Here is a 121,896-nt window from a genome sequence, read left to right as displayed (position 1 = left end):
CCCACCCTCACCCCCACTTTCTGATTGACTGTTTGATCTGTGACGTCACACGGACACTCCTTTAGGAACGCCGCCATTTTCAGGTGTACCTAATAACAGGCCACTTCATTAGGGAAAAATCTTTCTTCTTCCAAATGGAATATCGATCAGCAAACTCCACATTCATGTGAAGTCAGCGATGATGTTATGTTTCGTACGTCTGGGTACCTGCACCACTACTTTTGTCAGCATATTGCGTGCCCACTGACAGAAATAAGTTATTGGTGTGCTATTCCAAATAGCACGCTGTTATCTCCAGTTTATTTGAATGAAAAGGGCTGTTCTATTGAGGGTTTTTTCCACTTGGATGATATTAGGAAAAATAACAAAATAATAAATGCAGCGTCAGCATTCCTTCTCATTGTTATGATTGATTTGTTTCATAAAAGGTGTATTGCAAAACAATTCTAACAATTAGTCGTGAGAGAGAGAATAAAAATAAAGGCCTTACTATACCTTTTGACAAATCACATGGAGATGGTTGTTATGGTGAACTTTTTTATTTGCTTTTTAAAATGTGACAATACTGCAGAATGCAGGAGAAACACGTGCACGTTCTCTCCCATGTGCACGCACGCACGCGCACACGCACGTCGTGTTCACTTCCTGCTACTAGCGAGCATGCAGGCGCTGACACTTTACAACATCGACTCGTTTCTTTTCAGAGGTGGGCATTCCGTCAGACTGACGGATGTGCATTTTGATGACAAATGATGAGAAACTTTCAAAAATGACAGAGTAAGCACTGACGGAAGTAGATTTTTGGCCATCTGTCATCAAGCACCAACAAACCTCTCATCTCAGTCCGTCACTGGCGGACGCCCGTTTCATTGACGACTTGAAGTGGCGGCCAATTTACACTTGTTTTGCCGGTCGGTCACCTGACTTAAGTTTTGTTCGGTTTGGAAAAACGCTGGCAGTGACCAACATGTGTCCAGGCCACTAACAAAACGGCAAAATAGGGTAAATTGCTCACCTGTATTTATTCGTATTTGGTTTTATCATTTTACGTTTTCTGTGTCGTCACTTCCCCTGAGAAACGTGACCTTTTAGCATCCCTGGTCTTGTTTACATCTTAGCTAAGGAACAGCTGCTAACAACACCAAAGCTAAAAAAAAAAAAAAACTACTTTCTGTACATGGATGCTCCGCGTGGTGACGTCATCAGCCTGCAAACAAAGGGCAAGGAAAAGTTCATTGCGCCCATCCGGAAGCCGAGCTTCCATGGCGGAAAGGGTCGTGATGACGTCAGCAGCGTGCATTCAAAGGTTTTCACTGAGCGCGCGGGAAGATTTCACTTTCAAAGCAGTTAAAGCAAACAAAAAGAAAACCAGCGCAGCGGAGTTAAGAACATCCCAAGAATGGTCAGCATATCCAAAGTCGCTAATCAATAGACAAGAAATTGCTTGGATGTAAACGGGCCCAAAAATCACGTGACTAGAAAGCCGCTCCAAACGGGAGCTTGCGTGTCAACTTCAAATGCATGCAATCGAAAAGCCAAAGAAGAGCGCACCACGCACGCACACGCAGACACGCACACTCGTGCACACCCACAGACAAGAAAAAAGGAGGCGAAGAATTTTTTCGTCAAAGCACTTGAAGTGGACTAACGAGCTAAAAATCTAACAAAGTTGTTAAGTGATTGTTTTTTGAATTATTACTATGTCATACGTTTGTCTGACTCCGCCCGCACATGTGTACTGTTTTGGAGGAAGCAGACCCTCGAAGTGCAGGTGTTTATGGAAGCTCGCGAGGTGGCAAACGAGAGAAGGAAGCGTCTGGATGGAACAAAGGCGAGCGAGCAATCAATCACCAAAACAACATTTGGATTCATCCTGTTGGTTAGCTGACAAAAGACACACATGCACCAGCCAGCCACTTTCTGCCTTTCGGTTGACAATCAATAAATACACGTTTCACTTTGCTAAGACAAGCCCTCCTCCGGCGGCCACTGTGTGGGGAGCGAGGGAGGGAGGGAGGGAGGGAGGGAGAGAGGGAGAGAGAGAGAGAGGGAGGGAGGCCTCGTTCGTCAGTAACACGAAAAGCACCCATCAAGGGCTGTGTCCGAAGGTCCACCCTTATCCCCTCACACAGTGGCCCACCATAGTGAGACTCAGCAGCTTTGACAAGCCCACAGCCAACTATTTTGAGGACTCTGTGGCTTGGGGGCTCATTAAATTGAATGCTTTATAGAGATTCAACTTTTGACTAACTATGGTCATGACTATTCCAAGTGCATCGTGGGTTCTTTTACAGGCTCCTCGGACATTAACACAATTCATATGGGGAATAGCGTGCAGATTCGGACACAGGCAATGAGGGGCGTGGAGGGAGGTGGGGTTGGGGGAGGCAGTGTGATTGGTTGACTGATTGATTGATTGATTGATCAAACGGATGAACAATGAAGGTTTGGCCCCATCCGTCCTCAGCTCCTTCTCCTCCTGTTTGTCGACGGGACCGGCCTGCTGTCAATCAATTGGTCGTCACGGCGACGGTGACCTTGTCACAGGAAGTTAGCTAGGTGAACACAAATACTATATGTAGAATGAAAGCTAAAGCCGTAGCATGCTAGCCGCCGGCCGGCCCAGGCGCGTGCGCCGTACTTGCTGAGCGTGGAGGGCGAGCCCGAGCGGTGGAAGTGGACGATCTGCCACTTGCCGTCGCGGCGGTGCCACACCCTGGTCTCCTCCGATTGGACGGTGCGCGGTGTCCCGTTGCTGTCGATGTACTGAGTGACGCGGATGTAGGCGATGCAGGCCGCTTCCTCGCCCACCAGGTGGATGTGAGGGTTCAAGATGGTGGTGTGCACCGGCTTGCTGTTCTTGGACCACACTGCGCACAGACACGCATTTGGACACACGAATGCAAAGAAGGCAGGAAGAGGATAGGCACTCACGATTTTCAAAGTAAAAGCGATGGAAGTCCAGGCCTTCCACCAGGTTCCCCAGCGCCTCGGGTTCAAAGGCCGTCACGGCCGGGTCGCACATCTTGCTGAGGGGGAAGCGCAGGATGCGGCTCAGGCGCTTGGCTTGGCTTGGCTTGGCTTGCCTTGGCTTGCCTTGCCTTGCCGACCGCTTTGGCCATCTAGGCGCCCACTTACGTGTAGCTCTCAAAGTCGCCGTTACTGATGGCCTCGATCAGCATCTCCGTCACTTTGATGATGTCCTGCTTCCTCACTGGCGTGCACACGCACGGTAGGACAGGCACACTGACTACACATCTGACGCGTGCGTCACGACTTTCCCGGCCGGCACCCGCCTACCTCGAGTGTCCTCATCCTCGATGGTGGTGTTTGTGCTCTCTGACGACTCCTGCGCCGACAGCAAATGCGCATTAAGGCGGCCGGCCGCGAGTTGTTCACGAGCGGTCGATCGCCTGCGGCGTCTACTCACCTTGACCCCGTCCGTCTTCTTGTTTCCGCTCTTCCCTCCTGTGGGCGGGACGGCGACAAACACGCACAGCAGCAACAAAAGTGTCACCGACACCGCAAACAGCGCCGCTGCCTGGACCAACGGCCACATGAGCACCGCTCGAGCTATACGCTACGACTAGTCTTCAATGTACGGACGACCCCCGTAAATCTACTGCCCTACCGAAAGCAGCTCTGCACCCTGGGTCCTACGTGAACTAGATCTATAGAGTCATCCTACTACTATCGTAAGTCTACTACTCACCGCAACAAGCCCTAGACTGCTACTATATAGGTGTATGTCTCGGACTATGGCCCTATGCGGTCCAGGTGATCAGAAATCTCAGTCCGGAAAAGATCTCAATCCAAGTTTCAGAATCCGACATCCCAGCAGCGAGCGTGCAGTCCACCCACCAAGACAAGCGCCAATGTGTGGACGTGGGCTTGGAGTGCAGCAGGAGTCATGTACGAGGCCACTTTTAGCAAACACTTGACACCAAACATTCCTCAAACGTGACAGAAGAAACACAACAGACACAACATACACGCAGCTTGGTCACTTCTGCACCATAACAACAACAAAGTGGGACTAGATTTAGGGCTGAAACCGGTGCAGAACTAGGTTGCAGTCTAGTCCTAGAATCAGATCTCAAGTCTCCCGCCAGGGTCAAATACGAGAAGGGCTCTAGGACCAGCGCTTAGATCAAGTCTTCCCCTAGGACCAGTGTCAGGAGTCCAGGACAAGGGCTAGGACTTGGATTTGGGTGATAAGGACTAGGATTAGGACTAGATTTGGACTCAGACTTGGTTTAGGTAAAACGCGGGATCAAATTTAGGGTTAGGACCGGGACAAGGACCCAAAATTGGATTGAGTCGAAATCTAGGTCTGGGGCAAGGACCAGCTCATGGTTCAGATGTAGCATCATGACCAGGACCTGGAATTTGTGATCTTGTTAAAGTGAAAGGTAGCTACGACAACAGAAGCTATTAATAGACTACAAGGTGATTGACATATGACCACAGCTGCCGACACACACACACACGCACGCACGCACGCAGTATACTAGTTGTGAGCATTGTGTGCTAATCTGCTGCTAACATGTATGTCAAAGGTGAGAAGGCAAGCTCAGCCCCTCCGCTTAAATGGTTGACATCAAATTTGACCCCATTTATCTGTTGCCCCACCTGAGAAGTTGCGGGTGGCCAACATCGTCGTCAAGATGGCGCCCTGGAAGGGAGCGAGAAGAGAGAAAGTAGGAAGTCAAGACAATAGCACTCGCCAGCACGGAAACAAGCCACATGGCACAATTTGCAAGCCATGGGATGAGCCCTCGGCCGAAGACCCGCCTTTCCTACCTTGAGCTTGCGGCGGGCGTTAAACTTCTTCAGACATTCCACCGTCTCCTGTCTGTGCATGCAGGACGCCACCGTGGAGCGATGCTGCATTAACACAAACGCACGCACGCACATCACATCACGCGTGGCCCTCGACCAATCACCAGAGAGGTCGACGCTCGCTCACAGAGATCCAGGGATGTTTGAGCGCCTCGGCGGCTGAGATGCGTTTGGACGGATTGATGGTCAACATCTTGTTGATCAGATCTTTGGCCTCGGGAGTCACCGTGTCCCACTCGGGGGACGGGAACTGCGAAGGACAAGGCCGCTAAGCGTCACGACAACCGGCGTGCTTCGGGCGGCCGCCGTGTCATGTGACCTCCTACATCATACGCTCCCGCTTTGATTTGCTGATACAGACGGTGCTGGTCTTCATCCCAAAAGGGAGGATAGCCCACCAGAAGGATGTACAGGATCACACCTGAGGGCCCAAAACACACAGGTGAGGATGCAAAAGACACAACCCAGGACACGTCTCAGAGTCCACACCTCAGGACACAAAAGAACAAAACCAAAGACCGAAAGCCATACGCTCGAGGACACCAAAGACGCAACCGAGGACACGCCTAAGAATGGAGAACACGTATCACGGTGCAAATGAAGACGTGAAACATACAAACAAGGACGCTCGCTCTGAGGATGGGAAAAGAGACAACAAACTGAGGAGATGTCTGACACAAAAAAAAAAAAACATCAAGTGAGGACACATACAAGACGCACGGAAAGAGACACCTGAGGGTGAGACGTATGCTCCCTCCCTGAGAAGACAATACACACCTGAGGACACAAAATACACACCCCAGGAGACAGGACACACCTGAGGAGAAGAAACAAAGAGACAAGTGGAGGGAAGATGAACAGAGAGAACAACATACACAAGACACAGGAGAGGAGAGGAGAGGAGAGGAGAGGAGAGGAGAGGAGAGGAGAGGAGAGGAGAGGAGAGGAGAGGAGAGGAGAGGAGAGGAGAGGAGAGGAGAGGAGAGGAGAGGAGAGGAGAGGAGAGGAGAGGAGAGGAGGAAAAGAGGACAAGTGTAAAGGAGAGGAAGAGAAGAGTCAGAAACAAGGATAGGGGCGGTGGCGTGAAGGAGACAAGGTGGCGACGGTTGGAATCTGACCGCAGGCCCAGAGGTCAACGGCCTTTCCGTAGGGATCCTTCCGCAGAACTTCGGGAGAAAGATATCCGGGGGTCCCAGCAAAGCCTGAGGACACGCGCACGTGTAAGCAGTCGCCTTAGCAACACGGTTGCTAGGTGATGGGCACGGCGACACGGACGCCGCCGCCGGTGCGTTCCCTACGCTATGGGGGATGGCGACCGTGCGTGATGATAATGACGACGATGACCATGTGACCGTGACGTCATCTCACCAAACCAGGCCTGCTGTTCGCCCTCCACCTCGATGGCCAGCCCGAAGTCAGCCAGCTTGACCGCCGCCCCCTTGGACTTGGAGGCCAGCAGCAGGTTCTCCGGCTGTGCCGCCACAACAACATGCGTGCTAAGCATGCGCTAGCCGGCGCGCCAAAGAGGGAGGAGTCGCGGCAAACCTTCAGGTCGCGATGGACCACGCCCATCTGGTGACAGTGAAGCACCGCCTCGAGAATTTGCTGGATGCAGTGGCTGCGGACAAAAAAGTCAAAGGTTAAACGTGGAAAACCGGCACAGGTAGAACACGCTGGCGTCGTCACCTGGCGTCAGCTTCGCTGTAATACTCTCGGGCGACGATATCTTCAAACAACTCGCCGCCTGTCACCCTGACGCACACACACGTAAGTAAGATGGAGTCGGTCGGCCTTTCCGAGACCACAATTAGGACGTCGGCCGAGACCACTCACAAGTCAAAGATGAGGTAATGGTGAGCCTCCTCCGAGATGCTGTCATGAAGCCGCACTGCCAGGGAGCGAGCGAGGAGACAAGCAAGGAGGCAAGATGAGAAAGAAAATCCCACACCGCAACTTTGCCAATTAAATTAGGGGGACGAGGAATTTGCGCGGTGGCAGCGGCGGCCGAGTGTCCGACGGCAGCTCCGTGTGGGCGGGCGCTGCTCCGCACATACCGAGGAGGCTTACATAACTGAGCTCGCTCTGTGTGTGTGTGTTGCCAGGCAACAGTGTCTTTAGGTGAAAGCGTCAAAAGTCTACCGACAACACACAATCGGTGCAGCGCGTAGGAGTGAAGAGAAAAAAAAAAAAAAAAAAAGTCACATGATTTCTTTCTGAGAGCTTTTTCAACACGCGCGTGTGTGCGCGTGTGCGTGGGCGCACGCGTGGGCCGCCGCATCGGCAGAGACAGCGGCGGGCCTTTTCCGCATGCCGTTACAAAATGAAGGCAGCGTGCTTCAAAATGCATTTTGTGGCAAATTGATGCTAATATACCGAAGGAGGTTGGGTTGTTCAGTTTTAGTTAAGAAAAAAGAAAAAAAAAAAGATGGAACTCAACCATTTCGCCGCTCTGTCGTGTTTTTGATTTCTGTAGCCGAATGTTGCTCACGTGATGATGACATCACATGAATTATGGACAGGCAAGCGCCACGTCCATAATTCATCATGGTCTTCCTCAGGCCTTTTTCTCTCTGGCGGTCGGCCGGCCGCCAGCGACTCACCAATGTTAGAATGCTTGAGCAGGCGGCAAATTCGGGCTTCGCGGTCCAACTTTTGATGATCTGCCGACAGAGAGAGGAGAAGAACGTTTGAATTTGGGCCAAGACGTCATCGGGCCGCCGCGACAGACGGCAGCCGGCTTCACGCGCCCGCTTCCGCCCGGAAGGCGTTGACCTTTGCCACGCCGGGCGCCCACGGCCGAGCGGTCGCGTCTCACCTCGCGCCGACAGCTTCTTGGTGTTGATGATCTTGGCGGCGAACTCCTGACCCGACAGCACCTTCACGCAGCGGCGCACCACCGAGAAGGCGCCCCTGCACGACGGCAAGAAGATAGCGAGGAAACAAATGAGCGAGGAAACCAGAGAGAGTAGAGGACTAAGGGCTGAGGAACAAGAAGGAAAGAAGGGAAAAAGAAAGCAAGGGAGCAGCAGCGAGGTGAGCAAAGAAGGGAGGGACGAGGACTCGAGGGAGACAGGAAACGTGAGATACAAGGGAGAACGCAAAGAAAGAGGAAACCAGGGGAGCCAGGTAACGAGGGAGAGTGCTTTGCAAACAAGAGAGGAAGGAAAGCAGGCTCAACGGGCACGGCAACGAGGAAAGACACAAAATAAGGCAACGAATGAGGACGCAAGGAAAGACGATTGTGATCAGGTGACGGATGACAGGTCATCAATACGCAGCTTTGCCAGATTGAACACGTCTGCCACTTTTCGTCTTATGTAACAGACCTGCCTGCGTGTGGGGGATGAGGTCAGAGAGGTTTGCCACTCATGCCTCTCATTTCTTCTTCTCGCCATCCCACCATCTCGTCATCGTTAAACACCGGAGCGCATTTCAAGGCTCCGTAGCGTCGATGGAAAGCGCACTAATATTCAACTTACTTTCCCAGCTCCTCGTACAGTTGATACTCCTCGGTGAAGCGAGTGCAAATGACCGTTGCCATGGTGACCCGGCCGGCGCTGGAGCGAGGGTCAGGCGATGGTGACGACGCTGATGACGATGAAGGTTCGCGGTTGGACGGAGAACACCAAAGAGGAGAAGAACGAGAACCGCTTCGCTTCGACGCAAGATGAAGATGGAGGGGATGGCGAAGAGCGGCTCCTCTCCAGGTTCTGCTCGCCGCCTACTCAGCCCCCCCCCTCCACACCGTTAGCCAATCGTTGGCCGGGACGCCCGCATGCAGGGTCGCCATGGCAACTGCATCCTCATTTTGCCGATGCCTAGGCGGCAGCTCCGGCGAATAACAAGTGCAAACATTTCACAAAGCATTTGGTATGCCTTGAAACGCTTCATCAATATTTTACCCTGGCCATGTGTTCCTGGCGCCCACGCCGCCAGTCACGTGATTCTTTCCAACAAAGGTCACGTGCAGTTTTTTTTTTCCTCCCACCTAAATCAACCTTTGCTGCCCCCTGCTGGTTACGCTTATTACACGTGGTCCCTCCGTGGTTTGAGAGCATCAAAGTGGTCCAAGACAATCAGGACAACATCATAGACATGTATTATTATCATCAAGTCAAGCGTCCAGATGGATGCATTATTTTCAAGGCAATCGTCCAGATATTGAAAGAACGTTTAGCTTCCTTGGCAACGACGCGCTCCAATCGCTCAGCTGCTGGATGGTTGCTATGGCAACAGCATTCTCCCTCATTCTCTTCCGGTTACCTTGACCGTCCGCTTTGAAAAGTTCAAAGGTCACGACTAACAGGAGTCGCTGGGGTCTGACGTGCCTCGGGATGTATTTAGCGCCTCCGCTAACGCTTAGGGTCGCGGCTTTCGGCGATCAGTCGCTTCACGCCGACCATCCATTGGCTGACTTCGGTCACGTAATCCACCATTAGCGAGCGATGGATCTCGTCGGCCTGGTCCCAGTGTCCCGCCTGCAGTTCTGGAGACGCAAGCGTGCGGCGCAGTCACAAACAAAGAGGAACCACAACGGTCGGACGGACGGACGGACGCAAAACCTTGAGACAAGGCGCTCATGCGTTTCCTCACGGGAAGACTCAGTCGACCCGATGTCCAGCTGTCCTTGAAGAGGCGGAGTCTCTTTTCCATGTCGTTACACACCTGGGGCTGCGCAGACAATGCTCGCGTTCAAACTCACGGGATCGTTGACGACATCATCAACGGGTCACGCAACTCACCGCCACGTCCAGCCTGCACCTGGCCAGCACCCGCTCCAGAACCTCGACCACGTCCTCCAAGTTGGGCTCGGCCTCAGATTGGCCAGGGTCCTCGATGCCCCCAATGCGTCCTGCGGCGCCCTCAGGAGGCGTGGCCTTCCAGGCGGGCGCGCAACCTGCAGACATTTTGCACCATGTGACAACAACTTCAGCCATGCGCCTACAACATAATGGTGGCGTCTGACCTGCAGGAGGAGGGGCCAAGCCACAAGGCGGCGGACCCGAGGGGCCCAAAGGAAGAGTCGTAGGAAGGGCCGCGGCATCTGTCGATCAATCGTGGAGAAGATGATGGCACACTACTGTGTACAACATGAGCGAGACTAACTTGAGGCAACTAACCCTAACCCAATGTTTCCAAACTATACATGTTGATAACATGCACGTGTGCATCACTTCAGAGGCACCACACACTTGAAGTCACATGACAATGGGGACCGTCAGGAGACATGTCGACCACAACATAGTGGGGTGGGTGCCCCTCCACACACACACAAGTGCAGCCTGACAAACGCTCTACATGTACACAACAAGAAGCGCTGTGAGACCTGGCAGCGTGGGCCTCTTGTTCAGAAGGTTCTTCTGTGGGGTGCGGGCCGTCTGGAGACCGTAGGAGAACTGAGGGGGGTCGTTCCATCCTCGCTCCTGGTTACCTGGACAATCACACGACCATGATCACTCATTCAATGCATTACCTTGTCAGGGCGGCATGCAAAGTTGTTACATATGTCGTATCATTAATCTGTCACTAGTAACTATCAAAGGGAACCAAACTTGGCAACATGTCGAGTGTGACGTGTCGGGCTAGGAACCAGCTAGCAGCTATCTAGCCACTCGCTCGACGGCAATTTTAAGTGACCTATTTGCTAACGTCATACTGAATCGTCTTACCTGGCTTGACATACATTTCATCCATCATGTGTCGAAGTTGAGGAGACTCTTTTCTGTAACTACGCCATTAAAATAACCGAAGCGCCACCTACAAAACAGCTACATACACGCACCGCAGTTTTATTTCCGGGTTAGGGGGGGGCGGTGTCAAGATGACGTAGGTGCTATTCCTCTTCTTTCCGGGGGTTGGGAACCAAATGGCGCATTACCGCCACCTACTGTTCAGAGTATGGGTCAGCCAGTGGTAATCGGTGTTAGCGTTCGATTAAGTCATTCTTCGACGATGAGATTTGATGAGGTCGTGGCGCGACGTCATCGGAAGGTGGGGCGAGAGCCCGGCGCCTTTGACGTCACCGGAAGAAGGCGCCAGTCATTGTTGACGTAATCATGAGGGAGGGGAGGAGAGTGGGAGGGAGGGAGTGGTAGTGTCTCCTCCCTCCATCAGTGAGACAAGAAGACCATCACACAAGGACACCAGACTGATGCTGTTGCCGTGGAAACAAGGACACGCAGAGAAATTGAAAAACCTTGATTCGGGCCTAGGAGTTTGTGTACGCGTCTGAAGGTTTATGTGTGAAGTGTGTGTGTGTGTGTTGGGGGGCGCTTATGAGTGTGTGTGCGGCGTGTGTGCACTCTGGAGGGCAAGCGGCTGATTGGAACCATGATGGGCAAAGACTACATGTTGGCCATCGTCATTGTTAACTGTGACGGTAAGAGCTTTTCGGAATATCAACTTTGTCACACGCAAATCTGACTGCAATGTGCACACACCATTTTCTGTATTTTCAAAGTAAGACTGAAGTTAAAGAAGAATTAAGAAGCAGAGGTTGTCTACCGCACTTCCTGTCTGTGCCGCTTTATTAATTATTCAACCTCTTCCTGTTCAGCGGTGTGATTGACTTGCAATCGATTGACACGCAGCACATTTTAACGCTAAACGCAAGTCAGCCCAAAAGAAAAAAAAAAAAAAAAAAAAAAAAACAACCCACACGCACACACATACGCAACTGTACTTGGACGGTAAGGTGGACCGATGCTGGCCGGATGTTGTGACGCTCACTGGCGCCATCTAGTGGCGGAGCGGCCGAAGCCGAGTTTGATGTCACATTTGCTATGGCTTCATTAGACAACATCTGGACGGACCAGAACCTTCTGCTTGACCCAGATCTTCCCTCTGGCTGGAGGACCATCAACGACTCGACGGGAACCTACTACTGGCACGTGCCCACTGGCGCCACCCAGTGGCAGCACCCAGTGGAAGGGAAGCCAGCACTGCTTGATGCACAGGTAGCAAGTCTTTTTTCGTTTGATTTGGATTCCCTTTTCTGTCTGTGGGCCAATTGGATTTTTTTTTTTTAATACTTCCCGTTAGTGGCAAAGGTGGACTCTTATTTGTCTTCTAATTCTTTTTGATGATGTTTGCTCCTAGAAGGACGAACAAGGACCACCAGGCTTCAGTGCAGTCCCACCTGACACCAGGTAACACACACACAGACATACACACACACACACACACACACACACACACACAGTATGCACACAATGTGTATTTGTTGCAGTTGTAGGTCTCAAAGGTCTGACACCTCCGGTTGCTATGGCAACGACTCACAGGTATGACACGACACACACAATGCATCACATTAAATCTCTGCTTAGTCTCATTTATTCCTTTCTCTCCACTTCACGTCTTCATATCTGCTCATCTTGTGGCCATCTGGCTTCTCCTTCATTGTCATCTGTCCATCTTCAAATCCTATCCGTCTGTGTTGACGTCCGTCCGTCCGTCCACCCGCCCGCCCGCCCGTCCGTCCAACCGGTCTGTCTACAAACCGCGCGCGGCAGTGTTTCTCGGTGCGCTCGCTGGGCTGGCTGCAGGTGGAGGAGGACGACTTGTCGCCGGGCCGCAGCAGCCTGGCGGTGGGCAACGTCATCCAGCAACTGTCCGACGGCGGCGAGCAGACGGATGGGGTCTTGGGGGAGGTGAGACACGGCTCCGCCTGTCTGCCAGTTAGTTTTGACGGACATCTGTCTGTCTGTCTGTCTGTCTGTCTGTCTGTCTGTCCGTCCGCAGGGCCGTGAGATGAAGCTGCTTCTGAAGTGGGACGCGCTAACTCTGGTGGACCCGTTAGACCGCACCCCCTTGTACCGCCAGCCAATCGTCGACATCCGCGTATGGGGAGTGGGCAGCAACAAGGGCAGGTGAGCCAGCCGGCGGCACCTTCACGGGCTCTCTGGCCCGTCCTCCTCTTCTCACCGCAAGACACGGCACCTGCTTGGCTTTTGGTGCTAGGCTAAAACCAAGCTCACTTTGCTAGGCTAACATGTCACTGATCCCAGTCTGTCTCTTTGAATGCCGCCACGCCCGCACCGGCAGGGACAGGTAACAAGCGCGCACGCACGCACACGCCACACACCCACGCGGCTCGTGTCGTCGTGAAGGTGGCGGCGCAGGTGAACAATGACGGCCACCGGCCGGCGCGTGTGCTCGCCTTCAGGGACTTTGCCTTTGTGGCGGCCGACAAGGATAGCTGCGTTCTCAAGTGTCACGTGTTCCGCTGTGACGCGCCCGCCAAGGCCGTCGCCGCCGCGCTGCATCGCGTGTGCTCGCAGGTCAGTCGCGCATGAGCCACCACGCGCCGTGTCGGTCGTGTCACACAGACACGCCAGACGATGATGCACGTCATGTGATGTGATGGTGATGGTGATGTCACGTACCATCACGCAACAATGTCATTGAGCACGCGTGACGATGCTATGGCACGTGCGCGAGGGTCACGCGCGCCACGCTCGATGACATCACGCACGGCACCTGCGCAGTCTTCCGAAACAACTTTTCCGTCTGTTGTGGCATTTAAGTTAAGCAATGCGTAAATGAATCGGAGCGCGAGAACGCGATGACCATGTTGTCCCGTCGTTGCCGTCCGTCCTCAGACGATGACCCGGCAGACGTCCCGCTCTCTCTCCATGTACAGCGTCTCGCCCGAGGACCCGCCCCGACAAGGTGAGGAGCCGCGTCACCCGCTTCGCTCCGATTGGCCCGCTGACTCCTCCTCCTGTCTTTCAGTGAACTTCCTGGAGGCGGGGCTTCAGCGCGTCCACAAGTTTGACGTCCACTACGTTGGCAACCTGCCCGTGTCCCGCGGCATGGGTACCCGTCATGAATGCCACATGATATCCGGGCCCGCACCACAGCCCTTGGCTCCGAAGCATACCCGTTTCTATTCCGCAGGCATGGAGGTGTTAAACTTGGCCATCGAGAGCATCATGAACTCCACCCGCCGCCACGAGTGGGAGGCCACCGTCATCCACGTGACCGACAACGTCCTGTCTGTCTTCAAGGTACGCTTGCTTTACTGACTTGCACGTGAGTTGCATTGTTTTATTTTGCGACTCTGACCTGCAGCAGCAGCAGCAGGAAGGGGAGGAGCCGGTGTGGGCTTGCCAGGTGCGTTTCCTCAGCTTCCTGGGCGTCGGTCACGACAGTCGCACCTTCGCCATCATCGTGGACGGCGGCCGGCAGCGTTTCGAATGTCACGTCTTCTGGTGCGAGCCGGACGCCGGCCCCTTGTCCGAGGCAGTCCAGGCGGCGTGCGTGGTGAGTTCGCTTAGCGTAGCTTAGCATTCCATCAGAGTTGAACTCTCCAAGTATTTGTGCTTCGTCACTTCCCACCACTGATGTAGGACACGTGGTCCTTTCAGGTTCAGTATCAGAAATGTTTGGTGGCTCAGACGCCGCCGCCCAGGAGGCGGCTTTGGCATGCCACCGGACCCAAGGTCAAACGCGCCAACTCGGTGGATGGCGCCACGTTCCAAAGCGGCGGCGGCGGCAGCAGTGGCGGGGTGTTGCCGATGAAGGGAAATGGTGGCTATAGCGGCAGCGGTGTTCGCAGGGGCATGATGGCCTTCTTGGACACCTTCCGCAGCAAGCATGCCGCCACCTCCTAACAACGGAGGACGGTCGGTCTCTCAGGAGAGCTTGGCTTGGACTTCCTGCTGACCGCCAACGCGATCACAGATGTCTCCCGAAAAAATAAATTCGTGTTGATCTGATTTGATGCAGCCATTTTTTTTGGGGGGGGGGGAAGTCACGAAAGCTTACAGTAATCCTCCTAACCCCAGTAAGACATCTTCATCTACATATTTCTTGCTTGGAGGGAGGAGGGAAGGAAGAAGGGCGTAAAGGAAGCCGTGACCTCCCCCAAGGCCACGTGAGCCGTCAGAGAGAGCGTTGACGTTGGACGTGCGGCTGAGTGGAAAGGTAACTTGCCCTTCTTCTTCTTCTTCTTCTTCTTGCACTAACTTGCTCGATCCAAATATGTTGACATGAACATTTTTGGATCAAATATTTGATGAAAGCTTTTATGTGTGAATGAATCAAATAAGTGCTTAAAAGTTGTGTTGCGCAACAGTCAACTTCACAAACTTTTCCTTCAATTATTTTGATATATTACAGCATTCTAAAGTTTGTATTTTTATACATGTATGCGTCTTTTGCGAGCGTCGTCCGTCCAACAATCAGACTGTTGTCGTGGCAACGCATTTCAATTGGATTAGCGCTGCTATGTGTGTCTGACAGTGCAGCATTGTTCACTCAGTCATCCCATAAAAAGTGCGCGTGTTGCTCTGACATCATCACCGATATCAACTTTGTCCTTCCAGATGAGCGCTGACCACCCACCCCCGTATGCCCCGCCTCCACCGGCGCAAGGTGTGTGCCAATTGGTCCAAAGTTTTTCTGGTTAGGTTGCTAGCTAGCTACTAAGTGAAATAGATAGATAGATAGGTAAATATCTATCAAATGAGTGTAATAATAACAGAGTGGAACCTTGGTTTTGCTTATTTTTGTGTAGTTCGGGTTTCAAAGAACTTTCCACAAATGAATTTCATTTTGAGGGCAGCCTGTTTCATGACAAATGGCAGCGAACACGCCGATGCATTGGCAGGCACCCGAACCAAAGCATTGCTGGGATGTTTCTTTGTGAATGGCCGTTATGGAATTGGGTGCTGACGACAAAAATGACAACTCTGTAAATTGCGTGTGTGTGTGTGTGTGTGTGTATCTGTCCGTGCGAGTAGGCTTTGGAAGCTTGGCGGGCGCCGCGCCCTACCAGGTAAGGACATGCTTGCTCAGTGGCGTTAGTGTGGCGACGTCTTATGACATCAGTGTCCGTCGCAGGCGGCGCCCTCTTCCTACTACCAGGGCCCGCAGGAGTACCTGACCCCGCCCGGCTACCCCAACCCCTTCTACGTCGGCCCCCAAGCCTGGGATGCTCCCAAGACCTACGGGGGGCCGCCCAAACACACGGGTAGGTTGTTTTGGGGACTACGGAATCTACTCGGAAGTCATTGGCTGACGAAACTATACGTGTGTGCGTATATGCAATATATCACAGTGTCTGCGTATCCGCATTTCAGTGTATGTGGTGGACCAGAACGAGGGTGCGGCCCACGTGGGTCGTGGCGGCGGAGCTTTGAGGTCGCTGTTGTCGGCGTGCTCCACCCTTCTGTGTTGTTGTTGTCTGTGTGACTTACTGACGCGTCACATGTAACCTGACCAATACATCTGGCTTGTTGCTATGGCCACCGTGCCATACCATCACTTTTCTGGCGGAGGCTGACCCAGCAAACTAATAAACATACTTTGGCGTCCTCACTTGTTCCGTTGTTTGTGATGTCATGACTCCTCCTTCATGCATGAGAGCACAGGTGTCGAACGGCGGCCCTTAAACGGTGACTTCCTGCCTGTTCTTTATTTTTTGGGTGCACGTTTCCCTCCTCCAACACAATTGATTCAATGATCAGGGTGGCTAGCGGGCTGCTGGAGCGCTCGAATTGGGGAACCACCTGTGCTGCTCGAAAGCTCCAACTTGATTGCTGCAGTACTGGGAAAAGGACCACAAGGGGCGCCAGAGCGCTACGACTTAAATACATAATCAAAAATAATGACATATCCCCGATGAAGCTGTGACCCAAGTGGCAGATGGATAATCAAATAAACCAATAAAAGCGCAATCACCAATTATAAGCGAGTAAGTAGTACTTTGTTGACAATGACATTTGCGTATTTACACGCTTGTTCTCTCTCCCGCTCTCGTGGGAATCAATAAATCTCATGTGTATATGTGCACACAGGCTTGTACAGTTATTGGTTGGGTACAGCTGCCGCTCTCGTGTCACCTCCATTCCCCACTGGGACACACACACACACACACACACACACACACACACACACACACACTGATTGATGTTGACAACATGTTTTCGCGCAGCAAAGATCAGCCACTGCAGGTCAGGGGTCAGCTAATGCACAGCTGCACTGCTACAGGCGGTGACACAGATGATGAGGAGGAGGAGGAGGAGGAGGAAAACGACGAGGAAGGGGATGATGAAGACCGCGAAGACGAGAAACCTTCTCAAACAAGACATGAGAGCGTCATAACAAGAGTGGCCCCAGGGAGGGAAAAAGGAATCGGGGATAATGAGGAGCAGGAGGAGGATGAAGTTGATGATGATGTTCAACATAAGGAACCTCCGTAAACAGGAAGTGCGAGCATCATAACACGAGTGGCCCCAGGGAGGGAAAGTGGAAGAGGGAAGCCAGAACGATGATGAAGAGGCGGGAGATGAAGACCGTGGCGATAATGATGAGGATAATGATGAAGAGGAGGATGAAGACGATGTCCACCAGCGTAAACGTGCTTTTGTACATTTAATCAACCGGTCATCTTGGGCCAACGGACCGGACCTTTTGACATGAGCTCAGCGGACATGACCCATTTCCCGACTTTCAGCCAACCAACGTTTCTCCTCTTTGTGAATATGACAAAGTGCGAATGGTTGCCTCTGATCATGCTTCTCTTCAGAGCGGGTTCACTTTCGCGTCGGGTGCCACTCCGGTCGACATCTCAACTAGGTCCGAGATGAAGCGTGAAAAGAAAAAATAAAGTGGTGCCAGAACGCTTCCCTAGGTTACGCCGGCCCTGCAAGTACTGGAATCATCCAGCCGCCCGAGCGGAGTCAAGTCAGAGAGGAGGATTGTTGTCTGACCACAATGAAGGGAGAGGAGCTCGCATTATGACGAGATGATGATGATGATGCCGAGTACCATTGGATGACGTGCACGTGTTCAGCAGGCTTTTGTCAGCCGCTTCCTGTCGCCCGCGGCCGCATAAACGCTCAGCTAAAGAGCTAATAAGCAAAGGTTGACGGACACGTTCCGTTCTGGGGAGGCGGTGCGAACGAGAAGAGCGCAACGGCTGCTCGTGTAGCTAGGTGGGGAAAAGACGTCGCCCACGCAGGAACCGAACAATTTGTTTGTGCTGAACGCGCACGCTGAAGTCAGCATAAACATCACGCCTCGGCACAAAGCTGCTCCAGTTGAACAACAAAGCGCACGTTGCCTGACCTGACGATGTCATCTTGATATTTGAAAGGTGCTGAGGAGGCAAAAGATGAAAGGAAAACACCGAGATGCCATATGGAGACAAATGGAGCTCATTCGCATAGGACCTATTCTGCCAACCGGGGTGGATAAACGTGAAGATTCTGCAACGCAAAGAAGTGACCACGGCCATCTCGGCGGTTCCGTTGACTTGCCGGGAATGTTCCAGAACGTCTCGCCCGGGGGCCCTGCGCTGGCGTCCCCCAGCTGTGTTGCCCCCCTTCCCCCCTGCGAGGCCCCCAGCTGGCACAAGAACACGCCTCATGCCGTCCTTTTCGTCTTCATCTTCCTCCTCCCGCTCGCATCCTCATTTTCTTCCTCGTACTCTTGATCTTCGCCTTCCTCGGGGCTCACGAGAACATTAAACGACCCACCAAGGCGTCGTTAACGAGCGCTTGAATTGTGGGGAATGGCTGATGCTAACACACGCATTGTGGACAGGTCATGTGACACACCAACGTCCCTAAACGGCCACAAATGCTCGGGCTAATGGACACGGCCAATGTGTCTGAGCGTGTCTTTACGTAATCCGCAGTCTGTTTAAGTGTGTGTCCAGAAGTCTCAAAATAAACTTTGCATGTCTATTTTAAGCCACTCTTGACGGACACATTTGATGATGTCGTCATCATCAGGTGTGAAACGCTCCTGAAAGATGCATGCGACCCACAAATAATTGATGTTATTGTGGGACAAATCATGCATGTCAAGTATTTTAATGGCCGCTTGCTCCATTAGTCAAGGTGTTTGCGTTGTCATGGTAACGAAGCTTCGAATCGCACCGAGCCAACTCACTGATGATCAGGTCATGAGACTCTTTCCTGTCAATCATTTCACCCAACTTGGTGATGATGATTTTGTCAGGAAGTGTAACGTAGAAAGCGGTCAGAAATAAAAAAGCTCACTTAGGCGCAGCCAGCAACTATTTTGCACTGGCCCGCCACCAGCGGGAGACGGACTCGCTGAGCGAGCCGAACGCCGTTAATGGTCTCCCGCATGAATAAAACAGCGAGGTGGCCGGCTTCCAGCCGCGTGCCATCGCCATTTCCTGTCGAGTCAACATAATTGGTCGCAAACTTCGGGTCAACTTCCTCGTCCCGGCTGCACGCGTTATGCCCATGAATAAGTAACGATGTATTGTGCCGCCTGCTTGACAGGCGCGCACGCTCGTTCACGCCGCGCTGAGCCGTGCGGCGTGTGGAAGCGCAGACAGGAAGTGGACCGGTTAATTAGATGGCGCCATCCTGAGATGTACTTTCCGCTTGTGCGGGCCGCTAGCTCCGCCCCCCTCGTGGTAGACAAGACTGACTCTCAGGCGCCGAGCGGCTGCGTCCGCGACGCGTCAACCCTTTACGAAGCAGACGGATCTCAAACAAATAAAGCAGACTTTGACTTAAGTCCTAACGACAAATTGTGTGAATTTTGGAGACAGGACACACAGTGAGACGACATATCATGTGGAAAAGACTTTGGCGAGCTAAGACATTGGCTGATTTGATTGGAAGAACTGTTGAATGCTAACAATCAAGAGCGGAGAATATGAATCAAGATTCTGTTCATAAGATTCATGGCAACAATTGAGATGAGGTAAAAAGTTGGGTGTGTGTGAGCTCATTTGGAGGAGGACCCAAGGGGTGGAGCTAAGTTGTGGGGAAAGCCCACCCTGCATTCTCTCTCTCTCTCACACACGCTCTCACACACACACACACACAAAGTGAGTGTGTGTATGTGTGGGACAGCTGCAGCGCTCGCTCCGGAGGCTGTGCACAAGGCAGGAGAAAGCAGAGGTGAGACGAGACGAGAACCATGAGGACTCCACTTGCTTTGGCGCTCGGCTTGGCGCTCGCTACCGCCGCCGCTTTTCCTGCCAGCGTCAGCATAGGTGAGCTCACCTCACCCCACACACACACACACACACACACGTCGCAGTTTACGCCATCGCACGGACTCACCCATCACATGAATGACTGCGTAGCTCATCAACTTCCTACACGGCTCACACTTAATCGTGTCCCTCACATCTACAAGATTTAGAGCACGCATATGTGTTTGCGTGCAACGTTCTAAAGTGTATTGAAGTTTGCGCACATGAAGTCATCACACATTTATTTGAACTTAAGTTTCATTTTTGCGTGCATACGTCTGTTTAATGTGTGGACTTGAGTGTGTGTGCGTGCACAAATATGAGGACTTGTGTGCATTTTAGCGGTGCGCATGAGAACGTTGTTGTCGAGCGTGAGAGCGTTGAGCGAGTGGCGCACGTTCTCAATGAACGATGTCCTTGACGCCAGAGAGTGATTGACAGCTGTTAAGAGACGTCCAATCAGATGACAAGATGCTAGCCAGGCCCCGCCCCCGGTTTGTTCAAGTTTTGCGGTGCCCCCCCGCAGGAGGACTTTTCCCGGCCGGGTCGCACGAGCAGGAGGTGTTTCGTTTTGCCATGGCGCAGCGCGGCGCCGACGTTCCCAAGCTGCTGCCTCAGATCGACGCCGTCGACATCGGCAGCAGCTTTGCCATGACCTACGCTTGTGAGCGCCACGCCCGACCGCCGTCAGTCCTCATCATGGCCAGCCTCATCTCAAGGATTGTCGTAATCATCGTCACCAGCTTCATGTCCATGATTGCTCTCATCTTCATCACTTTCATCGCCCCGTGGCGTCCATCAAAGGTTGTGGCGATGCATACAAAAGGCCCGCCCGCCCGCCCGAGGGTGTGTTGTTGTCCTCTCAGCCAACAATGCGCTGACCTCTTTTGGCTGAGATTTGGACAAAAGACAGCGGCACAACATCCCGCACGCTCTCCCGACATTTGCCGTTCTCCACTTCCTTCTACTTCTTCCTTGACTTCTGGCGGCACTCGCCCATTTGGTCCCACTTGCCGTCCGGTCTCCGCTTCCTGTTGTCTTTTTCCACGTCCTGCCTGCCCTTTGCTAACAGCTAGCACAGTAGCCCAGGTGTCGTCTTTGTGTTTGCATGAGCGCGCGCGCGCACGGCGGGCTCAAGCTTACTGCCGGCTAGCCACGCCCGTAAAATCGTTGCTTTGCCGCCGACACAAACTGCGTGCGTGGCGTCAGTCTGTTCGCAGTTGGCCAAAGGCGTGCACGCGCTGATGGGCGTGTACGACCAGAGGACGGTCAACACGGTGTCCTCCTTCTGCGCCTCGCTCCACGTCAGCTTCGTCACGCCGTCATCGCCGACGTTGGCCGACAGCCCCTTCGTGCTGCGGCTGCGGCCGAGCCTGCGAGAGGCGCTCATGTCGCTGCTGGACCACTTTGGCTGGCGACGCTTCGTCTACATGTACGGTGCCCACGAAGGTGAGCGATACGTACGTCACGTGACGGGCGCTTGCGGCCAGACGCTCATCTGATGGTGCGTTCAGGCGTGTTGGTCCTGAAGAAGGTGCTGGAGCGGGCGGCCGAGCGAGGCTGGCAGGTGACGTCGGTCAACTTGGACTCGCTAAACGAGTCGGGCTTCATCCAGCTGCTGGCCGACCTGGACTTCAAGAAGGAGTACCAAGTGGTTCTGGACTGCGAGTCGGAGCGCCTCGACGCCATCCTGGGCCTGGTGGGTCCCATCCTCCTCTCCTCTCCTCGCCTCGCCGCTTCCTCTTCCCGTCCCGTCCGCTTCCTCGTCCTGACGGAGCGTTTGTTTTCGTTGCGACAGATTTCGGCACAGAGAAGAAACCTGAAGAACTATCAGTACATCCTCCTCAACCCGGTTTGTCTAGATTCCACAATTCTTGATTCGGTTCATCTGGATTCCAAAACATTCCGTGTTATTAGATTCAGAGTTTGTGTTTGGAGATCAGACAAAGTACACTGTCCATTTGTATGTTGTGTGCGCGCCAGGGCTTTGTGGAGCTGAACCTGACCGAGTTCCACGCGCTCTCCCCCAACGTAACGGGCTTCCAGCTGGTCAACTGGTCCCACGGGTCGGCGCTGAAGGTCCAGCGGGACTGGATTAACTTTGACCCCAAGGAGGGCAAAACCACGCGGCGCGCTCTGCGGGTACGAAGCCGCTTCCCGTGGCGCTCGCCGCGCACCTGACGGCGACCCCTTTGCTCTGATTGGTCAGTACGCAGGCGCGCTAACCTACGACGGCGTCGGCGTATTGGCGGCGGCCTTTCAGAGCCTCCGACGCCAGCGCATCGACGTCGCTCGCCGCGGGAATGCCGGAGAGTGTTTGGGGAACCCCCCCGCGCCTTGGGGGCAAGGCATCGACATACAGAGGGCGCTGCAGCAGGTCATTCACGCGTGACACGTACACGCTCGCATGCATGTACACGAGCGCTAACACAGACACCATCACAAATGTGAACACACCCAAGGTGACAAAAGTGTGCGTGCGTGTGTGTAGGTGCGTCTAGATGGTTTGACAGGTCGCATTCAATTTGACGAGAGAGGACGTCGGACCAACTTTACACTCACAGTCATGGAACTGAGCCGAACTGGACCCAGGAAGGTGTGTGTGAGTGTGTGTGTGTGTGTGTGTGTGCGTGTGCGTGCGTGCAAAGTTGCATCTGCACGCTCACCGCGATATTCAGGTAGGTATGTGGAGCGAGCAGAGAGGCTACATAAACACGGCCCGGTACAAGCCTACCCCGGAGGAGTTCTACGGGCTGCAGAACCGCACCTACGTGGTCACCACCATCCTGGTGAGCCCAAGCAGTACAGCCTCAGCGTCTACTGCACTTTTTTAGGGTGGCAGTGTATCCCAGCTTTAGGCGGCTTCATCCTCAGATCAGGTGACAAAGGGGGCGGGGTCTTATGCTTCCAGGAAGCGCCTTACATGATGCTAAAGAAGAACCACGAGCAGCTGGTGGGAAACGACAAGTACGAAGGTTACTGCGCCGAGCTGGCGGCCGAGATCGCCAAGCACGTGGGCTTCGCCTACCGGCTGGAGCTCGTGGGCGACGGCAAGTACGGCGCCCGAGATTCCGTCAGCAAAATGTGGAACGGCATGGTGGGGGAGCTGGTCTACGGGGTGAGGGCAGGGCGCCACTCAAATCGGAGCTGTTGGTCGTATGGGAAACGTCATTCCTGCGTTGACTTGCAGAAGGCGGACGTGGCGGTGGCGCCGCTGACCATCACGCTGGTGCGCGAGCAGGTGATCGACTTCACCAAACCTTTCATGTCGCTCGGCATCTCCATCATGATCAAGAAGCCCACCAAGTCCAAGCCCGGCGTCTTCTCCTTCTTGGACCCGCTGGCCTACGAGATCTGGATGTGCATCGTCTTCGCCTACATCGGCGTCAGCGTGGTGCTCTTCCTGGTGAGGCCCCGCCCACGTACGCCAAAAAGGCTTTGATGCCAGTGGTTGTCAACGTGGCAGGTGAGCCGCTTCAGTCCGTACGAGTGGAAGGAAGAGGAGGAGGAGGAGGAAGTTGAGGAGGAAACTCCGCCCACCTCTTCCAGACACGCCCCAGGTACGACATCCTTACTGGCATCGCCGTCGTGATTTTCACAATTTTTTGTCATCACAACCGGCCAACGCAATCTTGGTCATCATCGTCATCCTTGCCATCATCATCATCGTCGTCATCATGATTTTCACCATTCTTTGTCCTCGTAAACGGCCAGCACAATCTTGGTCATCATCTTCATCCTTGCCATCATCTTCGCATTCATCGCAGCTGTCGCCGTCATCGTCATTCCGGCCAGCGTGCGTGCGGTGGGCGCGTTTAGTTTTGCGTGTTCCCGCCAGGACCAAACAGGCGGCAGTCCCCGAAAGACCAAGAGAAAGAGAGTCCGGAACACACCAACCACTTTGGCATCTTCAACTCGCTCTGGTTCTCCTTGGGAGCCTTTATGCAGCAAGGATGCGACATCTCGCCCAGGTCTGTTCCCGCGCTACTCCGCCACCACTGCGAGGTCGGTCCGTCACGCCGTGACCCCGCCGCAGGTCGTTGTCGGGTCGCATCGTGGGCGGCGTGTGGTGGTTCTTCACGCTGATCATCATCTCCTCGTACACGGCCAACCTGGCCGCCTTCCTGACGGTCGAGCGCATGGTGTCGCCCATCGAGAGCGCCGAAGACCTCGCCAAGCAGAGCGAGATCGCCTACGGCACTCTGGACGGCGGATCCACCAAGGAATTCTTCAGGGTCAGAGGATTCTTATCATTCATCGTCATTTGTTTTCATCCTTTTTTTTTTTTTAGCTTCTTGAAAGAGCGGTCACATTTGAAGCGCTTCCATCTTCTGTTTGTTGGTTGGTCGGTCGGTCGCTCCTCACCCATAGAGGTCCAAGATCGGCGTGTTTGAGAAGATGTGGTCGTACATGCGCGGCGCCGACCCGTCCGTCTTCGTCAAGAACACGGACGAGGGCGTGAGCCGCGTGCGCAAGTCCAAGGGCAAGTACGCCTACTTGCTGGAGTCGTCCATGAACGAGTACATCGAGCAGCGCGCGCCTTGCGACACCATCAAAGTGGGCGGCAACCTGGATTCTAAAGGCTACGGCGTGGCCACGCCCAAAGGATCAGCCCTCAGGTACTTCCTTAGCATGGCTAGTCCGTCCGGGTAACCTCGTTAGCATCTTTTCCCTCCCTGGCATCGTTAGTTTGGTTCGCTTTCTTAGCTCGGCAAACATTTATTTGCTTCGTTAGACTTGATGAGCGACTTTGGCCTCGTTAGCTCTTTTGCTTCATTACGCTTGCTAGCCTCATTAGCAACGTTAGCCTTGCTTGTGAACTTCAGAAGCCTAGTTAGCAGGCCTTTTTGGTGTTCTGCTAAGCTATTACGATGACGTGCAATTGCCAAACATGTTATTACGTTTTGTCTCCGTCTCCGCTTATCACGTGCCTCTTTTTCCGAACGACATGCTACTACTTTGCGATAGTAGGAGCTGTTGCGGTATGTGCTATTGCATTGACATGTACGTTGCGGAACGACTGCGCATGTTTTTACGTAGATCACACGTTTGTGTGCATGTAGTTGTCTTTGTCTTATCTGTGCCTCTCTCTTCTGTCTGTGCGTCCGTTTGTCCGTGAGCCCCGCCCGACCCCAAAGTTTGTCCCTCTGCTCATCTGTGCGTCGGCCAACCGCGGCTGCCGACGGCTGACGCCTTTTAACGCTTTGGTCAGTGACGCAACTTAGCTTAGCGACATGCTAGGAGCACACGTTTGCGTGGCATGACATCAACCCTATGTTGCCTAGCAACCAACCGTCACTCACAGCCTCCCAAAATAAGACTTGACAAATAGCTTTTTGTGTTTGAGTTCTTCTTCGGCCTCCTTCTTCTTGTTCAGCCAGCATGTAATTGTTCACCTCGCTCATTTATGCTTTTGTCCACATGACGCACGACTCAGCACTTTTACTACAATAACGGGGAGGACAATTTGGGATCTAGTTGCTTAGCAACATCTCTCTGTGGGCGTGCGCACACGCACGCACGCACGCACAACCATTTAGTGTGTTGTGTGGGTGTATTTTGGTGTGCTATGATTGACTCTATGATTTTTGTGTCTATCTGTTAGGTGCGCATGCTTTGAGGATTTGTTTTGTGTGCGTACGTCTTTTTTTTTTTTATTTGTGCGCGTGAATGAATATAGTGTGTGTGTCTGTGTGTGCGTTTGCGACATTCGAAAAGGCACGCATATCCAAACCCGGCCCACTTGATAGGACTCCCTGTGTGATGGCGTGTTCTTGTTTGTGTTCAAACGACGTCACGTCTGTCGTATGCCTGATTTGTGCGCGTATAGTCTCGATTCGAAAGCGGCAACGTGAAAGAAGCGGCCGCACGTTTGCCGATGTTGCGGGCGCGACGTAGCCAGGTGGGCGTTTTGTGGCGTGTGTTAGCGCTAACATAAGATAACATGGCGGCGGCTGTTGATGTTATGTTATGTTACATGTTAGAATTCCGGTGAACCTGGCCGTGCTCAAGCTCAATGAGCAGGCCGTGTTAGACAAGTTGAAGAACAAGTGGTGGTACGACAAAGGTCAATGTGGACACAAGGACGCCGGCCGGAAGGTCAGTTAGAGGTCGCTTGGACATCCCCACCCACCCCCACCCACCCCCGCTAGCTCCCACAACAAAAACACCCACCCCAAGTCCTTCCCTTCTTGCTTGTTTGATTTTCTTCCAGATATTTTTCTGGCTGTTTATTGAGGGTCGTTTATTTTCATTTTTTACAGTTGCTCTAGTTGTCCTTTGACATGAACTTTTGCGTTATTTTCATTATTGTCACCATTTTTTTTCCCCCAAGAGGAGCATGAACAAATCAGCATGAGTCCGGCAACCCACGGAGCCCCCCCCCCCCCCCCCACCACGCAATGCAACGTAACCTTTGACATCTCCTTGTGGCCCCGCCCACTCCTTTCCGTTTTGATGTCAAAGGTCACGTTTTTGCGACCCAAACAACAATGCTTCTGTCTCCAATCTGCCACCAACGTCCTCTTTGTTTGCCTTTGACTCCCTGCTAACGTGGTCTTGACTTTATTTAACCTGACGCAAACTTCCTGTCAGCTTCATATTAAGTTACGTTTATTTTCACTTCCTTGAGGTTCTCTTTCCCGCCAAACGCTTGTGAACGTTCACAAAGTTTTGTTTTGGTCCAACGCATATCTACGGCGCGAGGCAAACTGAAATTTCCCGGGGGGACACTTTGGAGAGAAAAGCATCCTCAAGTCACGTAACCCCCCCCCACTCAGCTGCATGCAAAGACGGTCATGTGACATCACACACGCCGCTAACCCCTTTGCGACATTTGCGTTTTTTAAGAAACTCCAAGGAGACTTTTTGAGATTTAGTCTTTACACATTTTCAAGAAAAATATCTTCAAACAAATGTTTGGTATATTTGTTGAAGTTGAGCTTTTTTTTTCCTTTAAATTAAATTAGAATTGAAAGGAAGTTTTTTCAGAGGATTTGGCTATTTATTACTATTTTTTTTATATAAAGCTTTGAAAATACTTTCTTATAAAGTTTCTTAAGAAATGTCAAATTTTTAAAGAAACTTTTAATAATTTGGGGTTTCATTTTAGTATGATTTTTTTAATGACATCATTTCCACCTGGAGATGTACTTTTTTTGGAAGAAACCCCCCCCCCCCCCCAACTATTTGAAAGACAGTGTTTCCATTTTGACTGACATGTCGAACCGACGCACGCCTTCTTCCGTCGGACACGCCCCCTCCCCGTTACGACACTACACTTCCCATCAGCCGCTGCTGGTTGGAATGGAGTGGGAATTGCGGGGTCCAGTGTCATGATGGGAATTGTAGTTCTCCATCGTGCGCCTTTTGAAAGCGTGACCAAAAACCGAAGGCGGCGAACATGCGGGAGTGGATGCCGTTTTTTGACCCCGCCCGTCCGCTCTGACAGGACAAGACGAGCGCGCTGAGCCTGAGCAACGTGGCGGGCATCTTCTACATCCTGATCGGTGGCCTGGGCGTGGCCATGATGGTAGCCCTGCTAGACTTCTGCTACAAATCGCGGCTAGAGTCGCGCAGGATGAAGGTGAGAAAGCGAGAAATTGGCATTTGTTTGCACCAATTTGCTTGATGGCTGCCAGGGGAGCCAGCCAGAGGGAACAACGGCAATAACGCAGGCACATTACTAGCACGCACGCACGCACGCACGCATACACAAGCGAGAGGCCTCACATAATCCAAGAATAACTCTCATGCACACGTATGAAAGGCTAATGACACCACTAAAATTGCGCACGACTATGATGCACACGCTGGCTCACACAGCCCTCGCATTCTCACCATGCTACGCGAGCAAATGGTGATGTCCCCCTCCCTCACAGGAGCTGATCGACGCCGCCATGCTGAGCAGCAGCTTGGGCGGGGCCCTGAGCCTGGCAGGGGGCGGAGCCCTGGGCCTAGCAGGGGGCGGGGCCCTGAGCCTGGCAGGAGAGAACGGCGGCGCGGTGGCGCGGGAGTTGGCCCGGGCCAGCGCGCCCGGCTTGGTGTGCGCGAGCAAAGCCGCCGGACTGGGGCTGCCCTCCAACCTCACGTGAGCGCAGCGCCCTCTCGGACCGGCGAGCCTTTTAACGGTTGGCCAGCCGCCGAGATGAAGCGAGCGAGCGAGCGAGCGCACGCCAACGTATCGGCTGGCTTAAGGCCGGCAACACCAACGAAACGTCTTCCACTACTTCTTTTCGAGCCTGCCCTGTTGTTTGGAAGCTCATTTGCATTTTGACTTCTCTCACGTCTTTTGCTTGCTTGTTGAACACAAATAAAAAGTTCAAGTACAAAATGGAGTCGGGGTGCAATGAACAACAAGTTGTATGCTCTGAGCACCAAATTGCGAAATGCAATATGACATTACTGTTTAAATATGGCAACAAGCATAACAATATTAAAGGTGGGCCCACAATCACACACTACTGGTACTCCTACCTTGTCCAGCGCACGTCGGGCCGACCCGCTGCTTTTGGTGCACAACCGTGGCGTACTCACAGTTTCTGCAGATGGCGTGCAGCACTCCAAAAGAGAGAGAAGAAGTCAAGTCAAGTCAAGTCAAGTCAAGTTGATTGATATAGCCCTAAATCCCAAGCAGTCTCAAAGGGCTTCAAATATACAAAACAACTTGACAAGTAAGTAAGTTTGGAGATATGTCTGTTTCTTGTATCTTTTCAAATTAGAGAAAGACATGAAATACAACACGCGTATGCATTTATTGTCCCTAGCGACTTTATTCGCGACATCACTTACTTACAGGATAGTGTGCGGCTGCCATCTTTCGGTGGTTTGAGAGCTCCCGCTATTGGTTAAATAAAGTCACATGACACGCAAGGCGACTCGAATGCTTTTTCCTATTGGCCAAATGGAGTCAACGTGAAAAAAATCCACTTTGGTGGAAAAAAATATCTCGTGTTCTCAGTACGTATACAAAAACGCTGTATTTTTCATGGTTTAAACATTTTATAATAAAACAAACAATAAACATCCACACAATGATGATATCCTTATATAATGTATTTCCCACCAGCACTGGCACAGACCTCGTGGCGCAACGGTAGCGCGTCTGACTCCAGATCAGAAGGTTGCGTGTTCAAATCACGTCGGGGTCAGCTTGTTTTAATGACAGTCACGATTTGTTTTGATGTAATCTGCAAAAACCCCGACAAGAACAAGATAAACCTTCACCTTCAAGCATTTTACAAAACCCTCGCAATAAAAATGCACACCACATACACAAGTAAAGATGTAGCAAAATATCCTTTATTGTACATACACACATCAAAAGAGCTTAAAATATAAAATGGCATTTTAGAACGCTGCTTGGCTCCCAAAACGTCCAAGACAAGTTCATAGTTGTCTGTTAAAACACAGTTGCAGTTCAAAAAATAAAATAAAATGTCTATTGAAGGAGAGTATCTGTTCCTCTTGGGCTGGGCTCCTCAGTCTCCTTTTTTCCTCCAAAACGTCTGAAGAAGGAAATGAAGCTAAAGGAGCCGGCGGCGGGATTCCCGACACAGGCCGCCCCGGAGCCGGACGAATACGAACGATGGGCGGCGGCCCTCTGGAACAAAGTCCCCATCCGGAAGGCGGCAGCGGCAGTGGGCAGGGTCGGTGGGTGGCGCGTGGAGTCCACGGACACCGAGCGTCCTCGTGGACCTGTTGCCGCGCTTCCCCAGAAGGCGTCGTCTGGCTCTTCGGCATCTGCCGTGACCCGCCGCCGAGGGCGTCGCTGCCGGGAGCAGGTCAGCGGGCTCAGGATGGTCCACGGTGAGCCCACGTCGCCATTATTGGCGAAGAAAACATCTCTGGTTCTGGGACGAGGGGTGCGTGGCGTAGACGGATTTTCCTCGCCGTCCCCCTCGACTTTGGCCTGTTTCTTCTCGGGACTCTCCAGTGCCGTTTGTTGGTCCCCGGTGGGAGGCTCCGGCGGCGTGGGCGAACGAGAGTTCCTCTGGCACCTGCCGGCGGAGAGCAAGCTGTGCAAGGCCGACTCCAGGCTGGATTCCAGGGCCAGCGGGGGTGCGGGCGCGCGTTTGGCGCTCACGCGGAAGCTCTGTCGGCTCTTGCGACGCTGCTCGGCCGCCTCGCGCTCACGATTCTCCTTTGGTTGGAAAGGAAACATTTTCAGCTTTGAAAAACCCATCAGCGGCTCTTGCAGTAGAAAATAAACATTGCCACTAGAAAGAATTCCTTTCTGCAGACTCCTCTCGTCAAGTTATTTAAAAAAACGGTAGAGGCGGGATTTGATGGGTTTTTTCCGCCTCTAGGTGGCAAAATTTCACCGTGTTCGTTGGAGGACCGAAAAAAGCCGTTTTGAACTTTTTGGCCCACTGAGCCAAAGACAGCCCAAACGACACTCTCGACGCAGCGAACCTGCACAGCGGTGACAAAGCGTCGGCAGAAGTTGTGGAAGATGGCGCAGCATTCCTCCAGCTTGAAATTTTGTGGGTCCTCGCAGAAGAACTCAGCCACGGCGAAACTCAGCACGTCCAGCTCATGCAGCGACGAGTTGACGTGACGAAGCTCGTTGTCGCATTGCTGTAAAAACAAAAACAAGAAAATACTTTTTTTTTTCCATGCATTCTGACAAAATACTTTTTCCCCCCTCACTTGTTCAGTTAAAGTAAATGTCTCTTTTCCAAGATTACAATGTCATTCATAAATGTTACTACACTGACATAAGATGACTTTTCTTTCAAACATACAATTTATCAAAGAAATAATTGATTTTAAAACTAAAGTACAATTTACCGTGAAGAAGGGCGCCATCTGCTGGTGGAGTTGAATATGTCTGCTGGCATACAGTTTGACCTCCTTGAGCTTCTGCACTTCTCTCTCCAAGTCCGCCAGCACGTCCTCTTTGCACACTCTTCTCACAAGTACACAAACAATCCATAGCAATGATAATAAGACATGTACAAGAAAATAACATGGAGATGAAACGCACCTGGCTGCCATTTCGAGGTGCGTCAGCTGGCTGGAAAAGGTCAGCAGGTTGGAGTCAATGTCCTCTGCTTGCTATTGGCAAAAAAAAAAAAAAAAAAAAGGGGGAAATAACACTAACACCGTCTTCTCCACAAATACTCCACAGGAGCCGTTTGACCTTGGCGACGTAGTGCAGGAGGTTCACGCCTGGCTTGTTGGCCTTGGTGTCGGCCAGCTTGAGGAGCGATGTCATCCTGAAGCCGATGGCCTCTGCGCCGAAGCCACCCTGCGCGCCAAATCATTTTGCACACGTAAGTTGGACGTCCGAAAGGACAGAAGCAGCAAATACTCACAGCGTTCATGTAATTGCCGGCTTTCAGCACAAGGCGGATGACGGCGTGAAGCTCGTCGCAGTCCAGCAGTTCTGTGCGGGAAAACACACTCGCCAACAGGGAGTAACTAGGCTAGCCAAGCCTAGCCTAAAGCTAGCATGCATACCGTCCGCTGCTTGGATCATGACGGCCAGCGACTTGTTCACCTCCTCCATGAGAGGTGAGAACTCCCGGCGCAGGACCATGGTCTTCAGTAGCTCCTCGTAGCTGCGACAGTTAGCGCAAGTACGCTAGCAATGTTAGCATAAATTCACTGTGTTGTGCTGCCCCCCTCTCAAGTCAGAGTGGCAATGTCAATGTGTTCCCTTCTGCGGTGTGAATGGTAAAAATTCTCACATCTTCTTTATTCTGCTAAGATTACATCTAATACCGGTACAGCATTTGTTTTTTCCCCTTCTACAAAAAACTTGTACTGCTGACTCAGATTTCTTTACCTTGAGTATCGGTGGCTGATATTGTTAGTGTTTGCATTTTTCGACTCACTGGGGCACTTTGACCAGCTCCACCATGAAGCGGTCGGCCTCGGATAAGAGCGCCGGGTTCCCGCTGTAGGACAGCAGCTGCTTCACCTGCGACCAGTTTCACGAGCACGCGTGAGTGACGGCCGACGGAGTCGTCACGACGAGCGAGGACGCGCTACCTCGCCTTCCTCGGGCAGCAGCCTGCACAGCTCCTTCAATTTGCCGCAGTCGCGCCACTCGCCTCGGACGATGTCCTCCAGTAAATCCGCCACTGGCCTGTAGGGGGAGCCACCACACACTCGCTTTGTATTGTTTAACGGATTTGTTGTGCGTGTATGATCATCACCAAGGGGGAAGTACACAGAAAAGTCATGTTTTGCATGAGCGTGCGAATTTGGGAAGTGTGTGGACTTGGGCTTCCTGAATTGAAGGCTCAACCATCCCCCAGCCCTCCCGCCGAATTATTTTCATTACTGAATATTTTTACCAAGTAAAATTGAACAGCTTCTATTTGGTTTATTAATAAAGAAAGACAGGAAAAATCTTACCTCTTAAAATATCGGAGGAAGATGCCGATATTCATGCTCCTTTTGGCATCCAGAATGCTCACCTGAAAACACAAACCATTTCATCATGTTAGAGGAACTTTGCTGCGGAACTTAACACTTCCCTTGCTGGAAAACTTCCCACCTGAGCCTGGGGCATGCAAACGTCACGGTTGTCATGACCACGCGGTCCCCGGAGGCAGGCCCTGGCCTGGGCCCGCCGGTCCACGTGGCCGAAGAGCTCGTCCATGCTGTGGGTGTCCAGCACCAGGTCTCTGGGGGGCAGCGCCGACGTCCACACGTTGACTTTGCCCAAAACGCGCTGCCTGGGAATGGTGTCCCAGTTGAGCTTCTTCATGGAGCGCCGCTGCGACGAGGATGGCGGAAGGGGGAGAGGAGGAGGAGGAGGCGGCGGCGGCGGACGAGGAGCAGGTTGCACAGATATCTGCGCTGGCTCCATCACACCCAAGAATGAGGAGGTCCCACTTTCTGCAAGCAAAAGCGCAGCACTGCCTGATCCACAGAATGCATTTGAGTTGATTCCAGCACGAGACGCTTTGGACAATTCAATATTTCACTTGCATCGATCGATTATAATATTTGGACGCAACCGTTTCGATTATGGATTCATCGTTCACAAACCTTTGTTGATCTCAAATTGTCCAAATCTTCGGAATTTCAACCTTGTCAAAAATAAATATTCTCCATTTTTTGCTTATCCTCCATGGCAGCAGGCTGATTATCTTTTAGGGAGGGAACTTACAATTATTGGAGTCATTGGAGACTGGTACTTCGGTTAATGCTTAATCTGATGAAAATGATGAATCGTTGCTCCTCTATTGCGTCCGGCGGCGTTGATGCCGCCTACTCCATTTCAATCAAAAGTGATTCGACCAAGTGCGCTTGGTATCATTTTAAAAGGTATTTTTCGTAGCGCCACGACAACTGCAACACTACTCACATTAATATTTGACGAACGTAACGGTCCAATCGGTACCGTAGCCTTCTTTGAGGGAAGTCAGCATGGTAAAAAAAGGTCAGTCAAAGTTTGCCGCGAGGAAATACGGACGTCGGAATCGTCCCAAGCAATCGGATCGCGGATTGATGGCGGCCAAATGCGTCTGCACCAATCAGATTCCCTTGACGTTACCACTTGAAATAGCCACAAGGTGCGGAGGGACGCAAGGTGCAGAAGCATCTCCACCAATCACATCCGGAGTTGCACTCCGGGCCCGCCTACCGCCCAAAGACTGCTAGGCTAGGCTAGGCTAGGCTAGGCTAGGCTAGGCTAGGCTAGGCTAGGCTAGGCTGCGGCGCCCTCCCGTGGGGATAAATGGTTCTGCACGATCTGGAGCTGATCGTTTGACCCAAAACCCCTAAAGAAATTAATTACGAGAGTGAATCACATTTTTAAGTTGAAATCAAAAGAGTGGCATTTTGGAAACACGCCACAAAGACGATGCAGGTGGGTGTGGGTGTGGCTGCCTGTCGGGCGTCCCACCTGCAGAGGCTCGTCACATTGTGTACCTTTCTTGGCCCCAAATCCTCACATGATTACAGGGCACCCTAGCGTACTCACCGTTCCTTTTTCGAACCTGTCATTTGCTGAAAAACACTCGTATTCACTATTACTGTGGTGCTCTTTTGATGTCGAGAAACTCTGGTCAAGTGACTTAAGGAGTTTGATTTGGACAAACCTAGTGATTTACTGCCGTCTTGAGGGATTGTTTTTCTATTGGGCAAAGTTATTTACAAGAGCTTGGCACCAAAATGCCAACAAATAGCGCTACAGCAATATTCTTATGTGGACTAGAATAGAATAGAATAGAATAGAATAGAATAGAATAGAATAGAATAGAATAGAATAGAATAGAATTACTGTCGTTGTAGAGCAGGCCACTAGCTATGTCGTACCGACATACTGCCAGCAAGAGGCAGCAGTGAGGGAGAGAATGCTGCCTTCGCTTACAGTTGGAAATAGCTCAATTTAAGTAACCTTGTTTACGAATACAACACGTAATTCAAAAAATATATATCTTCAAAGCCCAAATAAAACGTGTTATTTCGACGTGAATGTTTGAGTTTGAAAAACGTGTCGATGTAAATCCTGAAAACGTTCAACAGCCTTCCAACGGTGGTCTTTAAAAAGAAGCTGTATTCTTCCGAGTTTAGGAAGGCAGCGATGACGGAACGAAAGCACCCAGGCAACGCTGTCACAATAAAAGAAAGGTCTAACAACGCAACGAGCATTTTCTTTGACCCCTCTTCCGGCGTCTGGCATTTTTGCTCAATCATGTATTTCAATCTCATATTAAGAGAGCAAAGGTTGCGTTAGGTGCCATGATTGGAATTTTAACGCGTTCGTCATGCTGTTCTTTAACGAGCCCAGCTAGCCTAGCGTTAGCCTAGCCTTGCCGTTCTTCGTCGAGGCTCCACCGTGACGTTAGCATCAAGCTCAAGCTAAAGCGGGGCCGATAAACCATGGCGATTGTGTCGGGCTCCTGCGCGCGGGTTAACGGCTCCCGGAGCGGGCCCTCGGCGGCGGCGGCTGCTACGGCGGGCCCAGTCCCGGTCCCGTCGCCGTCGTCCGGCCACTCGCAGCCCATGATAGCCGTGTGGGAATGGCAGGACGACCTGGGCCACTGGCGGCCGTACAGCGGCCAGGTGAGCGCTTACATCGAGCGCTGCCTGTCGCCGCGGGGCCACCGGGGTGGCGCACCCGGCGCCAGCACCATCTGCTTGGGCCAGTCGGACCCCGGCTTGTCGCCATATCTCATCGACGTGGCCAGTCTGAAGCAGTTTAGACAGGACACAGGTGAGTGAGTGAGTGAGTTACTTGAACATTGTTTAGGCGTTTAGTTTCAAAGGCCCTGCTAAGTAGCTTAGCACGTTAGCCTTGGGGCGTTTGTTGTCATCTGCATGACAGAGCTGCTCCGCCGGATTCACCGGACAAACCAGGCACAAAGTGTTATTACTCGTCCAGTTGAGGAAGTAATATGACATTTTTCGGTCCCAACTGAAGGCTGATGAGGTAACTACGGTGGCCGAACGGCTGTCAGAGAAAACGCAAGCAAATGGAAAAACAAATGCCGGGATTGTTGAAATGACACTTGACTCGTTTAAGCCTCGAGGCACCTCAGTCTCCCACGTTTTTGTCACATTCTCCCATGAACGGTCAGATTTTTGGCCACGTAGCATTTAAACAAAGAGCTCTTGAAAATGACATCTTCCCATATTGACTTGAATCTCGCTCCAGGTAAAACCCGCTCAGTACGGCGCTCCCTGTTCGCCCAGTCGTCAGGCTTGGGCAGCGGCGTGTACTGGGAGTGGGCCAACGACGAGGGTGGCTGGACGCCCTACGAGACACGCACTTCCATCCTCCTGGAGCACAGCTACCAGGCCCGACAGGGCACGGCTGACTTGGGCCCGCATGGTTACAACTACATCGTGGACCTCACCTCCCTGGCCCAGGTCAACAAATCGTCAGGCTTCAGGCGGCAGGTGCGGCGGCAGTGCAACCTTCCCTACCCGCTGGCCTCCTTCGGACCCCCGGCCATCCCCTCCGGGCCCTCGGCGCTTCCTGCCGGTGTCCCCCCTTCCTCCTCCTCCTCCTCTTCGTCTTCCTCCTCCTCCTCCGGGGGGGGCCCGGCCTGCTCCTGCCAGCAGTGTCTTAGCCACGGGGCCACAGGTCCCATGCCCAGCCGGTCGCGCCACTCCTTTTCATCGGGCAGCCTGAACCGGCCCAACCTGCAGGGGCCGGGCAGGGTGGCGGCGGCGGCGGCAGCGGCGGCCCACCCGACCTCCGTCTACTCCCCGTACCCCCGCAGGCCCCTCTCTGTCGGGGGGATGTCCTGGGGCACTCCCTGGCCTCCGCCGCCTTCTGCCAGCCAGCTGGCCGCACCCCTTCTGAGCGGCTCTTCGAGCGCCAACGGCCTAAGGTTGGCATCTTGAGTATGTGGAGCTCATGCTGGCTAGCAGGGACATCAACTAACCGCTCAAATTGTTTGCCTTAACCCTCTCGCAGCGTTCCTTCCATCCCCGTTCAGCTCAACGGCTCCACAAGCGTCAGCTCGGCCCTGGCAGGTAAAAAACGCTTCTTGGACCATCTCCGCTCCGCGCCTTTCTGCGCTTTGCTTGTCTTTGATTTTTCATCTTTGGGAGATTTCGATTCCGGCGGCGAGGCTGGTTTCATGTGCCTCTACTTTCTCTCTGACCCTCGACCGGCCGGCCGGCTCACTGTACAAAAAGCCCATCGGGAGCAGTTACCGGCGTTTTGCTTTTCGAAATTGAAGTCTGCATAGAAAGATGGAAACCGCGTTTTGGTTCTAATGATGAAATCAATCGTTTTTGGCCAGATGTGTTTTTCATGACAACTGTGGCAGCTCCATCTCATCCGTTTTTATTTTTCAATTTGTTCCTTTCCGCTCCTGCACCTCACCTGCTTTGCCCCGCCTTGGTCCTGCCCTCCCTTCCCCCCAAAACACCCACCCCGCTCCAGGCATGGCCTCCATTTTGATGTCAGCGGTGGGACTGGGCGTGCACTTCACCACCACCACCACAACCGCTCCCCTCCCGCAGCCTCCTCCTCTTCCTCCTCCGCCGCATCAGCAATTCTTGCTCCCGCCGCCGCTGCCGCCTCCCGTCCGCTACCCCCCCGCCGGCCGACCCAGCAGCAGCAGCAGCAGCGGCGGTTCAGTTAAGAGGGCCAAGAGGCAGCACAGGAGAGGTAGCTACCACGCCGCTCGCTCGCTCGCTCGCCCGCCCACTCGGAGGAGCCTGTCGTCACCTCCATCGGTCCTCGTCTCCTGTCCTGCCATTTTCAGTCTTGTGCTTCTTGTCACCTGTCATCCAGCCATCCATTCATTTTCCATTGTGGTACCTCAAAATATAGGGGGGGGGGGGGCATACTCATACCGGTCTGAAAAGAAACATGGATCATCTCTTCTTTTGTGTACCACACCAGCATCCATCTGCCTCGTGAGATGCTATCAGAGGCCAGACGGGTCGGCACGCCGCAGTGCGGCACGGCACGGCCGCCACTCGCTTCTCCTGCCCTTTTGCGTTCAAAGCGATCGGCGCCGCCGGCCCACAACAGCGCGAATACCCGCACCAGAGCATTGTCTTAAAGCAAGTTTGGGGTCACTGCGCCCACGTCACTCACCGCCATTTAAAGCCATATTTACAACGGCGTCCAAATCCGACACTCCTTCCTCCCTCCCTCCCGCTGCGTTGTTTTGAAAGCAATTGACAACGTCCCACATCAACAACTTTTTTTCCCATCTTTGGCTGTCTTGTCCGTGCCGCCCGCTAACTGGCTTTTGCATGCCGCGCAAAACGGCGCCGAGAAAGAAGCTGCAAATTTCCCCATGAGATTCTAAAGGCTGCGTTCCGTTTTCAGCTTCTGTTCAGAGAGCCGAGGAGGTGATCCGACGTTACATGGAGGCGGTGCCCGGCGTCCCGGACGAGGTCGTGCTCTACTGACTGCATGTTTTGCAACTTTTTTTCTTTTTTTTCCTGACACCTTCCGTCGCGCTTCCCAGGACTGCATCATCTGCATGGATCAACTGTCCAATCCCTCCGGCTACGAGGCGCAGCCGCCGGCTACGACGGAGGAGGCCGGCCAGGGCATCTTGCCGGACGCCGTGGGGAAGTTTGTCAAGTGCGGGCACACCCTGCACATGCTCTGCATGCTGGCCATGTACAACAACGGCACCAAGGTACGGATGGAGAAAAGGATTTTTCAAATTGAAAAAGATGCTTTCAAAAACATTCCAAGATGAAATGGGCAACTACGCGCGCACTTTCTCGAACACGCACACACACCAAAGTGGTTTACATCAAAAGTACATCAGATCGACAAGTCGCTCTATCTCCGCAGGACGGCAGCCTCCAGTGCCCCTCGTGTAAGACCATCTACGGCGAAAAGACGGGCACGCAGCCAAAAGGCAAGATGGAGATTTACAGCATCCCCCAAGCGCTGCCCGGTCACCCGGACTGCGGCACCATCCAAATCATCTACAGCATCCCGCCAGGAATACAGGTGGGCCGCGCCCTGGGCCGGACATGACAAGCGCCCTCGCTCGCTCGCTCGCTCACGGTGGCTGCTGCGTCTTTTGCGCTGCCGTAGGGTCCCGAGCATCCCAACCCGGGACAGCCCTTCACCTGCCGGGGATTTCCTCGCTTCTGCTTCTTGCCCGACAGCGACAAAGGCAGGAAGGTAATATGTTTTGGGAGCCACCCGCGGTATGTGAAAATCCCACCCACCAGTTAGCTAAATGCTAACTTGCAATGAGACTGGCTCGTGTAAGTCAGCATGACGGGGTCGTCGTAAGTGTCCAAACCACACACAAGGTGCACTAACGTGTTTGAAATATCTGAAACATTTCAAATGCAACTATTCGACAACTTTCCAAGGGATTTAGGGGAACTTGAGGTTTAATCTGATGTTTTACGCACGGCGGCATGAACTACTTTTTCAACTGCAGCACCAAAGTACCTGTTGTAGTCTTTCGTTTGTCATTAACAAGGCCAACATTATCCACATTCAACAGCAAACAATGGCGGCTTACGCACTCCCACAAACATCAAAAAGGTTTGTTTGACTTACTTTTTCGATGACTTGAGTTTCCTTGCCAGTTTCCTTCCATGGCAGCTTTAAGTCTATACTCCTGCAGTGTGTTGTGCATGCATGCACAAGTTCATCAAATCCAAAACGTTAGTCATGATTAAAAATCAAAGTGCTCTCAGAAAGCCCACAGTTACTCAGAGCATGCCATCCCAAAGATTTCCTCCTAACAAGCGCACCTGGTCCAATCAACTGGGCTTGTTCACAAGGCTGCTAGCAAATGATTGCCCACTAGGTGGCTGGCACAGTTTCTCATTATAGAACTTTGAAAAGGTCTCAGAGGTGCAACAGAGTCAAATGTCACCTTGGGGTTGGTCACAATAAATTCACCCCTAACCCGTTTTTTTTCATCTTACCTCATCCTGTGTCCTTTTTTGTATGACCAAAGGTTCTGGAGCTGCTGAAGGTTGCGTGGATGCGCCGCCTCATCTTCACGGTGGGCACGTCCAGCACCACCGGCGAGCCCGACACCGTGGTGTGGAACGGCATCCACCACAAGACGGAGATGATGTCCAACCTGTCGGGACACGGCTTCCCGGATCCCAACTATCTGGACAACGTTCTGTTGGAGCTGGCCTCTCAGGGCGTGACCGAGGACTGCCTCAAAGCCCCCGGCCCCTCCAGCTAAGTGAACCGCAGCCCGCCCCCAACTTTTCACATCCTGCTATTGGAAGGGAACCCATTCTAGACCGGGCGGCGGTATAAACACCACCACACAGGCAGTGGAATGGGGAAGAACCCGATCATTTTTCCACCTTCGGAAGCCTAATAGGCGCTGGAAATGCAGCATGCTGTGTCAAAGTGAACACAGTTGCTGTAATAGCCCCTTTTCTGCTACGCTTCTGATGCAGCTACATTCCTGCAAACCTTATTCTGGGGAAAAGGAAAGGGTTGTGGTATATTCTTCATTTCTAGCTTCATCAACCACCTTTTCCGCTCGGTTGTCGTGACGGCGTCGATCATTCCAAACTCAAGAAGCACTTTAGTTGTGACGGCGCATAAATCTGCAATTGAAAAAAATCTAACAAAAATAGGGGGCAGAATTATGCAATTGAAAGCGTAGCAAAGTGATGCTGCGTTAGGGGAGTCCAAATTTGAACAAGTGGTGAGCCACAAGTCAGAAAAGACATGTTCTTTAACACGTGCACCGTTTTACCAACTCAATTGATTTGGACTCGTCTTTTTTGCTAAATGGGCGTACTTTCCCTTTTGGTTAGCGTTGTAGCCAAATCCTGCACGGCTTGACGCTCTACCCCGACTGGCAATCTGAAGACAAAAGCCAAGAAAGTGCTCCAATGGTGACAATCACGGACGGCCTCACTTCCTGTACTCACATGAATGATCCCGCCTCTCGCGGCGCAAGTCACTGCAATAAATGATTGAAGACAACAAAGAGACTCTATGGTATCAATTGAGAAATACGCAGCGGTACGAAAAAGAAAACTACGCAAGGCAACACAATTTATTTGGAAAGGAAGGCCTAATTGGCGTTAAGGTACAGCATGTTCACATGGGGATTAGTCATAGCATTCTTTACTGTTAGGTCAGGGACGGCGGGCCCTGCTTGATACATTCAGACTGACCTCTTTGTTTTAGCCACATAATATAATGGTACATATAGGTAAAAGCGCCTCGGAGCATTTATTCCATATCCATGATATCTAGCAGAAGGTCCATGGACTAGTAGGCATGTCTGTATGCTACTTAATACAGAGCTTTATGTTAACTCGTCAAATTGTATAACGTCAAAGTTGTCCTAATGCGCAGAAATGTCATACGGTAGCGGATAAAAAAATCCTGAAACTTGATATTGAATAAATGCTCAAATGGCTTTTCGTAAATGTGCTAACGTACAAAAGGCTGTGTTAATCTCAAACTCCTTGAGAGGGCAGGGCAGGGCAGGGCAGGGCAGGGCGGGGTGTCCATACGCTGGATATAATGGAAAGAAAAACAAAGAACTAGTTAGTCTCTTTTGCTCAGTAGCCACCAGCATTTTAGCTGGGTAAGGGTCACACGGTCCTTAACTAGGTTGAAGCTCTCGACCGCTGCGCTGGCTTTGCGTTCTAATCAGCCACTACTCGGTTGGTCACAGTGAAGGTAATACCGTTAGCTGACGACCAGTTAGCTGGAATGAAGAGGTAAACGGCTGCATTAGCTTTGTGCTAGTTTGTCAGAATGAAGATGTAGCTAGGTCAGCACATCAGCAGGTGGCCGGCCACCTTGAGTCAAGCTGTAGACGGCTATCTGAAGCTTCTCGTGCCAGCCGTTCTAACTGGAATTGAGACAGACTGTTCCTTAGGCTTTTTAATTCCAAAGTATCAATTCAGAGTATGAGACAGGCCCGCCCGCCCGCCCCCATTAAGTGTTAGTGTTTTAGTTAGCATCCCTGCACACGGCGGTGTTACAGTTTAATAAATAGAATAAATAAAAAAAAAGGTACGAACATTAGCATATGATATGACTTAATAGTGTCAGTAATGACGCCGTGGATGCTAACGCACGCACGCACGCACGCACGCACGCACGCACGCACGCACGCACGCACGCACGCACGCACGCACGCACGCACGCACGCACGCACAATGTGACTTCTTTTTAGTGCCAATGTTAGCAAACCAAACAACAACAATGGCAGATTGTTGACCACGCCATTTCTGGGCTTTGACTGGGTTCAGTAGTTAACTTTTCCTGGTACTTGCATGTTGACTCCGCTGTAGTCCACCATGTACATTGGCCACTGCTGAGTACACAAAATGGCAGGCAGCAGAGAGTCAATCAGTCATGAAGCAAATGGATATAGCCAGAGCCAATATAGGCTCCACTTTGTTCATCTGACCTCTCAGATATGTAACACGTACCATGACTGGAATCTGATTGGATGATGGGGCAAGCTCTGCGGAGGAGGGGGCGGGGCCTCGGTGGGTCTCCTGGACGCGCTTGCGCTTCCGCCGACTGGTGGAGGCTTCGGGCGCTAATGCTTAGGCAAGAAAAACAAGTTCAAGATCAACAAAAGGCTTGTTCATATGGGATGATGAGGATGAGGATGACGATGACGACGACGACTTGATACCTGTGTTGCAAGGCTGACTGCACAGTTCTGAGAAAGGCCTGTGTGAGACACAAAAGTTTGCACACGGCATTCGTATTAGCCGTCGATCCATTCTGGCTGGCTGGCTGGCCGGCCGGGCGGCCACCGCTTGCTTACTGTAGTTGGCTCTTGACGCTGAAGCTGATTTTGTCTTTGGCATGGAGGATCCTCTCCAGGCAGGCGGCGTCGTAGGTTCCCGGGTTCCGGAAGGGCACGTCTTCGGGGAGGCCTTGCACCTCCACACTCTCGGGGCTGCCGCGGATCAGCTTGTACGGCACGGCCACGGCGCGGTCAAGCCCCAGAGCCTCGCCTAGAGACAAAGCAGCGTGACGCTACAAACGTTTCCCAGATGGCGGCGGCGGCGTACGCTGTCTTTTCTTCATTACCGTATTTCTTGTTAAACAGCTCCTTGACCTGCTCGCGGAGGACCACCTTCTCCCCAACTCGGTTGACATCGTCGTCATCTAACAGGAGACAAATGGCATTTCTCCACAAGCTAAGCTACTAAAAAGTGAGCCACAACCTACCAACCATTTATGGTAGCGTAGGCCTTCTTGAGTAACGTGACCCGGCGAGGCGCTGAGGAACATTATGAGGGCTTTTAATCAAGGGAGCAATTTGAGCGCATGTTGCGCTGTACTCACCAGGTTTTGGAATGAGTCCTTGGAAAGGTCTGGAAATGGACAGGCAGCGGTTCGCTTAGCTTCATTTGACAGCCGCAACATGGAGACAAGAATGAGCATTCACCTGGTGATGGTGAAGTTAATTTTGTCAGCAACAGCCAGGATGCGCTCCAGGTTCTGCGAGCCGAAGGTGCAAGGCTTGCGGAAGGGGATTCCGGGCGGGAGTCCCTCGATGATGACCGAGTCCGGGTTGTTCTTGATGCGCTTGTAAGGCACTTGCACCGGGTACTTGATGCCCAGCGCCTCGCCGTACTTTCTGTTGAACAGGTCCTGGACCTGCTCCCGCAGCGTGTTGGCCAGGTCGATCCTGGACAGCTTGGACTCCAGGCACTCTGGTGACGGAAAAGGCTCTCAATCGACATTTGGGCGAGCTACACAGTTAGTTTGTTCTCTTCAGTCATCCAATGAGGTGGTACCTGAGAAAGCGGGTCTTTTGGACAACGCAGTTGCGTCCTCTGGGAGCGCTGTCACTTCCTTAGCGTCCAGCTCTTTATGAAGAACCAACCATTCAGAAGGTCAAACCATTTCAGCAGGATGCACCCAAAATGGGAAAATCTGCATTCAAACTTTGGACTTTGCCTCCCTCACCCGAGTCGCAGACGGAAGGCATCTCTTGCTTGACCTGCTCGCTCAGCAGCTCGGGCCTACGGACACGATGAGTGAGGCCTGCCGTCAATGACGCTGGCTGGCTGGCCGGCCGGCTGGCTCGCTCAGCCTTTGTTTGGCACGAGGCCAACCGAGTGTGGGTGTTTCCGCTCACGTTTTGATGACAAACTTGATGCGGTTGGCGGCGGCCAGGATCTTGCGCAACTTGGCCGCCCCGAAGCAGTTGGGCCGCCGCAGGGCGATGCCCTCGGGCAGCCCGGTCACAAACAGGTCGTCGGGGTACGTTTGGAACTTGGAGTAGGGCACCTTGGCCGGCTCGGGGAGGCCCAAAGCTTCAGCTGAGCAACAAAACCATGTTGAAAAATAAAAAGGTGCTTCCAAAAATGAGCTACAACTTCTTTGGGCACTTACCGTACTTGATGCTGAATAAGTTCTCCACCTGTCTGCGCAGCTGAAGAATCATTTCACCAATGTCCTCCACCAGGCTGCCTGCTGAATGACAAAGACAAGTTTTCATGTGAAAAAAGAAAATCACTTTGGAAAAAGCCTTACCTTCAGATGGTCTTCGGAGGTTGAGTGGTGCCGTATTGGGCGACAACACTTCGGCGGCTGCAAGGTGCAAGAACAGCATAAGACCATTTTGAAACGCTTCCGGCGAGATTCGTGAACGACTTTACTTGTTGGTTTTAGCTTATTTGTGTATGGGCGGGCGTTCGGGCGGGCGAGGGCCATGTATTTTGCAGTTTGATGTTCATTTGGAGCGCTTGGATTTGTTGTGTGCGCTTACCTCTGCTTTGTCTCCTGCAGTGGTCATTTGCGAAAGAAAAGAAACTTAAGCAAAGCACAGTCAAAACGAGAAAAAAAGAAAATAAAAAGCGTGTGCGCTAAACCCCAAGGTCGCATTTGTGTGGACTCTCCTTATGTGGAAGCAAAACAACTTGCTGAACGTTTAATGTTCTTAATAATAATAATATTACATTTTATTTATAAGGCGCCTTTCAAGGTACTCAAGGTGGCCGTACAGACATGAAAAATGCCCGGAGATTGTGATTGCATCATTTTTTTTTGCTACTTAAAGAGAGGGACTGCACAAATGTCGCCTTGGGTCCCCACACAGCTGTGTGTTAGACTGGGGGGAGGCTCATCGATCATCCTAGTGCAAGTTGCTAGTGGAAGAAGTGCTACAGTAGGGGAGGATGGCTGGCTGGCTGACTAGCTGGGAGGGAGGGAGGGAGGGAGGGAGGGAGGGAGGGAGGGAGGGAGGGAGGGAGGGAGGAAGGGAGCGAGGGAGGGAGGGAGCGAGGGAGGGAGCGAGGGAGGGAGCGAGGGAGGGAGCGAGGGAGGGAGCGAGGGTTTGCATGTGGCAACTTCACTAAGGTAAAGTTTATCTGCGAGGCCCGAAACAACAAGCAGGCTACAGGGGGATCTGCGAAGCTGGTGAGGGATCAGTCGGTGGTCAGGGAAGGTGGCTGTGGCGCTTACCTGCGAGGGGGCCCGAGGGAGAGGACGCGGCCCGACACCAGGGGGCGGGCTCAGACGTGGCCCGACACGAGGGGGCGGGCTCGGGCTCGCCGGCCTCCTCGGCGTTGGAGCCGGCTTGGAAAAACAAGAGCATGGTTTGTGATATGGCATGCTTCCCCCGTTGCATTCGTCTGACTTACCCGGCACCGTAACTTGAATGATGTCCCCGTCCGGAGGCTCCGTTTTAATCCTCTTAACGGGGAGGCAATCTGCCGAAGGACCTGCAGGGGGGCATCGTCATCATCATCTTTCTCCTGCCCAGATGGCCGGCCACCAGGCGGGCGGGTTCGAGTTCTCACCTGCTTCGCACTCAGCCAGGGGACTGGCGCACACGCTGGTCGACCTGTGCAATTCAACACACGGGACGGGACGGGGTGGGGCGGGACGGGACGGGACAGCTCATTAGGAGGCGTTTGTTGGCCCTGGCAAAAAAATGCAACGCGTTCTGACCAGTCGCTGTGAGGATTGACGGGCAGCTCTGCGGCGCTGGGCGCGAGACTCAGGTTCTCGGCCAAAGCGTCTTCTGGGGCGGAGGACCCCGCGTCCTGCTTGCTTTCTTCCTTCGACATCTTGCCGGCGGCGGCGGCAGCTTGGAGGAGAGCCCAGACCATAAAACACGGTCAGGTTTCTGAGAATTCTTAACAAATGTTACAGTGGCAAAGCTTGGGACCTGAACATAGACAGTTGCAGGCATCTTGACACACTTTCTCATTTACGTCAATGATAATTCCATATGATAAATGTGTGCACCAGCTGAATTGAGCTTACCTGTGAAAATCTTTTCATCAAACATCCTGTAAGGCAAAGCAAACAGCGATAAAGCGCCAATGTACTCGGAGTGAGCATTTCGCCAACGTTCCTCGAAAGGAAGGAAAGGAAAGGCAAGGCAAGGCAAGGCAAGGCAAGGCAAGGCAAGCACGGACGTACCGCCTGACCGCAAATCGGATGGCGTGGCGCTGGTCCAGGATGCGTTTGAGTTTGGGGACCCCGTAGGTGCACGGGCGCTTGAAGGGGATCTGGTCCGGGATGCCCAGAATCTCCACCGCGCCCGGGTCGCACGCTATCTTGCGGTACGGAACCGGCACCATGTGGTCCAGACCCAGGGCCTCGGCTAGAAAGACAAGGAAAAAAACGCCATTGTTTTGTTTTTATGCATCCAAACTGGGAAAAGTGGGCCAGCCCATCTTTGCTTTAATGGCAGACGCCGCTTGACTCCTCCTCACCGTATCTGCTGTTGAACAGAATCTGGACACATTCCCTCAACGTGTTAATATCCTCCGTCTCCCGAATGAACGAGTCCCATTTTTCTGCGGAGGGAGGATGACCATTGAATGAAGATTTAGATTTCATTTGTGTTTTCAGCTAGCGGTGGAAGGCATACCCGATTTCTCGTGTACGATGGAGAAGAGTAGCCTCTTGGAAATGTGGACACTCGCAGGTGTCTGACCCTGTTCACCGGCTAGTTTTGTGGTTTCATCTACGGATCACCAAAAAGACACAGGCGGAAAAGTCAGCGCATCCGGTTCCGAACGCAACTCCCGACCGGCCGGCCGGGGGTGCTACCGTTGCTAGCGGCAGCCTTCCCGCACGTGCCCTTGTCCGTCCAGTCGGCCAGTCGGTCCTTGGCCAGGCTGAGGAGCGACGTGGCTTTGAAGTCCGGCATGCCATCTGGGTGGGGTTTGGAGGACATGGGCATGCCGTACAGGAAGTTTGAGAGAACAGAGTTGGCGGAAGTGGCGGGACTTGGCGGTGTGACTACCTGGGCAGTAGTCTTGACTGGGCCAGCGCCGCTCTGAGCCGCGGGGCTGCCGGAAGAGCTTTGATGGCCCAGCTCTGCGCTCGCCGACTTGGACAAGTCTTCCGTCGGCCTGCGCGACAGACCGGAGGAGGAGCCGCGTCAAACGCGCGCTCTCCAAATTGGTCTCGGAGCCCAAACTAATACGCCGCAAATGGTCACGCTTACAAAATGAGCGGCGGAACTAGTCGTCGAGCCCTAACTAGCCGTGAAGCCAGAAACTTGTCACTGAGCCGGACGGAAATGGTCAGCCGGCCCGTGTTAGGTGCTGACCTTGTGACGGTGAACTGTATCCTGTGGCTTTGCTCTAGAATTTTTATGAGCGTCTTGGAGTCATACTCTGACGGCTTTCTCAAGGAGACCCCCTCCGGGAGACCGTGGGCCACAAGGCAAGCGGGCTCCTTCTGGAGCCGCTCATAAGGCACGGGGACTAGGGTGCTCTTTCCAGCCGCTTCACCTGCGCACACCGACGGGGAATCCGTTGACGTGAATAGGTGTGCCACCACCCTCAAACACTTTTACACTTGCCATCTGACTGGAAAAAAAGGGCTTACTGTAGAGAACGGTAAAGACCTCGTCCACCATCTTCCTCAGGACAAAAATGTTGGACTGCGCATCCGTTTGCGGTGGTGGCGGCGGAGGCGGCAGCGTAGGCGCTCTGGCCGTTTTCGCACGCTCGCCTTCCTTTCCCGCCTTGCCCAGATCCACGTCCTGGTCTTTGGCAGAGGTCACGTCGGGCAGGTACGAGGGCGCCCCTACAGGCAAAGGATGAGAGTGGCATCGAAAACCTAGCGCAAATGGCCTTTAGCCCCAAATCCCTCTCGGGAACACGTGGGAGGAACTTACGGCAAAACTTGTAGAATTCAGTCTGGATTTCTCTCCTGGAGTTGAGGAAAACGCGTCCCTTTTCTGTACCAACTGCAATAACGCTGTCCTCGTGGACGGTGACACAGGCCACCTCGGCGTTCAACTTGGACATGGCCATGCACTGGACAAAAAGCTGGCTTACTACACACATCTGGTGAGTAGCGCGGCGGCGGCGGCAGCGGATTTACCACTGAATCCAGGGCCGACACCAAGCTGGTGAGGATCTCCTGCCTGGCAGAGGGCGCCGGAAGCGCAGGATCGCAGCGGGAGGTGGGCCGCACGCCATCACATGTCAGCTTCCTCATTTGAGACATGGCCGCTACAAAGACAACAAGAACACACCGTTAGCAATATCTTGGCATCCGATAGCAACATACTAGCATCTGTTTGTCATCAATAACATAGCATCTGCGAGTCCTCCGTTAACATCTTAATACAGCGCCCCCCCCCCCTCCCCTTTAGCGCCTCCGTTTGACCACGTCTCGATCTGTTATCTTAGCATCGGTCAGCCGCCTCAGTCACATGTCGTTGGCCGAACGGACGAAGACGGGACTGGCCGGCGCTGCCGCGTTGCCACGGCAACCGCAACCCGTCTCCTTGGAAACTAATCTCGGGGCATGCGAACAATGTAGCGCTGGCCCTTTAATCTCTGCAGACACTGCCGAGCATTATGCCGGTCGGGGCTCGGGCTCAATCGACGGAGGAGGAGGAGGAGGATGATGGATGGATGAAGAGGAAGAGGCAGGCGTGGCCGTCCGTCTAAATGCCTTTCCCCCGAGGCCGCAGCAAGCATTCACCGATTAGGGCCTGAAAATAGACTGAGCCTGAACACATAGCCCAGATCAGGAAGTGATGGAGGAGGAGCGCAGATAGAGCAGCAGGAGAAATAAGACACGCTCAATGGCAATGACATACAAACCTGCTCAAGTGAGCGTTTGGGGGAAAACTGTGCACCAGACACAATTTCACACTTTAAAGTTGGTGCCAACAGTGGGGAAAATGTGGGACGTATCCCAAAACAATATGGAATATTTAGGGTTAGTTATATTTGGCACACAAGCGAGTTTGCCACGGTAAATGTAAACACCCAAATGTTCAACCAGTCCATTTCATTTCATTTCCTCAAACGCTACACTGGGGACCAAGAACTCTTGGCACTCCAACCAACAGTGTGCAATTTCAACTTGGACTGAGTTGAAAGTATAGCGTAACCCCGACATTAACGACGAGCCTTGTTGCTTTTATTAACAAATAAACACACACTACCCCAACATGAAAGGAGGAGCGAGCACAAATCAACAACTGTCGTGCTGTAAAATAAGCCCCAAAAAGTTCATTTGAACTCTACTTGAGATTGTGTTAAAAAAAAACTAAATGACGACTTTTAAACGCTCCGTTTGGTTGCACAGCAGCTGGCTTTGTTGTGTGGTCCTAAATAACCTTTAAGCAGACACTTTAACGAAGGACAACCAAAAAGACAATCGACGCCGCGCACGCACTTTTGGTCTTAAAAAACAAGACGGGAGAGTCTTTTTCATTTTGCCGCTGTCTTAATTGACTGACATTCTTGAGTTCAGCAAGCAACCAAGCGCGAGCTAATTAGCTAACGGGCTAGCTAAGTAGCTGGCTAGTTAGCTCGCGAGCTAATATTAGCACTCCCCCTCCCTCTCGTTGATGTCGTCGCGAAATAATCTATAGATTCTTCACGTACAATCCACTCATTTCTCAACTAATAAACAATGTATGATACAGATAACGTTTGGGAAGGTTGAAAGATGTCAACAAGAAAAAAAAAAACAGTACCCATAACTCACCTTAATTCGCGATTAAATCCGCCTGGTCGGTTGCTGTCAATCCCAGAATAGTTTTTTTTAATCCATCGTTAAAATCGCACAAATGTCGCTCAACGCACTTTTTTTTGGTGGATGGGGGGACAGACGTAATCCCAACCTGAATATTTGTATCCCCCCTCTTGCTCTTGTTTTCTCCCCTCCAGAGCACTAGTAAGAGTAGTAGTGTCCTTTTCGCAGCCCTCTTCTCGTTCTTTGTTCTGTAATCCAGTAAAATTGAAAGTCATTCGCCCTCCTGCTAATCCCAACCCCAACTCAACGGCAGCGTCCATTGGCTGCGGCCGGCCGGCGGGGCCGAGCAGGATTAACCGGAGAAACTCCGGAAAGGGACACGATTGGGGAGGGGGCGAAAGAGAAAGAAAGAAAGAAAGAAAGAAAGAAAGAAAGAAAGAAAGAAAGAAAGAAAGAAAGAAAGAAAGAAAGAAAGAAAGAAAGAAAGAAAGAAAGAAAGAAAGAAAGAAAGAAAGAAAGAAAGAAAGAAAGAAAGGAAATTCCGAGCGTGTTGGATCTTTTTATTGCATCCGTTCGTCCAAACAAGTTGACGTGCGCGGAAGCCTGCGGGAAATGAATACATTTAGCCAATTAGAAATGCTGCGAGGGCCACAGGTAGCGTCCGTCAAGGAAGAAAAATAAAAGCAGTGATTGTGCTTTGCTTAAAAAAAAAAAAAAAATCCAATCAAATAAAACAACAAGCACACGTTTGAATGAGAATAACAATTTAAACACAGCTTTAAAAAAAGTGTGTGCTGTTCATCCTGTATGATCCTAGTGAACAACAACCAAATTGCCCTGATTGGCAATGTTTCACTGGAAGAAATCCAATATCTTGCTCCGGTGCATTCCAATAGTTCTGTGAATGGGAAGAAACAGCAGCCAGTGACAAAACGGTTTGGGTTGTAAATATTTAATGAGTCAGCCTGGGAAAGCATTGCAGCGTTCATCCCGATAATGAGCGTTCCCCATACAGTACAAGACTGGAGCTCTTCTTTTGCCATCCACAGAATCTTTGAGAATAGCGGCCAGACCTTTTGAGCACCAGTAACGTTGCATTCTTAAACGTGTGTACATTATTTGTCACTGACGGATTCTTTCGAAAGCATCGGCCACCCATCCCTTCAAGCGCACAGAAATACTTTTGTCATCTCTGCGAGTCACTTGGTAGATCATTTGAAAGCAATAAATAAAAGAACAAACAAAAGTGACCTAGTGGTAAATTCTCGGACATGAAGCGTTGCCGCTACAGTAAGACAATGAAAGTCGCTTTTGCCGGAAGAAGGCCTTTTATGTACAGGTCCTCGCAACTGGATAGATAATGGGTGCTTTTTCGGCGACCGTGCGTGGTTACGATATCGAGTTCATACGTCCGCCACCGCAGGGTCGATCGACCGGTCGGTCGGTCGGTCGGACGTTCTTCCGAGTCCCGTTTGATGCTTTCTCGTCTCGTATCAGCGCCGCTGCTGAAAACACCGACCACCACCCCCCCCAAACAAACAAAAAGATGTTTTAGTACCACCGGCAGGATGTACGCCACCGTAGTAAAGTCACTCAAAAAAGATACGGACGTCTTGATTGCTGTCGGGCTCCTGATGGTGAATCCCGTTGGCTGACTTGTGGGCTCCGTGCATCTGAAGCAGATGAGTGAGTGATGGAGAATGATTCTCCTTTTTCAGGAGCATGCCATCCGTAGCACCTTACCGGGCTTTTCTCTGGATGCTTCCTCATGGCCTGCACCAGTTGGTCCACCTGCTGGTTGTGCTCCAGGGCCGTCCTCAGGGCGTCCTCAGTGCTGAGCAGCTGCTGGCGAAGGCGGCTCACCTCGGAGTCCAAAGCCGAGGGGTCCAGCATGGAGTGACGGCGCTGGTCCGGGGAGAATCTCTCACGGCCCTGGAATAAAGGCAAGTACGGCTGCCCTTCTACGGCTCATCTTCAAAATTGTCAAAAGAGTCGTCCGTCTCTCACCAGCACGAGGAGTTTCTCCCGAAGCGTCTTGATGTCATCCTGCAGTTTTTGCTCCTTCACCTTCCACTCGGCTTTGCGCATTTCACGGTTCAGATCTTTGTCCATCTCGCGAGAGTGTCGACGCGACTCCAGGAGCAGAACCCTCAGCTCGTTGAGGCTCCTGGTGCCGACGGAATGGAGAAAGGCTTGCAAAAGAGCCTCATTTCAAAAAGATGCTACCAGATGCTCAGCTCATCCTACCCCTCTTTCTTCAACAGCTCTTGGCTGATGCTGAGCAGCTGCCCGGAGGCATCGTGGGACTTTCTGGTCATGGACTCAAGCTCCGCCTCCAAACGCACCTTCTCCCGCACGAGGGCTTCGGCCTTCCTTTCCCCCGAGCGAACTTTGCCCTCCAGAACTGAAAAAAAAAAAAAATCTGAACCCGTGTTGACTTTGTTTGAGTCAATATTGTACTGTTGTCAGGTAGACTTGCCTCCAATTTGAGATTTGAGAGCTTCAACTTGGGAGGTGAGAGTGGAAACCTCTTTTTCCCTTTTCAGGAGCTTCTCCGTGGTTTCTGAAAAGAAGACAATGGATGGTTTACATCTGTGACGTGGGCTGTCACAGAAGTCAAAAGTCGAGAAAGTGTAAACAGTTATACCTTCAATGTTCTGCTGGAGCTTCTTGTCGGAAAGCTGGTTATCTTCAATCACCTACGAGAATCAAGCGTTAGACAACTGTCCATCCGGCGGCGGTGTTGCTAATCATCGCTCACGTTAGCGTCGCGGTCGGTCTGGATGGCCTGCAGCTGATTGGCCGTCACCCTCAGCTTCTCTCGCAGCTTCTGGACCTCCTCTTGACTGACCTCCCGCAAGGATCGGTAGTCCGCTAACTTTTGCTCCGAAATCTCAAGCCGTTCCTTCAGCTCTTGAGCGCTCCGGTCGCTCTCCCGTTGAAGGGCCTCCATCTCCGCCAGCCTTTTCTCAGCCCTCTGCAGTTTGTCGCTGGCTTCTTCCAAGGCCTCACTACTGGTGTGGTCCTTGGCCTCCTGGAGGCGAGCGGCGAGGTCTTCGCGTTCCTTGGTGAGGATGGCGGCTTCGATTTTGTACTTGGCCTTGAGGTTCTCCACCTCGAGCTGATGCTCCATCTTCAGGCCCTCCACGGTGGCCCGAAGCTCTTGTCCCTCGGGCGTGGAGCGTTCACCGGAGAACGAGGTCTTGAGCTCCTCCAGGGACTGCTGGTGGTCGCTTACGAGAGAGTCAAATTTAGCCTGCGCCGAGACGAGCAAAAGAGCGTTAAAAGCCAGCTAGCCGAGATTAAGACGTGGCTCGGGAAGGAATGGATGGGATGGGCTAGTTACCTTCCAGGCATCCATCATGTCCATGTTCTCCTTAGTGGCCTGCTGGACCTTCAGCTTCAACTCACCGATCTCCTGGTTCTGTTTCTCCGACAGCAATTTTAGCGCCTCGGTCTCCCGTCGACTCGCCGCCAACGCCGCCGGATTCGACTCAGATTGGAGCGCTTGGGCGGTGACGGCGGCGCCCGGCAGCTGACCCCGAAGGATCTCCATCTCGGCCCTGGTTCGGCCCAGCTCCTTTTCCAGCTGCACGATGCGACTTTGCTCCTCCACCGTGGTTTGCTGGTATGATGAAGAACAGAACAGGAATGTTAGTAACCATCATATTTGGGGAGTAAAAGTCCTTTCCAAGTGCCATTTCCATTTCCAAGCAATGCAATGAGTCCAAAGAGAGGAATGGACGCATCCCTGTCCGTCTTGTGTTACTGCAGCAGCGTGAAAATGGGAAATTGTGAGAAGAGCGCAGCCACTGTCGCAAGCATCCATTTGAAACAAGTTCATTGCTACTTTGAAGGCACTACTTGACTTTTTTTTTTTTTTGGAAGACAACAGCACACAAGAGGAGATATAGCAAAGTGCGTGGAAGGTTAATGTGGTATCCAGAATCAGGTCTCATGTTTTTGAACAAATGTGGTCACCTTGGTCCTCTTACCCAACCCCAAGGATGCAGAGTCATGCTTGCATTTTCCCTGTTGGCAAAAACACACTTTACTGCACCCAAATACAACCGGGAGTCCTTTTTCTTTTTGGGAGGAGCAATGGGGCAAGTGATGAAATGCCCCAACAGGGAGCATTTGCATACAATCACGTCACCGTAACAATCCCGCCTAGAAACAAGGACTGCTCGGGAAAAATGGGCCAATCCTCTCTGACTGGTGACTTTTCATCGGAGCTGCCCCCGGAATTCTCCCAGACAGCAATTGATGGATTACCTCCAGGTCTCCTTTGGTGATGGACTCCTCCTCCACTCTGAACTGGAGGTCCTCCACTTTCCTGAAAACAACAGGGGGTGCTGCTAATCTCTTTTACCCAACGAGTCTTGTACTTGACTTATTTGCAGCTTGACTGCGGGCATACAAAATGACGCCAAGACTCGACACTCAGAGATGATGCGCTTTTGCGGGTGCTGCTGTTTTGGTCAGCAACAGGTGACAGCCTTCAAGGTTACCTTTTCTCTTCCTCCAGCTGATTGGCGAGCTCCACCTTGGCTTTCTGCACGCCGGCCAAGGCGGCCGTGACTTGCTGCAGGGCGCCCTCGTTCTCCGACACGTACTGGAGAGGACATCGGGTCAGGAGGGACGTGCGAGCGAGCGAGCGAGCGAGCCAGACATGATCTGGCGAACGTTTGCCACCTGCACATGCTGCGACTTGAGGGCGCTGAGCTCCTTCTCCACCTCGCAAATGCGGCTGGTGGCTTTGGCCATGTCGGCGCGCTCCAGGTCGCGCTCAGCCAGCAGCTGCTCGATGTGCTGCTGTTTCTCCTTCAGCGCCTCCTGCAGGGCGGTGGTGCCCGAGATCTTGCGGGCGTAGCGCGACGACGTCTCCGTCAGCTTGGAGGAAGAAAAGCGGGAAAAACAAAGCAAAAATCGAGGTGAAAACATTTTCTCAGCCACTAGAGGGTGGTGTTTGACACATTTCGCCATTTAGTCATCATATATGAATATAAGGTCATCAACATTCACTATAATTACGGCACATTTATTGTTAAATGATCCTTTTGGGCTTGCAATTTATCCGATTAATTGTGTCACCTATTCTAGGCCTCTCATTACATTCTTTAGTATTCTTGTGTGTTCTTGATGAGAATTTGCTGCCTGTATTTGAGGAGAATCAACGGGGCTTAGTCACAAGGGACAGATCGGCATCACTCAAGCCGAGCGAGCGTTGTCTCTCGCTTACGGCGCCATCTTTACGACTGACGGAGAATAAAGCAAAGGTTGCCAGCAATTAAGTAAAGTAAAAAAACAACAATAAAAAAGAGGCGTCAACCGCCCAGCAAAATCAATGCCGCGTCGTCCCGTTTGATTACTTTGGAGGTTGCTCGCTCTGCAAAAATAAAGGCATGAGCGAGCGCAAGACCTTCGAATGATCTCACCAGGCCGGCGCGGCTGGGTCGCCCGCCCACCGACGAGGCCACCGAGCTGACGGAGCTGATGGACGAGCTGCTGGGGCTGTGAGCCAGCGACGACACGCCCATGGCCACTCGCTTGCTCTTCTTGGCCTTGGCCGGGCTGGTGGAGGGGAAGCCGATGCGGATCACCTTGTGTATGGGCGCGAACAGGCCAAACTTGTGGAGGCACTGGAAATATCTGCCAGGACAGCATGCAGTGATGTGATGAGCACTTTGCGGCTTTCTGTTGTGCGTGCGTGCGTGCGCGCGCACAACCTGGTGCCAGCCACGGCGCCGTCGTTCTTGCCCAGAGGCTCGTCCAGCTCCACGCCGCACCACTCGCCCTTGGCAAAGTCCGTCTCCCCTATGTAGCGGATCACGCCCATCTTGGAGCCTCCCACCTGGCAGCAAAGACAAAAAGAGGGATTCAATAGTGGATTCGAAATGCTTTTCGATTCTATTTCGTCACGTGTTTGCCCTCGATCGCACGAGAGGCTCACCAAAACACGATCTCCGGCCCTCAGGTCCTTGTCGGCGCTTTTCTTGACGGAGCCGCTGTCAGACATGTTGGAGCCCGACTCGTTTCCCGTCTTGACGGCGCTGTTGAGCAGGCCCTCTCGGAGCGGCGGCGCCCGCTGCCCCGCGAGGCCCCCCCCGCCTCCTTGCAGCGTCTGATTATGGGCGCAGAGCGACTCGGCGGACAGGCTGTCGCTGCCCTCGGCCGTGGGCTGCCGCGTGAGCTTGGAGGGCCGCGTGAAGATGCCCTGCAGGGCTTGGCACTCAAAGTAGCGGACGCCGCCCACCGAGCCGTCGTTCTTGCCCAGCGGCTCGTTGAGGATGACGCCGGCCCACTGGCCCGGGGCGAACTGGGTCTCCCCGAGGTAGGCGATGACCCCGGCTTTCACGCCGTTCACCCACACCTGCTCTCCCACCGTGTAGTCACCCGCCACCTCGTCGCCCTCCTCCGACACTTTGGGCGGCGTGCTGGGCTTGACTGGAGCATCTGGAGACCAAGTACAAAATATTGACGTCCAAACTCTCGATTGAGCCACTGAGATGTCAATCCCTGATGTGGGGAGAGGACACAGTTGATGTCGTGCAACAAAAGTTTGCATTGCGTGTATTTGAGAGAACGCCGTTCTACCGAGCGGCGTCACCAACACCCACAGTGTCCACATTGTGAGCCTCTCCTCGTCGATCCCCTTTGACCGGCGAAAAAGAAGCAAGCTGTGGGTGTCGGTCGGCGTGCAGCACAAGGGCGCAGATTGTGTGCCCGCACTTTAATTGGTGCCCGGCAAAGTGGGTCAGCGAGACGCAACTGCAATTAAAGCCGCCATTCTTCGCCATTTGCACACACACCAATGGGGCTGCGATTGGTTGGCCTCCGTGCGCCGCTCCGAGTTGAAGAGCCGCCCGAGGCTCCGTGGCCCCGTTGCCGGAGCTTTAAGCCCCAATCGCTGCCATATGTTGCTGCTGCTGTTGTTGTGGGAATGGGTGACAAGTCGCTCACCCAATTTCCAAACTGTGCATATATCCATATATCCTGCTTAACTTTTTTTTTTCCAAACCTGCCCTTATCAGGAGCAGGTTAGAGGAGCACTTGGTATAGAGATAAGAAAACAGGAAATGGTAAACAGTTTGCTGCAACCATCCAGGCCTCTTTTTTCTGTTGCCAAGGCGACGCGAGGGGGTTGGATAAAAAGGGAGCCAAAGCGGAGCGAAGACCAGCGAGACAAGCCTCCACTTTGAGCATTGTGCTGGGCCAGTGTGAACAGCCGCCATTCATCCCCCGTCGACGCACAATGAACCCTCCCCTCCCCACAACTTCCTCCGCCTCCTCACGTTGGCAGCGGACGCACCTCTCGTCCCCGGCCGGCCCGCCTGGGTTATTTACTAGCGCTTCAAATGCGGTCGCGGACGGCAGCAGATGGAGGAGGCCGAGCTAAAGATCAAGTTGGGAGTTATTTACGACACAGCTGGCGTTTTTTTCAAGCAGGTGTCGCAATTGAGCCGATTATTTGTGTAGGAAAAACGGTTAGCCGTTTCAAAAACCAAAAGCAAAAAAGAATTCGGACCTCTTTGAGGGCGCGTACAAGTCAAGCGTACTTTTCAGTTGTGACAGCTTTGCTAATGTAGCATTTTTCCTTCCATCCTTGTCCGCAGATCGCAGCTCGCTAACAGATGTGAGGCCGCGTGCAACATTTCGCAGATTATCTTTCTGATCCCCAGCCGGGGGTAGTTGTGTCGCAATTTAAGCTGCGAGGAACAAACAAACAAACAAAAATGGAACTCTGGAAGTCGGCCGGTCGGACACGACAACCTAATGCACGTTTTTGGAAGGTGGAATCAAGCGGCAAGCTAATGTGAGCCTTCATCGTTCATGTAACAAATCATCGTTTTACACGATGTACTCGCCCGGTGGGATTAGTCACTTGAGTGCTTGGTAATCATTTCAACGACGCGATGGGGATCAGCTTTAAAAACAGTACTCATAATTATAATGTCAACATGGCTGAATGCAATGTAGTGGGCAAAGGTGTCATTCAGTGTGGGAAACAGCTGTGTTTACATTTAGCAGGCTGTGATGTGATCTGACGTGGTGGAAGGCGCCCATTTTGTCGAGTCGAAATTCTCACGAATATGTCCGGCTACATTTTCAACTATGTTGGTCTCAAACGGGCAAACACATTTCCCAGAATCTTTGTCAAGGGGCTGATGGAAGGACAATGTAAAAGAAGCATACATTCTTTATCCTCTGCGAAACATGACCAAGTAAAATGTATGCATTAAAGAGAAAGAATTGTAGTTAATCAAGCTTTTTTTTTTTTTTTTACGATGGTGACACTTCAGATGTAACCGTGAGAACCATGTGTATTCCGCCAAATAGCGGCTCGCGTAGCACAGCTGTGAGTCAGTCAGTCAGTCAACAGCGTAAACCGCAGCAATGACGACCACACATTTTTCTTCTTCATCCATCCTAGTAGAAGAGGAGGAAGTGACTTACTGTCCTTGGGGGGCACGGGGGAGCTGGAGGTTGCGCTCCTTCCCATCGGGCTGGAATGCTTGGGCCCGCGCCCGGGGATCTTCAGCCCGCTGGACTTGAGCATGTTTATTGTGGATAAAATAAGGCGCTGAAGGCACTAAACCACGAGGTGGTGATCATCTCCCTCCATGTTGTACTACTGGAAATGCAGGAAAGGTTATTAAGACAGTAAGAGAATGGAGGTTAAAACTAACAAAGTTAAAAACAAACTCCCAGAATGAACCGTTAGCAAACATCACAGCAGCATACATTCACAAATTAGAATGAGCTATTTTCTCACATTTCCCTCCTCCCAAATATTAAGAGCACCTCAGTTTAATTTAATGCACTGCGGTGGCAGACCAAAAACAAACAGTGTTCCATAAAACCCGCTGTGAGGATGCCACGCAGCTTGCTAGCTACAAACGATCATCATCATCGTCATCATCACCCCCACCCTGTTTCATATATTGTGGCATGACTGATTGACACATGCAGAGCTTTCAAATGGGTCGAGGATGCTGCTAAGTGATCCAAATGAAAGCCTCCACCCTCTTAAGGCCTGCACCTGATAGTGCTGAGGTGGGGGGTAGATAATGCGCACCTCCACAAAAAAAACATGCAACCACTTTGATCCCTTGCTGTGAGCCGAGTCTGCGGCAAGGAAAAGGAAAAGGAAAAGGAAAGGGGAAAAACACCTCACACACCTCACAGAAAGAACAAAAACTGTAAATACTCACAGTGAGTCACAGATCATGTAGAAAGAGGAGCCACTTGGAACAGGGGAAAAAAAGGGAGGATGCCACTCCCTGGGCCGGGAGGATGCAAATATGGATGCTTAGGGTAGCAGAAAGGGAGAGTCCGCCGCCGCCGCCGCCGCGTGGATCCGTCCTACCGGTTAGCACTTAGCTCCCCTAAAGCGTGCATCAAAAAGCGCCCTGATGTCTCCCCGAGATGTCTTTTTCGCCCCCTGTAAAGCTGTCTGTCCGACTTTTTGCCCGCGACCGCGAACGCATCAGAAGCAACTTTTCTTTCTTTCTTTCTTTCTTTCTTCTATCTTGCCAATAGGCGCCACCCGTCTCGTTTTCCCGTGACTTCGTCCGACGCTCTCTATTCTCCCTCGCCCCCTCTCCCGTCGGTGTGTTTTCGTTTTCTTTCTCTTTTTTTCCTCCCTCTTATTGTTGGGAGGGTTAGCGCAGCCTCCCCGTGACTGACTCAACCCACACCGGCGAGACGGAACAAAGGGGCCGGGGAAGCAGAGCCTCCTGGGGGACGGATGAGAAGACTACATCAGGCTGTCACCCCTCCTCCCCTCCCTCCCCTCCCCTCCCCTCCCCTCCCCTTCCCTTCCTGTCAATGGCACACTCCGTTACAAAACCTAAGGGTTTCAATGTGCCATTACCACCTGGTTAATATACACAAGACACACCGCTTACAACGTTCGGATCGCTTCCTATCCGCCGCATAATTCCCAACCATTATAATTGTGAAACATGTGACACAGTGACACGAAGGCCTTCATTCCCAAGCGTTACGTGTCCGACGCGCAACTGGAAACACCCGGTATAGGCAAGCGCTCACAAAAGCGGTTGTTTTGTAGAATAAACGTGCAATTGTTGAATTAAACCCACGACGAATTAAAATAGAAAATACAATGTTGAAATAAACTGCGATCAAATCATGAAATGGAAAAATAAATCGTGCCGAAGCGCAGGCAGGGACTTCCAAAATAAGGAAATTCCGATTGGAATTGAGTGTGGGTGAATTTGAGCGATCACGGAATTATCGTTGGGAGGCAAATGTGTGAAGCTTTTCATAACCTCACAGCCTCTGCCAACTCCAAATGTTCATTGTAATCTTTAATTTGACAAATGACAATCTCGTTGTGCACTTCCGGGCCGGCCGGCGAGATATGGAGCGACCGGATTGGCCCCCGCACAATCACGATGCTTGTCATTGAACGTCACATTCGTTTTAAGGAAAAAAACAACAACACCTTTCTATTCATTTTGATACTTTATTTAATTTTACTGACCTGAAACGGGGACAAATAGTTGGATGAAACAATAAAAGGAGATTTTTTTTTTTTTTTATGCCTTCACCGTTAGTCGTCTTTTATATGCAGTTGCACCACATGTCGGCTAGAGGGCAGCAAAAACATGCAAACAGGCTGCTTGGACAACCGGCTGCTTGGACAAGCAACCGGCTGGTCCTCACTTACTATGTAATGCCCCCTCCTCCTCTTTTTTCTTCAACAAAACATCACTCAAAAACATACAAAACCGACCAAACAAAGAACATGCATAGAAATGCATCTAACAAGATAATCACACATATCCACTGAAGGTATTTTAATGAACTGCTCCGCTCGTGGTGACATAGGCAAACGAAATTAGGGCTTCCACAGATTTGCATTTTTGCTGAGGAACTTTCCTTTCCTGCCTGTATTATACCGCCCCCTATCGGCCACACTAGAAGGAGCAGCATAATGAATTGAACTGAAGCATGAAATCATGATGGACCCATGTAATTGTCTGCCTTTTTTTGTTGCATATTTCCAGGGTTACTGAAATCTATGATTTGACCTGTACTCAATGATGTGAATTTTTGCGAGAAATAATAAAACGAAGCAAAATGATGGGGTGAATTTTCAGCTTTTTTTTCTTCGTCGGAACATTTCCGGATAATAACATCCCTGTTCCATTTCCCAATAAAGGCCTCAGTGTGTGAGCCCAGTGGATGTGGCACTCACCAGCACTGCGGGATTATTCCACTTTTTTCTAATCCTATTACGGCACGGCGCGGCGTGGCGTGCGGGAGGGAATAGTGTAGGGCCAACAGGGGAAGGATGGCAAAGGTTGTTTTGTTTCACCAATGAGAGAATGATTAACTGTCGCGTGTGTTTGACAGGAGGCGACGGCCCGGATCGGGTGGCGACACCCGCGCCAGATCTGACGAGGATGAGGATGCTACGCACGCACGCACGCACGCATGCACGCACCAACACACACACATCCATTGTCCTGCCTTTCAAATCCACCTGCTTCGGAAAATGCATTCAAAATCCTGAAAAGTGACTTTTAGCGTTGTTGGGTTGTAAGGCCGCTGCCGCCGCCGCCGCCAATATGTTGAAGTGGACCGAAAAAGTCTGATTTTTCCACCGAGGAGGGAAAAAAAGGAGCGACAACAGGAACAAGTGATTTCTTCACATAGCGTGCAACGTAAGTCTCCTTTTTTGCCTCTTTGATTGCTTTTGATTGATTTTTAGTTCTACAGCAGAGCCAAAAGTTATATCTAATTTGATGTAAAACAGTTAGTCTATTTTAAAAAGCTGAACTGTGGCTTTACAAACTGACAAATGGTCTTAACTTTTGATTTGATGAAAGTAAGAGTTCCCAACTCCCCATACTGTCTGTACCTTGAAACACAAAGCCGTCCGTCCGTCCGTCCGTCCGTCATACAGGGGATTTCACTTCAAGTCCAAAGATATCAAAGATTTCTTCCAAGGCAAATGTGCTCCTACAAAAATAAAACACACAAAAAAAAGGTTGTCATTTTGGGACATTCTCGGAAAATAAATGGAAAGATGGAGCTAGTTGACTGAGCTAGCTGCTAACGTGTCGCTGATTAACAACAACAACAAAATGGATAACAGCTACTAGACGCTCCATTTAGCGAGTTCGATACTGTTCATCGGTGGTAACTTGTTGTTCCTACTGTCTTTCCCGAGGAGCGTTTGGGCGCCATGGCCTCTGCGGCTCTGGAGCTGATGGGCTTCTTCCTTGGCCTGCTGGGTCTACTGGGCAGCCTGGTGTCCACGGTGCTCCCTTTCTGGGAGAATACGGCACATATCGGCTCCAACATTGTGACAGCCTCAGGCAGCATGAAGGGCCTGTGGATGGAGTGCGTCCATCAGAGCACCGGGGCCTTCCAGTGCGAGACGTACAATTCCATCCTGGCTCTGTCCTCTGACCTCCAGACGTCCCGGGCCCTCATGGTGGTCTCTCTGGTACTGTCCACCCTCGGCCTGGCCGTCGCCGTCCTGGGCATGCAGTGCACCGTCTGCCTGGAGGGCTCGGGGGAACTCAAGAAACGGGTGGCGGGCGTCGGCGGGTGCTTCTTCCTGGCGGCCGGCTTTATGACTCTGGTGCCCGTCTCCTGGAGCACCAACAGGGTGATACAGAACTTCTACAATCCCAGCGTACCCGCCACTCTCAAGTTCGAGCTAGGTGACTGTCTTTACTTGGGCATAGTCTCAGCTGTGCTCTCGATGCTGGGGGGCAGCATGCTGGCCATGTCTTTCTGCGAGGGGCAGGACGGCAGAGGAGGCCACCACCGGGGGAGGCCGTACGGGGGCGGAGGCTACCCCTACCCGGCGGGTGGAGGTCCTGCGCCACCGCCGGTGGTGCGACCAAATCCCACAACCCTGCAAATGGGAGGCCTCAGCGTGAACAATAAAGGGCGCACGTTGGTTCACAGCGGTAGCGGGAGCTCCGGGGGAGTCCATGTGAAACCCCTGACGGCAGGATATGATGTCACAGGATACGTGTGATGATGTCACAGGATATGATCTCACACTTCACCTGTGAAGGACAGTATGAATGATATACAGACGCATTTTTCAAAGTGAAATAAACAGCGAAAGGTGTTTTGAAAGACTTTGTCTAAAATGCTGATGCTATGCTACTAACGTGGACAAAACAACTCAGCCACACACAGATCCATGACTAAGATGGGACCTCGTTTTAGTTCTATCTCCCTGAACTAGCCTACAAAAATGTAAAGTACACATTAAAGTCCATTCAAGAGCAAAGACTGACCTACAAACACACACACACACACACACACACACACACACACACACGCTACCCAAACGGATCAATACTGGATGTGTCAACTGGGCCCGTATTTACAAAGACTCTCAGAGAGCAGCTCTTCATTTTGGCCTGGTACACTAATAAAGATAATCTGGCTGTCCTGATTCTCCTGACCAAGGACGACAAATAGCTGATTGGCATGTCTCAAACGTGGTCAAAGGTGAACTTTGAGTGAATTTGCACCCATCCTAAAGATGGGCCACAAATGAGGCAGAACATCTTACAACATGGTCAATATTTACAAGCACAGATCCTGTCCCCCACCTCCCCCCTCCCTTTTTTCTTCTTCACAGTCATCTCAATTATTCAATAAAATGGGACTCGCATTCGTTTTGCAAGAATGTACTGTGCGTTCTTGAGATTGCGAAAGGGACGTTTTCTTTACGAGCCCATTGACCCCGTCCGTCTGTATATGATGTGTTCTGCTTTTCATAGTGAAATACAAAATGAAAATATCAAAAGTGGCATGACGACGATGACCCCATAAAGAGATGAGACATTCAGCCTTATGACACGACTCGGCTGGCCGGCTGGAGATGATTTGAGCGGCTCGCCGGTCGGTCGTCTTTTAGCCGCCGTTTTGGACCAACTCTTTCTTGTCAAGGGTGAGTAGAGTTTCAAAAAGCCTTGTTCATCAGTTTTTGTCCCACCTAAAATCTCAGCCTCTATTGTCTTAACACGAAGCAATGATTGGTGCATTTTTACAGTTTTTTAAGATTCAAACCTCTGGTAAAATTTGGAAACTGGGACTATAATAATCATGGATTTGATTGATACCGACTGCACTTTACAATTGAAGGCAAATCTCAGTGCTACAGGTGAACTCCATTTCCCCAAACACTGTATGCGTATGAAAGGGCAATCAATGTTTTGCCGTGCCTACATTTTCGACGAGCACATCAAACTTTGCAATGCTAACTTTCGTCGCAGTGCTTTGCCAGCCACCGTTAATACGAAATGCTCGACTCCGTCGCTAACGAGAGAGCTATGAAAGAGAGCTCGCTAGCTTTGATGAGTTTTGTTGCCAAAAACCTCGAGTGAGCTCCCATGACTACCTTGGTCATGATTTAGTTGCAGTTGAGAACAGGATTAAAGGCGCTTTTGTTGCATGAACAAGCTCCTAACAAGCGTTTGAGGTCTCAAAAACCTTGCTTGCAAGTTAACCAAGCGCAATTGATGGATTTTCATCAAAGTTTGCTGATTGTTATCATATAGTCAGTCGGGTTTCGTTTGCTCCCTCAGGATCGTTGGCTGGCAATGGCTTCTGCGTCTCTGGAGCTGTTGGGCTTTTTCATGGGCTTGGCTGGCCTAGTGGGCAACCTGGTGACCACGGCGCTGCCCTTCTGGGAGGTCTCGGTGGAGGCCGGGGCCGCAAAAGTGACGGCCAGGGACACCAACATGAACGGCCTGTGGATGAGATGCTCCAACAAGTTGAACGGGGCCTTCCTGTGCGAAATGTACAAGTCCTTCCTGATGATGCCCTCCGATCTCCGGATCTCCCGACTTCTCATGTTGACCTCCCTGGGGCTGAGCGTGGTGGGCCTGCTCGTTGCCGCCACGGGCATGAAGTGCACCGTTTGCATGAAGAGGTGCGAGTCGTGCAAGAGACGGGTGGCAGGCATAGGTGGCATTTTGCTCTTCGCCGCCGGCATGGTGGCCTTGGTGCCCGTCTCCTGGACGGCCAACATTGTCATCCGGAACTTCCCCACCAGTAGCAATGTGTTGCTCAAGTTTGTGCCGGGCAGTTGCCTCTACTTGGGCATGGCCTCGTCCGTGCTCTCCGTGCTCGGCGGCGGCATACTAGCCTTGTCCTTCTTTGCCGGGAAATGCTGCGGAAGGCGTCGGGGCGGCTACACGTACAAGGGCCACGCCGTCGAAATTCCCTTTGCCATGGCGCGAAATCCCACCATCCCCGTCAGCAGAGGACAGATGCTGGTCGGAGGAGGCGGCGGCGCCGGGAGCTACCCGGGAGCCCTTGTGAAACCCGGAGGGTCCATGTACACACGATACATGTGACGACATCACAAAACGCCAAAGAAAATACCAGAGGTCAGCTGAGTTGTCGTTGCTCTGTCCAATGAAAGAAAGGCCTCGCGCTGCTACGGTGTTTCAATCTGCTATTGCTGTATTTCTCTCTCCACTGTGGGCTTGTGAAACCTTTGATGGCCCATTTCAATAAATGTGATTTTGGAGGACGTTTGGTTGCAGTGCTCATGTCATGCTATGGGTCATTTTACTGCCATTTGATGCTACAATGAGTTCAAATCTCTTTTGAACATGACTGAGAATAGAACTTCCAAACACATCTTGATGAATGAATAAATGAATGGACTTGCTTAGAAATCCAAATCAACCAGGTTGCACCGTACAAGATTTGTGTGCGTGGGCACTAATGAAAGCCTTATCTGAATTCCACAAATTCCGGGACAGTAGGGGGGCAGTACCCACTAATTGGGACATTTTCTAATCCCGACGAAGTTCCACTCTAAAGCCGTGGGACGGAACACTAAAGCTAACCTCACAACATCGCCACCTAGTGTGCAAAAGAAAGGTCGACAGCGTTTGAAGCACCTCCATCGAGGCAGGCCAAACGACCCTGTCTCAAATACAAACACGAATGAGCTGCTTTAAAACAAACAAGTTTTAGAATATTTCAAACATTGATTCAACTCAAGTGAAAGAGATGGGAATGTTTTTATAGATCCATCTAGACACAATCCAATTGAACCTAATAACACAAATCAAAATAGAAAAACGATTATTCTTTGTGTTTTACTTTTGACGTCTTTGCTTCCCGCTCTTCGGCTTCCTTTCGCTCGCGGCCAAACTCCAACACCAAAGGTTTCCCTAGCAACCGGTAACCATGGAGCAGCTGCAAAGCCTTCTGGGCCCTTTCCATGTCTCGGCACACATAAATATCCCGTGAATTTCACAGTAGGCTCTATAGGAGCCAGCGCGCGCACTCACTCACTCACTCACTCACCTGGCAGCGTGACAAAGGCCTGACCCTTCATGCGACCCGTCAGGAGGCGGTAGAGCAACGGGGGTCCGCCCTCGCTTTCGAACCTGGAGAACAGCGCCACCAGCTGGGCTACTGACACTTGCGGACTCAGGTTCTTCACGCACACCACCTGGAAAGAAAAATCTCAATTAGTATGTGTGAATAGCACAAATAGAAATCCCCACATATTTACTCATTCTGAATGAACTACAAAATGCCACCAAAGTCATTTATTGGCCCTACTCGGGAGGCTTTTCCAGCCTGGTAGTTTCGGAATCTCGGGATGCTCCGGATCTCCTCCGAGCTTGCCCGGTTCTCCCGGATTTCCTGGGTCGTCACGGGCACCACCTGCCCCGTGACCGTTAGCGGCCGACCCGAGCCGGCACCGTCTGCCCCGCGCAGGCTGCCGATCGGCCGGCTGATCTCCAGCGGGGGGGGCACAGTGTGGCGCTCCGGCGCTTCTGCTGAGCCTTCCTCTGATTTGCCGTCGCTTTCCTGCGGCAGGGCAGATGTAAAAAGGCGTGACGTTCCGGCAGTTTCCACACCCTGGGGCGGCTTGCTGAGAAGATCTTTGTACAAGGAGTCCATTGGATCTGTCGCTTCTTGAGGGCCATCTTGCTTATTTTCATCTGGAAGAAGGAGCAAGTCTTTTCATACCTCTTTGCGTATGTACCAACTTCCTAAAAGAGTGACATGTAGCGAACAAATAAACAAGCACCCCAAATAGACCACTCCCTTTTTAACCCTATAGGCAAAAAAAAAAACGTGAATTATCTCTATTTCAAAGACGTTCATTGCTCATCAGGCATCCTTTTGAAGAAAAAACAAAACAAACCAAAAAAAAAAACCCCAGCTTAACTCCTGAGTCAGATCAAGTGCCTCCCTCCGTTTGTCTGCTAAGCCCATTCAAACGTCATAGCAAAATAGTACACCCTACCACCGGCAGTTACCCAAGGAGCGTTATCCTCACCTTGATGGTAGAGTGCTGTAAGGAATCCTTGGCGGTCGCTGCCCTGGAAGAGCGCCTGCTCAATCTCCATCCGGCGCCGGGACAGCGGCTGGCTGGCGGCAAAGCGCTGGGGCCGCGCTAGAAGCTTTGCCCGGGCTGCGATCTTGTCCTGGATGACCTGGAGGCGCTGGCGCTTGACGCCAGGAGCCGCGCAAACACCATGACCCTGGAACATACACAATGCTTCCCTGGACTTGTCATGGAAATTTTGCAAAAACTCCAGTGGCGTCTACCTGTTCAGGTATTTCCGGGGCATCCCTTTTCTGCCACAGCTGGATCTCTGGATCGGTCAGGCCCAGCTCTCGCAGGGCGGCCAGCTCCTGGTCGTCGTCTTGCAACGCCTGGAACTGAGACAGGCTATGCACGCCGGACGCCTGTTGGCCGAACGGCTTGTAGAGTGCCGCTGGTGCAAAGCTCTGCTTCTTGGCCACACATCTGAAGCGCACAAAACCATACAGGTATTGACGAATTGCACAGGTGACCATTTGAACACTGGCCGTTGTACAGGTGCTGCTAATATAAACATTTGAAAACAGTGGATAGCAACGACAACACCTGAGCTCAACGCGAGCCCACTTGCTCACCAAATGGAGGTTTTGTGAGGTATCGTCGCTTTCATTTGGCCATTTGGTTACCTTTCGACATCGACTTGGGTGTGGAGTTGCCGTAGCAGAAGGCCGTGAAGCTGCCGCTGTCCCTCTGTCTCCTGCTCCTCCAGCAGCGGGCCATCCTCACAGGATCGCCGGCTAACTCTTAAAACACACCAATTACTTTCATGACTTATTAAACAAGGCATTTGAATAAATACCTGGTCGATTACGCAAATGCCCGGGGCCACTCTTAGACGATGTGAAAAATGAACAAATAATGACATCGTGAATAAGACTTTCTACTGACAATTACGAAATCTTGATTTAAAAAGAAAACCATCAGGCAATAGCATGAATAAATGGTGGCAAAATAATGCTAATTAATAAATGGTGTTATTGTATGAATCCTACCCTATAGCCTCGGACGCCAATTTTAGTGGCGTTCTTCACTGATTAAAATCAGTTTCAAACCATAACACGAACCATGAATTATGATGTTATTCATGTGCTGCAGCTTCGGGCCGAGAAGCTAACGCTAGCCGAGCAGTCGCAAGCCTGTTCACTTTCGCATAATCACCGCAAGGCCAAATGAATGATGCAAAACACATCAATAGTATTTGGGGTTAAAGACTGAATGCTGTTAGTGAACTTAAAAAAAAAAAAAAAAAAGGGGGAACGGCAGACCGGCTGTGTTTACCTTCGCATACTTCCGCGTTTGGCTCCTACTTCTGGTCAATTGCATGATGGGAAATACATGTTCAAACATTAACATAACTTGCAGAGTTGCCTCGTTTCCTTCACATAATAACGGCTAATACGGCAAAGTAACTGCATATGCTGTGTAACGATGAATGGTATTTATGCTTCACGGTGCTTGTTGAGCCCGTATTTTCGCGTTAGCCTGCGGTGCGAGGCATCATGGGAAATGTAGTCAAACCTTTCCAATGGGAATTTCATCCTGCAGAGAGCGTTTTCTCTTTCTAAATGGGTCTTTTCTTAAAAGTGTAAGCGTTGGATGGCAGGAGGCTCCGCATTGGGGACATTTCTAACGATTGTTTGTAGATTTTGTCCAGCTGCATAGGCTGTTAAATGTATTGTTATGCTGCAAAATGACACTGGTACGTACAGTTAAGTTCTACTAGCTAGATGGTCGCGTTGGCTCCCTGTCAAAGTTGGCTGGGGTGTCATATTTATCAGATGCTGCAAAGCCTCCAAAGCAGCCCTCCAAAGCAGCCCTCCCCGCCCTGCGAGAGTGTCCTCAATTTGCCTTCCGGATGACGTCACTAAGGTAACACGGGCGCTCTCCACGCATGATAGCGGCATGTGGAATATTTGAGGGTTGGTTGGGGTGCGGGGGTGCGCCTGCACTTTGAATGCATTGTCAAATTCGGCCGTGCACTCGTGCAGCGCCTCGGCTCGGCTCGAGCTCCTCCGCAAAGGGCGCTTTCTGCGCAGCAAGTGAGTGACAGAGATGAGGGGTGGGGACGCAGGGTGGGGTCACAAGCAGGGAGAGGCGGAGGAGGAACAGGCAGAGAGAGAGAGCCCAGCCCTTCAATGCACGGCAGGGAACGGCAAGAACCAGAGGCGCAACGCTTGGCTTGATTTATTCCCTTTTTTATTTTTGGGGAGGGGGCTTGCAAAGACAACGACGCTGCGGACATGAACTGAACGGAAGAGGCACGCACCACCGTGCTGCTGCTGCTGCTGCTGCTGCTGCCGCTGCTGCTATACCCCGAATATCCACAGCACACCGCCCCCTTCCTCCTCCTTGTCCTCTCCCATAAGCCCTCCTTTCTCCCCTTTCCCCACATTACAGCTATACACACCCTACCCCCTCCCCTCCTCCGCCTCCTCCACCCCCCTGCCCCTCCACGAGATGCACACGGAGAGCCGCCACAAAAAAGTAAGTGCACGTTCTATTTGACACATTGTGACGTTGTCAGTGCGGTGATGCGGCTCTTTCATAATGTTGACGGCCGGCCGGCCGGCCGGAGTTGCTGGCGAAAACGGGCGAGGGGAGCAAAGGAAGGCGCGATCTGCAGCCTCACAGGACACCATCTTTTTTTTTTTTTTTTAAAGCCCCCCCCCCCCCCCCCCCCCCACGCGCATGCGCACAGATGAAGAGCCAGGTGCACTTCCGGCTGCCATTGCTGTACATCCTTTGTTTATGAACGTTAGGAGGGTAACAAAATGAGTTAATTTAGAGAGGTGTGTGTATGTAACTCTTCACAAGGGCGCAGGTTGAATGTGAGTTGTTTATTTGGCAGTGCACTGTGATTGACTGGCAGACAGACAGTCTTGGTTATGTGTCTTGTGATTGACTGGAATCAGTTTTCTGTATTGGCCCCCGTGATTGACTTCTCTGACACTTGCCAAATATGCTTACTTGGGCTGCAAAGCCTTTGAAGTTTTCATGTCTGGCTGCAGGCTAATGCTGCGTTCAAGACTGCTGGCAAATGGGAAAATGCAGACATCTCCCAGCTTTCTCAAATGCAGCGGTCGGAATATCGGAAAGCGCACAGTTTTCGCCAGCGGTTTCCAGGAATTTGTTGCACAACGTGTGTGTGTTAAGTACAAGATTGAAAACAACAATCGGCAAGTAATAAATGCGTCATAATGTTCTCAAAAAATTGAGAAACCGTAAACAAATGCCTTTCGCTAAAGTTAGTTTTATAATGGTAGTTTCAGTTGACCATTTTTTGAAAACATTTTCATTTACAGAGGTTTTTCAGTTTGAGTTTTTTTCATTCATCATAATAACCTTGGCGTCCATGCATGTGTGTGTGAGAGAGAGAGAGAGAGAGAGACCCAAAGGTAGTGGGATGATGCCCGCGTCTGTCAATTGTTAACTAACAGAGGCGAACAAAGTTTGATCGCACTCCCGAGATTGTGTGTGTATGTGTGTTTGTCCATCATAGTCCTATTTATCTCATGAACACATTTGTCATCGTGACATTGAGGGTGGCCGAGGGGATGACGCGGCTCTGGGCAAATGCGCACATCTCGCCTTTGCCGGCAAAGTGGATACTTGTGAAAAGGACGCAGCTCTTTGGTGACGCCTCCAATTTTGCGGAATCTCCACGTGGAAGATCATTAAAAAAAAAAAAGTCCACCTGCTAAGGTAGTAGCGGAGCTGGAACATCGCTCGAGTCCACTGCATCGTCATCAGCAGGTCGTCGTCGCAACAGATATGCAGAGAAGAGAAGTGGCAGTACAACAGGCCAAAATGGAGATCTTCTACTTGAATCTGACAGGTCACAACGGAAACATTACAAGAGTTACAGAAAGTCCATTTTGTTTTTTTCCCCCTTCACCCTTCTGGTCCATTCTGCAATGGATAGCCTAACTTTCTTGATAGTGTGTTCTTTGCAGAAGGTTGTGGAAGCTTCACGCGGAGAGAGCCTGACACGGGAGAAGCTCATTTGATGCGCTGGCTCAGTATTTTGGTATCAGGTGGCTTGAGCGGATGACCAGTTAGTCGGCCAGCTGGCCGCTGCTTCTTTGTGCGGGCGGGCGGGCGGGCGGGCGGGCGCGCGTCGAGATAAACGAGCGCGAGGTAAGACGACATGGTGTGAGGAATGGGCCAACGCTTCGGGGCCAGCCCGAGGGTCGCCGCTGGCGGGCGGCGGCACGCCGGGGTCGCCGAGCGGCGACATTGTCAGCGAAAATTAACGAGCGGCAGGTAGTCGGCGTGGTGCGAGAATGAATGTGCCGCGCTGCTGATAGTGGCCATGGAGGGGACCTGATATTCATGTCTTCATGTATTTGTTATCATCATTTTCTAAAGTGAAATTTGATCATTTCCCACGGCACACGGACGGACGGACGGACATGGCAATCGCGACATTACAAGGCAACGTAAAGCCCGCAATGTCGTACGAGGGAAGATGTTTATTGAGTCACTAAACTGGGTAGGAAGTTGGCTCATTTCCTGAAGCTGCAATGAGGACGTTATTTTCTTCATTTGATGCTCTGCCCTGCTTGAGCTTTATTTATAGATACACACACAACTTTCTAAAGCCTTAGTCTCCTCCTGGATATCGCCAATAAAAAATCATTTCATGCCACAAATGCCAAGAAGTAAATATAAGCTGCAGACAGCATAAGCAAAGACAAACATACAGCTTACCTTGTGGTTGTGGCGGTGTTCACTCCCGAGGTCCGAGAGTTTGCCCTCAGTCTCCTCTTGGATCAAATCAGCTTCATGGCAATAACTGAAAAAAGCACACATGCATTTGTTAGCTTGGCATGTCACTTGGCAAGTGCTGTGTTGTGGTACTGCACAGTCTTCACTTGGACAAACTACGCCCTTAGTCTCCACTTGGATAAACTACGCCCTTAGTCTCCACTTGACCTTACTCTCCTCTCAAAACAAATGCATCTCCATACCAATTACCACATGCTGAGAATAACAAAAGTAAACGCAAAAAGGCTAATGTTAGCTTAGCATGTTGCATCAGCATGGCACTCCATAGTCTCGCCTTGGATAACTTCTTGGGGATATGCCAAAAGGTTATCCTGCTCCTAGTTTCTTATTGCGCCTCATCTCAAATGATTTCTTGCTGTTTTCATGAATGCTCTGAAATGTGTGCTGCTTTCACTTTCTCTTTGCTTGCGTCAACGCTCGCTGGTAGCGCCATGCACTCTGTGTCCTTCAACACAACGTTTGGGGAACCTTCTGACCACAGAAGCTGCTCAAGCGTGTTTGTTTGCGCTGAATGTATGTGTGCGTATGCGCGTGCGTGTGTGTGCGTGTGTGTGTGCGGATAAGAGGGTGTGTAGGGAAGTGGCGGCCAGCTTTGCGTCAGCAGGGTGTGGTGTGATAACAGGCAGGCGGCTTCTCTAGCTTGCCTCACTCCTTGCCAGATGGAGGACACACCCGGTGTTACATTTCACTCTCATGTGCACTCTGTGCGTGCGTGCGTGCGTCTGTGGACTCGTCTTGGTTCGGGGGTGGTCGTTTTTGTACGCAAAAGCCACCCCGCACCGCACCGCAGCAAAAACGTTGAAACGCATTTTATCAAAGAGGAAGGAGAATGAGGGCCGTAAAGTGGAGACTATGGAGCACCATTGATCAAGTACTCGAATGGGAGGCAGATTATGATTGCCCTTAGTCAGTCGCTCTCCTCTATCCTATCCTATAGAAATACAAAATATCAAACAGAGAGAATACATGTTTTTGTTGCAAAATGCAAAAAGCGCACCAACATTTTTGCAATTGACATTCATTTCACGTTTACTTTTGTTTTCTATTGCCCCCCCCCCCCCCCCCCCCCGACAACTCAAGTCTTATTTCCATCTCGCAATTTTCCTCTTTCATATCTCACTGCAGTCCAGCATGTCAGAACGACTTTTTAGGGCTGAACTTGACGTGAACCCGGAGCGTGCGGTCACTGTATTTTTACCCTCGTTACTCACGCACATTGTGCAAAAAAAAAAAAATGGAACACGAAAAAGATCCTCTGCAATGTGATGTGTGTAGTTTTTTGGGGGGTTTTGCTGGGATGCCTTGGGGGAGGTCTCCGCCTCCGAGCAGCTCGTGGGAGCGGGCAGCCGTGTTACGAGCGCATGTGTGGATCCTGCAGGGGGCATTTCCCCACCCCCCACCCCAAATACACACATGGTGAGGACCTGTGTGTACGTGTGTGTGTTTGTGTGTGTTGCAGTGACAGCGAGCGAGTAGAGCGCTGACCCAGTTAGACTCGGCTGTCCCGCCTTCTTTCTCTCACGCTGTAAAGGGGGAAGCATGTAATAACGCTTAAGTGGAGCTATGCTAATATGCTAATCTGCTAATCATAGTGGCAGATCGTCCAAACATGAGCCAGCGACTCGCCAGTTTTCATGTTGGTGGTATCCAATTTTTGGGGGGGGGTGGGTTCAAAAGATTTGGATGTTCCTACAGTTTTGGCGTCCACTTGAAGGCATCATCAAAGTGATTGTTTTTGTATTGGTACGGAGAGAGGACTGGTAGGAAAAGGGTGAAATAGTGACAATTGGTGGATCATTGATGTCCATTCAATTACATTGGGGCCTTCCCTGTTCTTCTTCTACAATGTTTATTGCTGCTTTTCACTGTGAGGTGATGGTGGCTGGATGTTGTGAATTTTGCTAGCCCCATCTACTGCTAGGGGTCTGACGCACACGTGTGTTTTCTTTTTCCTTTGTATTTCAAGACAAAATTGTTTTAAAAATTCTATTTAGTCAAATGGGTGCACAAAATAAAATAACGTTAACAAGCACACAAAAATACAGAAGCAAAAATGGGGTTACCTTATTAAACAAGCTTTTGGCTGCCAAACTTAGACATAGTGTTGTTTGACGGTTTGCCTGTGCTCCGATCCACTTTGCCGGCCGGGCGGCCGGCCGGCCGACGCACCTCCGACGTGACTCTTGCGTCTCCTCCCGAGCTGGTAGCCGGCCGAGCGTTAACGCGTGGACGCGGTTCACGCTCGGCTGGCCTTTTAGCGGCTAAAAATAGCTCGTTAAAAAAGTGCTCGGGACAGAGACGCGTTTGAAGCCCTCGCCGCAAATACTTCAGTCTCTCTTCAAATGTGATGGCGGGACTAAAAACGGAGACAATAAGAAAAAGAAACACCTTGAATAGTTCCAGCGACTTTTCTTTTGTAGGCATGAAGAAAATGTTTGCAGTCTGCATCAGCTGAAATTATTAAAGGCCCCATTTTGGGATTTTTTTTAAAGATAGGTGCTAAAAGGGTCACGAAATGCCTGCATACGTCATGAGATGGTGTCAAAGCACTACTTTTCTATTAGACAGGGATATTGCCTGACTCACTGAAGCACCTACCCTCACTTCAACATAGTTCCAGGGATGCCACACGATGGTGCCAAAGCTCTACTTTTATATTAGAAAGGGCTTTGGGATGAGTAGAGAAACGGGTGCAACATTTTTTTTCCCCCCCAAACACTATTTCTCCTCAACCTTTATTTTCCCTTCTTGTCTTTTGGATCTTGGTCGTCTCCTTGGCTAACCAACCCCCACCCTCAATAACCCCCCCTCCCCGACTTCCTGTGTGGAGATCACAAGCTGACAGGGTCGCGCCCACCCCGCCCTTTTTTTTCTAGTTCCTGGAACTCTGCACTCCCAGAGTGAGGCCCCTCCTCCCGCAGTCTAGTGGTCCTCATAAGGTCTTCCATGCTAACAGAACCCACCCCTAAACCCACCCCACCGAAGCCTCCACCCTAACTGCCTCGTCCGAGTTGGATTTGCAGACAATTTCTACTCTTGCCTTTTCTGAGTGGACCCGGTTGGAGTCCAGATGACTTCTTCATATTAGCGTGTTTCTTTTTTTTTTTTTTTTTTTTTTTATCCTGTTGCACTGAATCCTCCGCCCAGTGGGGGTGCTCCAGATTAGGTCAAAACAAACCTTGAGGAATTATTGGCTAATCCTTCCTTGTGGTCACGGCCTCTCGGGCTGCCTCACGTTAAGCCCGTCAAGGCCAAAAGACATTTTTGCAAATGTTTTTGAGACTTTTTTTGGCACACCATCTGGTGGTTGGAGCGAACAGGGCTCTCAAACACATCGTTAGCGCTGTTGTTTCTCATTTCAAGAAAGATTGTCCCCTAGTTTCCGTTTTATAATTTGAAATGTATGCAAACAAAAAAATGTTTTGATGTCTACCCTTGACCACCGGGTTGCGCCTACAAACCAACCGCATCCTTGATTAGGTCTGTTTAGCTAAATAGCAACAAACAATGCAGAACGCTAATAGCAGCTGTGTCGCAATGTTAATACTCTAGAAGCAATTTGAACACAAATGGTGGAGCAACACAGACAGATGATGTCATGATACTTGCAGGCGTATATATATATATATATATATATATATATTTTTTTTTTTTTCCGTTCCCCGCCGTGTCTCAAAATCGCAGTTGCAATGCACGCTCAGACATTCGAAAGTCAATCTTTGGACAAGCGAACTGGAGAACGGTCTTTAATTTAGCCGGTGGCTTAACAATCGCGCTTGTTTTCCCATTCTACGGGGCGCGGTTGCACCGTCCTTACAGTTTCCCAAGCAGCCCCCCTGTTGTGTTTTCCTATTTGCTTTCACGACTTGGGCCCTGGACTCCCGGCTGTGTTCGGAATCTTGCTTGAGGTGGGGGTGGGTAGATTTACAAGATTTTTGAATTTAAGGGATGATAATGTTGACTTTTTTTTTTTTTCTTATTGTTACCAAGTTAAATGGATGCCCACTGTTTGCCATAAGGACACAAAAAGTGTCACAAGTTATGCAACTGCTAACCAAAACAGCAGCAACTATGGTGGCGGACAAACAGGTCTCTCAGATGAATTGGTGTTTGAGTCTGAATGAGAATTAAATCCAAATGTTATTTTGCCTGAAAGCCGGTAACAATATCAATGACAACAAAGTCTTTTTCATGAGCATGTTAAACAACAAAACGTGCGGTCAATGACTTTTGCAAAATAAAATGGATTCAAAGTAAGCGCTACAATTTCCTCCAACAATATCATAGGGAAAGTGCAAGGAGGCTTGCGTTGGTCAGCAGAGTGGGGGGGGGGGGAAGGTGTGGCATGGAGAGGCCTTTACCTTTGTTTGGAAGCACAGAGGGGGCTCTGTCCCTCTCACAATGGAACTGGAGGGCCACCAGCATGAGTTCATGCGTGTGTGTGTGTGTTTGGGAGGGGTGACGCAGACAGTCACACCCCGCAGCCGATTGGTCCAGGCCACACCTCAGTGTGGAATCCGCTACGACCGAGTCACATGACAAACACTCTTTGACGATCGAGTCCGCCCGCAGAGGCCCAGTCTGATTTCATGGGGCAAAAAAAGGAATCACTCTGTACTAGGTCATGCCCAAATAAATCTCAAGAAGCAATGCCCGAAGACACAGGATGCTTGGCATTTTTGCACTTTTCTGTAGTATATCGTTTGCTTGCGGATCCAAATCATGATCGACGTCATGTTTTGGTTTTTCATCCTTCTACCAAAATAGCCAGCCAACCTTCTGCGTTGCTACAAATGCTAAGCTAACCTGCTCTACACAATGCCCAGAGATGGGTGGGGTGGTGCCAAATGGCATTTTCCCTATTGTGTGTGGGCGGAGCGCGTTAGCCAACTTTGACTTTGCTCTCCAAAGTTTAGACGAGCTACACGTCTCCATTACAATGTGGCTCGCATTTCAGCCCATCAATAATTGAATACACGCCGACTCGTTTCGACTTCCAGTGCTGTGTGACTCTCGTTAGCATTTAATGCATGTTTAACTTGGGTTGATGCACTTTGAGACTGCTTTTATTTCCTTCCTTCCTTCCTTCCTTCCTTCCTTCCTTCCTTCCTTCCTTCCTTCCTTCCTTCCTTCCACGTGGACGCCCGCCCAACAGTGTTGCTAAATTCTTACCGTTTTTGTTTGGCCTCAAAGAAGAAGATGACATGGAGTCCTTTGTAAGTTCCTCAGACACACCCTGGAAGAAATTGGTTCGGCAGTTAAACAATAAACGCAATAGTGGCAATTACAAAAACGTTTCAATTGTAAGCGATGGCTTTAACTTTTTTAATCCAAAACGAAAATGATTCAGCAACATTTTCAGTTCCATATAACATACAAATAATCACATACACGTATATTTCAGAAATTGACATGTTTGTTTTTTACTCACACAAACTTTGCCGTCCTTCAAATCAAACTAAACTCAATCAAACTTTGTTGTTCTCCGATTGAAGAGGCCATCCCAGAGTGCGTTTTTGGAGCACGTGTTAATGTGCTAAATATCCTGTTTAGGAATCAAAGCGGCCATTTTCCAAGGCACATTTAGCTAGTGACTTTGAAGTCGGTATTGTGATGTCCCGTGACGACACGTTTCAAGTGATTATGAGATCGTTATTGTGCTCATGCTAAATATGCTATAGGTCGGTGGATGGAAGGTGGACCATTTGAAAGCTCAAGGAGGTTGGTTGGTTGGTTGGTTGGTTTGTGTTGGTGAGCTGAGGGAGGGGGGGGGCGGGGGCGTGGCATGTCCAGTTCTTTGTTTCAAATCACTTTTGGCTGACTGTGTTAGGGTTTAGCATTTTTGGTTTGTCAAGTATTTTGGAGGTGGCATTTGATTTTGGGCTACTTTGCTAACCGTCCGGTTCCGTGTTGTGACCATTAAGGAAGTTCTTTGAGGAAATGGTTTGTTTATCAGGAGTTGAGACTTGTGTAAATGTGCGTGCGTGCGTGCGTGCGTGCGGACAGAAAAGGCCTAGCCAGCCACACCTCATTGTGTGCACGCGTTTCCAGAAAAGGGTGTGTCCGCTTGCCTGGCTGAAAGGGAGGGAGGGGCGACTCCTCCCTGCTCCCCCCTCCCAACCTCGCTCTCGTTTTCTGGCTTGTTATTCCTCGCCGGCTCCTCATTCCCTCAGTGGAAGCCTCCACATTAGGCCTCCTTTTTTCTTTTCTTTTCTTTCCTTTCCAATCTAATCCTCTCTGTCCTTTGAAAAATATCCTTTCTCTCCCTTCATCAAAGTGAGGTACTAAATGTTCATGTCTTACTTCTTCCTCAACTTTTCTACCCTCACTCCTGTCCATGACACTTTCCTTCTCCTTTCAGAGGAGGAGCGGTGCCCAGAAGAAGAAGAAGAAGCAGCAGCCGCCGGTCGCTGCCCTGACGCAGGAGGCCCTGACGCAGGAGGCCCTGACGCAGGAGGCCGCGCCGCCCTCACCGGCCAAGGAGGAGGAAGAGGAGGAAGAGGAGGGAGAGGAGGCGTCAGACATGCCCTCAGTCCAGATCAAAGCTGAGCCAGAGGAGATGGAGTGCACGGTGAGGAGGAGGAGGAGGAGGAAGAAAGGGGGGGAGGAAGTGTGGTGGGTGTGGGTCCATTTGAGGGTTAGCAGAGCATGCTTTAGCAATGAGCATCCAGCAATTAGCATGAAGCGGCTTTTCAAATGGGTCTAAAAACCCATTTTTGTCCCTTGCTTTTCAACCAGCGCCAGTATTTCCAGGTTAGCATACAGCGGTGAGAACACACCGGTCGGTACACACTAGCCCGTCCGTGTCAAGCAGTTCACTGACCAGGATGCGGCACATAGCATCTGGAATATGAACGTATAGCGGTTACCATCGAGCGGACAGCTGTCAGACTCCAGATCCTGCCGGCCACATCGGGCCCTCCCGACTTTAACGTGGTACACGGCAAACATGAGCTCAACACCCTTGATCTACCGAGTAGCATTGAGCCGATAAGCATCTGGAGGGTGGCATCAAGCGGGCAGCGTCTCGTGGACGCAGGCGGCGCTTAGTGGTTGGCATTTGCGGTCAGCATCCGATCGATCGATCGATCGATCGATCGTTAATATCCCCCAGTCAAGCGGATGGACTCGAGTGGCTAGCATAACAGTGAGTATCTGTGAGCCTTGAGGAATTAGCATCCAGCAAATGCAATCCTGTGTTTAGAATTGTGTGACTCGGGTAGATCGTAGCAGTTGTCACTTAGTAGCGAAGTGGCTAGCATTTAGTAGATAGCAGGTTGGGGGGGGGGGGGTTTGCGTCTGGTGACGAGAACCAGTCACATCAAATGTGTTTTGCCTGTAAACGTTTGAGAACGAGTGTTCTCCCAGAGATTGCCGAGGCGACATGAAAAGTGCCCATGCTCGCCACGGTATGTGAGAATGCGGGATGAAGATGCCCAGCCATGTTGTGATGGCCAGATAAGCACACAAGGAAGTCGGACGATGTTTGCGGCTCATCTTCATCCCAGCGAGCTTTTTTGCTGCTATTTATGAACTAGACAGACATGAGGCTGATATGAGCAATTTTCGTGTTTTGCACTTCTCCCATCACTTTTTGTCCAATGAGCTCTGACTGTGTGGAAAAAGGTAAAAAGTTCATCTTGTGGAAAATATAATGAGACTTGTGGCACATTTAGCCCCAAAGACAGACTTCCCTTTGTTCCGGGAAGCGTCAGAGCATAGCGATTTGAATCCAAGAAGTTCCCCAAGGCTCACTGCTCGGACCCTTTTTCATTTCACGTCGCAATCACATGACTCTGTCGAGGCCCAGTTGGTCAGTGAACACATCATCTGATTACTAACAGTGAGGATGTTTGTTTTTAAGAGGTAGTTCAAATTGAATGTTTGTGTGCGCGCGTGTGTGTGTGTGTGTACAATCAGCTTCACTGTCATTGGACATTGAAGCATATGGTGAGGGAAAGGAGAAAATTGCAAAAATGCTCACCTCACCTCACCTCACCTCACCCTGTTGTTGCTGCACTTTTATACTCCACAGTCTTGGTCTCTTCTTGGTCATAATGTGTCCATGAACATCTGGGGATACACATTGAGATAAAGCGACATTAAGCCCAGATGCTAACATGAATTGACCATTTTGTACCCTGGAGTACGCAGTTTTCAGTCCGCCGCTGCTGCTGCCCTAAGTCTCCTCTTGGATACATGATGAATAGCAAGTTTGGAGGTTACACGCTATACAATTACTAGTTATGATACCATTTTTGTGAAACGATCCTAGCTATGAAGATTTGAACCTTGGCAAAGATCTGATCTGTACACATTCCCATCCCCAGTCTCGTCTTTGTTTTCGGGCCCCATTTTCTCACTGCCCTTGGATAAAATTGGTCACCAAGCATCCGCGTCAGCCTCATTAAATGGAACGTCGGGTTGGAAGTTCATCACCCGGACCTTCAATGGGTCGAAGCGCTTACTTCCTGCTCTACCTCCATTCTTCTTCTAACATCACCTCGCCCCGAATAGGATGTGTTGAGGGGAGCGGCCGGACTGCGCTTCCGCTCGTTGTCGCTGTGGCAACCGCAGCGGCGGGCGGGCAGGCGGGCGGGCGGCCGGGAGTTGCCCAAAAAGACTCCCAGACCCTCCTCCGTTCCCACCGCACTTCCCTCTGCCACCTTTTTCCACTTCAGCCAATAACACACACCCACATGCGCACACGCACACACGCTGAATAGCTACCAGCATAGCAAACTGAATAGCTCTGTAATCTCTTTTTCTCTGCTATACACACTCGCACAAACAAGGCCTTGTGTGTGCGTGTGTGTGTGTGTGTGTGCACGTAAACAAGTCGGTTGTCCTCCAGCAAACAAGAGCAGTCATGCACGACGTTGGCAGCAATCATACACACACACACACACACACGCGTACACTTGCACATGTGTTTGTCATGAGAGGTTAGCGGCCTCGCACTCGAGCCAGGAGGCTTTCTTGCTTGCGTGTGTGTGTGTGAGACAAATCAGCAAAAGGACACAACCATGCACAATTTTGTTGGGGGTGGATGGGGGAGGGGGGCAGTGGGAAAGGCGCGGTAGCAAATGCGGCGACGCCTAAGCTGGTGCGGGCTGATGATGTCATCACTCACATATGGTGCGTTCGAGACCAACGGGAGTTTTCAGAGCTGTGCAAAAATGACATCCCGGGTTCATGGCCATTGATTTGACCACTCCAGACACCATTTGAACAAATTGCAGAGCAATTCTGATGCAAAATGCTAGTAAATTCTTGTTAGCGCCTCACTGGCTAACAAGTCCGGACATGCCACCAGCGGGGGGGGGTCGCAGAGTTTAAACTGAAGTCCAGCACTTTTGGCAGAAGAAACCACGTGACAAAGCCGCATGTGTCAACCGCTAACCTTAACGATGCCGACTGACAATAACAAAACGTTTGTCACGTTTTTACAAATGATTGTGCAGGTTTTCTGCAAGATCTTACTACATTTTGGCTTGAAGGAAAACACACACACACACACACACACACACTTTTACAACACTTCAACATCAGAGAAGCTCTTACATGCTGTGGCTGTGACAGCGTTTTCTTTTCTGGGGAGCAATAGTATATTGGCTGATGCAATCATTTTGCCCTGCAATTGGTCAAAGATGGAAATGGAACAAAACTCGTTGGATAATGTTTTAGCAATGTTGTCATGACTATGGGATGTCACACAATAGAGCGCCATTGTTTAGCACGTACTTGTGGCGCAAATTGAATCGGATTCTGCACCAAAAAGGTCTCAAAATGTCCATTGAGTTCTTCTTTCCTCACTGCATGCTTTGAGCCTGAAGGTCGTCTTCCCCAGGCGGAGTCGATGACTTTGCGGTGAGTGTCGCTAAGCAGCCGCCGCGTCAACAGCGCTAGCGTTGGGTTAGGTAACGTCAGGGTGCGGCTAGCGGGCTACGCTAACAGGTGGGCGAGGCAGGCGGCGGGCGGGCGTAGGCCAGGGAGAGGCGGCCTGCTGGCATCTTTTGTGGTTTCTATCCAAGCCAGCTGTTGTTTTTGCTCACTTGCTTTTTTTCTTGATATCCGAGCGTAACGACCGTGCCGCTCAGCTGCACATGTTGATGAAAATGAACAGTCGCGCAGTTTTTTTTTCTTTTTTTCCCCTCCCTCAATCCTCGGCCTATTGATTGGCGCCTCGAGCGAGAAAAACGCCAGCAAAAATGACAGGAAGTGAAAGCTAATGAGACTGTCGGTCGGGCGTGCTGCGCCATTGCCGTTGGTGACTGAAGTCAACCGATGAGAAAAGTACAAATCATTTATAATCGTAAAACTCTCAATGAGAATAACATTAGAACATATTTCAAGTAAATGTCAAATCATGAAATGAATAAACAATACAAGACATTGAAGTATCTTCAAGGGATCTTAAAGGGACGGAAGGGAGCCCAATGCGTTAAAGGGCATCCTGCCTTCGCCGGGTTCCGTGTCAATCCCATCGATTCGCCATTTCCTTCCGTGGCCGGCCGGCGTGAATGAATTGTGAGGCGAGGACATAGTTGACCCACTTTCTGAAGCGCGCCACACAAAATGGCGGCAAAGCAAAAGCCACATGGGCGGGAAGGGTGTGGTTGGCGCAAGCGAGCGGGAAGATGTCGAGAGGGAGGGAGGGAGGGAGGGAGGGAGGCAGGGAGGGAGAAAGGTGAGCGAGGACGGACAGACGAGGGTGTTGCCGGACGGGGAAGGCAAAGGAGTGCCACAACGTGGAGGCGGCTGATAGCTCCCCAGTTTCCATGGCGACGTGAGGCCCTTTTTTTCCCGCCCACTCTTCCCCCTTAGTCTCCTCTCACCGCCGCACCTCTTTGCTCTCCTATCGACATGTTCAACTTACGAAAAGGAGAGGACATTTTGGTGTGTGTGCGCGCGCGCGCGTGCCCGGCCTTCCGGTTGTCCCGCGTCACCCGATCTAAAAGGGCCAAATAGAGGCCTCGCCCTGGCCCTCGCCCAGAGCTGAGCCACGCTCAACTGAACTGGAGGGAGGCCAGCTTCTTCTTCTTGTGCTTCTTTTTCTCGTCCACTTCCCCCCTCAGCCTGCTTTGTGGTTGCATCCCACACAGCGGGCCATTGTTTTCCCCCGTCAACGACATGCGGGCGGGGAAAAGCAGGCCCTTGCCGGCCGGAAAAAGTCTTAGTTAGCATTCAGCTCCTCGCCTAGGTTAAAAGTCACGACGTGTCGCTTTGTGAGAAAGTATGATTGTTGTCATACAAAATCATGAAATACGGGTAATGGTAGCAAAAAGTGGAACATTACATGAAACAAAGTGATTTTTTTTATTATGGATTGCGCCACATTGCGATCAAACAGTCATTTTTTGCCCCCAAAAGTCATATTTTCCAAAAGTGAATTTTCCCTTGTTCTTTCCTCGTCTATCAGGCCGACGTCGGAGACGAGCGTTCCCACCAAAGCGACCCCGACGCAAAGACGGACGCGCGGAGCTGCAAGACCGAGCCGTCCTCGCCGAGCCCGTGCCCGGCCGAGGACCAGACGGAACCGGTGGACCTGTCCCTCCACAAGCCTCGCTCGTCCTCACTGCCCACCGTCAACGTGCCCGTCAACCCCGCGCCGGGAAGCGGCCTGGCACAGCCTGGACTCACGGCCACGCCCGTCACCTCCAACGTGCAGTCCATAGGATCCATGGTGAATAACAGCTAGCCTAACTTTGAAAGCGCACGTCAACACTCGTTAGAACTGATGGGTGACGTACTTCCCCCCCCCCCCCCCCCCCCCCACAGGTTTTATCGCCGGGCTCCATTTTGGCCACGCAGGGCGCGGGCGGCCAACAGATCTTGCACGTTATCCACACGATCCCGTCAGTCAGCATGCCCAGCAAGGTGGGCCAGCTGCAGACCATCCCCGTGGTGGTGCAGTCCTTACCCTTGGTCTACACCGCCGTGCCCGCAGACAGCGTGGCCGCCACCGCGGCCATCACCGTGCCGCTCATTGGCAGCGACGGGCGGTCGGAAGGCTCAGGTCAGGAACGCCGGCCGATGCCTCTCATAGACCGTGAATTACTTGTCTGTCATTTCTGTACCTTTTATCTGAACTTATTGCGACGCTAAAGAGTAGCTGGAGCCACGACTACAACTAGTTAGCTATTTGCTAGCTAGCGTGTTGTCTGTATTGACACCACTCGGTGTTCATTATATTCATATATATTCAGGCAAAGAGTTTATGGCGAGGAAGTGAGGGTTAAGAGTGCATGTTACTTCTTTTTTTTTTTTTTTAAACGGGCGGTGTCTGAGAGAGAGTGGGTGGAATCATTGTCTCCAGAGAGGAAGAACATTTCATTTTGCTGTGTGCGTGTCTCGGCACCAAATTGCACGCATCACTCCGTTTGCGTGCCACACCCTTGATCCTTCCCTCGCCTCCGTGCAGGGTGGACGTTGTTTATCCTGCAGGGTGTAACTCTCTACCCAGCCAGTTTACGTCTACAGTATACTTCAACTTTTTATATTTCCCTTCATAGCAGCGTACAGTCATAGCGTATGACAAAGTCATGTCGCGTAAGCTCATGGAGGTCAAAAGAAGCTAGCGCAAGATAGCGTAATCCAGAGTCATGTAGCAGTGCAAGCGGCGCAAAGCATAAAGTGAGGTCATGTAACATTGCATAAACCTAGCATAGCATAAGCTAATGTTATGTAAACAATGTAAACATCACGGTATAAACGTGCGGTGTAATGCCAACACCAGGGTCATGGAGCGTAGCGTAACATCAGTATGTTTTTGCATGATTGCCTGGTCTTGTTTTCCTCAGTTCGCATTAAGCCCGGCTCCACGTCTCCGGTGGAATATCACAGCGACAGCGAGGTCGAGAGCGGAACCGAGTCCGGATCGGCGTCAATCAGCGCCCAGAGCCTCGATGCAGGGTGAGCGCACACACACACACACACACACACACACACACACACCGCATTTATTAGTATTAGCGTTACGCGCAAATATGTATTGAACGCATTGCATCGGTCCTGGAAGGTTTTTCGTTTGTTTGGGTCTGGAAATAAGTCAGAGTGTCTTCGTCACACCTACGTGGGCGAGGCGTAGCCGTCTTAACGGAAAGTTAGGGTGTGGACCTTGGAGCTTAGCTGTTATCTGATGTGCGAGTGCACACGTGTGTACGCCACACCTCATTTTCCAAGTTGCCTGTCACTGACCTTCCTTTATCAGGCCCATAGAAGAACAAAAGGCTCTGTAATGGCTTAAAAGGTAGAAGACTGTTTCAAACCAATGATACCAATACAAAATCTGACGGAATTGACAATAGGCCTCTTCATGTAAAACATGAAATGTCATCATAGAAACAAAGCATGTGCAGAAGAAAAGGAATAAAATACAAAGTTAATGAAAACAAAATAAGCAAAGACCCTCACTCACTATACAGACAACTTGATGTATAAATTCATAAAAACAAAACAAAAAAAAACCCCATTGTATCTCAGTTGTGACTTGAGTAGCTATTTGGCACCCACTGGTGGCCTTCCAGACTCACTGCCTACCACACCATTTTTTTGAGGGTATATTGTACAACATTTCAGGTCCATGTTGGACTTGGAGCCAGCGGACCCCGACTCCCCAGATGTCAAAAGACGGCGGATCCACATGTGCGACTACGAAGGCTGCAAAAAAGTTTACACCAAGAGCTCGCACCTCAAAGCTCACCGACGGATACACACAGGTGAATACGGAAATTCTGACAGCTGACGTTCCGTTGATGCGCTACGTTGTAATTAGGAACGGTGTCAACCAGGGAATTTGACGTTGTTTATTTCACCGCTAGCATTTCAAAGTCAACTAGCTTAATGCGATGTGAAAAGCCATAGAGCAGCTGACGGAAATGACGGTCGATTGCTCGCTCAAAAGCTTGAAGAAAGTGCTTAAGCCTGCCTGACGTTTGCTCGCCTTGCCCTGCCCTGCCCTGCCCTGCCCTGCCCCGTACAGGTGAGAAGCCTTACCACTGCACCTGGGAGGGCTGCACCTGGCGTTTTGCCCGCTCCGACGAGCTGACTCGGCATTTCCGCAAGCACACGGGCATCAAGCCCTTCCGCTGCACCGAGTGCGACCGCTCCTTCTCGCGCTCCGACCACCTGTCCTTGCACCGCCGCCGCCACGTCATGATGTGAACTCTTTTGGATTTATTTGGGCTTTTTTTCTCCCGTCGCCTTCAAAACAAACTTTACTACTACAGTTCTCTGACTCATCTTGTGCAGGAGGAGTACCGGCATTAATGGAGGTTGGGGATTTTTTTTTTTCCACTCATCCGTCCACCCACCCAGACATTTTTTCCCCATTTTCTTTTTCTGGCAGGAATGCAATCCTTTTGAATGCATTGGGCACGCTCGCTCGCTCGCTCCCTCGCTGTCTGTCTGTCTGTCTGTCTGTCTGTCTGTCTGTCTGTCTGTCTGTCTGTCTGTCTGTCTGTCTGTCTGTCTGTCTGTCTGTCTGTCTGTCAGGACTGGCCTACCTATTGAATGCAGTTTTGAAGTTGTCACATTGTAGCACAGGAGATGACGTTTTTTGGAGTTATTTTGCCTTGGGTGCGGCATTTTATTTTTGATCATACAATTAGATGTTTGGACAACCGGGTCTCTCTTTTTTTCAATTTCCTAGCGCTGATAGATCACTTTTTTGTTGCATCACAGGAGTTGACCTTTTTATATCCTCGGGGGTGCGTGCGGTGTTGAATTTTTACGGTCATTTTGTTCTGGATTTCAACCCTTTTTTTTTTTTACCCTTTTAACGCATTTGTCGAGTTGTCTCGATGCACAGGGAAGGTTGGACAGTGATTTCATCCTTGGGGTGTGGTGTTTAATTTTTAGATCTAAAAGTTGACACCCTGAATAGCAGCACATTTTGCCAGTTTGAATGAAAATGCAAATTTGTTGTCAGGCATACGATGTCATTCTTGGGGTGCGGCATTTACTTTTAGATGATGACATTTGTTGCAGCTTTTCGCAATAGGACCGAGCGAGCGAGCGAGCGAGCGAGCGAGCGGGCGGCCAAGTCCAACTGTGTTAATGCATTTGTCAAAGTGGTTGACTGCAGCACAAGTCCATTGTTAATCCATGAAGCGCGGCGTTTCATTTCTATGATGAAAAATGGACTTCCAGATGACAACGACGACATTTCTCATGGGTTTCATTACGTAAGCAGAATTCCCTACAGTATAAATTGACACAGAGTTCACCTTCAGGTGTTGCCATCTAAAAGTCGAGTTTTGGGACACTCCTTATCAATTCAGGCGCGCTATGACAACTGTGAACTTTCTAACGAATTTTCCCGTCACATTTTTTGTTGCATATCCTGCACACACTCTAACAACAAAAAACAGTATTTGCGTGTTATCGTTGAGGTTTGTCTATGTTTTTCCAACCTTTGTGGCAGAGTCTCGCTTTTGTCGTTTTGAACTATTTCTGGTCTTTGGTCGTCTTTTAAACGCTGTGAAGTAGTGGTCGGCGGAGAAGTTCAAACCTTATCGCAGGGAAATACGGGAACTTTTACCCGACTTTGCCAAGTGGTCGCGCATGTTTCTTTTTTTCCTCTGCATGTTTTGCGACAAATACATCATCGGATTTTATTTTATTTTCTTAACTTAACCAGTGTGCATTCTGGGCACGTTGAGCTTGAACCGACGTTGGGGATTAAAGGTTTTCAATATTGGGGAGTGGCCACTTTAACAACAATTTGAAAACTAGGTCACGGGAGCAACAACGCTATGTGAATTTCCGGTAGAATGAGACGAGAAACTACGTACAACTTTGACGCATAAAACATCCGAACCGATTCTTGTTTGGAGGGATTTTTCCCGCCTTTTTTATTTGGTCTGACTACAACGAGAAAATGGAAAAAGCACATCTTTCTAGAAGAGTTTATGCATTCTTTTGTAAACATTAAGGATAAAGACGGCAACAACAAGAAAAAGAAAACAGAGTTGGAAAAAAAAAGAATCTATGTACATAAATGTATATAATTAAAAAGTAAATGTAACGGGTGGAGTTCTATTTTTAACACTGACTAGATAATGTGAACCCCTTCCCTCTTCCCTCTTTGTTTTTTTGTTTTTTTACAACTTTTTTTGTAGTTTCTTACAGATGACAATAATAAGAATAATACTATTGGTCCCAGTTGTGTTGTGCATATTTGTGTTGCATGGAGAGTTGCCCTCTTGTTTTCAACTAGTGACGTTGGCGAGCATGTCGTTGGTGTGCGTGCGTGCGTGCGTGCGTGCGTGCGTGCGTGCGTGCGAAACATCTGGCTTTTTTGAGGATACAAATATGTTACTTATAAAAATAAAAGAGTTTGATATGATCACTTCCGCACAAAACCTTTAAGGAAAGAAAAAAGTTCCACGTGGGTACCGATGTTTGTTTTAGCAACAGCAAGCTAGTGGTTAGCGCTTTGACGATTTTGTGTGCCAATTTGTCAATTTTTGTCTTGGTTCACATTTTTCTACAAAAAGAAGAATGTGAAATAAAACTACACACATGCTAAAATGCTAGCATGCAGCTACAAGTGACAAAACTATTTATTGCGGTGTGTTCAATCAACGCAATCGTTTCTATTATTTTGAATTCTAGCCACCAAAAGCTAACAATATGGGGTACTGATTCTCTGTTGATTTTGATGGGCTAATTAGCAATAAATGCTAACGTTTTAGAAACCAGGCTTGCCTTTTGCTATCAATTATCAAAGTCATATCACGCAAAAATCCCCAAAATAGACACTAACCATGTTTAGCTATACCTGCTAACATATGTAGCTTCGATGAAACTATTTTGAACAATCATAAATAGCGCCCAAAACCTTTTTTTTTTTTTGCCGATGATAATTATCTTTTTTTTGGGGAGGGGGGGGAGGGCTTGTTTAGCTAGCCTAACCTATTCTGTACGTTTGACAAACTTATTTTAAAAAGTAAAATTTGAATGGCCACTTTTGGGTCCCGACTGCATACGAGTGCGTCTTACTCGCCACCAATCGCCACTTTTATCTTTGACTTTTTCTTAACCCCTCCCTGATGAATGCAGTAATTTTTAGCGGGCCAGTACTCTTTATTTACTCAGTGCAATGCAGTTATTATGGTTATAATAATAATGAGAAGAATATTATAAGAATATTTTCTTTTGTATTTGTGTACAGAACAAAGAGATGTAAAGATGTACGGGGAAGGAAAAAAAAGAAACGTGAGCTTTTTGATACTGTGACTCTACTCTGGTGTTTAAAAAGTCCTTAGTTTTTCTCTTCTGTATACTTGTGATGATTACTCCTCATCCTCCTTCCTTCTTTTATAGAATAAACTTGTTTTTGGTGCAATTTACTTCCGGTGCGTGCGTTTTGTTTTTTTTATACTGGAAAAGTGAAGATGTGGGTGGAGTGAGACGCAAACGTCACTAGGAGGCGCTGTGCCCAAGGCAAATAAGATGCCCCCTTCGTTGGGTTTGAAGAGGGATGTTAAGGTTCGCGTTGAAAAAGGAACATAACAGTCTATATCGCTTCGGGTTTTAAACTAGGGTTAAGGCTTGGTTTATGCTTAGTGTTACTGGTTAAGGTTAGGTTGAATGTAGGGGCAGCATTAGTGGGAATTTTTATGAAGAAAAATAGCACTCTAATATTACAGCATCCCACTTATAAAAGCACAATAATGACAACATCATTAAATAAGACGCTTTTTTTTTTTTTTACTTTTATTTGAGTACTACTCTTTCCTCCCATGAGTCACTCCCAAAAAATTCATTGGCACCATCACGAGCAACCTCCTTTTATGCAGTGCTTGGCCATGCCGTTTGACTGATCTGATGGGCTGGGCGGGGCGGGACATGTTCTGACAAACGCTGCCGCTGAGTGACAGTGCATTTCACAGCCTCTCACCTGGAATGCACTTGCAACATCCTACGTCCCCCCCCATACGTATTACATTATGCATGGGAAAAAGTCCAACTTCCTGTTCCAAGTTGATGAAGCCATCCAGGAAATAGACTTCCCCCATGAGCTTATCTGAATAATTGTTGTGGATTCCTTTCGGCATCCATTCTGTATGCTTGACATCCTGCTATGTGAACCACTACTCTCTCTTCCAATTGGGCAGTTGAACGTCATTTTGCTATTCTAAACGTGCAACGGCACGCTATGTGGTAACTTGAGCCCGTTTAACTTCAAAATGGACCTGCGTTCCTCACCACTGAGAATCAGTGCACCAACCAGTGGCCCAGCTCAATACAAGGTCATGTTGAAAATGGACCTGTACGACTAAAGAAAGCAGCGCAGGCGCTATTGCAGAATCACGCAAACAGGCCCAAACAAGCGTTTGACGGTGAAAGCTTAGCAAAAAAAAAAACAAATGAATCATTTTCCCCCGGGAACTAAGATCACAGAACATCACAGAAAAATATACCTACGTATATAGCTCCGCAAACATTTACTTGCTTGCCCTGTAATGTTTTTCAAAAACGGCGGAGACTAAATATTCAAAGCTTTGAGAAAAACGATGCATTTGTTTGTTTCACCTCATACGTAATGCAGGTTAAGCGCATGTCTTGATGCACGAGCGCAATACAAAAGCGAGCTAGCCTCCTTTGCACAAACATGCTGAGCACATTACAACAACAGAATATGGCAAGAAACGAGGAGGGCGTTGTCCTCGCGTGACCACGACGACCAGGTAAATCTCGCTCGAACATTCCAATTATTTCTGAGCGACTCCACCCTGTCTGTGTGTTTTTGCTTCATATTTTCAGGACTATTCTCACGATGACGATTCTCATCATTTGTTGTGTCATCAGCTAAGGAACGACGTGTTTAACTTTCACCGATTTCCCAATCTTAAAGACATTCAACGAAATATGTATTGACGCTTTCTCTTCTGTGTGGATAGCATTTCAATTTGACATGGCCCCAAAAGAAACCTCGCTGTCACTTTCCAACTAAAACCACATTTTGTATTGACAAAAAGAATTTCTTATTTATTCTGGATGCTTTCTATCAACTTTGCACTTTTTCAATGGACTTTTCTATGAAAATAAAGCAAAGGGGTTGAACGAGTGTTAACCAAACTCATTTACAATTCTTCGCTCCCATAGAGCTTTCTTTTCTTTAAACCTCATGAAAATCACTTGACACGATGGACTGACTCACCTGCTGTGTAGCTCAACAATGGGCTAACACAGATCGAGCAATTTCGTAAGGCAGTTCAGATGAGCAAAAGACTACTAGCAGTGAGTTGACAATGGGTCTGTCACAATATGTCAACATTAGTTAGCTGCTTAATTGTATTTGAGTTGCCGCCTCACACTTTGTCAGGCTGACTGGCCTGTGTCGTTCGTGGTTGGACTCACCGGACGAGCTGCTGGCTGGCTGGCTGGCTGGCTGTCTGTCTGGCTGGCTGTCTGTCGGCCTGTCGGCTGAGCACCGAGGTCGTCAAACACGCCCGTCCGTTAACTCGTCTTCATGTGCTGAGACCTCCTTCACACAATATTTCATCTTTTTCTTAGCGTTGTTCTGAGGCGACGCTTCATGGCGTTTTAGAAAGTCAACTTGTACTTGTGATGCTGATTGGCGCCGAAAACAGGCGAAGCAGGTGCGCCCCTTCTTCTTCGTTGGTGTCACAAATGTTCTTCTTCGTGCCTTTGGCCGCTTTGGAAAAACAAACAAAAAACCAAAAAAAAGGAAACAAATGGTTTATACTCAAAGCTTGTATAGCGATCTTTCTTCAATGCAAACAAATTCGATCAAATTACATTTAAATGACATCTTTTAAGTTGTTTTAAAAATGTGCTCTTTTTGACACTGGTTTTGACCCAAATGAGCAAAAGGCAAGTCACACGTTGACATTTTTTTATTATCTCATTGCAATTTGTTTTAACTAAAAAAAACAACAACAACTCCACAACGGCAAAAGCCTTTTTTGACAAACATTCCGATTCAATCCTGATGCAAAGTCGTAAAAACCCCAAAAATATTTACAAAAAGAAATGAATAATTCAAGACACTTTTTGTCATTTATGTACACATTGCGGTCAGAGAACTCGAATCCTTACAAAAGCATGAAAAAGTCATTTTAGCATTGAAATAAGACAATTTTATTGCAGTGCTCTCGTGTGTCGATGATGGAGGCCTACAAAATATATTTGGAAAAATATTTTTTTTAAATGACTGGACAAAAAAATGGCACCAGAAATATTTGATTAAATACATTGGTTGCCATGGAAGCAACGGAACAAACAGCAGCCAATGGCTGAGCCCTGTGACCTCCAAAACAGGCAAAACCAGTCCATGACTAAGTCTAGTTTTGTTTCATTTTTCTTTTTACACACTTAAGATAAGTTTAAAGTCGTATAAACAAAATAGGGGGGGGGGGGGGGGGCAATTATTTCTTTGCATATGCACAATAGCTATAGAAACATTATTTACACGAGAGCAGGGGCGGGGCATCCACCTGTCCCACAGAAAGTTTGGGAATTTGTCAAAGAGAATTAGCTGAGATGGAATATAAAAAAAACTGCCACAAAAGGTAACTTGAAAATGACTTTACAATGTACACAAAAGGCAAAGAAAGCAAACTTCTTGGCAGAGCAGATCAGGCAAAGGCTTTTGTTTTACAATTGAAGTTAATTGTGCAAGTCAGAGATGTTTGCGCTCTGCTCTGCACGTTTTTTTGTTTGACCAGATTTTGCAAAAGATGTTTTGTGATTAGGAAACCGAGAGAAGAAAAACCGTGACTTTTTTTCCGATTTGTCCGCACTTCCTGCAGCGAATTGCGCCGCCTCTGGTTGAGGCGTTCTCAGTTCTGGTGGCGCTTCATGTGCAGGGCCAGGTGGTCCGAACGTGAGAAGCAGCGGCTGCAGGCCACGCATTTGAAGGGTTTGGCGCCCGTGTGCTTGCGGTAGTGTCGGGTCAGCTCGTCAGAACGGGCGAAGCGCCAGTCGCAGTTGGCCCACGTGCAGCGGTACGGCTTCTCGCCTGACAACCACAACATGACGACGGCTCAGTCAAAAAAAACTGACACAAGCAGCAAAAACAAACTACATATATGGCATCAATGTGCAATGCAAAGACGTTTTGGCTGGCAGTATGAAAAATAGTGGCAAAAAATGACTACGCCCAGGCAAAGTCCACATTTGAAGACCAGCAAATGAATATGTTTGTTCCCTTAGTAATAATAAGGGGGGAAAACTTGAAAAGGTGAAAGCTGATGAGCTCGATCCAGCCAGACGTTTAATGAACCACACCCAAACGTTTGACATTTGAAATGTGCAGGTGCCAAAGTGCCAGCTAATCATCAACTGACTGACTGAGACGGACGGAGTTGAGAAAAAGAAAAGAAAAGAAAAGAAAAGACGTTGAATGGGCTCCTATGCAAACATACCAGGAGAAACACAAAAGATTACAAAGCAGGAAGAGAGAAAACATATCAACTGAAAAGAAGATAAGAAAATGAGATATTAATTCAGTTAGTCAAGCTTTTCTACTTTGGAGCAGTGAGCAAAGAGCCTGACTTTTCAGGATGTCACAGTTGATCCAAATAGTAGTTGTAAAAGGAGCAAGCACACATGCTAAGCTCACTAAATGCCATCAATAAACAGCAGATGAGCTGAAACAACTTCCTGTAATATGAACACGATCAAAACACTTGATGAAATCCACAGCTCGCAAAATTGCTCCACACATCTAGTCAGTTTCTACCATTACCAGCAAACATGCTAATTGAAAAAAATAACCAAAACAACTAAACTAGTGTATCTAAATATCAACCAGCAAACTTGCCAGCTTCACCAAATCTAATTTTATCCAATTCATACCAATCAATATTTGTGGCAAAATAAGCTAGCAAACTAGCTAACTTTCCAAAGTGCGATCTATTGTGGGTTCATTGGGTCAAAGTGGGTTTTCCTTGGCCGAGAAGCCTACCTACAAGCTAATCCTCCTATCAGCGAGTCTTTTTGGCCGTTTGGGTCATCAAGCGCTCATTACCGACACCGATTAGATTAGCGGCCAACTATTGACCAATCAATCAATCAATCAATCAATCGTGACATGGGCAAGTCGTTAACGGCGACGGGACGAGTCCAAAGGGCAGGCAGCAGGTGACCACAATGAACTGGCACGAGCGTCGATTTACAAACGTTTCCCCCCCAAAATTCTCCAGGCTCCTATCGGAACTATACGATACAATCGAGTACAATGTTTGCACGGTCAAAGAGCCCCGCAGGTGTGTGTGTGTGCGTGCGCACGCACGCTCGCTTGACATAGATTATGATCCTCCGTAAATTGGCGGCTGAAATCCGACTCGAGCTGGATAAACGCTCTCGGCTGGTGTCGTTTTCAGAACAAGCTTAGGGAAAAGCTCAGCTGTCTTTGAGGAGGTCATTAGTGTATGATTTAGATGTCCAGAGATGAAAAACTAGCATGACTTGTCCCAAAAAATACAATCAAAGAAATGCCACATGAAGTAAGCTGTAGCCAATACATTCAAATCACACTGATCGTTTCTAAGAATTGTGCGCCCGACCAAAATTCGCCTATGCCAAGCGAATGACCCGAATTCTTTTGTCATCATCCAACTTCACCGTGTACGTAGAAGTAGCACTCAAAAGTGTCATTGATAAGCATTGAGCGCTCAACTGTTTGTGCAGCTGGCAAATTAGAAACCTGAAACACTCAAGCACAAACACGCTAATGTAGCATGTCTGCGCATAGAAGCGCCTTCCAAACGGTCCCGTCAAACACCACAAAACAAAACACGGCAAAAGTGCATCCATCACTCGCTCGCTCATGCACACAAAAGGCTTTTTGTGTCCTTTGACGTTTCTCTTCCAATGGGAGGATTGAAAAAGTGCAACGCCATGATGTCATCCAGTTTGCGCTCCATCTGGGCTCTTTCATTCCTCTATAAGTAAGTCTTGTATCACGCTAGTAACATTTTACAACTCCCTGCACATGCTTTTACTCAGGCAAGGAATAAACACTTAAAAGGCGTTCCAGGACGCCCATAAAAGTCTTTATCAGCTCACCTAGTGTTTGGAAAGAGGGCTGGTTGAGTGTGTGCGGAGGGGTATGGGTGAGGGTCCGGTCCGGACACACAAGTTCACGCTCAAGGTTGCCCCACCCCACCCCGTACACATATGTGGGAGGGGCCAATTGTTACGATAACACATTTGTGAATGACTTGCTTTACTGCCACAAAGTCCATCGAGATTTCGAATCACCTTCACGAAAACAACAAGACAAGTACATTGCTCAGCTTGGGCTAAAGACCCCAGCGGGGATTTCCAACCCAGATCCTCTGGACTCTGGGCCAGACTAGCAAACTACGAAAGTCTTCATTGATCCTGCGTAACACCCTGGACTTCAATCTTTGGGCATGCTCGCATTCGATCTTTTGACAATCGAAGCGGGTAGCACCCTGAAGGATATGGCCGATTTAGTCATGCCTGTTTTTTGGACTGCGTGACAACCGATTTGAACACAGAACGTGGAAAGCCGCTTTGGCCACATGCCTCACTGTACCGCCATAGAAACCACCGTTGAAAATAGCGCAGCACAAACATCGACGACAGCGTTCGAGTTTCTTCTCTTGCTCCATTTAGCCGTAAAGACCTTGCCGTTCCACATACTTGACTCGTGAGTCATCGCCATCGACCGAACGGAACAAAACAAGACGGGACAAGTTCAATTTTGCAAGTGAAACCTGCTAATGAGACGCTCTGACCACACTCGGGCCCTTTGGCTGAGCTGGCGAGCAGCTATTCTATCGAGCTATCTTCCAAGAGATGGCTTTTCAATACATAGCTAAAGATCTAAATGTGAACTACATTGCTAGATTGTGGAACTGCTTTGTAGGTACAGCTCATGATTCAGACGGCTAGCATTGTTACACCCGGCTCCGTTTTCGTTTTTGTGTTTAACTTTCTCACTGCGCCAACTTTCCCACGGGACCCGTTTGTGTTATCTATTTATGACATTTACACTCTTTCAGTGTCACGCTTTTGAGTGTATCGCCATCTTACCAAAAAAAACTAACACGAAAAAAAAAGAAATCAGGGTGGAGTCACCTTACAAGGGTGTCATATCGAAACCGGCCTTGCATTCGAATGCATATAGCGACGACAACTATGCCCCTCAATCTTGTTCTGAAAAGGTCTAAAAAAGCAGGAGTAACTGGTTTTGGCCTTGGCTATTCCACATTTCCCTTTCCTCCCATCCACGCCCCCTTTCTGCTTTTTCTTTCTTGCCGGGCAGGTTTGGACATGTAACACGGCGAGAGAAAAAGTGAGTTCTTTTGCTGTTACTCGGGGATATTAGCACACTTGCTTACAGCCTTATTAGCTGTAGTTTGGATGTATTCATTTTTATTCTTACCCGTGTGCGTCCTCTGGTGTGCCTTCAGATGTGAGCTCTTTGTGTAAACTTTTGTGCAGCCTGCAAAATGAAAACAACAAAAATCATAATGTGAGTCAAGCTGATGGTAGAGGGGGAAAAAAAAAAAAAAGGAAAAACAAGTTGAGCATCTTGGTGAAACGACAACAAAAGTAATTGGCACCTTGGATGAAAAATTTGCATATGAGCGTTTCAAAAGGGTACGCCGTGTGAAAGGAACACGTTGTGCTTGAAATCTGTGCCAAGGAGGAAAAAGGTACTTAGCAGAGGTGAACGGGCGAGCTGCTGTCTTAAGAAAAATGAACATTTTATTGGGTAAATGAAAATGACTTTCCAATAATAGCCGGTAAACGCTTTCGGTTGTTTCATGGGTACTTCACTCGATGTGTAGATGCAAGGAAAGTCGCTCATTTGCTATCTCGAGCATTTTCTAAATAACGCTGATAAACCTCCACGGTTCGAATTTCCGTGAAAAAGCGGGATTGGCGACACAGAGTGCGCTAACTAGCTTTCAAAGGTTAGCTTGGAACTGGTTAAAGACCTGGATAGTCGCAGAAGTGAATCCTCCTCTTCTCCAGCTCCGGGTTGTTCCGCCGGTTGTATTTGGGTCCCGTGAGGACACCCTGGCCGTGCGTCATCAGCATGGCGTGATGAGACAACCCCGTGACTTTTGTCCCAGCCACCAGATGCTGTTGGTACGGAGGTGGCGGCTGGCTGGCCAAGCTCAGCAGCTCGGCCTGAGCCTCGGGGCTGCCCGGCTGCGAGTTTGGGGGCGAGGGTGGCAGGCTGTGGGGGCCCGCGTGTTGCTGGCTGGATGCCTGGTAATAACCGTGGTGGGCCCCCAGCTGGTGCTCAGCCAACACGTAGCCGCCGGCGTTGCACAGGTTGAGCATGGTCCGACAACCGGACGCCGAGGGCGCGGAGTGGGACAGAGTCATGGTGAGGTCTGCTGTGCTGTTGACAGGCATGTGGTAAACCTGCGGCTGGGGGGCCGGGGGTCCTATGTGAAGCTCCGTGTCCAAACTCTGCTGCTGCTGCTGCTGCTGCTGCTGCTGCTGCTGCTGCTGTTGCTGCTGCTGCTGCTGCTGGGACCCGCCGGAAAGGGCGACGCCTCCGGTGTTCAGGTCCGGCTTGATAAAAACACCGTTGACCACGGGCGGCACGTTGAACACCGAAGTGAAGTCCGGCAGGGCCTGGGTGCCGGCGGCGGAGGAGCAGGGCACCTCCAGTCCGGGCTCTGTCTTGATCTGCATCGTTGCCAGGCTCTTGGAGTTGTGGCGGTAGAGACCCGTGCGCAGGTGAGAAGAGCTGGGGAGGATGACGTTGATGTTGAGGCTGTAGGGAGCGCCGCCGGGCTTGTCCTCGGAGAAGTACTCGTCCACCACCGAGGCGCTCTCCCGCCGGTACTTCTTGTCGCTCAGGTCGATGGCGGGACTCAAGAGCGTGCTGGTGATCTGCGGGAGGTATTTGTCCATCTCCAACTGGACCTGCAAGAACAAGGCGCCGCCGACAATAAGAAGGAGAAATCCGTGGACCAGGTGGCTAAGTGGAAGCCTGAGGCTACAAAATCATGACCACTCACTCCGTCAGTGATTTGAATGGAGAACAATCGCAGCAAGGATCCCGCCTTATAAAGCGCCAAGCCTTGATCTGAACAAAGTTGCGGCGGGTGAGCTAAGGATCAACTGTGAGATGGGCCGGAAGTACGGAAACTCCCCCTTCTCGTCCAATAAAGTCAAAAAGGGAGCTGATAAGAGACTCTTACTGTTTTGTTATCATCGGACGCCAGGATTCATAGCGGGATCAGTCAAGCGCCTTCTCCAATTATTAACCAACCGACTGACTGTTGATGCCTGGAGACATTGTTCAAACCTGAGCGAGAAGGCTTTGGATTTCTTGCGCTTGTCCTGTACTGTGTTTGTCCAAAACATTCTTAACTGTGCAGCATCTGCTGTGATGCAGACTTTGTACCGGTGCGGTGCGGTGCGGTCAAGAAGGAGCTGAGCCTAAAGGCAAAGCTCTCGATTAACCGGTCGATCTACGTTGAAACTGTTGTGCCATAAACGTTAGCTAAACATGCTAATCATCTGTGTGTTAGCACTAACGCGACCATCAAAGCATTTTTCCATCTGTTTGTTGGCAGTCCATTGTTTCAAACGGTGTTAGCTCAGCAGGTTATGTCTACTATGAATGGATATCAGATGCAAGATATGAGTAAGCAGACATTTTTCAAGCATCATGAGAGTGAGAAAATGTTTCTTGCGATGTCTTAGTCAGATTAGCTTCCTGGTAAATGGCTCATCTTCATTCCAAAGGTGATTTTTTAGGGGGGGGGGGGGGGGAGTCTTTTGTTTTTATTTGTCAATTTTCTCAGACCTTCTTCTTTGTGTCTATTTTTACGTTTCACTGCATGGCTTGCATGCCTCCCTCTCCCTCTCTCCCTCCCTCCCTCCCTCCCTCCGGCCTTTGTTTTTGGCTTGTCTGAGTCCGTTGGCTTCCACCGACGACACACCCGTGTGGAGAGGATTTTTCATTTGGTGTCTGTCTAGCTGACATGCGCGTTACAGGATTCATGTTTTGCTTCTTACGCCAGCGACTCCGGATTACGAGCTATTCAAACAGAGGAAAACACCTTTTATTTCTTTCATTAAAACCGTGTCTTGTCTGGTCTTGTTCAATGGCTGATCCCAACTTTATATCAGCATCAAAACCTTTGAGACTGCGCTGATATTTTATGACGCAGTGAGCGATAACAAGGCTTGTTTTGAATTACTATTATTCTCCATCGCTTCCTCGCATTCTGATTTCACTCCAAAATGAACATGACTCAAGCTACTACCAGGAAACTGCTTTGCTAACATCGAAAACATTGACTCGGTTCTTAGTTTTAAGACTTCCTGATGGAGCAAGCGATAAGTCGTGTTGGAAAAAACAAGCGAGTTTCACTTTCTTGTAGTATTGGCGTTCAAATCTGAAATGCAAGTGGCAAAAGCATCCATCAAAAAAAAACCAACAAAAAGGTCATTTGTGAGCTTTGGATGAATAGATTTGAATTATATTTGAAATGATTTGTACACTAGCACAGAATTGTGCGATTTGGTCATATTTGATGAGCTCTTGAGAGGGAGCCACCTTCCAAAATGTGTTAGGCGAACATGCTAAGAATATGAGACGCTCGACGCTTAGCCATTAGCTTCAGCCCTAACCCTAGCAAAGTAGTCAAACACAAAAGAATGTTAGCATAACCACACTGCGCTAAACGTGAGAGCCATTACCCGCAGGTAGCTAAACATGCTAATCGGCGACGAGAAATATTCGCCGACTCACCATGAAACTCTTGAGCGACAAATCTAGATCAACTGAATTGCTTGGATTTTTTTCCCTCGCACCCTTGATGGTCACTTGGAGATCTCAATCTTTTATCAGCCAAAGACTAAGCAAGAACAATGGCCACAATCCTTTCCAAGGATGCCGCCAGAGTGTGACGGATTTCTGCATGGCTGCTTTGCGTACATGCAAATACTCCTCGCGTGTTGTCGAGGAAGAAGAAAGAGCGGCGCAATGAGAATACCCCCGAAAGAAACGTTTCCCCTCCCAACATAGTTACGCCGTATCCGAATATTGATCTGCAGGGGATCATTAGGCGTGACCGTCAGGTTACTGTGTAACCGGCGCCGTCGTCTTACGGCCGCTGATAGAAGGGCTAAAGAATCCCGTGAGTGCTTTCATATGGGTTACTCATTCTGCGGTTATGGCTGGCAGGACACCAAAGACGTTCATGCCGTGAAGGGACATCTTCATCAAAGCAACATTAGGCTCGTGCAATGTGGCGCTGTGTAAAAACACAAGAGCCCTTTCTGAGGTCGTCACGCAATAGCTCGTGTTTTACTTCAACGTCAAAGACAAACAAACAAATGTACGGGACTACATTCAAAAAAGCGAGGAAGGCACGCTGAAAATCTCCCGTCGAAAAGATCAGAGTTCACTCGGAGACGCAAATATAAGAACCATGCGGCCGAACAAAAGCAAGCACATAACAGGTAAACCTGTATGACCCCCCCCCCCTCCACATCCACACACACACACACGCGCACACTTGACTTTCTCATGGCGGTGGGCCTTTGACGGCGGTGCCTCGAGGCGGCTTATGGAGATGCGGGCCCTGCTCAGACAGGTCGGACCACATACTGCTGTCACGACACTGACTAGACGCTCACTTCAAACCACAAAAAAAAGGAATAGAAATGAGAAGAAAAAAAAAGGTCTGGAAAAGATCAAATGGAGATAGCACCAAAAAAAAAAAAAACTGAGCAGGTTTACAGTTAGCATTTACAGTTTAAGTGGTGAGGTAAGTGGGTCATGGAATGGCCCCACAGGAGCTTTTAAAATGATCCGCTGTGCAAATTCTACTTTTGAACAGAACAATTAAACCACAAATGTATGATTTTCTTGTAAAAAAATGTATGATAATAAGGACTGATGTCTTTTAGCAAAGATATGCAGCTCTATGCATCTTTAACAAATATTACAACAATTTTCTTTTTACAACACTGACGTATTTTTGTGACAATCAACGTCTTCTACCACAATTGGCGCATTTTGAAAACAATTCAATTTGCATCGTCACGTCTAATGACAATCAACAACAATGACCTTTGACTTTGCAGCTCTGCCTGTTTGATGCCAATGAAACGTCTTTTAACCACAGTTCTCATCTACACGTTTGACAACATCTCATCTTGTCATGTCTTTTGATGCCAAATTGCATTTTGGCGACAAGCAACAAGGTCTTTTTCCGCCACTGAGTGTCTTAAGTTCAATTAGCGCAGTTGCCGTCAAAAGGTTTCTTGCAGCAGAAGCTTAGCCCTGCCTGCACTATTTGCAAGCTACTGGCCACCAACTTTCAGGCGCGGCGCGGCGCGGTGCGGTGCAGCCGGACCGGCGGGCGGCCTGACCGGCGGGCGGGCGGGCGGACGGGATCTCCACATCATTCCTGCCTGGCTAATTCAACTCGCCGCCAATCATGACATCGCATGACGAACGCACGATGTTCCATGAGAATGAATACATGCGGGAGTTCGGCTCTCTTTAAACGTCCGCTTTTTGTCTCTTTCCAACACCTATATATTATCTTTAGAAGACGTCAAGCAGGACTTTAACCCGCGCAGGTGAGCGCGCGTGTGTGACAAGAGTAAACACTCACACGCACACGCACACACACACACGCACACACACACACACACACACACACACTGAGCGAGGAGAGGAGCTCCGCTCCGCTTCACATCGACGGGTCGGCGGAGACTCTCACCCCGGGCTTAACGTCTTCAAACACGGATGAGTCCTCGGCACCGTCCGCTGCTCCCGACATCCTCACCGGCTTTAGCTGCGTGAAAACCACCCGCTCGTCGCTCCCCTGCGGCGTATTCATGACCGGCCCTACACTCGCTGCCATTTCAAAAGGTTCACTTAAGGTGAAATTCTTGTTTTAAAAACACATGTATTGTTTTTGGGGGGGTGGGTTATATTTACCGCAGCTGAAAGAAGCGACACAGTAAGTCCAGCAAAGTCTTCCGCGCTCTTCTTACCTGTGTGATCTTTTACCTGAGCTCAAGTAGAGATTCCAACTACCAATCAGATGAGGGCACGGGGCTCGCTGGCCAATCGGCTGCGAGGAGGGCGGGACACACCTGAGCGTGAGCAGGAAGCGAGGTGCAAGCCTCATGTCATCAACACGAATAAATCATATTTTCACTTTTCTCATTCCTTGAGTCTGCACAGTGAAAGAAACAGCACGTTACTTGCATGTGTATATTACTTATGTTGCTTTACTACAAAATAACGGTGTTCAATGCAGAATAAAGAAATATAGAGTCGCTTTTTGACAAAAGTTATACATTGAATAAGAAAAATAAGGAAGGTTGCCTTTCTCGTTCGCACTCTGCTTGGCATGTAAAGATCACGTGGGAAAAAAAATCTACACTGCTCTTGAAGTCTTTAACAGTAATAACACTGGGAGGTTCCCTTTGCCCTTTTCATTTTCATTTAATTGCTGCCAAATGACATAATTGCACAATGGTTTAGAATGAAAAAAGAAGTTCAGTGGATTTACGTCAGCAAGAAACAAGACGATGGATCCGAGTCAACATTTGTGGCTAAAAACTAGCGTTGCCCAATTAAGTTTTTCCTGCAGGTCTGAACGGTGTCAAGATTTCCAGGCAAAAAGGGACTAAATACACATTTCTTCTGTCTCCATCTAAGCGGCAACATCAAAAGAGCCATGAGATTAGAACCGGAATAGTCTGATTCCTCCCTAATGGCGACCTTTTCTTAATGGGGATCCATCAAAACACATGGGCAGGCTAACGCCCTTTATTGAGTTTGGGGACACAAATAGTAACCAGGCAACACCATTGTGTTAGCAGTTTGGCGAATGAGCAAACATTTATTCATTTTCCAGATAGTTTTGGTAGATTCTAGCGAGCGCAATGACAGTAGGTTGGTCAAGCTGGTTAGCCGAAATGCTAACGGGAGCCCAAGTTACTATCCTTGGATGAAGCTCCGGGGTTGGCAACACGAAAGCTAAAATGACGGCACGCTGTCGTTTGCGCATTAGCCAAATATTATGCTACCAACGTGAAGCCGAGCTACTGTCCGTGGATAAAGCCCGTGGTCATCCGCGTAGACATTTGAAATGAAAAAATAGATGACTAAAATGTTACTATTATGTTACAAATGCTACTGCCCAGTTGTAAATCACAGTATTAAATAACATGACATATGCGGCGTGTCAGTGGGTGTGTTGAAGACAAGCGGCGCAATTGGTTGCCCGGCCGGCCTCGTATTGACCGAGGGCGGAAACGGCGAACAGTTTGCGATTGTTCTCAGGAATGACGCCTCCTGTTTGCCTTCCTTTAAGGCCACGCCACGCCACGGCTGAGGCATTGATCCACTTTGGTGCCGCTTTGTCAAGTTCAAGACGAAAAAATGTCAAGAGGGTCCAAATAAACCAGGAGAACAGTGAAGAAGTGACACGGTCAACCAACACCTGTATATGATCAACTCTATTCATTTTCATCAATCACATTTGTTTCATATAAATCACGTTCTGTATCTCGTTAGCATACGCCGTGTAGACTGCATTTGTATCTCGTTAGCATACGCTGTATAGACTGCATATACGTATCTCAAATCAAAATGTTATGTATTGATATTCAGCTGACGGTGGAACATCATCCGACTTCACAGATATGAGATTTGTTGCAAAGCCATTCTTCCTGAGTGTTGTTGTTAGTCACCTAAATGTTGAACAGAGGCTGTGATTTACCGAAGTCAAATTGGCACGCTCAAACATGGCGAATAAAAAACTCTTGAATCTTCTGTCCTGCCCCTTCCTACTTACTTCAGAGATATGTATTAGATTTGTTGCAAAGTCATTCTTCTGTCCTGCCCCTTCCTACTTACTTCAGAGATATGTATTAGATTTGTTGCAAAGTCATTCTTCTGTCCTGCCCCTTCCAACTTCCTGTCACCAAAACAAATGACTCCAAATTCTTGTAGCAACTCAGATGTGACGCAGCCTCAGATCACCGTCGTTATGATTTTATAGCCGCCGGCCGTCAGACGTTTTACAGCCTTGCCTGTTCATGGCTTTACGTAAAGTCCCCAGCGCCCAAAAGAATGACTCATTCAAATAAATAATCGATTCTTGCAAATTTCAGATAACAAAATCAAACGATTGGTCAATTGCACAAAATACGTAGCAGGCAGCTACAGTCGACTGACTTCTGCGACATTTGCAAGAGTGGAACTTGAGAAGTTTTAAGAAATCATTAACATGAGAGGAGGCACAATTGTCTTATCAGTAGGAAAAGGAATACACTTTATGACTCCGCGTCAGGGCTGTATATGTCGCCGGTACATTGCACAACACGCAGATTGTGAGAGAAGAAACAATTGTCAAATGGAAGGAAAAATTCCTGCTAATTATGTCAATTATGGTGAAGGAAGTCAAGGTGAAAAATGCACAATTGGTTGCGTGTGACATGACAGCAAGCCAAGAAGCTGCTATATTTCACCATCACCAGCCGTGACCATATTTGGGCGCAAGGAAGTCCCTGGAATCCCTTCTGAGATGACGCCACCTTGAAAACACGGGAACTCAGCAACAGGTCGGCCAAACGTTCCTCCAAAGATGGAAATCTCTTGCCCTACCATGTCACCACGGGGGACGGACGCTCATGATTCATTGTTTCCGTGTCAAACGGGGAAAACGTAAACATCGTAACGCTCGTATCCTTTGAACAGTTCCTACGGATGCAACGTTTCTCACGTCGTAGTTTGTTCAAGAACAAAAAGGCCGTTTTTAGCAAGTCGGCAATGTCTTGTTGCTAGGCAGAATTGGTGGGGCCCAAAGCCCATCAAAAAAAGAGCGAGCCTGGCACGAAATTGGAGTTGACAACATTCCCAGGGAGATTCCCAATGCGCCGTGTGATCGACCGACCAGCATCAGCATCAGCTCGTGTGTCACCTAACACCACCTTACACTTGGCGTGTTAACAATAGTAAACCGATGCGGCATCCAGTGGAACGCGATATGATAGATACGTACGTACGCGCGCGCGCATCTCGTTGGCCTCAACGCCGGCCGTCTTGGCACACGCGCTCCCAGGCTAGCGACACATAATACTTGCCGTCGCGTCGGCAGGCCCGTTACGTCCGCCTCGCTCGCTGTCGTGTGATGATGAATTAGCCGCCGTGAATTATAAACGAGCTAACGCCGTTTGCAACCAACACACGGCAAAATCCAAGTCGGCCGCGACGGAGTCCCAATACAAAAATGTGGCTGCTTCAAACCTAATGGGGTGAGATGTCTGATCACCATTGACTGGTCCAGCCCATTTCACGGTGACTGGTGAAACTGATGCCGACGCTCATTGCTTTATAATCGCTTGTCAGATGGATAAGTCTGACTCGGACTTCCTCGATGGAGTATTTGATCCGACGGTCCCATTTTACAACAGCGCACGCACGCAATAAAAGTTGCTCCACATTCAAGGCTGACCGACCCACGACCGGATGATGATTTGGACGTGTCTGAACAAACGCAAAATGACTTGACTTCCTTGACTGTTGCGTCAAATGCAACATTCCAGGCTCAGACGGCGGGGGAGTCCAACAGTAGAGGACTTCCAGCGTGATGGCCGCGGGGCAGATGAAGCTGTACGGCTGGCTCAACATCCATTTGTGGTTTTATCACCTTGTTCTTTCAAGTTCAAGGTGGATAAAGGTACAAAAGAGGACAAGATAGACACGCTCAACTATGGATCAGGGACCACGAATCCAAGACCGTGGACCGGAGACCGTGTTTTGAAATGTTTGTGTGCAACAAACCATTTTTAAAAATATCGTTTCAGGAAGACATTTGACACGGAGTTTGACGTCCGCCAACGACATCCGTGACGTCCTTCGTTTTACTTGTGAATCCGTAGGTGTGCTGAGTCACACTTGACAATGTGCCTGCAAAAGCCTGCACACGCACAAAGCGGCGTTTTACACAATCTGCACCGCTGACATTTGTTTGAGGAGCCGAGAACAAAAGATTCGTCTTGGCGGAAAACAAAACACGGTTACTACAGCAAACACAACTCAGGCCGTTAAGTATATTAATTATAGCTCTGGATGAGACACAATTTTCTTGGCAGCCTACAACATTGCTAGGGAGGAGCAACCAAGTACAAGGGTATCGTCATTTGCAGTTACCTTTACTATTTCTTCTTCTTACTCAAAGGACTACAGTAAATGTCTGTACATTGTACCCCTTGCCAAATCTGGCAGCTAGCCGACCGGCCAGGCAGGCTCTTCCTCCAGCTTTCCATCGGCTTCAACGTCCCCCTGCAACAGGCGGATGGATACGTACTTTTGAGTCATATAGCTGCAATGACAGCAGCTTTGTGGTGGCCTGTATGGTGGTGTTTACTTTAAGATTACTGCCACACACACACAAAAAAAGACTGGCTATAGCGCAACCTTTGACCGGCACCATTGTGACACTTACTGTATGAGAACATGATGAATGGACGAGTGTTCAAACACTCAAGCCTGAGAGAGTGCGGAACTCCATCACACTCAAACTTTGTCCAACACGTGAACCAGGACACACCCAAATATCAAGCTCGTGTATTGCAATGACTATATAACAAATCGTTCTTTATTTTGGAGATCTTACTACAACTTGGGTCCAACTCTTCATCCGAACTCTAACGCCGAGCTGAAACGGTCACACCAACCCCGAAAGGTGAAATGTCTACATCTTAATTGACATCAGCTCAACACCAATCCTTACTCCAAAAGCAGAACTTTTCACACCAACCAGAACTCTTAAGATGCGGATTCCAGCTGGTTTTCAGGTACATGCACTACATTTCCGAGGTTCGCACTGACCTCTAGTGGACAAAAAGAGAAGAACATTGATCAGTTGGTTCTTCCAAGCAGCAGACTTGATCTGAAACACACGCACACGCCTGCACGCACTCTGGTTGAAGTGCTGATGAGGTGTCACATTACCGCCTTCAAGGTCCTATGCTAAGCACATGTGAGCCAACCAGGAAAGATCAATGCGTGTGTTTGTGTGAGTGTGTGCATTTGCGGATCAGAGCTAATCATAGCCGCCCTAATGACCCCTCCAGAGAGACCCCGGTCGGCCGGACGGACGGCCGGCCGGCCGGCTTAATCCCTGTCACCTCAGGGGGGACATTGAGAAGCACCCGGCCGCCTTGTCTCACTTCAGTTTGGCTGTCTGGGGGCGTGCGCTCGGTCTGGTGCGTGTGTGTCCTTTGTATGTTTACGTAACATATTTTGTCTCAATGTATCATATCATATATCGTATCGTATCATATCATATCATATCATATCATATCATATCATATCATACCATACCGGCATCACATAAAATGATATCTTACTTTTCACTTCATATTACTTTCACCTTATTGTCTTCACACCATATTTGATGGTCTTTGACTGAGTCTTTACTTTCAAACAATTGCTACTTGAACACAGACAGAGGGAGAGAGCAATTGCGTTGCGTGTCTTCTTCCACATGCACACAGTGCTACTCAGCATGTTGTGGCACAAGACGGTACTACGCCGAAGGTGCGCAATTCTAAATTGGGATTTTGCTGCCCCTTAGCAAATGATTGTTTCCAAACGGCGAAGTCGCAGTTGGGGGTCCCAGACGTAGCAGAGACGAAGAAAGAATTCAAGAATACTTCAATTCACCACCAGGGGGCGCCAAAGGACAGACCTTGCAGAAAGTGCTACTGCTGCAAGCCAAGAGAGAGACGAGTTGATATGAGGGACATGTAAGTCTGGGCTAATTAGCACCTGATGTTCTTTTAATGAAGATGCTCCTGGGACAGCAAACTCTCTGCCTTCATAATTAAGACGCCAGCATTTGCATAGAAATGCACACACGCTCACGCACGTGCTAATGAGCTCAACAAGCTTTCTAATCAAAACATCAGCTCACAAATTAACAAAGGGCTTGCTACCTCCATCATGAACGACTTTGCTTTGAATTTGGTGCACCCACCCCCTGGAGGCCATTTGGGTGCATCCGCCACAGTCCCACGGCGCACCCCCTTTTCAAGTCAAATGCAGCGAATGTGCAATTTCCAAGCAGGCGGGCAGGCAGGCAGGCAGGCAGGCAGGCAGCCACGCGGGCAGGCAGGCAGGCAGGCAGGCAACCACGCAGGCAGGCAGGCAGGCAGGCAGCCACGCAGGCAGGCAGGCAGGCGCCGGCAGACTTTCTGCTTTTGCCTCTCCGTTGATTAGTATGAAGCTTTATGAAAAGGCTTCATTAAAATTGCATCCGGAGCTGTAATGAAAGTCAACGCAAGTGTCAAAAGCTTTTCCGCCAACCAAACGGCAGCTGACGCCGACTGCTGGCTCGCAATTCACAACTGCTGTTCCTTTAACCGCGTCACGCCTACTTCAAGTAGAATCAAAGGTGAGGTTGCTATCACAAGATGTGCCGCTTTGTTTGTAAAAAAAGTGTGAGTGAGGGAGGGTCCCGCTCACGTCGGGCCCCGTAAAGCGTCTTGGACGTCCGAGCTTGTGGGGTTGTTTTTCCTAATCATTGACGTTCATGAGTGCCAGCAAAACGCTGGTTTTTTGCTCTCTTTCCTGTCGTAATTGCCGACCGGCCGGCCGGTCGGTCGGCCGGTCGGCCAAGGCTCACCGACTGCCATTAGAGCGCCATTAGACCATTAAGGCCGCTTCCTCCGGACCGCCGGCTCAGGGGTTGAATTTTACTGCACCTCCGAGGGCCCCCCCCCCGTGCAGTGATAAGTCAGCGTGCAGCTACCAAAATTCCCTCTTGAAGCTTGGCCTCTTAGCATCGACCTGGCTGCTATTTCAGCTAACAAAAAAACAAAACAGGACAGGCCAGGACAGGACAGGACAGGAAGTGAACCCTCTTGGTCTGAAAAATGCCTTACTTCAATTATGTTCAAAGTTTTTTTAAACATACTTTTTTTTTGACATTCTACTCTGAAATGATTTGCTTTTTGTGTGTACGCGTGTGTGTGGGCGCGTGCTTGCGTTGTTTAAAGTTTCATGTGGTGCTATGTATGTATGTGTCAGTCATCAGCGTGGTCCATTAAAGGGGCAAAAAAGATGAAATATTAAAGTGACACTGCTTTCACTCACGACCAGCTCAGGCCTCCAAAGTTCAGAGTTGATGACGGCGAAGCGGTCGGGGGAAAAAAAGTAGGTTGAAGGGTGTCAGCCTCGGGCCGACTGGACGAGGCCGGAGACGCGGCGCGGCGGCCGCGCCGTTGGTGCCCGCCGGAGGCGTCGATGGAGTCGCCTGACACAACGAGGCGGCAACCGGCGTAGCAGTGCTCTGACACTTCACTGCAGAGAAAGAAAGAAAGAAAGAAACAAACAAACAAACCAGCCCAGACCTTTACCAATGTGTCTTGCTGAACAGCAGTTTCATCTGTTCTTAGTATCTTGATCTTATCTTTGTAAATATTCCACATGAGATCATATGATTACATGCTATCGTTTTGTATGCCATTGTACTGTGGCCCCCGCGCACGTGTTTGCCATCAATACTAAGTGGAGATGAAAAACGTAAGAATGAAGGACAAAGTGAGTGTTGTCTATTGATTAGATGTCGCAATGCCGTGGCAATGCGGATGGAAATGTGTGTGCGCGGCGCGGCGTAGCGCGGCGCGGCGGCCCAGAGGGAGCGTGTGCTCTGTGATCCAGGTAATGCGGAGCAAGCATTGAACAAGAAGGCCAACACGTCCCCATCCATCTTGACTTGACGCCAAGCCCGTTTGGCGCCCGCCACGCCAATGTCCCGATCGGCGGGCGGGGACAACAGTCCACGGAGGCGCCACCGTCTGACTTCATTCACGGCGCTGCGCTAAGATGGATTCAAAACACCAAGCATTTATTGATAGTATCGCTTGATTTGGTCTCTTCCCATTCAACTGCAAATTAGTCAGCCCATCTATTGGCAATGGCCCCGCCATTTCCTCATCGACCGACCGACCGACCGCTCGCACACGCGTGACCCCAACGCAACTCTCCATCAGGCTATTAGGGGTGTTGACACGAGAGGGCCCGGCCACGGCCGGGATAATTAGCCACGGCGCGCCCTTTGGAATGATCCATCACGGCCGCTGCCACGCGGAGGATGCCGCTCGTTTATCATCACACGAGAAAGGACACGCTTACTTAAGCACCTGCCGACATTTGATTGGACAAGGAACACGACATGTTCAAACCTCCCGCCGACGAACCCGATACGTTCCCCTCCGGCGATCCCGCCCGATGACAATGGCGAGCGACGGCACACGCCACAGAAAAAACAAAGCCTGGATTTGCTGGCTTTTGTTTGGACCAACAATACCTGATAAGAGCAAGAAAAGAACTTTATGCATTGAGTTTGACTGGAAAAACGGCCAATTGAAGCAACAGACGGACGATAACGTTGCTAACGGAAAAAAAATGGCCGCTTTGACCTGACGTTCCAACTCTGGAAATGTGGAAATATTCCATCATGTACGCGCACGCACACATTGTAAATCTCAGTCATGTTTACAGACAGATGAATAAATGATGTTTGTGTGTGTGTGTGTGTGTGTGTGTGTGTGTGTGTGTGTGATGTATAATGAATGGCTCCTGTTCATTACACAAGCTTGCAGTCAACAGGTCACCCTGGTGGGGGGGGCAACCACGTGGTCATCCGTCCACGTCGGATCCGCTTAGCGTCGGCCTCGCCGCACACGTAGGACGTGATCATTTGTTGCGGCCTAATTGGGCACACGAAAGGACGTCATCTGTTTGAACGAGTGAGAACGAGTTCAAACAGATGAGTGAATTGTACACGTACAGTTAGTAGATGCAGAGCTAGCCTAATGCTAATGAAAAGCAGCAGCGTCTTTAAGCGTGCCAGCATCTCTAGCTGGGACGTGCGTATGCGCGTATACGTGTATCGACATTCTCTTAATGGCCAAAGAGTCGCTGATATCAACAAAATGCATTAATGCTGCCATGAGTGCAAGGTGATGTATGGATGAAATCTCGGGCAGACGGCAGGAGGCTGGCTAATTTGTTGTTTTGACATGTGCACATATCAATAAAGTGCATTACGCCGCTGCACTTCATTTTGTCCCACTGGGGAAACTGGCGCAAAAACATACAGCGCCTTGTCTCGTAGCTTATCTATCTTCTTTGAGGCTATTGCTTGAATAGGGAGGGCAAAAAATAGTCTGTCTGCGTATAGAGAGATGTAGACTATGTACCGTATATACGTATATATCTATTTTTTTTCCTTTTTCTGACGAGGTCTTTTATATGGCCACCAGCATAGTTGTTTTGTGTGCCGTGTGGCGTTCAAGAGCAACAGCTGTTCTCTGGGAAACAGGAGAGCGTGGAGCGCTTTGCATAGCTGATCCCGAGCCCCGTGTGCCATATGCTGCTTCATCGTGCCGCTGGCTCCAGGTGAAGCTTAACCTGACAAGCAGTGCTCTGTTGCCGCCTGCGCCCCCCCCCCCCCCCCCCCCCCACTCTTAATCCCGGATTTGCAATTTGCATTTCCATTGGGCCGCTGTAAAGGGAAGCGCGTTATCTCAATGTTTGTTTCTTTACGACGGATTGATTGGTTTGGTTCAATCTTTCTGAGCACAGATATCCATTCTCAGGTACATACTATAAAGTAGCCGGGGAAAACGAAGACTCAAAGCAAAGTCACCGTCTTCGGTACGGTCATGAAGAGTCAGTACTCTGTCACTGTTCTACCATTACTTTGAAAAGATCGATGATTTGAACTGGATCCAAACTTTTCTGCGAGACAAGTGTAAAAGTTGGACTGCAAAGAAGTTGAACGAGATGAGAGAATGGAGCGGACCTCCTCCAGAGGGTTGGCGTGTGTGCGCTGATGTTGCTCTTATTTACGAGCCTTCCGTCTGACCCGTGCAGCCGTCCAGTCACAATTAGACTGCATGCCAGATGGATGATTGACAGCCGCTCCGCCGTGCCCCGAGGTGACGAGCGGTCGGCGCCTGCCAATCACCCGAGCCGTTCGCACGTTCTTCGTTTGGAACAGCAGAAACAAAAGCAACCAAAAAAAAAAGAAAAAAGAAAGAGGCTCATTAATTGGCCAATTGATCCTCATCGGCCAATCAAAAGTCTGAATTATTCATGGGCTCCATGACAAAGAGGAGGATTGATTGATTGGACGCTGATGGGTAGGTGGAATGGAAAGCTTGCTGGATGGGGAAAACTATTGATTGGTCACCAGTTTGCAGGTGAGGGATCTATCTATCTATCTATCTATCTATCTATCTATCTATCTATCTATCTATCTATCTATCTATCTATCTATCTATCTATCTATCTATCTATCTATCTATCTATCTATCTATCTATCTATCTATCTATCTATCTATCTATCTATCTATCTATCTATCTATCTATCTATCTATCTATCTATCTATCTATCTATCCATCCATCCATCCATCCATCCATCCATCCATCCATCCATCCATCCATCCATCCATCCATCCATCCATCCATCCATCCATCCATCCATCCATCCATCCATCCATCCATCCATCCATCCATCCATCCATCCATCCATCCATCCATCCATCCATCCATCCATCCATCCATCCATAATTTTCCATCCTGGATGCTGGTTTCCTGCTTCCTCACTCTCGTCCTACCTTTTCTTCTTGGTCATTAAAAATTAACAACGCCATTCCGGACTAATTGTCTTCAACATGGAAGAGAGCAGTGGAATGAAATGAAGCCATTAGCCCAGAGATGCTTTCATCACTCTGCTCGTGCGTGTGTGTGTGTGTATGTGTGTGTGTGTGTGTGTTTGTGCGTGCGTGCGTGCGTGCAGTCTGTCCATCCATCTTCCAATATCTATCGATGAAGCACGTCAACGGAAGCGAGATTTTGAAAAAGAGTTTTGAAGAGTACCGAGAGAAATCTCGGAAAAAGTGTCTTACGTATTTGAACAGCTTCATCGATAAGGCTCATTCCAAAGTCAAACGTTAAGTCAACGTGGACGTACGTTAAATATTTTCTTTCGAAATGTTTCTTTCCTCAGTCAGTTGTCCTGCCGTCTCATTTTCCCGCTGCGAGCATGGTATCGAATGTATTGACAGCGTAAAGTGGTCCTACTTAACAGCGCTCCCCCGGGGGAAGGAAGGAAGGAAGGGGGGCTGGGGGCCGGGCGACAACCAGAGAGAGAGGCCCGCTTCATAAATGTCAAGCGGTCACTTCAAGAAATACAAATAAACACAAAACACTTGCACTTGTATCCACTCACAGTTTAGCAAACGTTTGTACTCAACATTGGGTACAATTTTAAAATATACGTACGGATATAAAAAAAAGACCTGAGTGCCCGAGCATGGCCACCTGAAATTTGCATCATTTTTCCCATTTAGCTAAATGCTACAAATGAATAAAATATGAAATGCAATGAAAGTAAATTGCTAATCATTGTCGACTCTCTTGTCTCCATTCTGCGCCAACTGTCAAGCAGACTGTTACGTCTTAGTTGGAAAAACACAAGCAGGTAGACGTACCATGTTTACCTGAGGGACTTGGCCGCTTAATTAGGTCGCCGCCTCATTTGTGCCTCATTAGCGCTAATTAGGCTTGCCCTCCTTGCTTTGCTTTTCCGTCCTTTCTTCTTCCCCCCCCCCCAAAAACAAGCGAGGCTTCCTCCCTTTGTTTGTTTTGCTTCTGTCGCAGCGCCTAAATTAAATTTGATAAACGAGTCGATCTTTAAATATTAATTATGTATTAATTACGTTCGCCGGGGCAAAACAAAGCTCGCTTAAAGATTTATGAGGCGCGCCGACGCTTTACTCCGCGTTTGCTCGTCCAATGAGCATCAAGAGGCGGAAAAACCTTGAAAATGGGAAATGAGCGAGCGCGCTGACGTTGCTTCACGCCGAATCTGGTGTCCTTGTGGCATGCAAGTCGAAAAAAGATGTAGCACGTGAGAAAAATAACATGAGTTCATGTGATGAAGCTAATCACCATCATGCATGGATATTGTAGCACAGGAATTTTACATGGAATTTTATGCAGCATGATTACAAATAATGAAGCGCATCCAGCACCAAAGAAAAATGTGACATTTACCCGTATCCGGCACACAATCGCAAACTAGCCACTAAATGAACATGGTGCGTATCGCTATTGAAGCGATCGCATGTGCACCCGATACATGGAGTTGCGCTTTTCGGGTCAATTCCTTCCCCTCGTTCATTCGGCTCGCAAAACTCTGGCGGTCATCGTGTCGTGTATTTTGTGTATTGTGTCTATCTGTTTGCCGCAAACAGCACAACTACCGCGTCGAGTTTCGACCAGGAAGAAGAGAAGAATCCTGAAGGCAAATATGACACCTCATCTGTGCGCACACGCACACACACACACACACACACAACATGCACACACACACAATCGTGCACCTTTGTTTACTAAACTTTCCGCCTTTGAAATATTTATTAGCATTGGGAGTCTCACACTGTGTGTGTGCGTGTGTTTCTATAAAGATGAGAAGCTGCCCAAGAGACAAGTGAATATTGTAGTGACATATTCTGTGTGTGTGTGTGTGTGTGTGTGTGTGTGTATGTGTGTGTGTTAGCATTAGCAACCTAGCAAAACATCCCAACCGAAACTTGAAGCGCATTACAACAACATCTGATTTCTCCTGCTGTTACCAAAGCAACATGTCAAATAGCTAGAAAAGCTACTTCTCGCTGCAAACGAAATAGTGACTTAGTGCAGGACAGGGAGAGGCGCAATGGAAAACCTTTTCACAATCCAGCGCCGGGTGCAATGATTACTGATTGTCAACTTTACGCAGTCGAAAAGTGACAGCAGTGAGACTTGTGTGAAACTGTAGCCGACCCAAAGCGTCCCACTGGCCTGAGCGAGGGGGGGGGGGGGGGGGGTTAGGGGTACACAGGGTGGCCGTGGTGGTGGTGGTGGGCTAGTGCACTGAGGCTAAAAGCACTCCAAGACTATGAGAAAAGCCTTGAGGCTAAAGTCAGAGAGGGGAGGGGAGGGGAGGGGAGGGGAGGGGCGGGCGGGCAGCACTGCACTGCACTGCACTGCACGGCACATCACTGCACTTTAAAAGGCCATCGGAACTGGTCAAATAAAAAAAAGAAAATGACATCATTTTCTTTTGTTTGATTTTCTTGAAAAATCTCCATGCAATTGAGAAAGGCGTGAAAACAAAAGCCTTTTTTCGGGTCAATAGATGAGGACGAGGTCCAACGTGTACAGTCGACTGAATCCACTTGACATTGACACTGTCTAGCTAACTGCTTAGCATTAGCGCAGCGCCGTGAGAAAGACTAGATGGGATTGTGTGGCAGTTTGGGGCGATGCTGACGATGATGATGATGATGATGATGATGATGATGGCCTCTTTAGTGGCTGTGTGATCTCAGCCACCAGTTCCACAGCTGGTGCACCAGCAGGCAGCCCAGCCTGGCCATATGCCGCCTGGCTGGGCTGGGCTGCTCCCATTATCCTCAGCGGAGCACCCCCCCCCCCCCCCCCCCCACCCCACCAGCCCAACAATCTAAACCACTAGCAACTCCTTCTGATTATGAATGCACTTTGCACTGTAGCAAGAAGGAGTCAATCAAAGGGAACATTTCAAAACCTCTTGTTTGACTGCGAGTCCAAATGATGCAAGATACAATTTGTTCTTATCACTGCTCATTGGACTGATAACCCAAAATAAAAATATCCCAAAAAGTTGGGTAGGACCCAATTTGGGGGCTCTGATGTTCCACCACTTCAGATGTTGGAGTGTATATCTTGTGACAAGACCTCCAACCTTAGATTGAAATAACAGTTCAGAGAGTGAACACACACACACACACACTTGCAAAAGCCCCCCAGGCGCCTCCACTTGTGGGACCTTCTTGCCACTGTTCCCATCCCATTCAAAGTCCTCATCACGGGCGATGCTAACGAACATGCAATATGGATGAGGCCGTCTCCGAAGGCTGATAACCGGCGGCGGCGGCGGCGGCAGCGAATCCCGGAAGGCTGAGCGACACACTTCACAAGCGGGGAAAACGCTTACGGACGCTTTTATCCGAGCTTGTCTCATATTTGAACCTCTGATCTTGTTTCTTTCTTCTGCCTTTTGAACACATGATGCCACGTAGTGTCGAATTCTGGGCGCATGGCAGTGCCGTTCAAAGGAAAGAACACCTGAATCTGACCTCCCCAAAAAATACTGAGTTCCCTAGAAATTGACCACAAAAATTAATAACAAATCAATTGACTGCAGTAGCATGAGAGCTTCTCAAATACAGTGTCTCACTCGCGCACACACGCACGCACGCACGCACGCACACACACACACACACACACACACACACACACAGTAGTAGTAGCAATAGTAGCAAAGTGTATTAAGTGTCCTAAATGGTTTTGCCCATCTGTTGCAGAGCTCGTAAATAAGACATCACGCTTGTCCGCCTTAAATTAAGGTCAAGTAAAAACATAAAAAATGCATTTCCTCTTCAGGAGAATTATTTATGATGATTGTTGCACCTCTCACTCGTCGCACCGCCGCTGCCGCCAATCAATAACGCCACCGCCCCTGACAAAGTTGCACAACCTCCGCCTGGAAAAAGTGTGAGCCAGATAGCCGCCGCCGCCGCCGCCGCCACATCAAGTATTTATCAGAGACGACACGGGATCTATGTTAGGACGTCGAGCTCGGGCGCCGCGCACTGGCAGGCGCCAAACGTGGATTTCAACAGCTCGACCAGAATGTCAGTCGAAAATGCGGAAAAGGAGAATCGGTGGGTGGCACAATTGGCAAACGGGATGGATGTTAAATCATTTAAATCAACGTTAACATCAGAAGGGGAGAAGTTGTTTTCAATTTGACTTGTTAAATGCTGCTGGAACATTCCATCCAAACTCTCAAAGCCAACGACATAAAAAAATCCAATGAGCTCAAACTTGTCTCTGAGCGATTACAATACGATTGTGCGTCTTTCACTCCCCGTCGTCATTGCCCGGGCTTCCCGGTGGGCGGTTGCCGGGGCAGTTACCGCGGAAACGTGCTGCATTATTGATGGCGCGCACCCAAAAGCCTTCTCCGGCAGGGGCCGCCGGGTTGGCACGCTAATGCGCCGCTAATATTGTAGATGGAATGCTTCGTGTGATTGTCGCTACATTTGGAAATGTCAGCGAGAAAGTCACATTGAAGACACATTGTACAAAACAATAGCATTTTGCTTTGCGTGTTTGCGTTGAGCTAGCGAACTTGCACGGGGGGGGGGGATATGTGTGGCTTGTGTCAGTTTGACAGAAGACTTCAAGTGAAAGTGACAAATATTTGCTTTTCACTGCTCCTATGTGCTTCCTTCCTGAGTTTTGGCAGCAGGTGAAATAAGACCTGTGCAAGGTGAGCGTCGGCGGCCATTTTGTCCAACCCCCACCCGCCAATCACCTGTTTGCCGCGTACAAACGTCTTCGCTCAGGGGCAATATTAACTTGCACTTAACTGCAGATGGGAATAGGCCTGTTTCCCAAATGTGTGCCAAATTCGAACAAGTCAAGCCGCTCAATAAAGTCACACAGGCTGACAGGATCGCTCCATGCGATTGCTTTACTCGTACTGCGGAGCAACAGTAGCCTCCGTTAAAGGATCTATGTGCGAGCGATCATTAGTCAGCGCGACTTGAGCATCACTCACCTGTTGTGCCCCCGAGGCGCCGCTGCCTCGCCTCCGGCCTGTCACGCAGCTGTCATGTCAGCCCTGCGAGGCACCTTCAATGGGTTCCATTGTCCCCCCCCCACCCCCACCCCCCCGACTACAGGCCACCGTACCCTTTGACCGGTTGCACCGTTCCGAGTCTTTGAATCATCCAGCTAATGGCGTCCGTGTTAGACAACAGCGTATGAAAAAGTAACGCAAAGGCTGGCATGGCCGGAGGGTATCCAAAGAAAAAGAAAAAGAAGAAGAAGAAGAAGAAGAAGAAGAGCGAGCCAGCGCGTCCCTGAGCCTCCGCTCGGCGAGTGAGTGGCGTCAGGGCCGGGCGGCGAAGTTTATACGCGTCCTGGCTCCCCCTGAGCCCGGGGGACGGGATGAATAAATAATACAATGGATATTCCCATCATCATTATTTCATCGTCGGCGTAATGAGAGCGCGCCGCCGCTGCTCGCTCGCTCCCTGATGCTACAGGTGAGGCGGCGGCGGCGGCGGCGGCCTACCGAGGCAAATTCTCGCACCTGACAAAGCGGGATTTGATACAGTGACTTACAACAATGACAACTCCTCGTGCAATTACAAGCAACAAATGTAGCATGGAGACGTCAGATGAGTGTGAGTAAACATCGTGACATCATTGGCTCCATTGTATTGCACATGCTTGGACACCTGGTCACATGGGTGAATTTTTGCGTCTCATGTCCCTCGGGGCCTCAGAGCCTTTGAGGGACGACACTCCCCCCCCCAACCCCTTTTGACACATGGAGCACCTCTATATTCACATACGTCGCCAGGTCCTTCCGTCCTCTAATCCTGTTAGTGTGAGCTGCTGGGGAGTCAATGCCCTGAGGACGGAGGGGGGCGGGGTCTATGAATGACTGACACAAAGACCCCCCTTGGGCCACACCAGCTGGATGTCTGTAGCCACACATATAACCGTGCATGAAAATAACAAATCACACTCACACGTCTGCCCGTGCACAAAAGTAAATAGGCTAGCATGAAATGCTAACGTTATGGAATGTTATTTCAAAAAATATTACAAACTTTTTTTTTCCTCGTCATACTGGTTCAAATTTCAGTTCTCCAAAACTAGCCACCGCAGCAGCCAGTTTTTGTTTGGATGCTCCTCGGTGTCAAAATCTGCCGTCGGCATTTCCGGATCGTTCGTCTCGGGTCGTAATTTGAAAATAGCTTGGATTCATCTCGCGAGCGAGAGTCTCGATCTGCTGCTCCCTGCGGCGGCAAACATCAGAGACGCACGTTGACGGAAAATTCATTTGCGATGCGCGACATGTCCCTCGCTTGTTTGCTCCTTTTGTTTGACAGCGAGCTATTGTTGTAGTACAGCGTGCAGGATTTTGCTTGCATGTTAATGAGCCATGGCGGCTTTCTGATGAGGGGGGGTCGTTTGATGCCCGTTCCTCGGTGGATCGAACCGCTAGGGGCCAATGTCGGCTTCTGCCGCTTTAAAAAAAGTCCCGCCTGAAATCTTGGCCAATTTTGGGGCCGGCCACCGTGCAGCGAGTAAACAGGCCGGGCCGGGCCGGGCCTGGCCGGGCCTGGCCGGGCCTGGCCGGGCCCGGCGGAGGCTTTTACACGCCAATCGGCCAACTTTGCGTGCAAGTGCTGCAGGGCTACGTTGCATAATACATGAGCACTCAGTTAATCCATTGATCCAAAATATGTCTTGTGTCTTCGGCAGCCTCGCTCACCTTTTGTCATCGCTCCTCTTCTAATGTTAACAGCAACAAACTAGAGGCTACAATAAAAAACAACAACGCAAGCACTCCTACTGCCAAGTCATCAACAACAACTAGCGCGACATGAACCACTGCATTAGGAGCAGGCGGCTGGTGGTCTTGTCGACACGAGGACGAGTGCGGGCTTGTCATCATTTCAAGCGGAAGGAACACGGTCTCCATTTCCCATCCGGCTTGGACAAATTTACAGGTAAAGTGCAAAGAGAGAGGATCTCTGCTCCTCAGAGAAGCGCTGGTGTCTTTAATTTGTACTGGCAGACAATGAAATATTCACTAGGACCCCTACATGCTTGCAATTACATTAAGAGCGTGTGGTTAGACACAGCCTCGCCTTTGGCCAGGCCCCGCCCCGCCCCGCCCCGCCCGTGGCAAAGTTTACAACGGCACATTTGACCCGCCATGAATCATGCAAGGTGCAAACGGGACAAGGAGAAACTGGGAAGTCATTTCCTAAATATGGCGCAAACATTTTAGCATGGGGTGAAGTTGTGCTATTGACTGCCTATTGTGCCACGAGAAGGCGTCCAAGCACTTCATGGGCACTAAAAATGTTTTTTTTATCAAATAGATGTCAACACAGTTTTACAAAATGTCTTTTGTCGATTCGTTTTTTTTTTGCATCAATTCCGAATGTGCCTTTTTTCTCTGGCTCATCAGATTTTCTTAACAGGGTATAACAAAGTGGTGTGACATCAGACGCTAAAAAATATTTTCTTTTGTTTCTACGTGCGGCATTTGCATACGGAGAGGATAGGACTTCCGCCAAGGCCTCACAACAGTAACTAGCGGACCTGAATCAGCACATGGCCCCGCCCCACAACCAATTGAAGTGAAATGAGGTCAGCAGCCTTAATTGCAAGCGCCTACCTGGCTGGGTTGCTGTCGGCCTCCTCCTCCTCCTCCTCCTCACAGCTGGACTCCACGCCGGTGTCGCCTTCCCGCAGGAGCGTCCTGCCCGCCTGCCTGCCTGCCTGCTCGGGTCCCGGAGGACGGCGGCTGATGCATATTTGATGAGCGGGTCCCGGGGACCCTCTGGAGAGGGGCCGCACGCATCGGGGACAATGGCCACCTCGCTCGGGTTACGCAGTGCCGCGTTGCTCTTTTTTTTTCTTTTTGCAAGCCACTGCTTGCAAACCTGTACCCAACAACAAAAGAATGTCAACATTATCATTATTATACGTATGATAAAAAATCTATACTAGGCACCTGCAAATAGAAACTGTTGTAAAAAAAGAAGTGAAAAACACTGGAAATGAAAATTGATGTGTCACATTTTCATACATTGGAACCTGTCAACTTGATAGTCATCATTTAAATGTGATGTTCAGCACATATTAAAAGGTCAAAGGCTCAATTATTCATGGGATTCATATTTTCAATGACACATCTCCCATCTTTACTCTTATTAGTCTTGTTCAGTAATTGTGCACTACGCATTAAATTCACGGCAACGATGGTGGGTCTGAAAAGTCTACACACCCCTGTTCAATTACCAGGTCTTTGTGATGTGCCCAATACAAAGTTCAGCCAAAATATTCAATTCAGATGTTCTAGTAAGCTTTTCCTGACATTTCCTGTGCACCCATATAACCTTTTTTTTTAACTTCTCCTTCATAAAAGTTAAAAGATGACAATGAAATAAATAAATAAATAAATAAATAAACAAAAAGACAAATACTTCCACCCAGCAGTTAATGGTAAATGAGCAGAATTCTTTTTATGAATTGCACAAGGAGCGAGCCACTTGTCTATATTCAATCTTTATCGCCGCGTGTGTATGTTTGATTTAGGATTTTTTTTTGGACCCCCCCCCCCCCTCCAATCCACGACACCCGCAAAGTAAATGAAACATGATTAATTAATGCATTAATTGCCATGAAAGTGAATGTGGTTCGCGCAGACAAGCAGGAGGAAATTCCTGCGCGCCTCACATCAATTAATAATCCCGAGCTGAATAAATAACTCTGAGCGTGTGTGTGTCGTCACATTGTTTATTAATTGGGGATCTAGTGATTAATCGACTGTTATCAGTGGATTGAATCTCTACAGTTAAATCATTTTTGCGCAATTTGCTTAGCAGTTAGCTCAATTTGATTTAGTTATGAATATCAATAAAATGGTAGTGTTGCAAAATAAAATGAGCATTTTTTTCTTTTCTAAATCAACACATAGTCTAATTACTAGATGCACTCCTGCTAAATGATTCAAATCTGTCGAGAGACCGGAATCAATTGTTTGTTGACATACGTACGTCTATATCATATGTATTTAATATCAAGTATGAATGAGCCAGAGCCCACGTTTTTGTTTTTTTGCGTTCTGTTGTTTTACGATTTATAGTCACCATAACTCTTTTTTTTTTTTTAATTTTAGTCTGTGTCGCTTATCTCTTCGGGAGTGTGATGGAATTACTTTTTTATTTTGTATAGTTGAAGACGAGGTTATTTTTTGCAACGGGCCACCCGGCCTGGCCCGCGCTCGCTCTCTCTCTCTCTCTCTCTCTCTCTCTCTCTCTCTCTCAGCAAGACCGACGAAAGAGGCACGCGAATGGGCGTGGCTAAACTCAGACGCGCGTGCTCTGATTGGCTGAGAAGCCTTCTCGGGGCGTGGTTGGTTCCGAGCGCTCTCCTTATAAAACTATCTGGAAGGGAGGGCCAAGTTTCGTCTTCATCGCTCATCGCGAGGATTGGAGGACGTTTTTCTCCCCTTTCAATACGTTTGACAACTTTTCAAAGTGTGTGTGTGGTATTTTTTTTTCATTCCATATTTGTGAAAAGAGGACGACGGACAGCTGCCTGCCTGCCTGCCTGCCCGCCCAACCTGCCTACCTGCCTGCCTCCCTCCCTCACCTGCGTCATCATGATGTCGATGAACAGCAAGCAGCCGTTCAGCATGCACCCCATCCTGCACGAACCCAAGTATACGCCGCTGCACAGCAGCTCCGAGGCCATCCGCCGGGCATGCTTGCCCACGCCGTCGGTGAGTCCAACGCTGCGTGGGAGAAAAAAATAAATAAAAAAGACACACTCAAACGGAAGAATAAATCAACTTTAAACGAACCAAAATAGTCCCAATAATAATAATAATTGACTGTACATA

The 121,896-nt window shown here is 49.8% G+C and overlaps 15 protein-coding genes, 1 long non-coding RNA gene and 1 other non-coding gene across 64 annotated transcripts in view; 9 read left to right on the top strand and 8 right to left on the bottom strand.

Moving 5' to 3' along the window:
- Positions 1-520: 520 nt before the first annotated feature.
- camk2a (calcium/calmodulin-dependent protein kinase II alpha) lies at positions 521-8,787 on the bottom strand. Of its 4 annotated transcripts, XM_049741727.1 has the most exons (18): positions 8,322-8,787; positions 7,658-7,752; positions 7,443-7,502; positions 6,676-6,730; positions 6,529-6,594; positions 6,388-6,460; positions 6,211-6,313; positions 5,961-6,044; positions 5,169-5,263; positions 4,970-5,092; positions 4,804-4,887; positions 4,633-4,675; positions 3,431-3,468; positions 3,301-3,349; positions 3,139-3,214; positions 2,935-3,029; positions 2,642-2,870; positions 521-2,537 (listed from the first exon to the last, which is right to left on the bottom strand). In XM_049741727.1, exons 1-18 carry the CDS (start codon positions 8,381-8,383, stop codon positions 2,522-2,524), a joined length of 1,446 nt encoding a protein of 481 aa, XP_049597684.1. In that variant the 5' UTR covers positions 8,384-8,787; the 3' UTR covers positions 521-2,521. The 4 variants fall into 4 exon arrangements, with proteins under 4 accessions (XP_049597684.1, XP_049597683.1, XP_049597682.1 ...); XM_049741726.1 differs by having other exon boundaries at positions 521-2,555; positions 3,301-3,468; XM_049741725.1 differs by having other exon boundaries at positions 3,301-3,468.
- Positions 8,788-8,924: 137 nt separating this feature from the next.
- sra1 (steroid receptor RNA activator 1) lies at positions 8,925-10,689 on the bottom strand. Of its 2 annotated transcripts, none has more exons than XM_049741736.1 (6): positions 10,512-10,689; positions 10,169-10,273; positions 9,809-9,886; positions 9,585-9,739; positions 9,405-9,513; positions 8,925-9,328 (listed from the first exon to the last, which is right to left on the bottom strand). In XM_049741736.1, the coding sequence occupies exons 1-6, from the start codon at positions 10,537-10,539 to the stop codon at positions 9,195-9,197; spliced, it is 609 nt and encodes a 202-aa protein (XP_049597693.1). In that variant the 5' UTR covers positions 10,540-10,689; the 3' UTR covers positions 8,925-9,194. The 2 variants fall into 2 exon arrangements, with proteins under 2 accessions (XP_049597693.1, XP_049597694.1); XM_049741737.1 differs by having other exon boundaries at positions 10,526-10,655.
- Positions 10,690-10,901: 212 nt separating this feature from the next.
- apbb3 (amyloid beta (A4) precursor protein-binding, family B, member 3) lies at positions 10,902-14,561 on the top strand. Of its 8 annotated transcripts, none has more exons than XM_049741735.2 (13): positions 10,902-11,221; positions 11,638-11,798; positions 11,944-11,990; positions 12,071-12,122; positions 12,354-12,491; positions 12,583-12,710; positions 12,886-12,891; positions 13,007-13,121; positions 13,443-13,512; positions 13,576-13,659; positions 13,741-13,850; positions 13,918-14,106; positions 14,211-14,561. In XM_049741735.2, exons 1-13 carry the CDS (start codon positions 11,173-11,175, stop codon positions 14,454-14,456), a joined length of 1,395 nt encoding a protein of 464 aa, XP_049597692.1. In that variant the 5' UTR covers positions 10,902-11,172; the 3' UTR covers positions 14,457-14,561. The 8 variants fall into 8 exon arrangements, with proteins under 8 accessions (XP_049597692.1, XP_049597691.1, XP_049597690.1 ...); XM_049741734.2 differs by having other exon boundaries at positions 11,941-11,990; XM_049741733.2 differs by having other exon boundaries at positions 11,941-11,990; positions 13,915-14,106.
- Positions 14,562-14,664: 103 nt separating this feature from the next.
- Positions 14,665-16,168, top strand: LOC125981781 (cysteine-rich and transmembrane domain-containing protein 1). Its single transcript, XM_049741740.2, has 5 exons — positions 14,665-14,769; positions 15,171-15,219; positions 15,588-15,622; positions 15,688-15,817; positions 15,927-16,168. Exons 2-5 carry the CDS (start codon positions 15,171-15,173, stop codon positions 16,058-16,060), a joined length of 348 nt encoding a protein of 115 aa, XP_049597697.1. The 5' UTR covers positions 14,665-14,769; the 3' UTR covers positions 16,061-16,168.
- A 3,117-nt stretch (positions 16,169-19,285) lies between these two features.
- Positions 19,286-28,145, top strand: LOC125981776 (glutamate receptor 1). Of its 10 annotated transcripts, XM_049741720.2 has the most exons (18): positions 19,295-19,831; positions 20,340-20,477; positions 21,023-21,262; positions 21,328-21,512; positions 21,612-21,665; positions 21,797-21,955; positions 22,023-22,190; positions 22,305-22,409; positions 22,492-22,602; positions 22,725-22,931; positions 23,004-23,219; positions 23,280-23,373; positions 23,652-23,784; positions 23,850-24,048; positions 24,185-24,432; positions 25,798-25,912; positions 27,264-27,398; positions 27,694-28,145. In XM_049741720.2, exons 1-18 carry the CDS (start codon positions 19,756-19,758, stop codon positions 27,904-27,906), a joined length of 2,796 nt encoding a protein of 931 aa, XP_049597677.1. In that variant the 5' UTR covers positions 19,295-19,755; the 3' UTR covers positions 27,907-28,145. The 10 variants fall into 10 exon arrangements, 9 of the variants coding, with proteins under 9 accessions (XP_068509218.1, XP_068509214.1, XP_068509219.1 ...); XM_068653116.1 differs by having other exon boundaries at positions 19,293-19,831; positions 21,328-21,665; XM_068653115.1 differs by having other exon boundaries at positions 19,291-19,831; positions 21,328-21,665; positions 22,725-23,219.
- Positions 28,146-28,890: 745 nt separating this feature from the next.
- Positions 28,891-28,962, top strand: trnaw-cca (transfer RNA tryptophan (anticodon CCA)). The gene has a single exon. It is a non-coding gene; the product is annotated as a tRNA-Trp (tRNA).
- A 129-nt stretch (positions 28,963-29,091) lies between these two features.
- On the bottom strand, positions 29,092-39,190 carry LOC125982179 (FH2 domain-containing protein 1). 5 transcript variants are annotated; one of them, XM_049742494.2, is made up of 13 exons: positions 32,940-33,441; positions 32,819-32,859; positions 32,322-32,665; positions 32,180-32,241; positions 31,811-31,907; positions 31,654-31,739; positions 31,277-31,377; positions 31,132-31,202; positions 30,957-31,064; positions 30,801-30,871; positions 30,605-30,722; positions 30,227-30,391; positions 29,092-29,954 (listed from the first exon to the last, which is right to left on the bottom strand). In XM_049742494.2, exons 3-13 carry the CDS (start codon positions 32,634-32,636, stop codon positions 29,253-29,255), a joined length of 1,896 nt encoding a protein of 631 aa, XP_049598451.1. In that variant the 5' UTR covers positions 32,637-32,665; positions 32,819-32,859; positions 32,940-33,441; the 3' UTR covers positions 29,092-29,252. The 5 variants fall into 5 exon arrangements, with proteins under 5 accessions (XP_049598451.1, XP_049598448.1, XP_049598449.1 ...); XM_049742491.1 differs by lacking the exons at positions 32,819-32,859; positions 32,940-33,441 and adding an exon at positions 38,784-39,190 and having other exon boundaries at positions 32,322-32,689; XM_049742492.1 differs by lacking the exons at positions 32,819-32,859; positions 32,940-33,441 and adding an exon at positions 38,784-39,190.
- On the top strand, positions 34,340-40,194 carry dtx2 (deltex 2, E3 ubiquitin ligase). Of its 3 annotated transcripts, none has more exons than XM_049742488.2 (9): positions 34,340-34,991; positions 35,433-36,114; positions 36,201-36,259; positions 36,675-36,902; positions 37,575-37,642; positions 37,717-37,893; positions 38,055-38,216; positions 38,304-38,393; positions 39,190-40,194. In XM_049742488.2, the coding sequence occupies exons 1-9, from the start codon at positions 34,658-34,660 to the stop codon at positions 39,427-39,429; spliced, it is 2,040 nt and encodes a 679-aa protein (XP_049598445.1). In that variant the 5' UTR covers positions 34,340-34,657; the 3' UTR covers positions 39,430-40,194. The 3 variants fall into 3 exon arrangements, with proteins under 3 accessions (XP_049598445.1, XP_049598446.1, XP_049598447.1); XM_049742490.2 differs by lacking the exon at positions 34,340-34,991 and adding an exon at positions 35,060-35,350; XM_049742489.2 differs by lacking the exon at positions 36,675-36,902 and having other exon boundaries at positions 34,343-34,991.
- Positions 40,195-40,249: 55 nt separating this feature from the next.
- gtf2ird1 (GTF2I repeat domain containing 1) lies at positions 40,250-49,612 on the bottom strand. 10 transcript variants are annotated; one of them, XR_007486298.2, is made up of 28 exons: positions 49,176-49,607; positions 47,550-47,680; positions 47,341-47,482; positions 47,049-47,249; positions 46,768-46,951; positions 46,263-46,567; positions 46,081-46,176; positions 45,923-46,006; positions 45,627-45,810; positions 45,468-45,493; positions 45,150-45,288; positions 44,999-45,042; positions 44,840-44,920; positions 44,661-44,774; positions 43,731-43,787; positions 43,590-43,667; positions 43,333-43,516; positions 43,161-43,216; positions 42,989-43,060; positions 42,637-42,904; positions 42,534-42,562; positions 42,421-42,468; positions 42,276-42,353; positions 42,007-42,199; positions 41,872-41,909; positions 41,660-41,778; positions 41,383-41,541; positions 40,250-41,314 (listed from the first exon to the last, which is right to left on the bottom strand). XR_007486298.2 is itself a non-coding variant. In XM_068653159.1 (28 exons), exons 2-28 carry the CDS (start codon positions 47,673-47,675, stop codon positions 40,673-40,675), a joined length of 3,045 nt encoding a protein of 1,014 aa, XP_068509260.1. In that variant the 5' UTR covers positions 47,676-47,680; positions 49,176-49,611; the 3' UTR covers positions 40,250-40,672. The 10 variants fall into 10 exon arrangements, 5 of the variants coding, with proteins under 5 accessions (XP_068509260.1, XP_068509259.1, XP_068509261.1 ...); XR_007486296.2 differs by having other exon boundaries at positions 40,250-41,326; positions 43,590-43,670; positions 49,176-49,606; XR_007486297.2 differs by having other exon boundaries at positions 40,250-41,318; positions 43,590-43,670; positions 49,176-49,606.
- Positions 49,613-49,702: 90 nt separating this feature from the next.
- On the bottom strand, positions 49,703-58,931 carry clip2 (CAP-GLY domain containing linker protein 2). 5 transcript variants are annotated; one of them, XM_049742485.2, is made up of 18 exons: positions 58,379-58,931; positions 57,621-57,798; positions 55,117-55,619; positions 54,893-55,017; positions 54,602-54,815; positions 53,859-54,056; positions 53,675-53,778; positions 53,439-53,499; positions 53,145-53,195; positions 52,510-52,788; positions 51,925-52,419; positions 51,811-51,862; positions 51,643-51,726; positions 51,411-51,567; positions 51,171-51,330; positions 50,907-51,095; positions 50,774-50,836; positions 49,703-50,665 (listed from the first exon to the last, which is right to left on the bottom strand). In XM_049742485.2, the coding sequence occupies exons 2-18, from the start codon at positions 57,721-57,723 to the stop codon at positions 50,657-50,659; spliced, it is 2,847 nt and encodes a 948-aa protein (XP_049598442.1). In that variant the 5' UTR covers positions 57,724-57,798; positions 58,379-58,931; the 3' UTR covers positions 49,703-50,656. The 5 variants fall into 5 exon arrangements, with proteins under 5 accessions (XP_049598442.1, XP_049598441.1, XP_049598439.1 ...); XM_049742484.2 differs by having other exon boundaries at positions 49,703-50,668; positions 58,379-58,930; XM_049742482.2 differs by having other exon boundaries at positions 49,703-50,836.
- A 1,454-nt stretch (positions 58,932-60,385) lies between these two features.
- On the top strand, positions 60,386-62,294 carry LOC125982184 (claudin-14). 2 transcript variants are annotated; one of them, XM_049742505.2, is made up of 2 exons: positions 60,386-60,859; positions 61,372-62,294. In XM_049742505.2, the coding sequence occupies exon 2, from the start codon at positions 61,384-61,386 to the stop codon at positions 62,188-62,190; it is 807 nt and encodes a 268-aa protein (XP_049598462.1). In that variant the 5' UTR covers positions 60,386-60,859; positions 61,372-61,383; the 3' UTR covers positions 62,191-62,294. The 2 variants fall into 2 exon arrangements, with proteins under 2 accessions (XP_049598462.1, XP_068509268.1); XM_068653167.1 differs by having other exon boundaries at positions 61,369-62,294.
- Positions 62,106-91,023, bottom strand: rbm41 (RNA binding motif protein 41). 4 transcript variants are annotated; one of them, XM_049742498.2, is made up of 13 exons: positions 90,694-91,023; positions 79,317-79,395; positions 76,495-76,558; positions 73,386-73,678; positions 71,245-71,329; positions 70,229-70,362; positions 67,161-67,277; positions 66,759-66,960; positions 66,487-66,691; positions 65,760-66,145; positions 65,499-65,646; positions 65,292-65,416; positions 62,106-62,221 (listed from the first exon to the last, which is right to left on the bottom strand). In XM_049742498.2, exons 6-13 carry the CDS (start codon positions 70,279-70,281, stop codon positions 62,174-62,176), a joined length of 1,284 nt encoding a protein of 427 aa, XP_049598455.1. In that variant the 5' UTR covers positions 70,282-70,362; positions 71,245-71,329; positions 73,386-73,678; positions 76,495-76,558; positions 79,317-79,395; positions 90,694-91,023; the 3' UTR covers positions 62,106-62,173. The 4 variants fall into 4 exon arrangements, with proteins under 4 accessions (XP_049598455.1, XP_049598454.1, XP_068509267.1 ...); XM_049742497.2 differs by lacking the exons at positions 79,317-79,395; positions 90,694-91,023 and adding an exon at positions 76,754-77,011; XM_068653166.1 differs by lacking the exons at positions 73,386-73,678; positions 79,317-79,395; positions 90,694-91,023 and adding an exon at positions 76,754-77,011.
- On the top strand, positions 62,818-64,710 carry LOC125982185 (claudin-9-like). The gene is made up of 2 exons (XM_049742507.2): positions 62,818-63,120; positions 63,758-64,710. Exon 2 carries the CDS (start codon positions 63,773-63,775, stop codon positions 64,529-64,531), a length of 759 nt encoding a protein of 252 aa, XP_049598464.1. The 5' UTR covers positions 62,818-63,120; positions 63,758-63,772; the 3' UTR covers positions 64,532-64,710.
- klf8 (Kruppel like factor 8) lies at positions 68,426-88,679 on the top strand. Of its 2 annotated transcripts, none has more exons than XM_049742502.2 (7): positions 68,426-69,018; positions 77,684-77,893; positions 82,745-83,008; positions 83,104-83,341; positions 84,126-84,237; positions 84,904-85,043; positions 85,307-88,679. In XM_049742502.2, the coding sequence occupies exons 1-7, from the start codon at positions 68,992-68,994 to the stop codon at positions 85,486-85,488; spliced, it is 1,173 nt and encodes a 390-aa protein (XP_049598459.1). In that variant the 5' UTR covers positions 68,426-68,991; the 3' UTR covers positions 85,489-88,679. The 2 variants fall into 2 exon arrangements, with proteins under 2 accessions (XP_049598459.1, XP_049598460.1); XM_049742503.2 differs by lacking the exon at positions 68,426-69,018 and adding an exon at positions 77,348-77,603.
- A 152-nt stretch (positions 91,024-91,175) lies between the features above and the next one.
- Positions 91,176-105,628, bottom strand: klf5l (Kruppel like factor 5 like). 4 transcript variants are annotated; one of them, XM_068653163.1, is made up of 5 exons: positions 105,560-105,628; positions 101,046-101,424; positions 96,276-97,221; positions 95,717-95,776; positions 91,176-92,317 (listed from the first exon to the last, which is right to left on the bottom strand). In XM_068653163.1, exons 2-5 carry the CDS (start codon positions 101,187-101,189, stop codon positions 92,139-92,141), a joined length of 1,329 nt encoding a protein of 442 aa, XP_068509264.1. In that variant the 5' UTR covers positions 101,190-101,424; positions 105,560-105,628; the 3' UTR covers positions 91,176-92,138. The 4 variants fall into 4 exon arrangements, with proteins under 4 accessions (XP_068509264.1, XP_068509265.1, XP_068509266.1 ...); XM_068653164.1 differs by lacking the exon at positions 105,560-105,628 and having other exon boundaries at positions 101,046-101,182; positions 101,267-102,434; XM_068653165.1 differs by lacking the exon at positions 105,560-105,628 and having other exon boundaries at positions 101,267-105,311.
- Positions 105,629-121,641: 16,013 nt separating this feature from the next.
- Positions 121,642-121,896, top strand: part of pou4f4 (POU class 4 homeobox 4) — a 4,279-nt gene continuing 4,024 nt past the window's right edge. The window contains exon 1 of the mRNA XM_049742504.2: positions 121,642-121,776. Within this exon, the coding sequence (XP_049598461.1) occupies positions 121,657-121,776 (120 nt within the window). The 5' untranslated portion in view covers positions 121,642-121,656. The remainder of the gene's footprint in view (positions 121,777-121,896) is intronic.
- The window catches only part of LOC125982186 (uncharacterized), a 10,765-nt gene continuing 10,515 nt past the window's right edge, over positions 121,647-121,896 (bottom strand). The window contains exon 4 of the long non-coding RNA XR_007486301.1: positions 121,647-121,788. This is a non-coding gene — a long non-coding RNA (uncharacterized lncRNA). The remainder of the gene's footprint in view (positions 121,789-121,896) is intronic.

The sequence above is a fragment of the Syngnathus scovelli genome, chromosome 15 (assembly GCF_024217435.2).
Source record: "Syngnathus scovelli strain Florida chromosome 15, RoL_Ssco_1.2, whole genome shotgun sequence".
NCBI lineage: Eukaryota > Metazoa > Chordata > Actinopteri > Syngnathiformes > Syngnathidae > Syngnathus > Syngnathus scovelli.
Note: the sequence above shows the minus strand (reverse complement) of the source record. Positions and strands in the feature narration are given on the sequence as shown.

Bases quoted from the DNA above. Each gene is read 5' to 3' on its own strand.
- camk2a (XM_049741725.1), bottom strand. From the start codon at position 8,383: ATGGCAACGGTCATTTGCACTCGCTTCACCGAGGAGTATCAACTGTAC. The intron at 7,753-8,321 runs GTAAGTTGAATA...GCCGTCGTGCAG, and splicing joins CTGTACGAGGAGCTGGGAAA to GGGCGCCTTCTCGGTGGTGC. The intron at 3,215-3,300 runs GTAGGCGGGTGC...TGTGCACGCCAG, and splicing joins CGAGGATGAGGACACTCGAG to TGAGGAAGCAGGACATCATC.
- sra1 (XM_049741736.1), bottom strand. From the start codon at position 10,539: ATGATGGATGAAATGTATGTCAAGCCAG. The intron at 9,887-10,168 runs GTCTCACAGCGC...ATTGATCGACAG, and splicing joins CAAGAGGCCCACGCTGCCAG to ATGCCGCGGCCCTTCCTACG. The intron at 9,514-9,584 runs GTGAGTTGCGTG...TTGTCTGCGCAG, and splicing joins GGTGCAGGCTGGACGTGGCG to CCCCAGGTGTGTAACGACAT.
- apbb3 (XM_049741729.2), top strand. From the start codon at position 11,173: ATGATGGGCAAAGACTACATGTTGGCCATCGTCATTGTTAACTGTGAC. The intron at 11,799-11,940 runs GTAGCAAGTCTT...GTTTGCTCCTAG, and splicing joins CAGCACTGCTTGATGCACAG to AAGGACGAACAAGGACCACC. The intron at 11,991-12,070 runs GTAACACACACA...TATTTGTTGCAG, and splicing joins GCAGTCCCACCTGACACCAG to TTGTAGGTCTCAAAGGTCTG.
- LOC125981781 (XM_049741740.2), top strand. From the start codon at position 15,171: ATGAGCGCTGACCACCCACCCCCGTATGCCCCGCCTCCACCGGCGCAA. The intron at 15,220-15,587 runs GTGTGTGCCAAT...CCGTGCGAGTAG, and splicing joins CCCGCCTCCACCGGCGCAAG to GCTTTGGAAGCTTGGCGGGC. The intron at 15,623-15,687 runs GTAAGGACATGC...TGTCCGTCGCAG, and splicing joins CGGGCGCCGCGCCCTACCAG to GCGGCGCCCTCTTCCTACTA.
- LOC125981776 (XM_068653112.1), top strand. From the start codon at position 19,756: ATGAGGACTCCACTTGCTTTGGCGCTCGGCTTGGCGCTCGCTACCGCC. The intron at 23,220-23,279 runs GTGAGGCCCCGC...TCAACGTGGCAG, and splicing joins TCAGCGTGGTGCTCTTCCTG to GTGAGCCGCTTCAGTCCGTA. The intron at 23,374-23,651 runs GTACGACATCCT...TGTTCCCGCCAG, and splicing joins CTCTTCCAGACACGCCCCAG to GACCAAACAGGCGGCAGTCC.
- dtx2 (XM_049742488.2), top strand. From the start codon at position 34,658: ATGGCGATTGTGTCGGGCTCCTGCGCGCGGGTTAACGGCTCCCGGAGC. The intron at 36,260-36,674 runs GTAAAAAACGCT...ACCCCGCTCCAG, and splicing joins CGTCAGCTCGGCCCTGGCAG to GCATGGCCTCCATTTTGATG. The intron at 36,903-37,574 runs GTAGCTACCACG...TTCCGTTTTCAG, and splicing joins CAAGAGGCAGCACAGGAGAG to CTTCTGTTCAGAGAGCCGAG.
- LOC125982179 (XM_049742491.1), bottom strand. From the start codon at position 38,862: ATGCACAACACACTGCAGGAGTATAGACTTAAAGCTGCCATGGAAGGA. The intron at 32,242-32,321 runs GTGGGAAGTTTT...TTGTGTTTTCAG, and splicing joins TTTGCATGCCCCAGGCTCAG to GTGAGCATTCTGGATGCCAA. The intron at 31,378-31,653 runs GTGAGTCGAAAA...TAACTGTCGCAG, and splicing joins GAGCTGGTCAAAGTGCCCCA to CTACGAGGAGCTACTGAAGA.
- gtf2ird1 (XM_068653158.1), bottom strand. From the start codon at position 47,675: ATGTCTCAAATGAGGAAGCTGACATGTGATGGCGTGCGGCCCACCTCC. The intron at 46,568-46,767 runs GTCAGCACCTAA...TCTGTCGCGCAG, and splicing joins ATACAGTTCACCGTCACAAG to GCCGACGGAAGACTTGTCCA. The intron at 45,043-45,149 runs GTCAGAACGCGT...TGAATTGCACAG, and splicing joins GTCAATCCTCACAGCGACTG to GTCGACCAGCGTGTGCGCCA.
- clip2 (XM_049742482.2), bottom strand. From the start codon at position 57,723: ATGCTCAAGTCCAGCGGGCTGAAGATCCCCGGGCGCGGGCCCAAGCAT. The intron at 54,057-54,601 runs GTGAGATCATTC...TCTTCCTCCAAG, and splicing joins GACCCAGCCGCGCCGGCCTG to CTGACGGAGACGTCGTCGCG. The intron at 51,096-51,170 runs GTGAGAGACGGA...CCTTTATTCCAG, and splicing joins GGGAGAAACTCCTCGTGCTG to GGCCGTGAGAGATTCTCCCC.
- LOC125982184 (XM_049742505.2), top strand. From the start codon at position 61,384: ATGGCCTCTGCGGCTCTGGAGCTGATGGGCTTCTTCCTTGGCCTGCTG.
- LOC125982185 (XM_049742507.2), top strand. From the start codon at position 63,773: ATGGCTTCTGCGTCTCTGGAGCTGTTGGGCTTTTTCATGGGCTTGGCT.
- klf8 (XM_049742502.2), top strand. From the start codon at position 68,992: ATGCACACGGAGAGCCGCCACAAAAAA. The intron at 69,019-77,683 runs GTAAGTGCACGT...TTCTCCTTTCAG, and splicing joins CGGAGAGCCGCCACAAAAAA to AGGAGGAGCGGTGCCCAGAA. The intron at 83,342-84,125 runs GTCAGGAACGCC...TGTTTTCCTCAG, and splicing joins CGGGCGGTCGGAAGGCTCAG to TTCGCATTAAGCCCGGCTCC.
- rbm41 (XM_049742498.2), bottom strand. From the start codon at position 70,281: ATGACGATGCAGTGGACTCGAGCGATGTTCCAGCTCCGCTACTACCTT. The intron at 66,961-67,160 runs GTAACCAAATGG...TGTGCGCTTCAG, and splicing joins ACCCAAGTCGATGTCGAAAG to ATGTGTGGCCAAGAAGCAGA. The intron at 66,146-66,486 runs GTGAGGATAACG...TCCTTCTTCCAG, and splicing joins TACAGCACTCTACCATCAAG to ATGAAAATAAGCAAGATGGC.
- klf5l (XM_068653163.1), bottom strand. From the start codon at position 101,189: ATGGCAGCGAGTGTAGGGCCGGTCATGAATACGCCGCAGGGGAGCGAC. The intron at 97,222-101,045 runs GTGAGAGTCTCC...TTGTTCTTGCAG, and splicing joins TTGAAGACGTTAAGCCCGGG to GTCCAGTTGGAGATGGACAA. The intron at 95,777-96,275 runs GTCTTTAACCAG...TTCATTTTGCAG, and splicing joins TCACTTCTGCGACTATCCAG to GCTGCACAAAAGTTTACACA.